The sequence below is a fragment of the Chiloscyllium plagiosum genome, unplaced genomic scaffold (genome assembly GCF_037043375.1).
Source record: "Chiloscyllium plagiosum isolate Xiang-an unplaced genomic scaffold, Cpla_swu_hap1 HiC_scaffold_38, whole genome shotgun sequence".
Taxonomy (NCBI): Eukaryota; Metazoa; Chordata; class Chondrichthyes; order Orectolobiformes; family Hemiscylliidae; genus Chiloscyllium; species Chiloscyllium plagiosum.
The window spans coordinates 23,322,430-23,461,083 of NW_028270176.1; the positions used below are offsets into that span (position 1 = coordinate 23,322,430).

Consider the following 138,654-nt stretch of genomic DNA (forward strand, 5'->3'; position numbering starts at 1 on the left):
GAGTGTCTGTCTATCTGTGTGTGCGCGTGTGTGTGTGTTTAGTGTAGTGGGGTCACCTGTAGTTTAACATGAACCCAAGGTCCCGGTTGAGGCCATCCCCATGGGTACCGAACTTGGCTATCAGCCTTTGCTCGGCCACTTTGCGTTGCTGCCTGTCCCAAAGTCTGCCTTGGAGGATGGCCACCCGAAGGTCTGAGGTCAAATGTCCTGGATCACTGAAGTGTTCTCTGACTGAGAGGGAGCACTCTTGTCTGTTAATTGTTGTGTAGTGCCCATTCCTCCGTTGCTATAGCCTCTGCTCAGTTTCACCAATGTACCATGCCTCAGGACATCCTTGCCTGCAGCGTATGAGATAGACAACATTGGCTGAGTCACATGAGTACCTGGTGAGAGTTCTTTCATTTGTAAATCCCAGAACTTTTTTAAAGTTACATTCTCAAGTGAACTCTAACAATTGGTGACATGTCGGCCCAGATAATGCATTGAAGGTGTGAGGTGTCCTGTGTGAGACTGTCTGTGCCCCAATATTCAGACTGATTCTAATCTAAAAACTGGATTTACAGAATCGCACATGAATTCATGCAGTTTTTGAGCAGATGGTGGGAGGTGTGCCCACGCGTAATGATGGTATCCATGTCCACACTCTGACACGTCTTGCAGCCCCTACCGTGACAGGGTTGTATGGAGTTGTCCTGAAAGCCGCGCAGTTTGCTACAAACAATGATCTGTTTAAGGTTTGGCGGTTGTTTAAAGGTGAGAAGTGGAGGTATGGGGAAGGTCTTGGCAAGGTGCTCATCCTCACTGATAATGCGTTGCAGGTTGTGAAGAACATGGCGTAGTTTTTCAGTTCCTGGGAAATACTGGACAACAAAGGGTACCCCGTCAGTTGCAGCATGTGTCTGTCTCCTGAGGAGGTCATTAAGGTTCCTTGCTGTGGCACGTCAGAACTGGCGCTCGATGAGTTGAGCATCATATCCCATTCTTATGAGGGCATCCCTGAGTACTTCCAGGTGCCTGTCATGTTCCTCCTCATCTGAGCAGATCCGGTGTATGCGTAGGGCTTATCCATACGGGATGGCTGTTTCAATATGTTTTGGGTGGAAGCTGGAGAAGTGCAGCATCATGAGGTTATCTGTGGTTTTGTGGTACAGTGAGGTGCTGAGATGCCTATCCTTGATGGAGATGCATGTGTCCAAGAATGAGACAGATAGTAGAGAGTAGTCCATGGCGAGTTTGATGGTGGGATGAAACTAGTTGATTATCACTGTGTAGTTCTATCAGTGACTCCTCGCCAAGGGTCCAGAGGAAGAAAATGTTGTCAATGTACCTGGTATATAGTAATGGTTGGAGGTTCTGTGTAGAAAAGAGGTCTTGTTCGAATCTGTGCGTGAAAATCTTGGCATATTGGCGTGCAAATTTGGTCCCCATGGCGGTTTCATGTGTCTGGATGAAAAACTGGTTGTCAAAGGTGAAAATGTTGTGGTTGAGGATAAAGCGGATGAGTTGTAGGACAGTACTTGGAGATTGGCAGTTGTAGGTGTTGAGTACTGAGGCTGGTGTCACGATGCCATCATTGTGGGAGATACTGGTGTAGAGTGAGGAAACTTCCATTGTGACAAGGAATGTTCCCGGTTCGACTGTCCGTGGGTCCTCCCCCACACCTCCACTGCTCACCTTTAGACTACCACCAAACTTCAAACAAATCATTGTTCGTACCAAACCACCCAGCTTTCAGGACAACTCCATACAACCGTGTCATGGTTGACGCTGCAAGACATGTCAGAGTGTGGACATGGATACCATCATTACACGTAGGGACACCTCCCATACACACACACACACACTTAGAGACACACACAGTTCTACAGACACACACACACACTCCTGCAGTCCCATACACTCAAGCAGACTTTCTCTCAGACACAAGCTCTCTCTCATACACTCCCACACTCACATGCACACACGTACCCTCTCACCAACTTATATCTCTTTACACTCACACATAAATGCACAATCTCTCACAGACACTCATACCTCGCTGCACACACACACACACACACACACACACAGGTTTTTGGGGTGAATTTGTACTTGCAGAATTAATTTTTTTTGCTCAAAAACTGCATGAATCCATATAAGATTCTGTAAATCCGTTTTTTAGATTAAATCAGTCCGCAATTTGTGGCACAGACAGTCTCACACTGGGCACTCACAATTTAAGTGCATTATCTGGGCTGACACGTCACCAAAAGTTAAAGTTCACTTGAGAACGTAATTTTTAAAATGTTCTGCGATTTAAATATGTAAGAACTGAAACCAACATGTTCATTCTAAAAGATGAGAGACTTAACAAACAATCCACAGCTTTTTCAATATATAATTTCAGTTACATCACACGTAAACTTTTGTTATAAATTCTGTGTCCTACAATCTTATTCTCCACAACCACCTGAAGGAGCAGCGCTCCAAAAGCTAGTGCTTCCAAATAAACCTGTTGGACTATAACCTGGTGTTGTGTGAGTTTTAAGTTTGTCCACCCCAGTCCAACACCAGCATCTCCAAATCATAGCACTGAGTGTCTAGGAGTGAAGGATGATTGATAGCAGCTCTATTGCGAGGACCATTTCAGCGCCATCTTTCGCCTGAGAGGACTGGAAGATCAGGACTTCCAGCCTCTGCCAACACCAAAAAGAAGCACTCCAGCGCCACACAGAGTCCAGGAGGAGTGTAGAATGATTGACAGGCACTTCGTCCCTCAGACTGTAGGCTGCAGCGCTACCCAGAGACCGGGAAGAGTGGAGGATGTTTGACAACTATACCCTGGGAGTACAAAGTTAAAAATCACACAACACCAGGTTATAGTTCAACAGGTTTATTTGGAAGCACTAGCTTTCAGAGCGCTGCTCCTCCATCAGGTGGTTGTGGAGAATAAGAGTGTAAGACAATTTATAGCAAAAGTTTACAGGGTGATGTAACTGAAATTTTATATTGAAAAAGACCAGGACTGTTTGTGAAGTCTCTTATCTTTTAGAATGACCATATTGGTTTTGATTTGGAGATGCCGGTGTTGGACTGGGATGTACAAAGTTAAAAATCACACACCAGGTTATAGTCCAACAGGTTTAATTGGAAGCACACTAGTTTTCGCAGCCACTATCACCTGATGAAGGAGCGTCGCTCTGAAAGCTAGTACTTCCAAATAAACCTGTTGAACTATAACCTGGTGTTGTGTGATTTTTAACTTTGTACTCCCAGGGTATAGTTGTCAAACATCCTCCACTCCTCCCGGTCTCTGGGTAGCGCTGCAGCCTACAGTCTGAGGGACGAAGTGCTATGAGGCTGTCTGTGCCACAATGGTCAGACTGATTCTAATCTAAAAAAAAAGATTTATAGAATCTTACATGGATTCATGCAGTTTTTGAGCAAAGTAAAATGCAATTCTGCAAGTTCAAATTCACCTCACAAACATATGTGTATGTGTGCATGTAGGTGTGTGTGTGGCGGGGGTTTATGATTGTCTGTGAGAGGGTGTGTGTATATGTGAGTGTAAAGGGCTTTATGTCTGTGAGAGGGTGTGTTTGGGAGTGTATGTGTGACTGTATGAGAGAGGGTTTGAATGTATGTGTGCGTGTGTCTGTCTGTCTCTCTGTCTATCAGTCCGTTTGTCCATCTGCCTGTTTGTGTGTGTGTGTGTATAGTGCAATGGGGCCATCTGTAGTGTGACATGAACGAGGCTGCTAGCCAAGTTCATTACCCATGGGGATGGCCTCAACCAGCCTTGGGTTCATATCACACTACAGGAGACCTCATTGTACTATACACACATACAGACAGATAGACAAACAGACACACACTCAGACACTCTCTCATACAGTCACACTTACACACCCACACACACCCTCTCACAGACACTCAAACATTCCACCATATCCTCCCACTCCCCCACGGCCACATACACACATCTAAAAGATGAGAGACTTAAACAATCCAGGTCTTCTTCAATGTAGAATTTCAGTTACATCACACTGTAAACTTTTGCTATAAATTCTGTGTCTTACGATCTTATTCTCCACAACCACCTAATGAAGGAGCAGCTCTCCGAAAGCTAGTGCTTCCAAATAAACCTGTTGGACTATAACCTGGTGTTGTGTGATTTTTAACTTTGCCCAAACCAGTCCAACACCAGCATCTCCAAATCATGACCATCTCCAGCACCACCCAGAGAGTGGGAGGAGTGGAGGATGATTGGCAGCTGTACCCTGGAAGGACCATCTGCAGCGCCACCCAGAGACTGGGAGGAGTGGAGGATGATTGGCAGCTGTACCCTGGGAGGACCATCTGCATCGCCACCCTGAGACTTGGAGGAGTGTAGATGATTGGCAGCCATACAATGGGGGTCGAGAGTGTGGTGCTGGAAAAGCACAGCAGGTCAGGCAGCATCTGAGGAGCAGGGGAATCAACATTTTGGACATAAGCCCTTCAGAGCGAGGAGGAGAACTTCAAGGCAAGCATCCTTGGAAGAGGCTTCGCAGTAAGGTTGAAATCAACTAGGAGACAGTGAGGACTGCAGATGCTGGAGATCAGAGTCTAGACTGTGGTGCTGAAAAAGCACAGCAGGTCAGGCAGCATCCGAGGAGAATCGACGTTTCGGGCACAAGCCCTTCCTTCAAGGTAGGCATCCTTGGAACAGACTTTGCAGTAAGGTTGAAATCAACTAGTAGAAAGCCCTTATGCCCAAAACATTGACTCTCCTGCTTTTCCAGCACCAATCTAATCTTGACTCTAAATTAATTTGCCATCATTTGATCCATATCCCTCTAAACACTTTCTTTTCATACACCATCCAGATGCCTTTTAAAAGTTGCAATTGTACCAGCCTCCACCACTTCCTCTGGCAGCTCATTCCACCTTCTGCATGAAAAAGTTACCCCTTAGGTCCCTTTTATATCTTTCCCATCTCACCCTAAACCAATGCCTTCAATTCTGGACTCCCCCACTCCAGAGAAAATACCTTCTATTTACCCTATCCATGCCCCTCATGATTTTATAAACGTCTATAACGTCACCCCTCAGCTTCCGAGGCTCTAGGGAAAACAGACCCAGCCTATTCAACCTCTCCCTCTAGCTCAAATCCTCCAACCCTGGCAACATGTTTGTAGATATTTTCTGAACACTTTCAAGTTTCACAACATGGACAAAGGAAGCACATGGTGAGGTCATTGCAGGAGAGAGAGAGAACCTGCACAGTTACTTCTTTTGCTGTTTGAATTCGTGTATCGCTGGACATCAGAGTGCATCTGGGAAAATTTTCAAACACTGAAATTCACAACTGATCCTGGAGGAACTGTTGGGCGAACTTCACAGCACAGAATCAGATAAGTTAATTGTTGTTTTAAGTGTGGCGTACAGAGAATCTGCAGTAATGAGTAGAGTAGGTTCTTTCTTGATTATGTGTTTTTGGAGATATGTTTGTTGATTAAACTTAAAATATAAGCTATAATTATTAATTTAACCTGGGGCAGTGTTTGTAGAGGTATAAGCTGGTGTTATAATCTGGGTCTGTAGATTGTGAAGGAGCAAAAATGGTCTTTAATAGAGTGATATGTACTTCTTGTCAGATGTGGGAGCTTAAAGAGAGTATAAGGGTTACTGCGGATTATATCTGCCATAAATGCTGCTGGCTGCAAACCTTATCAGTTCGAATGGATCGGTTGGAGAGACAGTTAGAAGTGATGAGGAATTTGCAACAGCAACAGTATGTGATGGATGGCATTTATAAGAAGGGGGAAAGTCTCAGGTACAGTCACATAGATGGGTTAACTCCAGAAAGGGTAAGAGAGGTAGGCAGCTACTGCAGGAGTCTTTGGTGGATATACCCATTTCAAACAGGTATGTTGCTTTGGAAAATGTAGGGGGTGATGGATTCTCAGGGGAACGTAGCACGAACAGCCAAGTTTCTGGTATTGAGACTGGCTCTAATGCAATGAGTGGTACGTCGGGTTCCAAGAGGTCAATTGTGTTAGAGGATTCTCTAGTTCGAGGTATAGACAGATGTTTCTGTGGCCAGCGGCTAAAAAGCAGAATGGTGTGTTGCTTCCCTGGTGCCAGGATCAAGGATGTCTCAGAGAGAGTGCAGAATGTTCTCATGGGGGAGAGGGGCCAGCAAGATGTCATTGTCCACTTTGGAACCAATGACATAGGAAGGGAAAAAGTTGAGACTCTGAAGGGAGATTACAGAGAGTTAGGCAGAAATTTAAAAAGGAGGTCCTCGAGTGTAGTAATATCTGGATTACTCCCAGTGCTATGAACAAGTGAGGGCAGGAACAGGAGGATAGAGCAGATGAATGCATGGCTGAGGAGCTGGTATATGGGGGAAGGATTCACATTTTTGGATCATTGGAATCTCTTCTGGGGTAGAAGTAACCTGTACAAAAGGACGGATTGCACCTAAATTGGAAGGGGACTAATATACTGGCAGGGAAATTTGCTAGAGCTGCTCGGGAGGATTTAAACTAGTAAGGTGGGGGGGGGGGGGACCCAGGGAGATAGTGAAGAAAGAGATCAATCTGAGATGGGTACAGCTGAGAATAGAAATGAGTCAAACAGTCAGGGCGGGCAGGGACAATGTAGGACTAATAAATTAACTGCATTTATTTCAATGCAAGGGGCCTAACAGAGAAGGCAGATGAACTCAGGGCATGGTTAGGAACATGGGACTGGGATATCATAGCAATTACAGAAACATGGCTCAGGGATGGGCAGGACTGGCAGCTTAATGTTCCAGAATACAAATGCTACACAAGGATAGAAAGGGAGGTAAAAGAGGAGGGGGAGTGGCATTTTTGATAAGGGATAGCATTACAGCTGTGCTAAGGGAGGATATTCCCGGAAATACATCCAGGGAAGATATTTGGGTGGAACTGAGAAATAAGAAAGGGATAATCACCTTATTGGGATTATATTATAGACTCCCAAATAGTCAGAGGGAAATTGAGAAACAAACTTGTAAGGAGATCTCAGCTAATCTGTAAGAAAAATAGGGTGGTTATGGAAGGGGATTTTAACCTTCCAAACATAAACTGGGACTGCCATAGTGTTAAGGGTTTAGATTAGATTAGATTACTTTACAGTGTGGAAACAGGCCCTTTGGCCCAACAAGTCCACACCGACCCGCCGAAGTGCAAACCACCCACACCCCTACATTTACCCCTTACCTAACACTACGGAAAATTTAGCATGGCCAATTCACCTGACCTGCACATCTTTGGACTGTGGGAGGAAACCGGAGCACCCGGAGGAAACCCACGCAGACACGGGGAGAATGTGCAAACTCCACACAGTCAGTCGCCTGAGGCGGGAATTGAACCCGGGTCTCTGGCGCTGTGAGGCAGCAGTGCTAACCACTGTGCCACCGTGCCGCCCACAAGGCGGCACGTTTAGATGGAGAGGAATTTGTTAAGTGTGTGAAAGACAATTTTCTGATTCAGTATGTGGATGTACCTACTACAGAAGGTGCAAAACTTCACCTACTCTTGGGAAATAAGGCAGGGCAGGTGACTAAGGTGTCAGTGGGAGAGCACTTTGGGGCCAGCGACCATAATTCTATTCGTTTTAAAATAATGATGGAAAAGGATAGACCAGATCTAAAAGTTGAAGTTCTAAATTGGAGAAAGGCCAATTTTGACGGTCTTAGGCAAGAACGTTTGAAAGCTGACTGGGGGCAGATGCTTGCAGGTAAAGGGACGGTTGGAAAATGGGAAGCCTTCAGAAATGAGATAAAGAGAATCCAGAGAAAGTATGTCCCTGTTAGGATGAAAGGAAAGGCTGGTAATTATAGGGAATGCTGGATGACTAAAGAAATTGAGGGTTTGGTTAAGAAAAACAAGGAAGCATATGTAAGGTGTAGACAGGGTAGATTGAGTGAATCCTCAGAAGAGTACAAAGGAAGTAGGAGTCTACTTAAGAGGGAAATCAGGAGGACAAAAAGGGGACATGAAATAGCTCTAGCAAATAGAATTAAGGAGAATCCAAAGAATTTTTACAAATACATTAAGGACAAAAGGGTAACTAGGGAGAGAATAGGGCCCCTCAAAGATCAGCAAAGCGGCCTTTGTGTGGTGCCACAGAAAATGGTGGAGCTACTAAATGAATATTTTGCATCAGTATGAAAAGTGGAAAAGGATATGGAAGATATAGACTGTAGGGAAATAGATGGTGACATCTTGCAAAATGTCCAGATGACAGATGAGGAAGTGCTGGATGTCTTGAAACGGTTAAAGGTGGATAAATCCCCAGGACCTGATCAAGTGTACCCTAGAACTCTGCGGGAAGCTAGAGGAGTGATTGCTGGGCCTCTTGCTGAGATATTTGTATCATCGATAGTCACAGGTGAGGTGCCGGAAGACTGCAGGTTGGCTAACGTGGTGCCACTGTTTAAGAAGGATGGTAAAGACAAGCCAGGGAACTACAGACCATTGAGCCTGAGGTCAGTGGTGGGCAAGTTGTTGAAGGGAATCCTGAGGGACAAGATGTACATGTATTTGGAAAAGCAAGGACTGATTAGGGATAGTCAACATGGCTTTGTGCATGGGAAACCATGTCTCATAAACTTGATTGCATTTTTTGATGAAGTAACAAAGAGGATTGATAATGGCAGAGCAGTGGAAGTGACCTATATGGACTTCAGTAAGGCATTCAACAAGGTTCCGAGTGGGAGACTGGTTCGCAAGGTTAGATCTCATGGAGTACAGGGATACAGAACTGGCTCAAAGGTAGAAGACAGAGGGTGGTGGTGGAGGGTTGTTTTTCAGTCTGGAGGCCTGTGACCAGTGGAGTGCCACAAGGATCAGTGCTGTGTCCACTACTTTTCATCATTTATATAAATGATTTGGATGTGAGCATAAGAGGTATAGTTAGTAAGTTTGCAGATGACACCAAAATTGGAGGTGTATGGACAGGGAAGAAGGTTACCTCAGATTACAACAGCATCTTAACCAGATAGGCCAATGGGCTGAGAAGTGGCAGATCGAGTTTAATTTAGATAAATGCGAGGTGCAGCATCTTGGGAAAACAAATCTTAGCAGGACTTATACATTTAATGGTAAGGTCCTAGGGAGTGTTGCTGAACAAAGAGACCTTGGAGTGCAGGTTCATAGCTCCTTGAAAGTGGAGTCGTAGGTAGATAGGATAGTGAAGAAGGTGTTGGTTATGCTTTCCTTTATCGGTCAGAGTATTGAGTACAGGAGTTGGGAGGTCATGTTGCGGCTGTATAGGACATTGGTTAGGCCACTGTTGGAATATTGTGTGCAATTCTGTTCTCCTTCCTATCGGAAAGATGTTGTGAAACCTGAAAGGATTCAGAAAAGATTTACAAGGATGTTGCCAGGGTTGGAGGATTTGAGCTACAGGGAGAGGCTGAATAGGCTGGGGCTGTTTTCCCTGGAGTGTCAGAGGCTGAGGGGTGACCTTATAGAGGTTTACAAAATTATGAGGGGCATGGATCGAGTAACTAGGCAAAGTCTTTTCCCTGGGGTCGGGGAGTCCAGAACTAGAGGGCATAGGTTTAGGGTGAAAGGGGAAAGATATAAAAGAGACCTACGGGGCAATGTTTTCATGCAGAGGGTGGTACGTGTATGGAATGAGCTGCCAGAGGATGTGGTGGAGGCTGGTACAATTGCAACATTTAAGAGGCATTTGGATGGGCATATGAATAGGAATGGTTTGGAGGGATATGGGCCGAGTGCTGGCCGTTGCGACTAGATTGGGTTGGAATATCTGGTTGGCATGGATGAGTTGGACCGAAAGGTCTGTTTCCATGCTGTACATCTCTATGATTCTAACATCCTTTCAATAGGAAGTCGAACAGAACTGCACATAACAGTGGCCTCACCAATGTCCTGTACAGCCGCAACTTGACCTCCCAAATCCCATACTCAATACTCTGACCACTAAAGGAAAGCATGCCAAACTCCTTCTTCACTATCCTATCTACCTGCGACTCTACTTTCAAGCAGCTATGAATCTGCACTCCAAGATTCAGCAACATTCCCTTGGACCTTACCATTTAGTGTTAAGTCCTGCTAAGATTTGCTTTCTCAAAATGCAGCACTTCGTATTTATCAAAATTAAACACCATCTGCCACTTCTCAACCCATTGGCCCATCTGAGCAAGATTCCATTGTACTCTGAGGTGATCTTCCTCACTGTCTACTGCACCTCCAATTTTGGTGTCATCTGCAAACTTACTAACTATACCTCCTATGTTCACAACCAAATCATTTGTATAAAGGACAATAAGCAGTGGAGTCCACACCTCTCCTGGTGGCACACCCTTAGTCACAGACCTCCAGTCTGAAAAACAACCCTCCACCACCACCCTCTGTCTTCTACCTTTGAGCCAGTTCTGTTTCAAAATGGCTAGTTCTCCCTGTATTCCATGAGATCTAACTTTTGCTCTGTACAGTGTTAAGTAAATAATGAAACAAACAAACAATCATCCATTCCACTCTGCCCTAACTGCCCTCCCCTCCAGGTCCACACCTTTCTCTAGATCCTCTCCCATCTTCCATCTTGTTCTCTCCACAGTGCTTCCCAACTACTCAATGTATTTGTTCCCCTAAATTCCTGACAGCTCAGTCTCCCTCCCTAAACATTATATTCATCAACATTGTGACTACTTAGTTCTCCTTAGGATACTGCCAACCTCCATAATGGAACAACTATTCAAAGTCCCAAATCCCGATCCATCCTCAACGAAGAATACTTGATCCCTTCACTGTGAAAGCTATCACCCCCAAACCCAATTTCCTCTTTTTAGTCATCCTCTGGATGTGGATGCCATTGGCCCATTTATTCCCCGTCCCTAACTGCCCCTTGAGTAGGTGGGGGTGAGCTGCCTTCTTGAACCGCTGCAGTCCATGTGCCAGAGATTGACCCACAATGCCCTCTGGGAGAGAATTCCAGGATTTCGACCCAGTGACACTGAAGGAACAGTGATATATTTCCAAGTCAGGATGGTGAGTGGCTTGGAGATGGTGGTGTTGCCACGTATTTGCTGCCCGAGTGTCTTAGGTGGTAATGCTCATGAGCTTGGAAGGTGCTGACTTGGTAAATATCTGCAATACATACAGCATAGAACATTACAGCACAGTACAGCCCTTCTGCCCTTGATGTTATGCTGACCTGTGGATCCAATCTGAAGCTCATCTAATCTACACTATTCCATTCTCATCCATATGCCTACCCAATGACCATTTGAATGCTCTTAAAGTTGGTGTGTCCACTACTGTTGCAGGCAGTGTGTTCCACGCCCCTACGACTCTGAGTAAAGAAACTACCTCTGACATCTGTCCCTAATCCAAGTCTGCAACTGTTTGATTTGAGGAAGATTAACCTGCATCTTGGCAGGATACTGTCAGCAGACGTGGGTCATGTAGGCTAAATTGCCCGTAGTGTTAGGTGAAGGGGTAAATGTAGGGGAATAGGTCTGGGTGGGTTGCGCTTCGGCGGGTAGGTGTGGACTTGTTTCTACACTGCAAGTAATCTAATCTAATCTATATCACCGCTCAATTTAAAGTGCGGTCCCCTCGTTAAAAGGGACGACAGGGGCAGCTTTTTCACGTAGAGAGTGGTACATGTAAGGAATAAGCTGCCAGAGGAAGTGGTGGAGGCTGGTACAATTACAGCATTTAAAAGCCATCCAGATGGGTATATGAATAGGAAGGGTTTAGAGAGATATGGGCCAAGTGCTGGCAAATGGGACTCGATTAATTTGGGATATCTGGTTGGCACGGATGAGTTGCTCCGAAGGGTCTATTTCCATGCTGTACATCTCTATGACAGAGTGCATCGTCAATGGGAGAGGCAAGGATAGTCAGCATGGCTTTATCAGGGTGTGATCTGGGTGGAATGGTCGCTCATGGTTAGTGCTGCTGTCTCAGAGCGCCAGGAGCCTGGGTTCAATTCCAGCCTTGAGCAGCTGTCTGTGTGGAGTTTGCACGTTCTACCTGTATCTGTGTAGGTTTCCTCTGGTTGCTCAGCTTTAACAGTTCAAAGATGTTGAAGAGCATGGTGCTGGAAAAGCACAGCTGGTCAGACAACATCTGTGGAGCAGGAGAATCGATGTTTCAGGGATAAGACCTTCATTAGAAAATGTCGAAATATCGATTCTCCTGCTCCCTGGATGCTACCTGACTGGCTCTGCTTTTCCAGCACCACTCTCTTCGAATCCGATCTCCAGTGTCTGCAGTCCTCGCTATCTCCCAGTCCAAAGATGCGCAGGTTTGGTAGATTGCCCCTGCGAAATTGTCCCATAGTGTCCAGGGATGTGCAGGTTAGGGTGGATTGGCTGTGCTAAATTGTCCCATAGTGCCCGGGGATGTGCAGGTTAGGGTGAATTGGCCGTGCTAAATTGTCCCATAGTTCCTAGGTATGTGCAGGTTACGGTGGATTGGCCATGCTAAATTGTCCCATAGTGTTCAGGGATGTGCAGGCTAGAGTGGATTGGCCATGCTAAATTGTCCCATAGTGCCAAAGATGTGCAGGCTAGGTGGGTTAGTCATGGGAAATGTAGGTTTACGGGCCGATGGTGGGTCTGGGTAGAATGCTCTTCAGAGGGTCAGTGTGGGCTGAGTGGCCTTTCCCCATACTGTAGGGATTCTGTGATTGAATCAATGAACTAGGATTGGCCTTTTACAAAAAAAAATGATGGATGTGTGAATAAATGTAGTGCATCTGACTTTGGTCTTGCATGGGAGACTGGTCAATATGGTAAGAACCCTTTGGATCCGGAAAATTTTGGCAACTAAATTGGATACTAAATTGGCTTGGTGTCAGGAAACAGACAGTGGTTGTCAAAGATTGTGGTGATGAGACATTCTGCCAATCTGCTCAGAGAACCATGCATTAGGATCCAGCCTCTCCTTTTCCCTTGGGGGTCTTGAGGACTCTACGTGCTGATCACTTCCTGACGGACTGGGTTGAATGAGTAAAGTATACTGTAAAAAGTCTGAACAAAAGCAATTGCTATGGATGTGCCTCCGGTAGGCCAGTGGCCCAGGTGGTTCCCTTTCCACTCGGGTGGAAGCGAGACAGGAAGGGCATGAAATGTATGATAGCCCTGTATCAGGATGAGACTGCATGGAATGATAGGAATTGTACCTCCCTATCTCTGATGTTCCCTCCCTTGGAGGAGAAAGATGCAAAAGTTCCCCCCACATTTTCCGCCGCAGTTGGAAATCACACGTCATGTGTGCACAGGCGAGGTACGAGTCGGTCGAGACATTTGGGGGAGCTGAAATTATGTACAGAGATTAAGAATGTTACCGAAACGAAGAAGGGAGGGAACTACTCAGCATTAAAGGTTCCCCGAGCGGATCTGTGGTGGTACTGTGGAGGAAAAATATTGAGACCCACCCTCCCTCCGGATTGGAGAGGGATATGTGCAATTGTACAATTGGCAATTCCATTTACCCTGGCATTTGAGAAGGAAAAGATAGTAGGGAAAAAGGGAAGGGGTAAGAGATTACTGTTAGATAATTCTTTTGATGACAGGATTTATCTTGATTCGGTAGGAGTCCCTAGGGGAGTACCTGAATTCAAAGCTCGTAACCAGATTGCAGCAGGCTTTGAGTCAGCTCTCTTTTGGTGGGCAACAATTAATAAAAATGTAGACTGGATAAATTACATTTTTTATAATCAACAGCGATTTATAAAATTATACAAGAGAGGCGGTTAAAGGAATATCAGAACAGCTTGATGCGACAAGTAGGATGGCATGGGAAAACAGAATAGCCCTTGATATGATTTTAGCAGAGAAAGGGGGTGGTGGTTTTTATCCTTACTTCCCTGATAGTAGTAGTCGGAGTATTGGTGGCCATTGGCTGTTGTGTCATACCCTGTATACGAGGGCTCACCCAAAGGCTGATTGAAACAGCCTTGATGAAACGAATGCCCCTGAGGGGACATTTGACAGAGGAACTTTATCAACTAAATAATAAGGAGATGAGTGAGACTAAGATGGATGAAATTTCTGAAATGATGCTTGCGAATTTTGGGAACAATGTTTAAAAAAAAAAGAAGAGACAAAAATGCAGAAGATAACAGATAGTAATGAAAAGGAAAAGGGGAAATTGTGGGATATAAATGAATTAATGTTATTTCTGCAAGTATAAATTCTGATACAGAATGGGAATGAGAAAATACATATTCAGCAAAAAGAAAGCATGAGACGTGAATACAGAACAATGGTGGATATATGGGCAAACAGGAAAGCATCTGTTTCCCCCTTACACGGGGACACAGGAACAAACCCTAATCAAAGAGGTCAAAGTGGCCTCTGGATGGAAATAGATGCTGATAGAAGAAAAGATATGCCTAATCAATAATCTATAATAGACTGACGTCAAACACCCTTATGGGAGTCAGAGATAAGAGTTTGTCACGGACAAAACAGGATAAACAGAAGTTGTGGGATAAGTCTTAAGGAAATGAGTGACGTAAGCGAAGCAGGGAACAAACAATGGAATAAGGAAAAATATGGGGATTCAAACTGTATAAATTTCGAGAGTTTGTTGGATTTGGTGTGCATTTTGTCATTACCTTACCTGGTAATGAGACAGGGCACCCACCTATAGGTGTATAAATAAATGGCGGATTCAGATATTTGTCTCGGACTGAAATTATTAAAGTGAGTGAGCTTTTGTTTCTCACAATCCCTTGTGGTTGGAGGGTCCCAAGGCGGAAGATGAAGCGCTCTTCCTCCAGCCGTCGTGTTGCTATGGTCTGGCGATGGAGGAGTCCAAGGACCTACATGTTCTTGGTGGAGTGGGAGGGGGAATTGAAGTGTTCAGCCACCGGGGGGTTGGGTTGGTTGGTCCGGGTGTCCCAGAGGTGTTCTCTGAAACATTCCGCAAGTAGGCAGCCTGTCTCCCCAATATAGAGGAGGCCACATCGGGTGCAGCGGATGCAGGAAATGATGTGTGTGGAGGTGCAGGTGAATTTGTGGCAGATATGGAAGGATCCCTTGGGGCCTTGGAGGGAAGTAAGGGGGGAGGTGTGGGCGCAAGTTTTGCATTTCTTGCAGATGCAGAGGAAGGTTGGGTTGGTGACCTGACGAGGGAGTCACGGAGGGAGTGGTCTTTTCGGAACCACTGATAGGGGAGGGGAGGGAAATATATCCCTGGTGGTGGGGCCCGTTTGGAGGTGGCGGAAATGACGACGGATGATACGATGTATATGGAGGTTGGTGGGGTGGTAGGTGAGGACCAGTGGGAGTTCTGTCCTGGTGGCGATTGGAGGGGCGGGGCTCAAGAGTGGAGGAGCGGGAAGTCGAGGAGATGCAGTGGAGAGCATCGTCGATCACGTCTGGGGGGAAATTGCGGTCTTTGAAGAAGGAGGCTATCTGGGTTGTACGGTATTGGAACTGGTCCTCCTGGGAACAGATGTGGCGGAGACAAAGGAATTGGGAATATGGGATGGCATTTTTACAGGGGGCAGGGTGGGAGGAGGTGTAGTCTAGGTAGCTGTGGGAGTCGGTCGGTTTATAGTAAATGACTGTGTTGATTCAGTCGCCCGAGATAGAAATGGAGAGGTCTAGGAAGGGGAAGGAGGAGTCTGAGATGGTCCTGGTAAATTTGAGGTCGGGGCGGAAGGTGTTGGTAAGGTGGATGAACTGTTCGATCTCCTTGTGGGAGCACGAGGCGGCGCCGATACAGTCATCGATGTAGCGAAGGAAAAGATGGGGGGTGGTGCCAGTGTAGCTGCGGAAGATGGACTGTTCCACATACCCTACAAAGAGGCAGGCATAGCTGGGGCCCATGCGGGTGCCCATGGCTACTCCTTTGGTTTGGAGGAAGTGGGAGGATTGGAAAGAGAAGTTGTTCAGGGTGAGGACCAGTTCAGTCAGTCGAAGGAGGGTGTCAGTGGAAGGGCACACAGAAGAATCCATACACTAAACAAACAGTTCTTCCTAGCCATATCAGAATAAAAGACAGTAAGTACCAAAAACTTTCATGTACTTACCCCCACACTCTGGGTTCCTCAACTGTTCCAGAATCTTCCATCAGCCTCCGAAATCACTCTGGCGCCATTAACCACGCGACCGCGGCATCAACCGCCGCCGCGAACCATGACGTCACTTCCGCCCCCACCGAACTTGCAGCCTCCACCATCGCCAGGAAGACCATCGCCGACATATTCCTGACCTCCGCGGGGTGCACGGCTATCGGGAACAACACCGTTTCTTCCATCGCCACAGCCACTTGCGCCCCCAGTGACATCACTCACCTGCACAACGAACACGCCGCCGCTTGCGTCGCCACTCCCACGCCGATCGCCGTCACCACGCCTAACCTCGCCCCCAAGCCGAGCTCCTTTCGCACGCCTAACCCCGCCCTCACGCCAATCTCCGTCCGCACGCCTAACCCCGCCCCCAAGCCGAGCTCCTTTCGCACGCCTAACCCCGCCCCCACGCCGATCGCCGTCCGCACGCCTAACCCCGCCCCCACGCCGTCCGCACGCCTAACCCCGCCCCCACGCCGATCGCCGTCGGCACGCCTAACCCCGCCCCCACGCCGATCGCCGTCCGCACGCCTAACCCCGCCCCCACGCCGATCGCCGTCCGCACGCCTAACCCCGCCCCCACGCCGATCGCCGTCCGCACGCCTAACCCCGCCCCCACGCCAATCCCCGCCCCCACTGCTAACTCCGCCCCCACTCCCAGCTCCAGCCCCACACCAGGTCCCAGGTCCTAGCTCCCAGCCCTGCTGTGATTTCACCATCCCTCCAGACCTCCCCCTCTCTGAGGGTGAAAGATCAGTCTTCGGCAGAGGCCTCACCTTCATTCCCCTACGCTCTCAGATTAACAAGTTCAACACGCGGCATGACATTGAACAATTCTTCCGCCGCCTTCGCCTCCGTGCATACTTCTTTAACCAAGACTCTCGCCCAGCCTTTGATGGCCCCTTCTCCCGCCTCCAACACACGCCGCCCACCTGGACACCCCGTGCTGGCCTCTTACCCGCCCTCTTCATAGCCAACTGCTTCCGCGACATTAACCACCTCAACTTCTCCACCCCTCTCACCCACTCCAACCTCTCACCCTCGGAACGTGCAGCCCTCCACTCCCTCCGCTCCAACCCCAACCTCACCATCAAACCGGCAGACAAGGGAGGCGCGGTAGTAGTTTGGCGGTTGAGGCTAAACGCCAGCTCGCGGACACCTCCTCCTACTGCCCCCTTGACCATGACCCCACCTTGCACCACCAAACCATCATCTCCCAGACCATCCATAACCTCATCACCTCAGGGGATCTCCCATCCACTGCCTCCAACCTCATAGTCCCACAACCCCGCACCGCCCATTTCTACCTCCTGCCCAAAATCCACAAACCTGACTGCCCCGGCCGACCCATTGTCTCAGCCTGCTCCTGCTCCACTGAACTCATCTCTGCATAACTTGACACGGTCCTGTCCCCCTTAGTCCAAGAACTCCCCATCTATGTTCGGGACACCACCCATGCCCTCCACCTCCTCCATGATTTTCACTTCCCCGGTCCCCAACGCCTTATCTTCACCATGGACATCCAGTCCCTGTACACCTCCATCCCCCATCACGAAGAACTCAAAACCTTCCGCTTCTTTCTTTCCCGTCGTACCAACCAGTACCTTCCACTGACACCCTCCTTCGACTGACTGAACTGGTCCTCACCCTGAACAACTTCTCTTTCCAATCTTCCTACTTCCTCCAAACCAAAGGAGTAGCCATGGGCACCCACATGGGCCCCAGCTATGCCTGCCTCTTCGTAGGATACGTGGAACAGTCCATCTTCCGCAGCTCCACTGGCACCACACCACATCTTTTCCTCCGCTACAGTTCATCCACTTTACCAACACCATCCACCCCGACCTCAAATGTACCTGTACTGTCTCAGACTCTTCCCTCCCCTTCCTAGACCTCTCAATTTCTATCTCGGGCGACTGAATCAACACGGACATTTACTATAAACCGACCGACTCCCACAGCTACCTAGACTACACCTCCTCCCATCCTGCCCCCTGTAAAAACACCATCTCATATTCCCAATTCCTTTGTCTCCGCCGCATCTGCTCCCAGGAGGACCAGTTCCAATACCGTACAACCCAAATGGCCTCCTTCTTCAAAGACCGCAATTCCCCCCACCGCCAGACGTGATCGGCAATGCTCTCCACCGCATCTCCTCGACTTCCCGCTCCTCCGCCCTTGAGCCCCGCCTCTCCAATCGCCACCAGGACAGAACCCCACTGGTCCTCACCTACCACCCCACCCACCTCCATATACATCGTATCATCCGTTGTCATTTCCGCCACCTCCAAACGGACCCCACCACCAGGGATATATTTCCCTCCCTCCCCTATCAGCGTTCCGAAAAGACCACTCCCTCCGTGATTCCCTCATCAGGTCTAAAACCCCCCACCAACCCAACCTCCACTCCCAGCACCTTCTGCAACCGCAAGAAATGCAAAACTTGCGCCCACACCTCCCCCCTTACTTCCCTCCAAGGCCCCAAGGGATCCTTCCATATCCACCACAAATTCACCTGCACCTCCCCACACATCATTTACTGCATCCGCTGCACCCGATGTGGCCTCCGCTATATTGGAGAGACAGGCTGCCTACTTGCGGAACTTTCAGAGAACATCTCTGGGACACCCAGACCAACCAACCCAACTATCCCGTGGCTGAACACTTCAAATCCCCCTTTCACTCCACCAAGGAAATGCAGGTCCTTGGACTCCTCCATCGCCAGACCATAGCAACATGACGGCTGGAGGAAGAGCGCTTCATCTTCCGCCTAGGGATCCTCCAACCACAAGGGATGAACTCAGACTTCTGCAGTTTCCTCATTTCCCCTCCCCCCACCTTGTCTCAGTCCCAACCCTCGAACTCAGCACAACCTTCGTAACCTGCAATCTTCTTCCTGACCTCTCCGCCCCCACCCCCACTCCGGCCTATCACCCTCACCTTAACCTCCTTCCACCTACCGCATTTCCAATGCCCCTCCCCCAAGTCCCTCCTCCCTACCTTTTATCTTACCTTTTATCTTGGCACACTTTCCTCATTCCTGAAGAAGGGCTCACGCCTGAAACGTCGATTCTCCTGCTCCTTGGACATTGTCTGACCTGCTGCGCTTTTCCAGCAACACATTTTCAACTTGACTATTTACCCTATCCATGCCCCTCATAATTTTGTAAGCCTCTATAAGGTCACCCTTCAGTCTCTGACGCTCCAGGGAAAACAGCCCCAGCCTATTCAACCTCTCCCAACCCTCAAATCATCCAACCTTGGCAACATCCTTGTAAATCTTTCCTGAATCCTTTCAAGTTTCACAACATCCTTCCGATAGGAAGGAGACCAGAATTGCACGCAATATTCCAAAAGTGGCCTAACCAACATCCTGTACAGCCGCAACATGACCTCCGAACTCCTGTACTCAATACTCTGACCAATAAAGGAAAGCATACCAAGCGCCTTCTTCACTATCCTATCTACCCACGACAGAGTGGTCCACGTACTTGGACCATTCCACAGCAACGAGGTCAGCCCATCCTTTGCAACCCTGGGGTCAGGTAGACCCTCAGTACGTAGTGACACTTGGTGTTTGCAGACCCAGGATCTCCGCACAACTCGATGCAGCTGCAGACAAAGTTGGCCATCAGGGTGAAGGTGGCATTGGGGACGTTCATTCCACACACCCCCCCGACCCCCCGCCTTATCCAGGGCTTTGTACATAGAGTCCCTGCAGTCCCTGTCTATCTTAGACCTCCAGACGAAGTGGAAGATGGTAACGGTGCAGGTTTGGGGAATGAGCCAGACCTACTCCATGTACAACAACAGAGAGAGTGCCTCACATCTGATGGTCAGGTTTTTAACAGCAATGGGGAGGGAGCAGAGCTCCCAAAAGCCCAGATTCTGCCACACCGTGGCAATAAGCTCCTCCCTAGGTTTTGTGTATGACCCGGCCCCTCCGAACCACATTCCAAGCATCTTCAGGTAATCCATCCTGATGGTGAAGGAGAGAAAGGATCAGTCTGACCAGCTTCCAAAGAACATGGCCTCATTCTTGCCTCGATTTCCCTTGCCTCCCGAGGCCAGTTCGAACTGGTCGCAGATTCCCATGAGTCTGTGCACTGACAGTGGGTCTGGGCAGAAAACAGCGAGTTATCCATGTAGAGGGAGGCCTTAACTTACAGGCCCCTGCTGCCTGGAGTAGTCACCCCTCTCAGGCTCACATCCCTCCTGATGGACTCAGCAAGAGCCACACACAAACAAGGGAGTTTTTTTAATTTTAAAAAGCACACGCATTTATCTAAATTTTGTTTAATGTTGTTACTGGACCCACATCCACCACTTGCTCTGAAAGTTCATTCCACACACTAAACACTCTCGATGTGAAAACAATACCCCCCTTGTACTTTTTAAATCTTTCTCCTCTCACCTTAAAAATATGCCCTCTCGTCTTGAACTTGCCCAAACTATGGGAAACATAAAACTGTCCTTTACCTTATCCATACCCCTCATGACTTTATAAACATCTGTCAGGTCGCCCTTCAACCTGCTAAACTCCATTGAAAAACATCCCAGCCTATCCAGCCTCTCCCAATAACTCAAACTCTCCAATCCCGGCAACATCCTGGTCAATCTTTTCCGTAACTTCTCCAGCTTACTCATATCCTTCCTATAACAGGGCGACCAGAACTGGACACAGTACTCCAGAACAGGCCTCACTAACATCCTGTGTAGCCTCAAACATCACATCCTAACTCCTAAACTCAAAGGTCTGAGCCTGCAAAACACCTTCTCGATTACTCTATCTACCTGGGATGCAAACTTCAAAGAATTATATCAGTGTACCCCTACGTCTCTCTCTGTTCTGCAACATTCCCCAAGGCCCTACTCTTAATTTTATATGCCCAAAACGTCGATTCTCCTATTCCCTGGATGCTGCCTGACCTGCTGGGCTTTTCCAGCAACACATTTTCAGTTTTATAAGTCCTGCCCTGTTTATTTGACCATTTATCCAATTTAAACTCCATCTACCACTCCTCAGTCCAATGACCTGATTGATCAAGATAGTCGTGTTCACTGTCCTATACTATAGTTTTTAAGTCCTCCACAGTGTGTGAGAGTTGAGTGAGTGACAGTAAGTGTGACAGACTGTGAGAGTGTCTGAGATTCAGTATCAGTGTATGATTGCGAGTAATTTTGTAAGAGCAAGAGTGTGTGTGAGAGTGTGTGACTGTATGTGTATGTAAGAGTGAGAGTGTGTGAGAGAAGAGGGAGAGAGTGTGTGAGAGGCAATAATAGTGAGTGCAATTGCAAGACTGAGCAATGTGTGATTGTGAAACTGTGTGTGTGAATGTGAATGTATTTGTGAGAGAGCATGGAGGTGCCAGTGGTTGGACTGTGCTGGAGAATGTCAGAAGTTACATGACAACAGGTTATAGTCCAACAGGTTTATTTGAAATCACAAGCTTTCGGTGCACTGTTCCTTCATCAGGTGAAGAGTGTGAGAGAGAAGAGGGACTGTGTGAGAGTGCATGTGAGAGTGTGTGCGAGGGAGTGTGCGAGGGAGTGTGTGAAGGAGTGTATGAGTGTGTGAGGGAGTGTGTAAGGGAGTGTGAGGGAATGTGTGCGAGAGTGTGTGAGGGAATGTCCAAGGATGGAATGAGTGTGTGAATGTCTATGAGTGTAAGTATCAGTGAATGTGATTGTGCATGCAAGTGTATGTGCGCATGAGAATGTATGTATGAGAGGGAAGAGAGAGAGAGTAGGTGAGTGTGTGTGCATGTGAGAGTGTGTGAGTGTGCCTGTGAGTGTCTATGTATGCATTTGTGTGTCTGTGTGTGAGATTGTGTGTGTCTGTGAGTGTGTGCCTGTGTGTGTGTCATGTGAGAGTGCCTGTGAGTGTCAATGTATGCATTTATGTGTGTGTGTGTGTTTCTGCGTCAGTGTGTGTTTCTGTGTCAGTGTGTGTGTTTCTGTGTCAGTGTGTGTGTCTGTGTGAGTGTCTGTGAGTGTGTGTGTTTATGTGTGTGTCTATGTGTTTCTGTGTCTGTGTGTGTGTGAGTGTGTGTCTGTGTGTTTCTGGGTCTGTGTCAGTGTTGTGTGTGTGTGTTGAGGAGAGAGTTAGGAGTTCCACCATAGGATTATTGACACTCAAACAGTACACTCAGGTGGATACACACAGGCACAGTCTCTCTCACTCACACACAGATATGGTTACTTCCAGTCAGAAAGACAATCTCACTCTCTTGCACACGCGCGCACACACACATACACTTACGTAATCACGTATTCACGTAGACACACACGCACACAGAAACACATACACGCATCTACACTCACACACATATTCATATAGACACACACACACACAAAGACACACATACATGCATTTACACTCACATAATCACATATTCTCACACACTCACATATGCACACACACACTCTCTCTCACACACCACACATAAGCTCAGAACCTGACTGGACTATGCACCGTCATACACTCACCATGGGGTGGCATAACGGCTCAATGGTTAGCACTGCTGCCTCACAGTGTCAGGGACCCGGGTTTAATTCCAAACTTGGGCAACTGTCTGTGTGGCGTTTGCACATTCTCCCCATGTCTGCGTGGGTTTCCTCCAGATGTTCTGGTTTCCTCCCACAGTCCAAAGATGTGCAGGTTAGGGTGGATTGGCCATGCTAAATTGTCCATAGTGTCCAGGGATGTACAGGTTAGTGTGGATCGGCCATGCTAAGTTGTCCCATAGTGTCCAGGGTTGTGCAGGTTAGGGTGAATTGGCCATGTTAAATTGTCCCATAGTGTTCAGGGATATGTCAGTTAGGTGTATTAGTCAGGGTAAATATAGGGGAATGCATCTGGATGGGTTACGTTTTGGAGGATCAGTGTGGACATGTTGGGCCAAATGGCCTGTTTCCGCACTGTAGGGATTCTATGGATTTTACTCGGTGTTAAATCCCCACGTTCTCCACAATTCTGTGTCAGGATAGGGGGTGGTTAAGGTGATCAATGTTTTAAGTCCTTAAACACAACTGAGAGAATCAGCAGAAGTATAAGAGATCAGGGTTTGAAAGCCAAACTTGAAATGGCTGCAGTGAGCACTGGACAGGAAGAAATGAGAACAAAAGCAGGCAGAAACAGAGAAGGAGAGAGATAGAGAGTTATATTTGGGAGTCAAACTGAGAGCAGGAAAATCCTGAGCGAGAGCCTCAGCAAATATCCCCAGTATCCACCCGGTTGTGTGTGTATCGGGGGGGTTCAGGGTCAGACAGTCTTAGAGGCTGGTGTGGGATCCATGGTGATTTTTTATCAAACTGCATTGATCGAAGTAACAAAGCTCAAAAAAAGATTTTAAGGAACAAGGAATGGTCAAGTTTTGCTGCCCTAGAATTAACATCTCAATGGTCAGGGTTCCAGTCCCAGCACTAACATCTCAATGGGATAAAGAGCTCTCAGGGGAGGGGATTGAGCGACATTGAATTGTTTGGGATTCCAGGGATGGAGACTGTGAACACCCTCATTTGAAATAAATCTGGACAAGAATGTGTCAGATTCAATCTGAAAACCTATTCTCTCTCTCTCTCTCTCTGTATTGAGAGAGTGAACAGTTCTCGCTGTCTGTTTCAGAGAAAGTGAAAGAGCGAGTGTGTGTGTGTGTGGTGTCAGTGTGTCTGAGCGTGTGTGTCTGTGTGTGTGTCTCTGTGAGTGTATGTGTGTGTGGTGTGTGTGGTTTGTGTGAGCGTGTATCTCTGTGAGTGTACGTGTGTGTGGTTTGTGTGAGTGTGTCTGTGTGTGTGTCTCTGAGTGTGTGTCTCTGTGAGTGCATGTGTGTGGTTTGTGTGAGTGTGTGTCTCTGTAAGTGTATGTGTGTGTGTGGTGTGTGTCTCTGTGTGTATGTGTCTGTGGTGTGCGTGGTTTGTGTGAGTGTATGTGTCCCTGTAAATGTGTGTGTCTGAGTGAATGTGTGGTATGTGTGTGTGTGTGTCGATGTGAGTGTGTCTGTGTGTGTATATGTGTGAGTATCTGTGTCTGTGTGTGTGTCTGTGCGAGTGTGTGTGTGTTTGTGTCTATGGTATGTGTGTGTGTGTGCGTGTGTGTATGTGTGAGTATCTGTGTGTGTATCTGTGCGAGTGTGTGTGTGTCTGTGTGTGTCTATGGTATGTGTGTGTGTCTGTGTGAGTGTGTGTGTGAGTATTTGTGTCTGTGTGTTTGTGACTGTGCGAGTGTGTGTGTGTCTGTGCGAGTGTGTGTGTCTATGGTATGTGTGTGTGTGCGTGTGTGTATGTGTGAGTATCTGTGTCTGTGTGTGTGTCTGTGTGTATCTATGGTATGTGTGTGTGTGTGAGTATTTGTGTCTGTGTGTGACTGTGTGAGTGTGTGTGTTTGTGTGTGTCTATGGTATGTGTCTATGGTATCTGTGTGTATGTGTGTGTTTGCGAACAGGGGTGCAGATTAACTTTTGCTCTTTCTGTGTAATTTTGCTTCCAAAAGTTCTCGCTACTCCCTTTGAACTCATCTTTCCTCTTGACCTGAAGGAGAATTGCAATATGAAGATCTAAAATGTTTGGGGCCAAAGGACAATCTCCAAGAGGAGGGCGGAAATTGGCCTGAGGCCTGTTCGACAGGCTTCATCCCATGGGGGCCTTCATGACCTGTGCCTGTTGAATTTTGTCAAAAGTAAACACTATAGTCCTTTTAAACAGAGCACGAGCACGAGAGTAAATATCTGAGAGAGAGAGAAATCAGAGACTGGGAGGGGGTGTGTTGGGGAGAGAGAGAGAGAGAGAGAGAGAGAAAGAGAAATCAGAGATAGAGGGAGAGGGCAGAGATGGAGAGAAAGAAAGAGAGGGCAATGAAAACGGAAAGTGGGGAGTGGGTGAGGTGTAGTGAATTTATCAGAACAGCAGGACTGTTTCTCTCTGTCATCCCAGAGCTAATATGGAACCCTTAACCAGCGTCAGGGAGACACAAACTGGCTGCTGTCACATTGCTGCTTGTGGGATCTTGCTGTGCATTCCACATTGCAACAAGTGGCCTGGCTTCAAAAATGCAGTTTACAGAGGTTGGGGTTTTAGATTTTCTGTCTGTCTGTCTGTCTTTGTCTAGCTCCTTCTCTCCACGCTTTCCTCAGTCTGTGTGTACAGGAGAGAGAGAGAGACAGAGACAGAGACAAGAGTGAGATACTCAGAGAGAGAGAGAGAATGAGAGAGAGACAGCGAGAGGGAGAAACAGAGCTAGAGACAGAGATGAGACTAAGATACTCAAAAGAGAGAGAAAATGAGACACTGAGAGAGAGAGAGAAAGACAGCAACAGAGACAGAGAGGGAGAGAGAAAGACAGGGAGACAGAGAGAGAGTGAGAGAGACAGAGACAATGACAGAGACAGAGGGCCAAAGAGAGAGAGAGAGAGAAAACGATAGAGGTAGAGAGAGACACACACACACAGAGGGAGAGACAGAAAGAGACAGAGACAGAGCGAGAAAGACAGCGACAGAGACAAACAGAGCGAGAAAGACAGAGACAGAGAGACAGAAAGAGACTTGGAAAAGTGAGAAAGCAGAAAAATTAGGAAAGAGAGAGAGGCATTTGAGATAATTAGTTTCTGGAGTTACAGCAAATAATGAACACAGGCAGGATTGCAGAGCAGAAAGGAATCAGATTATTGGGTCTGCCTGCTGCATTATTGGGAATGGGATCTTGCTGTGCAGTCATACAACATAGACTAGATTACTTACAGTGTGGAAACAGGCCCTTCGGCCCAACAAGTCCACACCAACCCAGACCCATTCCCCTACATTTACCCCTATACCTAACACTACAGGCAACTTAGCATGGCCAATTCACGTAATCTGCACATTTTTAGACTGTGGGAGGAAACCCATGCAGATACAGGGAGAATGTGCAAACTCCACACAGTCAGTTGCCTGAGGCGGGAATTGAACCCAGGTCTCTGGCGCTGTGAGGCACAGTGCTACTGTGCCGCAGTAATTGCCACAATGCTGTCGCCTCAGGCAGTGAGAGTTTTCATCAGCTCACATTGGTTTTTCAGTTTTCGAAAGGATCCAGCAGGAAAGCTCATACATTGCTGAGAGATTGTGGGTGTCCCACTGGGAACTTGCTGTCCCATCTCTATCTCTGTAAAGATTTCCTTGCTCTGTCTTTTAACTAATCTGGTGCATTTTCTCTGAGGGAATTAGTCATGCAGAAGATCCAAAAAGCGAGAGAGAGAGAGAGAGCCAGCAGGTTTGGGGCAAGGTGACCTTTGAACAAGACCATTCTCCAAGAGGGGTCAACGGTCCGAAGGCCTGTTCGAAAGGCTGCACCCTGTGGGGCCCAGGTGAATTGTGTCTATTTATGACCCCAAGGTTTAACTTCGTCCAGAGGACCGTGGTTTTCAGGGAGCTTTGGTTTAACTGGGGCCTATCGGATTGTGGCCTGGTCCTATGAAAAGAGATTTGAAGCCTGGGGTTAAAGTAACTGGGGCCTTGGGATATTTGACAATCCCCAGTGAGTGTCTGACAGACAGGACTCCCCAAGGAGGAAATTAAAATCATAAATGTGAAATACTCCTGAAAGAGTCATAGAGACATACAGCACGGAAACAGACCCTTCGGTCCAACCCGTCCATGCCAACCAGATATCCCAACCCAATCTAGTCCCACCTGCCAGCACCCGGCTACATCCCTCAAAACCCTTCCTATTCATATACCCATCCAGATGCCTTTTAAATGTTGCAAGTGTACCAGCCTCCACCGCTTACTCTGGCAGCTCATTCCATACATGTACCACCCTCTGTGTGAAAAGGTTGTCCTTTTTATATCTTGCCCCTCTCACCCTAAACCTATGCCCTCTAGTTGTGGACTTCCCCACCCCAGGGAAGAGACTTTGTCAATTTATCCTATCCATGACCCTCATAATTTTATAAACCTCTATAAGGTCACCCATCAGCCTCCAATGCTCCAGGGAAAATGTCTCCAGCCTATTCAACCTCTCCCTATTGCTCAAATCCTCCGATCCTGACAACATCCTTGTAAATCTTTTCAGGTTTTATAACATCCTTCCGATAGGAAGGAGAACAGATTTGCACGCAATATTCCAAAAGTGGCCTAACCAATGTCCTGTACAGCCGCAACATGACCTCCCAACTCCTGTACTCAATACTCTGACCAATAAAGGAAAGCATACCAAACGCTTTCTTCATTATCCTATCTACCTACGACTCCACTTTCAAGGAGCTATGAACCTGCACTCCAAGGTCTCTTTGTTCAGCAACACTCCCTAGGACCTCACCATTAAGTATATAAGTCCTGCTAAGATTTGCTTTCCCAAAATGCAGCACCTCGCATTTATCTAAATTAAACTCGATCTGCCACTTCTCAGCCCATTGGCCCATCTGGTTAAGATGCTGTTGTAATCTGAGGTAACCTTCTTCCCTGTCCATACACCTCCAATTTTGGTGTCATCTGCAAACTTACTAACTATACCTCTTATGCTCACATCCAAATCATTTATATAAATGATGAAAAGTAGTGGACACAGCACTGATCCTTGTGGCACTCCACAGGCCTCCAGTCTGAAAATCAACCCTCCACCACCACCCTCTGTCTTCTACCTTTGAGCCAGTTCTGTATCCAAATGGCTAGTTCTCCCTGTACTCCATGAGATCTAACCTTGCGAACCAGTCTCCCACTCGGAACCATGTTGAGTGCCTTACTGAAGTCCATATCGGTCACTTCCACCGCTCTGCCATTATCAATCCTCTTTGCAATCAAGTTTATGAGACATGGTTTCCCACGCACAAAGCCATGTTGACTATCCCTAATCAGTCCTTGCCTTTCCAAATACATGTACATCTTGTCCCTCAGGATTCCCTCCAACAACTTGCCCACCACCGATGTCAGGCTCACTGGTCGATAGTTCCTTGGCTGTCCTTACTATCCTGCTTAAACAGTGACAGCACATTAGCCAACCTCCAATCTTCCGCACCTCACCTATGACTATCGATGGAAAAGCACAGCAGGTCTGGCAGCATCCGAGGAGCAGAAGAATCGACGTTTTGGGCATACGCCCTTCATCAGGAATGAGTCCTGATGAAGAGCTTATGCCTGACCTGCTTCCTTTCACCCTGACAGGAATATATTGTCTCCGGATTTTCATCATCTCATTTCTGAAGGCTTCCCATTTACCATTCCTTTACCTGCGAACATCTGCCCCCAGTCATCTTTTGAAAGTTAGAACATAGAACATAGAAGGATACAGCGCAGTACAGGCCCTTTGGCCCTCGATGTTGCGCCGATCCAAGCCCACCTAACCTATACTAACCCACTATCCTCCATATACCTATCCAATGCCCGCTTAAATGCCCATAAAGAGGGAGAGTCCACCACTGCTACTGGCAGGGCATTCCATGAACTTACGACTCGCTGAGTGAAGAACCTACCCCTAACTTCAGTCCTATATCTACCCCCCCTTAATTTAAAGCTATGCCCCCTTGTAATACCCGACTCCATACGCGGGAAAAGGTTCACACTGTCAACCCTATCTAACCCCCTAATCATCTTGTACACCTCAATCAAGTCACCCCTAAACCTTCTTTTCTCTAATGAAAACAGCCCCAAGTGTCTCAATCTTTCCTCATACGATCTTCCTTCCATACCAGGCAACATCCTGGTAAACCTCCTCTGCACCCGTTCCAGTGCCTCCACATCCTTCCTATAGTATGGCGACCAAAACTGCACACAATATTCCAGATGCAGCCGCACCAGAGTCTTATACAACTGCATCATGACCTCAGGACTCCGGAACTCAATTCCTCTACCAATAAAAGCCAGTACGCCATATGCCTTCCTCACTGCACTATTTACCTGGGTGGCAACTTTCAGAGATCTGTGTACATGGACACCAAGATCCCTCTGCTCATCCACACTACCAAGTATCCGACCATTAGCCCAGTACCCCATCTTTTTGTTATTCTTCCCAAAGTGAATCACCTCACACTTAGCTACATTGAATTCCATTTGCCACCTTTCTGCCCAGCTCTGCAGCTTCTCTATATCCTGCTGTAACCTGCCACATCCTTCCTCATTGTCAACAACTCCTCCGACTTTTCCCTAATAACATCAAAATTGGCCTTTGTCCAATTTAGAACTTCAACTTTTAGTTCTGGTTTATCCTTTTCCATCACTATTTTAAAACTAATAGAATTATGGTCACTGGCCCCAAAGTGTTCCCCCACTGACACTCAGTCACCTGCCCTGCCTTATTTCCCAAGAGTAGGTCCTTCTCTAGTAGGTACATCCACATACTGAATCAGAAGATTTTCTTGTACACACTTAACAAATTCCTCTCCATCTAAACTCTTAACACTATGGCAGTCCCAGTCTATGTTTGGAAAGTTAAAATCCCCTACGATAACCACCCTATTATTCTTACAGATAACTGAGATCTCCTTACAAATCTGTTTCTCAATTTCCCTCGGACTATTATGGGATCTATAATACAATCCCAATAAGGCAATCATCATTTTCTTATTTCTCAGTTCAACCTAATTAACTTCCCTGGATGTATTTCCGGAATGTCCTCCCACAGCACAGCTGTAATGCTATCCCTTATCAAAAATGCCACTCCCCCTTCTCTCTTGCCTCCCTTTCTATCCTTCCTGTAGCATTTGTATCCTGGAATATTAAGCTGCCAGTCCTGCCCATCCCTGAGCCATGTTTCTGTAATTGCTATAACATCCCAGTCCCATGTTCCTAACCATGCCCTGAGTTCATCTGCCTTCCCTGTTAGGCCTCTTGAATTGAAATAAATGCAGTTTAATTTATCTATCCTACCTTGTTCTCTGCTTTGTCCCCGTCTGCCCTGACTGTTTGACTCACTTCTGTTCTCAACTGTACCAGTCTCAGATTGAACTCTTTCCTCACTATCTCCCTGGGTCCCCCACCCCCCCCACCTTACTAGTTTAAATCCTCCCGAGCAGCTCTAGCAAATTTCCCTGCCAGTATATTAGTCCCCTTCCAATTCAGGTGCAATCCGTCCTTCTTGTACAGGTCACTTCTACCCCAGAAGAGGTTCCAATGATCTAAAAATGTGAATCCTTCTCCAATACACTAGCTCCTTAGCCATGCATTCATCTGCTCTATTCTCAATATTCCTACCTTCACTAGCTCATGGCACCGGGAGTAATCATGCCAGGGGACATACCTATGGAGTAGAACCTGATCTTGGAGTTTGTGAAACACCAGAGATCGATTCGTCGACGGAGGAGACTCGGGCCAAGCTTGAACCGATCTCGGTCACGCTGCAGAAGCATGAGCAGGTGATCCAGCATCTCGGGCAGCGAGTTGGGGAGGTGGAGCAATGGGCCGTGGCCTCCGAAACTGCAGCAGAATCCTCACCGGGTCTGGTCCAGGCCTTGGATCAGCAGGTACAGGCCTTGGGGGAGTAGGGCGACGGAAGAACATCCATCTGGTGGGGCTTCCGGAGCGGGAGGAGGAAGGGCAGCTCGTCAACTTCTTGCGCAGTTTCTAAAGCTGGAATTCGAGGTAGGCCGTGTGAGGGTTGAGCGGGTCCACTGGGGTCAGAGTGTGCACGCCCAGATTGGACCAGCGCCCCTGCCCGGTCCTAGTGCAGCACTACAGAGATAAACAAATGGTGCTGGAAACCTCGAGAGCACTGGGGAAGGATTTGAAAGGATCATGAATTATGCTTTTCCAGGACTTTTCTCCAGTCATGATTTGTAAGAGGAATGCCTTTGAGGTAAAAAGGCAGCTGAGGGGCTTGAATATCCAGTATTCCATAAGATATCCAACAACATTACGTTTCAGCCACGGAGGGTCTGTGTTCAATTATGATTCACCAGAAAAGGCAAAGGACTTCCTTGATGCTTTAAAATAGACTAACTGGCTGGAATAATACAGACAATAATGTTTATTTTGTTTTTCTCTCTAATTTGCCTGGTTTACCTGGTTGTTGGGAGGGATGTTTTTATTTCATATATGTTGGCTTCGTAATTGTTTTTTTTTCATTTTCTCTTTCCCTTCTCCCTCCCCTCCCGTCATCCTTCGTACCCTTTTTTCTGTCTTATCATTTCCCTTTGTTCTTTTTTTCTGGTATGGGATGGGGGGGGACGGTTGGGAGAAACGGGGATAGGTTAAATATTTCTGTTCTCCCAGGAGTGCCTAGGGTTACAGCACGGAGGGGATGGGTTGAGTGCCCACTTTTAACTTTCTTGTTATAAGATGTGTGTATTTTTTTTCTTACTTTGTGTTGTCTGGGGTGGAGGCGTGGCTTCAGCTGGAAGGAGCCAAGGAGGGGTTCCTGGGTCCTATGAGCGCCTCCTTAGGCAAGGGGGAAATTCTCCTTTCATTTGTGCTCCATGTCGGTATGTTGTAGAAGTAGCTGTTAGAAATTTTGATTTGGTAGTTTTGGAAGATGTATTTTTAAATTTAAGATTCTTTCATTCTATGCGAGGAAGAACATTCTAATGAGCTGGGTGCCGGAGAATCCCCCGGGACGTTCAGGCCGGCGTAGATTTGTCATGGAGCACGTCCCCCCTGGCATTGTGTGGTGCACCAGAGTATGATGCACCAGAAAACGGAGTAGTTTTATCGAACATGGCGGCATTTTCTGAATTATATAGATGCATACTCGTCGGTTATATCGATCAGGGCCTTTGTGTAGTCTTGAGGTCTATGTCCAACAATCCAGGGAGCCCTGGGAGTAAGAATCCTTAACAAATATGTGTTGGCTTCTCATGCTTCCGGTGGGGGGGGAGCTTTGGTGGGATTGCGCTGAGTGTTATAATTTAATGGAATATAATTTAGGTTACAGTACGGCGGCATGGTGGCTCAGTGGTTAGCACTGCTGCCTCACAGCACCAGGCACCCGGGTTCGATTCCTGCCTCGGGCCACTGTCAGTGTGGGGTTTGTACATTCTCCCCGTGTCTGCGTGGGTTTCCTCCCACGGTCCAAAGATGTGCAGGTCAGGTGAATTGACCATGCCAAATTGCCCCTTGCATTAGGTTTATTACTCAGGGGTAAATATAGGGTAGGGGAATGGGTCTGGGTGGGTTACTCTTCGAAGGGTCGATGTGGACTTGTTGGGCTGAAGGTCCTGTTTCCACACTGTCGGGAATCTAATCTTACCTTGGTATGTGGCTGAGGAGGACATGGGTTAGGCCACTTTTGGAATATTGCATGCAATTCTGGTCTCCTTCCTATCGGAAAGCTGTTGTGAAACTTGAAAGGGTTCAGAAAAGATTTACAAGGATGTTGCCAGAGTTGGAGGATTTGAGCTATAGGGAGAGGCTGAACAGGCTGGGGCTGTTTTCCCTGGAGTGTCGGAGACTGAGGCGTGACCTTACAGAGGTTTACAAAATTATGAGGGGCATGGATCGGGTAACTAGGCAAAGTCTTTTCCCTGAGGTCGGGGAGTCCAGAACTAGAGGGCATAGGTTTAGGGTGAGAGAGGAAAGATATAAAAGAAACCTAAGGGGCAACTTTTTCACACAGAGGGTGGTACGTGTATGGAATGAGCTGCCAGAGGAAGTGGTAGAGGCTGGTACAATTGCAACATTTAAGAGGCATTTGGATGGGTATATGAATAGGAAGGGTTTGGAGGGATTTGGGCCGGGTGCTGGCAGGTGGGACTGGATTGGGTTGGGATATCTGGTCGGCATGGACGGGTTGGACCGAAGGGTCTGTTTCCATGCTGTATATCTCTATGACTCTATGACTTGGTTTAATTTTATTTTTTGTCTTTTCCTTCATTATTTATTGAATTGTCGTATTTGTGGGATTTTTTTCCTCTCTCTCCTCAGTGGTTTTTGGAGTAGTGTAGTAGTTTGTTTTCTGTTATTGTCATTATATTATAAAGCTGTCACACTATTTTGTAGTGATTTGGTAATTTGGAAAAAAATGTAAGATCTTTTTTCTCAATAAAAGTATTTACAAAAAAAATCATTTATCTGTTTCTGTGCTGTGACCTCTCCCAAATAGGTTCCTCTAAGATCAGTTGTGAATTTCACTGTTTGTTAATTTTCCCAGATGTACTCTGATGTCCAGTGATACATGAATTCATAGAATCCCTACAGTGTGGAAAAACCGGCCATTTGACCTATCAATTCCACACTGACCCTCTGAAGAGTAACCGACCCTGACCCATTCCCGAACCCTATTACTCTACATTTCCCCTGACTATTACACCTAACCTACACATCACTGACTACTATGGGGAAATTTGACATGGCCAATCCACCCTAATCTGCACATCCCTGGGCACTATGGGGCAATTTAACATGGCCAATCCACCCTAACCTGCACATCCCTGGGCACTAAGGGACAATTTAGCATGGCCTATCCACCCTAATCTGCACATCCCTGGACACTATGGGACAGTTTAGCACGGCCAATCCACCCTAACCTGCACATCCCTGGACATTATGGGACAATTTAGCATGGCCAATCCACCCTAATCTGCACATCCCTGGACACTATGGGACAATTTAGCATGGCCAATCCACCCTAACCTGCACATCCCTGGACACTATGGGACAACTTAGCATGGCCACTCCACCCTAACCTGCACATCCCTGGACACTATGGGACAACTTAGCATGGCCACTCCACCCTAACCTGCACATCCTTGGCCACGAAGGGACAATTTAGCATGGCCAATCCACCCTAATCTGCACATCCCTGGACACTATGGGACAGTTTAGCACGGCCAATCCACCCTAACCTGCACATCCCTGGACACTATGGGACAACTTAGCATGGCCACTCCACCCTAACCTGCACATCGCTGGCCACGAAGGGACAATTTAGCACAGCCAATCCACCCTAACCTGCACATCCCTGGGCATGAAAGGACAATTGAGCATGGCCTATCCACCCTAACCTGCACATCTCTGGGCACGAAGGGACAATTTAGCATGGCCTATCCACCCTAACCTGCACATCCCTGGGCACTATGGGGCAATTTAACACGGCCAATCCACCCTAACCAGCACATCTTTAGACTGAGGGAGGAAACCGGAGCATCCAGAGGAAACCCATGCGGACACGGGGATAATGCAAACTCCACATGGACAGTCACTGGATGGTGAAATTGAATCCGGGTCCCTGGAGCTGTAAGGCAGCAATGCTAACCACTGAGCCCCCCATGTTCTTTCAGTTTTTTTTGTTTCTTCCACTAACCAATGTGAGTGGAACAGATATATATATATTTTGAAACAGTGGACAGTGAAATGAAATTAACTACACAGACAAATTAAAAGAAGATAAAATAATTGACAAGCAGAAAGAATCATACAGCAATTCTTTCATTATGAAATCTGTGATTAAGATGTTCCAGTCATTTTAAAGGCAAGATGTTCGATTACTGAGCTACCCACGTCAAAGCCAATAGGTCAGATTTAAGAGTCATAGAATCATACAGCACGAAAACAGACCCTTCAGTCTGACCAGTCTGTGCTGACTATAATCCAAAACTGAACTCATCCCTGCTGCCTATATAATTTGGCCTATATAATTCAAACAGCAAAGGCAGGAACTGTGCAGGTGGATGTCAGAATAATGTGGGGGGGGCGGGGTGCTTGCAGAGCGATATCATTTGAGAGAAAGGTCAATAAAATGCAGGTTGGCCATTTCCAATCAACTGATAACTGAACGGACCCCCAATTGACTTCAGCAGAAAGACCTGAGATGGTGTGGTCTTTCCCTGCTGGGCCTTGGCAGCAGCTGCCTCAAGAATTTTGTTTATTCAAAAATATACTTTATTCCTGAAAATATCTTTGTATTTACACATCGTGACAAACGCAGCTTGCTTCTGCGCAGGAGCATATCAAGGAAATAAACAATCATTGGAATTTGAGTCTATTCAAACCAAAGACATCTCTTACCTGTACGTGTGCACAGATAACTGAATGGACTCCCATCGTACTTCACAGGAAGTGCTCAGATGGCGGTCTTGCCCCACTGCCCCTTGGCAGTAGCTATCCTGACCTTTAGTGCATCCCTCAGCGTGTCGTCTTGAACTTCGGAATGAGCCAGTCTGTAACACTTGGTCACGGGCGACTCCTTGCTTTGGAAGACTGACAAGATTCAAGCAGACCAGAGAAAGCCTTTGACTGAGTTAATGGTCCTCCAGGCGCAGTTGATGTTGGTCTCGGTGTGCGTCTCGGGGGATTAAACTGTACAGCGCAGAGCCCCGCGTCTCAGGACGGACTTTGCACAAACCACTGCATCTTCCTCCAGAATATTCAGAAAATGGAACTTCTGGCAAGGAAATAGGTATTAAAACGCAAACAACAGTTCAGCATGTCCTGCGGAAACCTCTTTGGAAGAGAGTACGTTGGTTAGTCCAGTTCCAACTCCCAACAGCGTGGCTTCAGTTCTGCACCAGCTGAGATTACCATGACAACATCTCCTTCTTCCATCTGCCTTTCTCCTAAGGTTAAATCGCCACCAATCATCTCTCTCCAATGGTCCAGGAGGACTACGGTGACTTTACCTCATTCTCATGGAAGGGAGAGATAACTCAGGAGAGTCAAGAAACTTCTTCCTCGAATATTGATTAGGAGCATCAAACCACGAGAGGTCTAGAATGTCAGTTCAAAGGGAGAGGTAATTCCGTGTCCTTCTACTTGAAGAGTAATCCAATAATGGTGTGGAGAGGTAATGGAGTACATCAGTTGCTGCTAACGCTGATCAGACAGTTTGTCTTCGGGAGAGATGAATGAAGAATGAAATATTAGTTGGGTGGGATGGGGCGAGTGGTGGGGTATACATGGAGGTTATAATCCAGTCCAACTATACACAGCTGGTTAAACTGAACTCGTCAGACGTGAGGCCCAGAGGAGAGCAGAATGGGCTGGAGGCCCAGAACTGTGCTTGCTATAAGCCCGCAGGGGAGTGGGTTACAGGCCGAGAGGGGAGGAGGCTGTAGGCCCAAAGGGGAGCGGGCTAGGGGCCAAGAGTAGAGCGGGTTGACGGCCTGCAGGGGAGTGGGTTAGAGCCCCAGAGGGAAGCAGGTTTTAGGCCCAGAGGGGAGCGGGCTGTAGGCCCATAGGGGAGTGGGCTAGGGGGTCAAGAGGGGAGCGGGCTGTAGGCCCGGATGAGAGTGGGCTGTAGGCCCAGACGGGAGCGGGCTGGTGCCCCAAAGGGGAGTGGGCTGGTGGCCCAGAGGGGAGTGGGTTGGAGGCTGGAAGGGGAGTAGGCTGGGGGCTTGGAGGGGAGTGGCCTGGGGGCTGCGAGGGGAGTGGGCTGGGGGCTGGGAGGGGAGTGGGCTGGAGGCTGGGAGGCGAGCGGGCTGAAGGCTGGGAGGGGAGTGGGTTGGGGGTTGGGGATTGGGAGTGGAGTAGGCTGGGGGCCTAGAGGGGAATGGGCTGGGGGCTGGGATGGGAGTGGACTAGAGGCTGGGATGGGAGTGGGCTGAAGGCTGGGAGGGGAATGGGCTGGTGGCTGGGAGGGGAGTGGGCTGGAGGCTGGGAGGGGAGTGGGCCTGGGGTTGGGGGTTGGGAGGAGTGGGCTGGATTCTCAGAGGGGAGGGGTCTGTCAGCCTGGAGTGGTGCTGGGGCAGCTGTTGGACTGGGGACCGGAGTGAGCAGTCAGTGGTGTGTGAGCCCAGTTGGATCACATGTTGAAACCTCTTGCCCTGATCTACTGCAATGTTTCTCTATAATCTGTCTATTGGACTGTAATGTTTATTCCTTTAACTTTATTTCTTATTTTCTAACTTAAACTATGAATCAATGCAAGTTAATTTACCTTCCTTTTTTTAATTTCAATATTTTGTATTTTGATCAGATGTTCCCTTAACATTCTAAATTCTAAAGGAAACAGGCTTAACGTCTGTAAGCTCTCCTCATAGCGTAACCCCTGAAAGCCTAGTCCTCATTTTTGTAAACCCATCATGTACTCCCTCCTAAGCTGTGGTGTTCACAGTGCTCCAAGTGAAGTCTAACGCGGGCTGTGTGTAACCGCACCATAATTTCAGGGTCGTTGTACTGCAGTCCTCTTGATGTAAAGACCAGCAATCCATTAGCATTTCTGTCCCTCTCTGTGGTATGTTAAAGTGCAATGCACCTGAACCCTCAGTTCTCTTGGGACGGCCACTGGGTTAAACACCATACCATCTAGAAAGTACCTTGATCTATCCCTTTTTGGTCCAAACTGGATGGCTGCACAGTTGCTTGCACTGAGCTCCATCTGCTGCAGTTTTTCCCATTTGCTCAGTGTAACAATATCCCGATGTAATTTTATGCTATCATCTACAATGTCGCCTAACTTTGTGCCATATGCATGCATGAGTGAGAGATTTTGACAGTATCCAGCAGAGGGAGGTTCTGGAAGGTGAGGGCATGTGCCTCTGTGTCTATGAGGGTGTGTGTGTGTGCGTGTGTGTGTGTGTGTGTGTGTGAGTGTGCGTGTGTCTGTGAGTGTGTGTGTGTGTGTATGATTGCATGCATGTGGATGTCTGTGAGTGTGTCTGTGTGAGTATGTGTGTGTTTGAGTGCATGTGAGTGTGTGTCTGTGAATGTGTGTGTCTGTGAGTGTGAGTATGTGTCTGTGTACGTGTGTGTGTTTGCGTGTATGTGTATGTCTGTGTGTGTATGTGCATGTGAGTGCATGCATGAGAGCGTGCATGTTTCTGTGAGTGTGTGCATATGAGTGTGTGTGCATATGTGCATGTGTGTGTGCATATGTGTGTGTGTGTATGTGAGTCTGAGTGTGTGAATGCATGCATGAGTATGTGGGTCTGAGTGTGTAAGTGTGTGCATATGAGGAGAGAGTGAGGTCTGCAGATGCTGGAGATCAGAGCTGAAAATGTGTTGCTGGAAAAGCGCAGCAGGTCAGGCAGCATCCAGGGAACAGGAGAATCGACGTTTCGGCATAAGCCCTTCTTAAGCATATGAGGGTGTGTGTATGCGTGTAGGTGTGTGCATGCGAGCGTGTGCATGTGTGTGTCTGTGTGTGTCCATGTGTGTGTGTCTGTCTGTGAGTTTGTGAGTCCGTCCATGTGTCTGTGTGCGTGTCTCTGTGTGTGTCTGAGTCTGTGAGTGTGTGCATGAGTGTGTGTGTGTGTGTGTGCGTGCGTGTCTGTGTGTCTGTGAGTGCGTGCATGTGTCTGTGTGCGTGCCCTTGTGTGTCTGTGTGTGTGTTTGTGAGTGTGTGCATATGTCTGTGTGCGTGCCTCTGTGTGTCTGTGTGTGTGTGTATGTGTGTGCGTGTGTGTGGTGTGTGTGTGCATATGAGTGCAGCCACTTCGAGGGCAGTGTGTATTGACGCAGACAGGCCAGGTATACATGAAGGTAGTGCCCATTGCCACCAGCCAAGCGATGTCTGGCACACGATGCAGACACTGTGGGTTCAACTCCAACACTATCTGAGGTTCCCGTGAAAGACTTTCATCAACCTGATTTGAGGCATGAAAACCCTCAGATTAAACCCACCAGCGGTCATCGCTATCTAATGGCCCCATGGTGAGAGAGAGAGAGAGACTATGTCTAAGTGATTAGGACTGCACTCAAGAGGGGCAAGAATGAATTCTGACCATCGGGTTGGCCTCTCCTGCTCAATCCTACCCACACGCCCCCACCCCACCGAGACCCTGGAAACAATGAATGCTGGGAACAGGACTGAATCCGCCGAAGGAGGGATTAATCCCGTTCTCCGTCAGCACAGTCACGGTTCTCCGAATAGATGCAGATTCCCTGCGCTGGCCGCATTTCCAGTCTGGTGACCTCACTCCGCGACCAACCCAAGGTAGGTGACCGCCCTTTGATATCCTTCCCTTCTGTTCGGGAAAAGATCCTGAGCTGATCGAGGAACTGCCAAACAAAACTCTTAAAAGAGAAAGCAGCTCTCGGTGGAACAACAGATTGATCCTCCCCCTCCCCCCAGCTGCATGGAGGTACCACCTAAAGTATGCACTGTGCGGAGATTCCTGAGTTAAAATATTCCAGCAAATGGAAAACAGAGAGAAAAAAAAATGAGGCCAGCAGCCAAGAAATGTTTGTGTGTTGCGACTGGTTATTTATATATCCTGCCTCTGGCTGGTTTAATATTTTTAACCAGTATTCACAGGCTGTTCAGTCAGAGACTGGCCAGTGATGCAGGGGTGTGGTGGTCATATTTAGTCCCCACATGCCTTCTCAAACCGCCAACATAAACAAATAAAATCTTGTGAAAGGAAGTGACAAAATCACAGCAGCCATGAAGTTTCCTGCCTTTTTTGGGAGTTGCTCGGGCTGTCTGCAGTCTGTTGCATCCGAGATAAGAAACCAGCTCTCTTGGATCGGGACCAACACTCCTCGTTCAGTACCGAATATCTCCAGTTGCTGTTGCCATCAGTGAGTCAAAGCAACGAGGGAGCGCCTGGAGGGTAGACCTGAGACTAACAACTCTATCAAGATGAAAGTGTGCGGGGTGCCCTTGTTTGTCTGCACTATCATTTTGTCTTCAGGTGAGACTTAACTTTCCAAGGGAGTTTCATCTCCTTAAGACGTGCGTTTTGATTTTCAGTTCCCTTTCCCCACAGGCTCCTTCATTCAAAGAGTTCGCACAAACACTTTTTGATCCGTGTGAGTAATTGCTATCAAACTTCAACCTTTTCCCGTCTGCATGTTACAAGCCCAGGTCCCTCGTAATTGTCAAGAAGTATTTGTGTGCATGCCCGTGATGCCGACGCTATGGACCAAGCGCCAGAAAATGAAATTGGAATAGTTAGGTCACATATCGACAGCATGCTGGAAGAAAATGGTTTGGCACGCTTGCCTTTATTGCTCAGTCCTTTGAGCACAGGAGTTGGGACGTTATGTTGAGATTGTACAGGACATTGTGAGGCCAGTTCTGGAGTACTGTGTCCACGTTTGGTCATCCTGTTATAGGAACGATATTATGAAACTGGAGAGTGTTCAGAAGAGATTTACTTGGATGTTGCCAAGAATAGAAAGTTTGAGTTATAAAGAAAGGCTGGATAGGCTGGGAACTTTTTCGCTGGAATGTAGGAGGTTGAGAGGCGACCTGGTAGAAGTTTATAAAATAATGAAGGGTATAGTTAGGTTTGACGATAGTTGTCTTTTCTCTAAGATGAGAGATTTCAAGACTAGGGGGCACATTTTGAAGGTGAGAGGAAAGAGATTTTGAAAAGGCCTGAGGGTGAATTGTTTTACATAGAGGGTGGTTCATGTGTGAAAACAATTTCCTGAGGAAGTAATGGGTGCAAGTACAATTACAACATCTAAATGACATTTGGACAAGTACATGATCAGAAATTGGAGGGATATGGTAAAAACAAGGACTGCAGATGACGGAAACCAGAGTCTCGATTAGAGTGGTGCTGGCAAAGCACAGCAGGTCAGGCAGCATCCGAGGATCAGGAAAATCGACGTTTCGGGCAAAGGCCCTTCATCTATTCCTAATGAAGGGCTTTTGCCCGAAACATCAATTTTCCTGCTCCTCGGATGCTGCCTGACCTGCTGTGTTTTTCCAGCACCACTCTAATCTAGACTCTGGAGGGATATGGGCCAAGAGTAGGCAGGTTGGACTAGATCAGTTTGGGAACATGGTCAACATAGACTGGTTGGACCAGAGGGTGTGTTTCCGTGCTGTAAGACTCTGTGAGCTGGTTGTTTTTGTTTAGATGGGCTGAAGGGCAATTGTGCTGTGCTGTAGGCCATGTGACTTAATAGTGAGCGTTTCACATATTCCGTCACATGTCCAGGGTCAGACTGGACTTGAAACATCAACTCTGCACCTCTCTCAACAGATACTGCCAGCTCTGCTGAGTTTCTTTAGTGTTCCCTGTTTATTTCAGATCCAAGCTTTGCAAGAGTCTTTGAAGTTGTTATGAATGCACTTTTGAGACACTGTATCGAGAAAAGTTGAATTCTATTTGCAATGTTCTGCATTTTCAATTTAAAATGTTTCCCCCTCAGCCTGACATGTAATATATGTTATCAAAATTAAGAATTGTACTGAGATGTCTAAGAATAGATGGTAGAGTCATTGAGTCATACGGCACGGAAACAGATCTTCGGTCCAACTAATCCATGATAATCATATTCCCAAACTAAACTAGTCCCACCTGCCTGTTCCTGGCTCATATCCCTCCAAACCTTTCCTCTTTGTGTATTTATCCAATTGTCTTTTAAACATACTCACATCACACTTTCTCTGGAACTTCATTCCACACATGAACCATCCTGTCTGTAAAAAAAAACTGCCCCTCAGGTCTTCTTAAAACCTTTCTCCTCTCATCTTAAACTATACCCCCTAATCTTGAAATCCCCCATCTTAGGGATAAGGTATTATCCTGCCATTCACCTTATCTACAGCCCTCATGAACCTCTGTAAGGTCACCTTTCAGCAGGGAGAAATGTGCCACCTTATTCAGCCTTCCTTTATGACTCTGTCCTTCCATATGTTATCAATATTAAGTTAAAAATCACACAACACCAGGTTATAGTCCAACAGGTTTAATTGGAAGCACACTAGCTTTCGGAGCGACGCTCCTTCATCAGGTGATAGTGGAGGGCACAATTGTCAGACAGAGTTTATAGCAAACGTTTACAGAAATTATACATTAAATAATACCTTAATTGTTTGTTAAGGCTGTCATCTGTTCGAATACCATGATAGTTTCACTTCTTTCATGTGTAAATCACAAAACCTTTTTTTAAAAAGTTGCACTCTCAGGTTACAATTAGTGTTAGCTAGACAATATGTTGAAGATAGGCTTTATTCCTGATGAAGGGCTTTTGCCCGAAACGTCGATTTTACTGCTCCTCGGATGCTGCCTGAACTGCTGTGCTCTTCCAGCACCACTAATCCAGAATATGTTAAAGGTGTTAGCCCCCGTGTTCTGTCTTTGCCATAATGTTTAGACTGATTGTAAACTAAAATGTGAGTTAACAGAGTCTTACATGAATTCACGTAGTTTTTGAGCAAAGTACAATGTAACTCTGCAAGTCCAAATTCACCCCACAAACGTATATGTATACGTGTGCATGTGGGTGTGTGTGTGTGGGGGTGTGTGTCTGTCTGTCTGGGTTGGGGGGTTGTGAGTGTGAGAGATAGTGTATATGTGTGTATGTGAGTGTAGAGTGTCTTAAGTCTGTGAGGGGGTGTGTGTGGGAGTGTGTGTGTGTGTGTCTGGGATGGGGGGGGTTGTGAGTGTCTGTGAGAGAGTGTATATGTGTGTGCGTGAGTGTAGAGTGGTCTAAGTCTCTGAGAGGATTCATGTGTGAGTTAGAGACTTAGACCGCTCTACACTCACGCACACACATATACACTCTCTCTCACAGACACTCTCAACTCCCCACCCCAGACACCCACACACACTCCCACAGACATACACACTCCCACACTCACACATGCACCCCCTCACAGTCTTAAGACACTCTACACTCTCTCTCACACTCTCAACCCCACCCAATCCAGACAGACAGACACACACACAAAGACACACACGCACGCGCGCACACACACACATGCACACGCACATGCACACATATACAGATATGTTTGTAGGGTGAATTTGGACTTGCAGAGTTACATTGTACTTTGCTCAAAAACTGCATGAGTTCATGTAAAACTCTGTCATCTCACTTTTTAGTTTACAATCAGTCTAAGCATTATGGCAAAGACAGTGAACACAGGGGGCTAACACCTTTAACATATTGTCTTGCTAACACCAATTGTTACAGTTAACCTAAGAGTGCAACTTTTTAAAAAAGGGTTTGGTGATTTACACATGAAAGAAGTGAAACTATCATGGTATTCGGACAGAGGAAAGCCTCAACAAACAATTAAGGTATTTTTCAATGTATAATTTCAGTTACATCACACTGTAAGCTTTTGCTATACATTCTGTGCCTTACAATTGTGTACTCTACAACCACCTGATGAAGGAGCAGCGCTCCTAAAGCTAGTGCTTCCAATTAAATCTGTTGGACTATAACCTGGTGTTGTGTGATTTTTAACCTTGTGAACCCCAGTCCAACACCAGCATCTCCAAATCATCAATATTAAGAGTATTGTGGTTGTATTCAAATGTCTGAGTGTAGAATATAGAGTCATACAGCAAGGAAACAGGCCCTTTGGTCCAACCAGTCCATGTTGACAATAATCCCAAACTCAACTAGTCCCATCTGCCTGCACTTAGCCCATTTCCCTCCGAACATTTTTTATTTATTTATACACTTTTCTAAATGTCTTTTAAAAGTGACTGTACCTGCATCCGTCACTTCCTCTGGAAGTTCATTCCACACACGAATCACTCTCCGTCTAAAATAATTTCTTTCTGAAATCTTTCCCCTCTCACGTGAAAAATATGCCCCCTGAGTTTGAATTCCCCCACCTGAGGGAAATAACACCTGCCATTTATCTCATCTACACCCGTCATGGTCTTATAAACCTCTGTAAGGTCACCTCTCAACCTCCTATGCTCCAGTGGGAAAAGTCCTAGTCCATCAGCCTCTGCTTATAACTCAAACCCTCCATTTTCCTGGCAACATCCTGGTGAATCTTTTCTGAACCCTCTCCAGCTTAATAATATCCTTTCTGCAACAGGGCGTCCAACATGTTATCAGAAAATACGGTGAATTTTGTTGAGCTTTTGATAACATTGAAGTAGAAATCTTTTTTGCAATGTCCTTTTACAAATGTTCCGAATGATGTTTATATTTGGATCATTTAGATCTTCATGCCTCTCTCAACAGTTTGGTATCTTTCTCTCCTTCTAGTTGACTCAGAGATCATTACTGTCTCCGATGGGTGGCAAGAGGTTGACGCAGCTGTCGGATCCCAGATTTTGCTCAGTTTAGCAACATCTTCAGAGCTGAGGAGTGGTAGCTGGAGGTTTAACTGCTCTGACGTGGCTCTCTGGATCAGTAACGTCACGGATATCAGCAATGGCTATTGTGGCCGGGCGGAGTTATCTACAAATGGATCCCTCACGTTGAAATCACTAACGATCAACGACAGTGGAGATTATGTTGTTACCATGAACCCACCCTTCTCAAACGTCTCAGTAATGTCAAGGATCGCGCTAAACGTGATTGGTAAGTCAGGATGATGTGTGCGATTACCCTGGGATGGTTGGATGTTTTGGTGTTAGCCTCCTGGCATTGGGGACGTCTCTTTGTGGGAAGGTGGTGATGCAGTGGAAATCTGACTGGGCTAGTAATCCAGGAGAGGGCTGGGAGGAGCCACGTTGAAATCCCACCAAGGCAACTTGAATTTCCTTCATAACATCTGAAACATAGACCTAGTCTCACTAACAGCGATGGTGAAACCATTGTCCATTGTGGGAAAACCCCTGAGGGGGGCTCAGTGGTTAGCCCTGTGCCTCACAGTGCCAAGGACTCAAGTTCAAAGGTGTGCAGGTTGGCTGTGCTAAATTGCCCTGATATGTATGATAGATGGGTTATCATAGAATCCCTACAGTGTGGAAGCAGGCCATTTGGCCCATCAAGTCGACTCTGAAACTGAAGAACATCCCACCCAGAGCTCCGACTATCCTGTAACCCTGCGTTTCACATCACTAACCCACCTAGGCTGGACATTTTTTAGCGTGGCCAATCCACCCTAACCTGCACATCCCTGGACATGATGGGACAATTTAGCATGGCCAATACACCCTAACCTGCACATCCCTGGACACTATGGGACAATTTAGCACGACCAATCCACCCTAACCTACACATCCCTAGGCACTATGGGATAATTTAGCATGGCCAATACACCCTAAACTACACATCCCTGAACACAATGGCACAATTTAGCATGGCCAATCCACCCTAACCTACACATCCCTGGACACAATGGGACAATTTAGCATGGCCAATCCACCCTAACCTGCATATCCCTGAACACAATGGCACAATTTAGCATGGCCAATCCACCCTAACCTGCACATCCCTGGACACTATGGGACAATTTAGCATGGCCAATCCACCCTAACCTGCATATCCCTGAACACAATGGCACAATTTAGCATGGCCAATCCACCCTAACCTACACATCCCTGGGCACTATGGGGCAATTTAGCATGGCCAATCCACCCTAACCTGCACATCCCTGGATACTATGGGACAATTTAGCATGGCCAATCCACCCTAACCTACACATCCCTGGGCACTATGGGGCAATTTAGCATGGCCAATCCACCCTAACCTGCATATCCCTGAACACAATGGCACAATTTAGCATGGCCAATCCACCCTAACCTGCACATCCCTGGACACTATGGGACAATTTAGCATGGCCAATCCACCCTAACCTGCACATCCCTGGATACTATGGGACAATTTAGCATGGCCAATCCACCCTAACCTACACATCCCTGGGCACTATGGGGCAATTTAGCATGGCCAATCCACCCTAACCTGCACATCCCTGAACACTATGGGACAATTGAGCATGGCCTATCCACCCTATCCTGCACATCCCTGGGCACTATGGGACAATTTAGCATGACCAATCCACCCTAATATACACATGCACGGACTATTGGGGGAAATCGGAGCACCCGCAGGAAACAGACACGAGGAGAATGTGCAAACTCCACAAACAGTTGCCCAAGGGTGGAATCAAACCTGGGTCCCTGGAGCTGTAAGCCATCGTGCTACCCATGGATTAGCCATGGTAAATGTAGGGATAAGGTGGCATGCTCTTCAGAGGGTCGGTCCAGATACAATGGGTGGAATCTGTACTGTAGGCATTTTACGGTTCACTGATAGGGAAATAAATCTGCCACTCTTTTCTGAACTAGCCCACATGTGATTCCAAAACTGCAGCAATGTCATTGCTTCCCAAGTGCCCTCTGAAATGGCCTGGCATGCCACACCATTCAAGGGGCAGTTAAGGACGGGCAACAAGTTCTGGCCTGACCAGTAATGCCCATGTGAGAGAATACAAACAGACCAGCCTGTACAACTTCGTGAGCGTGGAGGTAACTGTTTCATAACTGAAAGGAAGGACTTTAGTTTTGGTCACAGAAAGGCTAAGAGAATTAAAATTAAAAACTGAACTTACAGGAGCGGGAGGTGTGGGATGGACCAGAGTCTCTGGTTAATCCAGAGACCCAGGTTACGTTCTGGAGAGCCAAGTTCGAATCCCGTCACACCAGAATTGGGATGAGATATAATTCTGGCGTTAATGGTCTAATGGTGTGGTACAGCGGCTCAGTGGTTAGCACACTGCTGCCCCACAGCACCAGGGACCCGGGTTCGATCCCAGCCTTGAGCGACTGGTCTGGGTGGAGTTTTCACATTCTTCCCGTATCTGTGTGGGTGTGCTCTGGTCTCCACCCACAGTCCAAAGAGGTGTAGTTAGGGTGGATTGGCCATGCTAAACTACCCGTAGTGTTCAGGGATATGTAAGTTAGCTGCATTTGTCAGGGGTGAATGCAGAGTAATAAGGGAATGGGTCTGGGTGGGATACTCTTCGGAGTGTCAGTGTGGACTTGTTGGGCTGAAGGGCCTGTTTCCACACTATAGGGATTCTATGATAACCGTGATTTGTTTGTCAGGAAAAACCTATCTGGTTTACTAATACCCTTTAGGGAAGGAGACTATTGTCCTTACTTGATCTGGGCTTATACGTGACTCCAGACCCACAGCAATGTGGTTATCTCTTAACTGCCCTCTGGGCAATTAGGGATGGGCAATAAACCCTGGCCCAATCAGCGACACCCCCAACTTATGAATGAATTTTTAAAAACATTATGTTGGTACCCTGACTTAAAAGAAGAATTAGAATGAAATTATTGGATTTTTGAGTAGTCTCGCTCAGAAACATAGACCTATGTTGTAGTTGGGTAGTGTCAAAGGTGAAGGGTACAGGCCGAAGGCCACAGATCAGTTGTGATCATATTGAGCGGCAGGATAGGCTTGAGGGGCTGAGTGGCCTCCATCTGGTGGGCAGCAAGAACAGGGGGTTGGAGGGGGTGGGATTTCTGGGCAGGCAGGACTGTAGCCAGCTGCAACGGCAATAGCTTAATGCTCATTAAAACACTCCTTGTCCAGGTTGGTGGCACCCTCTTTCTAATAGACAACATCGCATAGAGCCATAGCCATGTATAGCTTCGGTTCAACTTGTCCATGCTGACCAGATATCTAAATCAATCTCGTGCCATTTGCCAGCACTTGGCCCCTATCCTGCCAAACCCTTCCTATTTAAATACCCATCCAGATGCCTTTTAAATGTTGTCATTGTACCAGCCTCCACCACTTCCTCTGGCAGCTCATTCCATGCACGTACCACCCTCAGTGTGAAAAGGTTGCCCCTTACATCCCTTTTATATCTTTCCCCTCTCATCCTAAACCTATGCCCTCTAGTTCTGGACTCCCCCACTCCAGGGAAAAGAACTTGTTATTTATCCTATCCATGCACCTCATGATTTTATAAACCTCTATAAGGTCACCCCTCAGCCTCTGATGCTCCAGGGAAAACAGCCCCAGCCTATTCAGCCTCTCCCTACAGCTCCAACCTTGGCAACATCCTTGTAAATCTTTTGCGTTGGGCTGTCTGTGCCCGCGTGCATGTGTGTGAGTATGTATGTGTGTGTGAGAGAAAGAGTTTGGGTATATGTGTGTGTTTGGGTGTGGGTGAGTTTGGGTGAGTGTGTGAGTTTGGGTGTGTGTGAGTTTGGCTGTTTGCGTGTTTGGCTGTGTGCACGTATTTGGGTATGGGTGTGAGTTTGGGTGTGGGTGTGTGTTTGGTTGTGTGTGTATCTGGGTGTGGGTGTGAGTTTGGGTGTGTGTGTGTTTGGCTGTGCGTGAATTTGGGTATGGGGTATGAGTTTGGGTGTGTTTGGGTGTATGTGTGTGTTTGGGTGTGGGTGTGAGTTTGGGTCTGTGTGTGTGAGAGTGTGTGTGTGTGAGAGATGGTTTGGGGGGGTGTTTGAGTGTGTGTGTGTGTATGTGTGTGTGAGCGCGTGTATGTGTGATTGTGTTTGGGTGTGTGTGTGTGTGTGTGAGAGAGATGGTTTGGGTGTGTGTGTGTTTGGATGTATGTGTGTGAGAGAGGTTGTGTGTGTGGGTGAGGATGAGTTTTGGGTATGTGTGAGCTTTGGGTGTGTATGTTGAAAGCCGTGGGAAGCTGTCCTCCCTGGAACAGAGAAGGGAAGGGAGTTAAATTCAACAGCACGAGGAATTCGACAGAGCTAATCAGTGAGGCACTTTTTCCACTGGCAGCATCAACGATAATGAGACAGTGTGGATTAAAACTTTCCAAAAGAACTGGGGGCGGGGAGGGGGATAGAGGGAGAGAGGAGGACAAGCTTTTCTGGACAGAGAGTCCTTTTATATTCTAGAGCGCAGTGCCTCAGACGTCAGCTCAGTCATGCATTTGGCAAAGAATAGGATGCATACAGAAAAGTAAAAACGTTGGGCAACTATAGGAAAAAGCAGAGCTGTGTGAGTCATTGTGGAGGTGAATGTAACTGTTACCTTTATGGTACGAATATTCTGGTCTGTGAAATGTGACAACTACACAGTAAGAGGGGGGTTTCAGGTTAGAGACCTCTCCCCCTTGATGTCATATAACATTTTAAAATCCTCTGATGGTTCTCTGGAGGAAAAACATAACGGCTGAAGGAGAGAATGTGACATGAACATGGAAAGGACAGGATGAGTATCAGAATAAAGAGCTTGCAACTTTAACAGAGACAGAAATTGCTGGAGAAACAGACCTGCTGAGTTCCTCCAGCAATTTCTGTTTTCCTTTCGTCTTTCCAGCAGCCCTTTCGGGGGTTTTTGTTTCAATCTCAAGCTTGCAAATTGGGTTGGCCCACTGCCATTCTCTGTGTGCAGCCGGCCTCTTGGCTCTGAGTGTGAGGGAGAACCAAGACTGGGGGAACGGCGCTGTGTCAGAGTCGCGGGAAGTTTTGACATCCCCCGGGTCAAGCGGGGCACACCCAAAATACTGCGAGCGGGGTAAACGGTAACTCACTGACACAATATACAAGCCTCATGGCTGGAAGCAGCATCAGAGCCCAACGATGCATGCGGTTTGGTTAGGAATCTGTAATGTGGGTGATTCACCTGTAAACTATTTGTATAGAGGAATACACAACAGACATTTCTCTCTCACAGCTGTGTTCACGCATTCCTTCATAAACTCTCCCTGCCCCCAAGAGCTAACTAGCTCTTTCAGAGTGACTGGAAACCAGTTGGAAGGAAACTTTCAAAAAATTCCTCTGAATGAATGAGTAAGGAGCAATTTTGGAACGGATCACTGTCCCAGCCTCTGGCATGGCATTATCTCCTGTCAGGGAGATAACGGTCACACTTAGCTTGAAGGCTTTCAAAGAGTCCTGTTGGGTTCTCCATGACCCCCCACTAATGTCCCCTGTTTACTTCGAAAATAGGTGTCTCCCAACATCCTCGTCAGAATCCTCCGTACTCAGGAGGGACCCATTCCTGACAGTTCCCACAAACGATAAATTTTACGCATGAGGAGCTTGTTAAAAATGCGTTAAAATGGTCAAAAATATCGCGGATGTTGATTTTTGTCACTGCTTATGTTTTTGGCACGGATAGGTGAATTCACAATCTGTGTTTTCACAGATACAGAAGATTTATGTTATATCTTCTTTTGCTTAACTTGAGAGGGTGTTCCTGGTGCATTTAGTTGGAATGATTTTACTTGCATCTCAAATCAAGTCATGATATTGCCTTCCCAAACATTGTCAAATCAGTGAAAGTCTATCCTCTACTGAAGCATAGAATTCCTACAGTGTGTAAGCAGGCTATTCAGCCCATCGCATCCACACTGACCCAATAGGCTGGGGCTGTTTTCCCTGGAGTGTCAGAGGCTGAGGGGTGGCCTTACAGAGGTTTATAAAATCATGAAGGGCATGGACAGGGTGAACAGACAAGGACTTCTCCTGTGGTGGAGGAGTCCAGAATGAGAGGGCGTAGGTTTAGGGTGAGAGGGGAAAGATTTAAAAAGGACCTAGGGGGCAACTTTTTCATGCAGCGGCTGGTGCACATATGGAATGAGCTACCAGAGGAAGTGATGGAGGCTAGTACAGTTACACCATTTAAAAGGCATTTAGAAGGGTATATGAATAGGAAGGATTTAGAGGGATATGGGCCAAGTGCTGGCAAATGGAATTAGATTAATTGAGGATATCTGATAGGCATGGATGAGTTGGACCAAACGGTCTGTTTCCGTGCTGTATATCTCTACAACTCTATGAAACAATTCAAATACACCAGTTTTATAGCCTTGAGTGGAGTGGGAATATAGGAGTTAACTTGTTCTATAAAATACACAGTGAACTGGTAGGAATTGAGGGATATGGGCCAAGTACTGGCAAAAGGGACTAGATTAGTTTAGGATGGACAAGTTGGACTGAAGGGTCTATTTCCATGCTGTACATCTCTATGCCTCTGTGACACTAATTTGATGAAAATATGAATATTTGGTTAGATTTATCCGCCATTATGGAACAAGGTAAGGATAGAACAGGGATAAAAATTTTTGATTGGTAAACGCGAACTTCACTGAGGTGAGAGATAATTCAGCAAAACAAGCGAACTGCAAACAGCTACTGGGAAATAAAATCGGTGTCAGATGGTGAGAAATGTTCTGGCTCAAGTTAGAAGGCACGAGAAGGAGATTTGGTGCTCCAAGACCATTCTACATGGGAATACAAAAAGTAAGAATATACATTTCAAGCAAAATTAGGAATTCAGCGAATTGGCAGGGTAAAAGTAAAACAGAAGAAATGAGAACAAATAAGTGAAGGGAGAAGGGAGCTGGAAAGAGACGATGTAGTGAAGGCCTCAAATGTAATCATAGAGTCACATGGCCCTTCAATCCAAGCCAAACATAATTCCAAACTAAACCAGTCCCACCTGCCTGCTTCTGGCTTATATCCCTTTAAGTCGAGAGTGTGGTGATGAAAAAGCACAGCCGGTCAGGCAGCATCTGAGGAGCAGGAGAATTGATGTTTCGGGCAGGAGCCCTTCATCAGGAATGAGGCTGGGAGCCTCAGGGGTGGAGAGATAAATGAGGGGGGAGGGGTGGGGCTGGGAGAAGGTAGCTGACAGCGCAATAGGTGGATGGAGGTGGGGGTAAAGGTGATAGGTCAGAGAGGAGAGTGGAGCGGATGGGTGGGAAGGAAGATTGACAGGTGGGACAGGTCATGAGGATGGTGCTGAGCTGGAAGGTTGAAACTGGGGTAAGGTGGGGGAGGGGAAAAGAGGGAACTGGTGAAGTCCACATTGATGCCCTGGGGTTGAAGGGTCCTGAGATGGAAGATGAGGTGTTCTTCCTCCAGGCGCCGGGAGGCGAGGGAGCGGCGGTGGAGGAGGCCCAGGACCTGCATGTCCTTGGCAGATTGGGAGGGGGAGTTGAAATGTTCGGCCACGGGGCAGTGGGGTTGATTGGTGCGGGTGTCCCGGAAATGTTCCCTAAAGTGCTCTGCTAGGAGGCATCCAGTCTCCCCAATTTAGAGGAGACCGCATCGGGAGCAATGGATACAATAAGATCTCCAGCATCTGCAGTCCTCACTTTCTCCTCTATTCCTCCAACCCTCCTGCTTTTGCTGTTTAAGTATAATTACAGCATTTAAAAGGCATCTGGGCGGGTATATGTATTGGAAATGAGCCAAGTGCTGGCAAATGGGACTAGGTTAATTTAGGATATCTGGTCAGTATGGACTGAAGGGCTTGTTTCTGGGCTGTACATCTCTGTGACTCTGTGCACTTATCCAAATGTCTTTTCAATGTTGTAACTGGACCCGCATCCACCACTTCCTCAGGAAGTTCATTCCACATACGAACCACTCTCTCCATAGTAAAATTGCCCCTCGTGTCATTTTTAAATCTTTCCCCACTCACCTTAAAGATATGCCTCTGAGTCTTGAAATCCTCCCACCCTAGGGAAAAGACAAAAAAAATTAGTGTGTCGAATCTGACTGTTAATGGACACTTTGCATCGTTCTTCACAAACTTGGGAGAAAATGCAGACATTTAAGTTAAGGCGGAGACATATGAAATATTGGATGCTCTAAATTTATTGAGAGCAAACAAAATTAAGGCTTTAATTGAAAATACATAAATAGATAAATAACTAAGTCAAGGGGGAACTATGAGTGGCAAGGAGGCAAATTATAGACATTCAGACTATCATTTTCTAAAACTTGCTGTCTACAGGCAAGATGCAAGAGGGCTATTGACATTTTATAATTTTTGAGAAAAGGGGCAATTTTTTAAAAATTATTTTTATGGGATGAGGCCAGCATTTATTGCCTGTCCCCAGTTGCCCTTGGGAAGGTGGTGATGAGCTGCCTTCTGCAGTCCCTGTGCTGTAGGTCGACCCATGGTGCCCTAAGGAGGGAGTTCCAGGATTTTGACCCAACAATACTGAAGGAAAGTTTCCAAGTCAGGCTGGCGGGTGGTTCAGAGGGGAGAACTCGCACGGGATGCTGTTCCCATGTATCTGCCCCCCTCGTCCTCCTGGATGGAAGTGGTCGTGGGTTTGGAAGGTGCTGTCTGAGGATCTTTGGTGAATTTCTGCAGTGTGTCTTGTAGATGGTACACACTGCTGCTACTGAGCACCGGTGGGGGAGGGAGTGGAGGTGGTGCTAATCAAGTGGGGACTGCTTTGTCCCTGGATGGTGTTAAGCTCTTGAGTGTTGTTGGAGCTGCACTCATGGATTAAATGAGTGAGCGTAGGTCTGCGGAACAGGAGTAGGCTATTCAACCCGTTATCCTCGTTCGATAAAATCAGAACTAGTCCCACTGTGGCCTCAGCTCCACTTTCTGTGCCTCTGCCAAAAGCCTTAGCAGAATTGTCAATCAAATATCTAACTCGGCCTTGACATATATTCGACAACACAGCCTCCATTGCTATGTTGGGACATCATGTTGAGGTTGTACAGGACATTGTTGAGGCCTCTGTTGGAGTGCTGTGTCCAGTTCTGGTCACTCTGTTACAGGAAGGATATCACTAAACTGGAGAAGGTTCAGAAGAGATTTACCAGGATGTTGCTGGCAATTGAGGGCTTGGGTTAAAAGGAGAGGCTGGAAAGACTTGGACTTTTTTCACTGGAGATTAAGGGGTGACCTCAGAGGGGATTATAAAATCAAGAGGGATATAGATAAGGTGAATGGCAGGCGTCATTTCCCGAGGGTGGGGTATTTCAGGAATGGGGGGAGGTATAATTTTCAGGGGAGAGGATAAAGATTTAATAAAGATATGAGGGACAATTCTTGTACACAGACAGTGGTTTGTGTGTGGAATGAAATTCCAGAGGAAGACGTGGATGTTGGTCCAGCTATGATCTTCAAAAGACATTTCATAGAATCCCTACAGAGTGGAAACAGGCCCTTCGGCCCAACAAGGTAAAAACAATCCACATCGACCCTCCGAATAGTGACCCACCCAGACCCATTCCCTCTACACTACTAATGCACCGAACCTGCACATCCCTGGGCACTATGGGACAATTTAGCATGGCCAATCCACCCTAACCTACACATCCCTGGACATATGGGACAATTTAGCATGGCCAATCCACCCTAACCTGCACATCCCTGGGCACTATGGGACAATTTAACATGGCCAATCCACAGTAACCTACACATCCCTGAACACTATGGGACAATTTAGCATGGCCAATCCACCCTAAACCTGCACATCCCTGAACACTATGGGAAATTCAATATGGCCAATCCACTCTAACCTGTTTAAGCCACCCTCACATTTGGATAAGTACATGAATAAGAAATGTTTGGAAGGGTATGGGCTAGTTGTAGGTGGATGGGACTGGTTTAATCAGGGATTATGTTTGGCATGGGTTGGTTGGAGCAAATGGTCTGTTTCTGTGTTGTATGACTAACGCTCCTGAGAGAAAGGAAGTGTGTAACACCAACTCTGTTCAACTTACTGTCACAAAATAAACCCTTTGATCCAGAATAATGACAGACAAGTTAGCTTAACCTGGGTGGGAGATTTATTGGGAAATCTCTTCAGAAGGAATGCTGACAGTGGATGATTGTGACTTTATCTGTAGTTAGTATTGAAGCACAATCTGCTGTTTGAATAAGGTTACCAGGACGTTGGAGAATGGAGTGGGTTAGTGTTGAAGAAAATCCCGAGAGGCAGATCTTGAGCATTCGCCAGTTTATTACACGATGCACCATGGGGAGACCACTGCCCCACACATGTGGCTCGGTAAGACTTTGAAGTACCACAGAAGGTTACAGGATTATATAGAGAACAAGCCCCGGGCTGACCATTAATCACAAATTGGCAGGATAGTCCGAGGAGGTACCAAATCAGGGGTCAGCTCTCGGGGTCAGCCCTAATTGATGCTACACATTCCACAAGCGGACAAGGGTTGGAGGCTATCACTTAAGAGGCTGTTTACAGAGATCTGTAACAAATGTAGGACAGAAGTCCTTAATTCGAGGAACAACACACATTAGCAATCATCGCAGTGAGAGAGAAGCTAATAGACAAGAGGAGGCGTCTTTGAGCAGTTAAGCGACACACACCAGCAATACATCACATCATTGTGAGAGAGGAACTAAGCAATGTGCGGGAGACTGCGGACCAGCCTCTCACAGCTCACATGCCGAGTACTATCGTTCTACGGGGTGAGGGGCACTTAATCAAAATGGTTCCTTCACTGGGAGGGAAGCCATGACCAACAAAATGGCTTCCACAGTTAGCCCCGTTGGCTGGATAACTGGTCAGTAATGCCCACAGCCTGGGTTCAATTCCCACACTGGCAAAGGTCCTGCCTTCTCAATCTTTGCCCCTTCCTTGAAGAATGGTGATCCTTGGTGCAGGTTGTCTCTTTATCTCTCTCATGAGGGAGCAGCCCTTTGAGGCGATGGTTGACTTTCCCATGCCCTCGTGGAGGTCTCCGGTGAACGAAGAGTTGAAAAGCTAGGGAAACTAGTTCCTGTGTGAGCACAAATCAACAAGGATCTTATGGTGTAGTTGTCATGTTCATATGTTTGAGCCAGGAGGTTCAGGTTCAAGTCTGAAAAGATGTGCAATTACATCTCTGAGCATGTTGTTTAGAATGTATCTGTAAGCACAAACTACAAGACCGCTGTGTGATAGAGTACACTTGTCTGGATGGGTGTAGCTCTATCAACATTCAAAAGGCTTTGCAGAATAAAGCAGCCCACTTGATTGCACATTTCATTCACTGACTCCAACGTTCACTCCCTGGACCACTTTCCTTTGGTATCTCTCAGGCTAACTAACTCGCCTTACAAGATTGGAAGGTGCAGGCTACAATGATGAGTTGATGCAGTGCATCTCATGGATGGTGCTCCACTGGATCACAGAATCCCTACAGTGTGGAAACAAGCCATTTGGCCCATCGAGTCCTCGCAGACCCTCTGAAGAGCATCCTACCCAGACTCACCTCCCTGTCCCGATCACCTTGCATTTCCCATGGCTAACTTCTTTACTCAGAGAGTAGTAGGGGCGTGGAAGGCGCTGCCTGCAACAGTAGTAGACTCGCCAACTTTAAGGGCATTTAAATGGCCATTGGATAAGCGTACAGATGAAAATGGAATAGTGTAGGATAGGTGGGCTTCGGATTGGTTCCGCAGGTTGGTGCGACATCAAGGGCCGAAGGGCCTGTACTGTTCTAAATCTACCAACCTATACATGCCTGGGCATTATGGGGCAATTTAGCGCAGACAATGTATTTGACCTGTGGGAGGAAACCCACGTAGACACAGGGAGAATCTGCAAACTCCACACAGACAGTTACCCCAAGGCTGGAATCAAACCCTAGTCCCTGGTACTGTGAGGCAGCAGTGCTAACCACTGAGCCACCGTGCCATCACGATGTGGCTGATCCAGGTTAGTTTCTGATCAACGGTAAGCATGTTGATCTTGGCTTGAGAATGGATCAAGGGGTAATGGTTAAATTCCCTCCTGTTGGAGATGGTCACTGCCTTGTGGAATGAATGGTACTGTTCCCTTATGAAGTGAATGTAGTCTTGCTGCACACGGGCACCGTTTGCTTCAGTATATGAGGAGTTGCGAATGGTGCTGAACACTGTGCAATTATCAGTGAACGTCCCCACGTCTAACCTTACAGTGGACGGAAGGCTATTGATGAAACAGCAGAAAGTGGTGGGGCCTATGCTGAAGAACTCCTGACCTCCAACGATCCTGACCATCTCCCTTTGAACTTACTCCAGCCAATTTCGAGTTTTACCTGTGGCTCCCATTGATTCCAGTTTTGCTCAGGCTCCCTGATGCCACACTCTTATCAAACACGGCGTGACATCGCTCTTGATTTTATTTTTGGTGATGCTTGTACCAAGGTGTGTAATGACAGCAGGAACTGAATGGCCCTGGCGGAACCCAAGCTGAGTGCCACTGAGCTGGCAAATCCTTTGCAAGTGCCATTGGGTGGTACCGTTGGCAACACCTGCCACTATTTTGTTAACCATTGAGAGTAGACTGAGAGGATGGTGACTGGTGAGGTTAAATTTTCCCTCCTTTTTCTACACAGCATCAGAGTGGGCACGTTGTAGAGACAGATGCCACAATTGTAGCTTTAATACAATGTAGCTGAAAATGTGTTGCTGGAAAAGCGCAGCAGGTCAGGCAGCATCCAAGGAACAGGAGAATCGACGTTTCAGGCATAAGCCCTTCTTCAGGAATGAGGAAAGTGTGTCCAGCGGGCTAAGATAAAAGGTAGGGAGGAGGGACTTGGGGGAGGGGCGTTGGAAATGCGATAGGTGGAGGGAGGTCAAGGTGAGGGTGATAGGCCGGAGTGGGGGTGGGGGCGAGAGGTCAGGAAGAAGATTGCAGGTTAGGAAGGCGGTGCTGAGTTCGAGGAATTTGACTGAGACAAGGTGGGGGGAGGGGAAATGAGGAAACTGGAGAAATCTGAGTTCATCCCTTGTGGTTGGAGGGTTCTCCAGTTTCCTCATTTCCCCTCCCCTCACCTTGTCTCAGTCAAATCCCTCGAACTCAGCACCGCCTTCCTAACCTGCAATCTTCTTCCTGACCTCTCGCCCCCACCCCCACTCCGGCCTATCACCCTCACCTTGACCTCCCTCCACCTATCGCATTTCCAACGCCCCTCCTTCAAGTCCCTCCTCCCTACCTTTTATCTTAGCCCGCTGGACACACTTTCCTCATTCCTGAAGAAGGGCTTATGCCTGAAACGTCGATTCTCCTGTTCCTTGGATGCTGCCTGATCTGCTGCGCTTTTCCAGCAACACATTTTCAGCTCTGATCTCCAGCATCTGCAGTCCTCACTTTCTCCTTAATACAATGTAGTACACCCTGCCCTCAGTTATGTCTTGATATCGCGGTGAATCGATTTGGTTCTTCTGAGATGCCGGGAAGCTCAGGGAGAAGCCACAATGGATCATTCACTTGGCCCTTGTGGGCAGAAGGATAGATGCAAATGCTTCAGCCATATCTTTCGCACTGATGTGCTGGGCCCCTCCATCGTTGGGATCTTTATAGAGCCTGCACCACCTGCCTATTGCCAAACACCATTCCCGACTGGATGTTCAGGAACATACAGAGCTTAGGGTTCCTGTTAGTTAGATGTGGGATCCTTTGATCCATCGCTTCCTGTTTGGAGTGCAATGAATCTTGTGTTGTCGCTCCACCAAAGTCTAATCTCTGTGAGGGATAGGAATCGTTGACTGAAAGGATAGAAGGGGCAGAACCTTGGAGAGCTCTTGAATACGGACCTGAGAATCTTGATTTGATTTATTATTGTCATAGGTACCTAGATACAGTGAAAAGTTTTGTTTTGTGTGCAGATCGTACTACCCAGAATTCATTAGGATAATAGAACAGAATGAGAAGTACAATATTGCTGACACAGAAAAGGTCCGCATAGAGGAAGGTCAACATTAAAGTTAAAACTTGAGAGGTCCGTTCAGAAGTCTAATAACAGTGAGGAAGAAACTCTGTTCATACAAACTTTTATATCTGCTGCCCGTCAGAAGAGGGTGAAAGAGAGTGTAGCCTTCTAACCTACAACGTCACTGAACAGGAGCTGCAAAGGTGCAAAAGCTTGACTTCCCGCTCCTCGGATGCTGCCTGACCTGCTGTGCTTTTCCAGCACCACTCTAATCTTGACTCTAATCTCCAATATCTGCAGTCCTCACTTTTGCCTAGTTCATTTTAGTGCTTAAAATGGGCCAAAGGACCGACTGCGCAACAGGCCTCAGTGACTCCACCATTCACTCTAACAGAATTACGAGCGACACAATCAGAGGAAGCATTGAAATTCCTACAAGAAGCAGCTGGGGACTTGTTCAGAAAAGATTAGGAAACCAGCCCGCGGAAATGTGAATAGAGCGAATCGGGAACATTTAACAACTTTGTTAACAATTGAGAGGATGGGAGAGGTCATGACACAGTGGCAATATCATTCAGGCCTCCCCATCCCATAGGACAGGCTAATGCTCTGGGGACCTACGTTCAAATACCATTGTGGTAGCTGGTCGAATGTAAGTTCAATTGATAAAACTCGAGTGTGAAGCTCGTCTTTTTAACTGTGGCTACAAAACTATTGTTGATTTTAAGCGATGGGACCCAAGGAAACTTGCCCAATTAGACCCAGAATCAGCTGATTTGCAGGAAACAGAGTACAATACTCAGGGTGTTTTTGTGACTGTAATGATGTATCCAGTGGCTCCCACAGGGGTCAGTGTTAGGGCTTTTGTTGTTTGTGGCATGTATAAATGATTCAGACATGAATGTAGGAGGGTCAGTCAGTAAGGCTGTGGACGGTAGCTCAGTGGTTAGCACTGCTGCCTCACAGCGCCAGGGACCCGGGTTTGATTCCTGCCTTGGGTTGACTGTCTGTGTGGGGTTTGTACGTTCTCCCTGTGTCTGTGTGAGTTTCCTCCGGGGGGTGCTCTGGTCCTCCCACAATCCAAGGATGTGCAAGTTAGGGTGGATTGGCCATGCTAAATTGCCCCACACTGTCCAGGATGTGCAGGTTAGGGTGGATTGGCCCATGCTAAATTGCCCATAATGTTCAAGAAGGTGCAGGTTAGGGTGGATTGGCCATGTTGGATTGCCCATAGTGTTCAGGAGTGTGCAGGTTCGGGTGGATTGGCAATGCTTGATTGCCCATAGTGTTCAAGGATGTGTAGGTTAGCTGCCTTTGTCAGGGATGAATGTAGGGGAATGAGTCTGGGTGGATTATTCATTGGAGGGTGGTGTGGACTTGTTGGGCCAAATGGTCTGTTTCCAGGCTATAGGGATTCTATGAAAATTGGTGGGGTTGTAACTAATAAAGGAGGATATAGATGGGCTTGTCAGAATGTGGCTGTACGAGACATTGGTTAGGCCATTTCTGGAATACTGTGCTCAATTCTGGTCTCCCTGCTACAGGAAAGAAAGATATTGTGAAACTTGAAAGGGTGCAGAAAAGATTTACAAGGAATGTTGCCAGTGTTAGAGGGTTTGAGCTATAGGGAGAGGCTGAATAGACTGGAGCTGTTTTCCCTGGAGCATCGGAGGCTGAGGGGTGACCCTATAGAGGTGTGAGGGCAAAAATATTCACCCACAGAGTGGGAGATGGGGCGGAATCTGGAACTCATTGCCTGTAAGGGTGGGAGTAGCAGAAACCCTCATCATGTTGAAGAAGTATTTACTTGTGATGCCAAGGCAGTGGGCCACACGGTGGGAAATGGGATTTGAATACTCAGGTGGTTGTTTTTGACAGGAAACAATGGGCTGAAGGGGCCTTTCTCTGTGATGTTGATCTCTACTGCACCCTGTGAAAAAATATCTTGTGCCCTCTCTGTTTTAAATTGATGACCCCTCGATTCTAAACAGCAGGCCCTGGTTCTAGATGCTTCTGTAAGCAGAGACATCCTCTTCACACCTATCCCGGCAAGACCCCTCAGCATCTTACACATTATTTAATTGTATGCAGTTTCTTTACGCTTGATCAACGTTCTAAAAATATAGATGGTGGGTCCTTTGCAACCGTTCCAACTTGTTGGAATATGTTCTACATGTTTTGAAATATGCTCTTGAATGCATGTCACTGCATCTTGATTGACCTATCTGTCAACTTAATTTGCCCAATTACTTGTTGCTGGCGTTCATTAATTGGCTTTCTGTAAGCTTTCTTATAAAAAATAATCTCAGATCCCCTCCCCTCTCCCTGAAGCTAAATGTAAAATTCAATTATATCCTGGTCACTGCTACCCGGGGATACCGTGGTAATGAGATCATTAATTAATTCCATCTCATTGCACAATACAGGGAGCTTGTTCTGCAAATGGCTCCTGAAGACGCTGTCCTCAGAAATAATCTCGAAAACATGCTATGGGCTCCACAACCCTTTGTCCATCTGACTTTTGCAGTCCATTTACAGGTTAAAATCTTCCATTAATACTCCATCTGCTCTCTGATAAACTTCCATTATTTCTGCTTTTATGCCACACCCCGATTGTATACAGCCTGAACACCACTCACAGAAGGGTCTCCACCATTTACCAAGAAGGGACTGACTCACAGCGCCAAGGACCTGAGTTCAATTCCACCCTTGAGTGTGGAGTTCACACACTCTCCCCGTGTCTGCGTGGGTTTCCTCCGGGTGCTCTGGTTTCCTCCCACAGTCCAAAGATGTGCAGGTTAGAGTGAATTGGCGAGGATAAATTGTCTCATAGTGTTCAGGGATGTGTAGGTTAGGTGCATTAGTCAGGGGAAATGTAGAGTAATAGGGTAGCGGAATGGGTCTGGGTGGATATTGTTTGGAGGGTCGGTGTGGACATGGGCCAAAAGTAAAAACAAGGAATGCAGATGCTGGAAACCAGTCTAGATTAGAGTGGTGCTGGAAAAGCACAGCAGGTCAGGCAGCATCCAAGGAGCAGGAAAATCGATGTTTCGGGAAAAAGCCCTTCATCAGGAGGACCTGTTTCCACACTGTAGGGATTCTATGATTCTATGATTTCGATTTTGTGATTCAAAATGTTAAAAATCGCACAACAGCAGGTTGTAGTCCAACAGGTTTATTTGGAATTACAAGCTTTCAGTGTTGCTCTCCTTCATCAGGTAGCTAGTTGGGGTAGGATCATAGGACACAGAATTTATAGGGAAAGATCAAAGTGTCATCCAACTGATGCAATGTATTGAACTAACCTAGATTACTGTTCGGTCTTTAATCACATAGAAATGGGGATGCAGGTTTCAGTTAATTAATATGTAAATCCCAGAACATCTTTCAAGTCACAGTCCTGAGATAACAAAGTATTATTTAAAAAGAAGATATCTCAGCTCAGACAATGCATTACAGGTGTAAGGTTAGAGTCTGTCTGTATCCCAACCTTGATTTAGTCATTTTTTTTGTAAAAAAGAATCCTTAAGTTATCTCCGGATGCGACTTGAAAGAAGTTCTGGGATTTACATATTAATGAATTGAAATCTGCAACCCATTCTAAGTGATTAAAGACTTAACAGCAATCGAGGTTTGTTCAATACATCGCATCAGTTGATCTTTTACTATAAATTCTGTGCCCTAGGATCCTGCCCCACTATCTTCCTGGCGAAGGAGCAGCGCTCTGAAAGCTTGTGAATTTCAAATAAACCTGTTGGACTATAACCTGGTGTTGTGTGATTTTTAACTTTGTCCATCCCAGTCCAAAACCGGCACCTCCACATTTTAGAAGGTTGTAATTGTACCAGCCTCCATCACTTCCTCTGGCAGCTCGTTCTATATACACATCACCCTTTACGTGTAATGGTTACTCCTCAGGTCCTTTATAAATCTTTCCCCTCTCACCTTAAACTTTTGCTGTGTTAGGGTGTGATGCTGTTCAGGGGGTTGCTGCAGACTCAATAGACCGAATGACCTCTTTCTACACCATAGGAATTCTATAATGATAAAATGAATCACCGTCAGTGCTTGCAAAGAGATATGCTATTCTTTGTCTGGTTATTATCAATGCAACACAACTCCAGGCATCATTGCAACCTTGGTCCAAATCTGGACTACAGGACAGAATGCTAGAAGTGACATGAGAGTGACGACATCAAGACAAACCAAAGGATGGATGATTGTACGCCAAGGAAAAAGAAATACTGTTAATGGGGACTGAAATAACTCCGCAGAGGTCAGTATTCTGTCACTAAGTCACTCTTTATTTATATGTGGAGAGTCCTTGACACTGACCCGACTCCCTCAGAGCCAGCTTTCAGCATTAACAGAACCCCTGACACTCCTGTTTACATCTGTCAACCAGGGGCTCTCTGATTGGGCCAGATTAGCAGTCAGGGTTCTCTGATTGGAGCAGATTAACAGCCAGGGCTTCCTGATTGGACCAGCCTAACAGCCAGGGCTCCCTGATTGGAGCAGATTAACAGCCAGGCCTCCCTGATTGCACCAGCTTAACAGCCAGTGCTCCCTGATTGGACCAGATTCACAGCCAGGGCTCCCTGATTTGACCAGGTTAACAGCCAGGGCTCCTTGATTGGACAAGGTTAACAACTCGGGCTCCCTAATTGGACAAGGTTAACAGCCCCAATCAGGGAACGCGTGTTCTATGAGGTACATGTTCCAATCACTACAGGGACCATAAGTGGGTGAAAATGGGTTAGCTGTGCTGAAAGCAAGGCCTGGGGTGTTGGGATGGGTAAAAGGCATGGAAGAAGGTGCTCAGGTTCTAAAATTATTGAATCCGATATAGAGTCATGATGGCTGCAGGGTCCCCAAGTGGAAAATGAGATGCTGTTCTTCAAAGTTGCATTGAGCCTTACTGGGGCAATACAGAAATGTTGGCCGGGTAACACAGTGATGTGTTGAAGTGGAAGGCAACTGGTAATTCAGGGCCGTTTTTGTAGGCAGAAAGGAGTTCTGTAGTGCAGTCATCCAGTCTGCATTTCGTCTCTCCACTGTAGAGGAAACCACATGTGAGCAGTGAATGTCATCCACTAGATCAGTTAGTTTGGGATTTGGAGTCACATGTAGGCCAGACCAGGTAAGGACATCAGGTTTCCTTCCTAAAGGGCATTGGTGAGCCAGATGGGTTTCACTAAAATTGACAATGTGTTATATAATCACCATTAGGCCAACCCTTTGTTCCAGATAGTGAATGGTGATGATTGCTAAGCATTCCTTTGGGATCTATTTTGTTTGCCCTTTGCTTTTTGATACATTCCATTGAGTGTTCGAACATCATTTGTTTGTTATCTATCTTTGCCTCATGTTAATTTATGGATGTTAGGCTATAAGACATGTGTATCGTTGCACAGTCCAAAACCCCCTTTTTGGTCTAAAATCTTTGCATGTCTGTCAAATGTTTCAAATGCAATTGGCGACATATTTTTTGTTCCCAAAACAAAATGTGGCTGAACTCTTTCTAATAGATAGGTTAAAAAAGTGTTTGGCACACTTGCCTTCATTGCTCAGTCCTTTGAGTATAGGAGTTGGGATGTCATGTTGATGTCGTACAGGACATTGGTGAGGCTTCTTCTGGATAAAGGGGGCGCAGTGGTAGTCTGGCGCACTGATCTCTATACCGCTGAAGCCATACGTCAACTCGAGGACACCTCTTCCTACTGCCCCCTCAACCATGACCCCACCCCCCATCACCAAACCATCATCTCCCAGACCACACAGAACCTCATCACCTCAGGAGATCTCCCACCCACAGCTTCCAACCTCATAGTCCAGGAACCCCGCGCTGCCCGGTTCTACCTCCTTCCCAAGACCCACAAGCCTGACCACCCTGGCCGACCCATTGTCTCAGCATGCTCCTGCCCCACTGAACTCGTCTCTACCTACCTCGACACTGTCCTATCCCTCCTAGTCCAGGAACCCCCCACATATGTTCGAGATACCACCCACGCCCTCCACCTCCTCCAAGACTTCCGTTTCCCCGGCCCCCAACGCCTCATCTTCACTATGGATATCCAATCCCTCTACACCTCCATCTGCCATGACCAGGGCCTCCAAGCCTTCCGTTTTTTCCTCTCCAGACGTCCCCAACAGTACCCTTCCACCGACACTCTCATTCGTTTGGCCGAACCGGTCCTCACCCTTAACAATTTCTCCTTTGAATCCTCCCACTTCCTCCAGACCAAAGGGGTAGCCATGGGCACACGTATGGTCCTCAGCTATGCCTGTCTCTTTGTTGGCTACGTAGAGCAGTTGATCTTCCGTAATTACACCGGAACCACTCCCCACCTCTTCCTCCGCTACATTGATGACTGCATTGGCGCCACCTCGTGCTCCCGTGAGGAGGTTGGGCAATTCATCAACTTCACCAACACATTCCACCCTGACCTTAAATTTACCTGGACCATCTCTGAAACCTCCCTCCCCTTCCTGGACCTCTCCATCTCCATTAATGACAACCGACTTGACACTGACATTTTTTTACAAACCCACCGACTCCCACAGCTACCTGGATTACACCTCTTCCCACCCTACCTCTTGCAAAAATGCCATCCCGTATTCCCAATTCCTTTGCCTCCGCCGGATCTGCTCCCAGGAGGACCAGTTCCACCACAGAACACACCAGATGGCCTCCTTCTTTAGAGACCGCAATTTCCCTTCCCACGTGGTTAAAGATGCCCTCCAACGCATCTCATCTACATCCCGCACCTCCGCCCTCAGACCCCACCCCTCCAACCGTAACAAGGACAGAGCGCCCCTGGTGCTCACCTTCCACCCTACCAACCTTCGCATAAACCAAATCATCCACCGACATTTCCGCCACCTCCAAACAGACCCCACCATCAGGGATATATTTCCCTCCCCACCCCTTTCCGCCTTCCGCAAAGACCGTTCCCTCTGTGACTACCTGGTCAGGTCCATGCCCCCCTACAACCCACCCTCCCATCCTGGCACTTTCCCCTGCCACCGCAAGAACTGTAAAACCTGCACCCACACCTTCTCCCTCACATCTATCCAAGACCCTAAAGGAGCCTTCCACATCCATCAAAGTTTTACCTGCACATCCACCAATATCGTTTATTGTATCCGTTGCTCCCGATGTGGTCTCCTCTACATTGGCGAGACTGGACGTGTCCTAGCAGAGCGCTTTAGGGAACATCTCCGGGACACCCGCACCAATCAACCACACCGCCCCGTGGCCCAACATTTCAACTCCCCCTCCCACTCTGCCGAGGACATGGAGGTCCTGGGCCTCCTTCACCGCCGCTCCCTCACCACCAGACGCCTGGAGGAAGAACGCCTCATCTTCCGCCTCGGAACACTTCAACCCCAGGGCATCAATGTGGACTTCAACACTTTCCTCATTTCCCCTTCCCCCACCTCACCCTAGTTCTAAACTTCCAGCTCAGCACTGTCCCCATGACTTGTCCGGACTTGTCCTACCTGCCTATCTCCTTTTCCACCTATCCACTCCACCCTCTCCTCCCTGACCTATCACCTTCATCCCCTCCCCCACGCACCCATTGTACTCTATGCTACTTTCTCCCCACCCCCACCCTCACCCTCCTCTAGCTTATCTCTCCACGCTCCAGGCTCACTGCCTTTATTCCTGATGAAGGGCTTTTGCCCGAAACGTCGATTTCGAAGCTCCTTGGAGGCTGCCTGAACGGCTGTGCTCTTCCAGCACCACTGATCCAGAATCTAGTTTCCAACGTCTGCAGTCATTGTTTTTACCTTCTGGAATATTGTTCTGGTCATCCAGTTATAGGAAGGATATTATCAAGCTGGAGAGGGTTCAGAAGAGATTTACCAGGACGATTTAGATTAGATTCCCTACAGTGTGGAAACAGACCCTTTGGCCCAACCAGTCCACACCGACCCTCTGAAGAGTAACCCACCCAGACCCATTTCCCTCTGACTAATGCACCTAACACTATGGGCAATTTAGCATGGCCAATTCACCTGACCTGCACATCTCTTTGGACTGTGGGAGGAAACCAGAGCACCCAGAGGAAACCCACGCAGACATGAGGAGAATGTGCAAACTCCACACAGAGAGTTGCTCGAGGCTTGAATCAAACCTGGGACCCTGGCGCTGTGAGGCAGCAGTGCTAACCACTGAGCCACCGTGCTCAGGTTTGAGTTATAAGGAAAGGCAGGGACTTTTTAATCACTGGAGTGTAAAAGGCTGCGAGGTGACCTTATTGAGGTTTATAAAATCATGAGGAATATAGACGGAGTTAATTGCGGGTGTCTTTTCCCTAGGATGTGGATTTCAAGATGAGGAGGCATATTTTTTAAGGTGAGAGGTAGAAAGATTTTTTAAAAAGACACAAGAGGCTTTGTTTTACGCAGAGGGTGGTTCGCATGTGAAATGAACTTCCTGAGGAAGTGGTGGATATGGGTACAATTGCAATGTTTAAAAGACATTTGGATAAGTACATGGATAGGAAAGGTTTGGAGGGATATGGGCCAGGAGCAGGCAGGTGGGACTAGTTTAGTTTAGGATTATGGTCGGCATGGAGTGGTTGGATCAAACGGTCTGTTTCTGTGCAGATGCAATCAAATCCCTTCATGTTTGGCCATATCAACACTCTCTGGTTAATTGTAAAACGTGTTGTGATAGGTGGAAGAGTGGGACCAGAAATAAATCTGAGCAAGCCTCCAACATTAGTTTCAACGATATCCATGAGCTTGTAATTTTCTGACTGGAATGCCATATAGGGCTTTATTAGAAGCTCTGATAAAATCCATGGATCAAACAGACTTAGCTCACTGACCCTCATGTTATTTTTGTTCTCCTAGATTTATAGGGAATGTAAATTGTATCTTTTCATGGGTTAGTAAAGCATACTTTTTTTCTGCAATTGTTTTGAAGCCCAAAATGAGGAATGTTAGAATTTTACTGGATAGAATCCCTACAGTGTGGAAGCAGGCCATCAGCCCATCAAAGAAGAGCGTCCCACCCAGACCCACCTTATCCTCGTAACCCTGCATTTCCCACCCAGCCTGCGCATCCCTGGGAACTATGGACAATTTAGCACGGTCAGTCCACCCTAACCTGCACATTGTTGGACAGTGGGAGGAAACCAGAGCACCCAGAGGACACCCACGCAGAAAAGGGGAGAATATACAATATCACCTGAGGCCGGACTAATACCTGGATGTCTGCTGCTATGAGACAGCAATGTTAAGCACTGAGCCACTGTGTCCGAAGTAGGCTGTATTATAAGAACTAGGAGCAGGAGTTGGCCATCCGGCCCTTCAAATCTGCTCCACCACTCAATAAGATCATGGCTAATCTTTTTGTGGACTCAGCTCCACTTACCCGTGTTATTATCATATCCCTTTAATTTCTTAATTTTTTTCAAAAGTGTATCTACCTTAGCTTTAACAGTGATTACTGAAATAGTTGCAACTATTTCCCTGGGCAAGGAATTCCATCGATTAACAACCCTCTGGGTGAAGAACTTCCTTTTCTGTACCTGTGTTATACCTGTAGATAGGTGACCCGCTGAAAAGTAAGGGCAGTCCAACGATTCAAACAAGACCTTGCTTGACCAAAGCCACACTGACAGTCCTTAACTAATTCACGCCCTTCCAAAATGACCATGAACTCTGTCTCCTTTAAATGTCCATATGAATGAGAACAAGTCATAGGGTAAAAATCATTTGATGGAAATTAGATCTCCATGCTTAATCTGAACACTCCCTAATTACCAACCTTTTGTGATTCATTTATGAGTATGTTCAGATTCATCTGCATTGCATCATTCTGCATCCATTCTTCCTCACAATTTGGACAACCTCTCATTTTTCCACATCATATTCTGTTGATTAAATGTCTTGCCCGCTCTCCTGATGTAATGACATACCTTTGCAGACTCTCCGGACAACCCACTGCCTTACTATCGTCAGCAAATTTGTCCCTTCATCCAAGTCCCTGATGTAGATTGCAAAGTTTTAGTCTCTGTGCCTCTCTCAGTCTGAAAGTGACCTAAAGAGATACCAGGAGATTGAAGGGACAGTAAATTTGGACGAGACGTGAGGTGAAACGTTTTTAGCCATAGAGTGGTGGGAATCTGGGGCTCACTGCCTGTAAGGGTGAGAGAGGCAGAAACTCTCATAACATACCAGAATTATGGAATGAGCTGCCAGAGGAAGTGGTGGAGGCTGGTACAATTGCAACATTTAAAAGGCATTCGGATGGGTATATGAATTGGAGGGATGTAGGCTGGGTGCTGGCAGGTGGGACTAGATTGGGTTGGGATATCTGGTCAGCATGGACAGGTCGGACCGAAGGGTCTGTTTCCATGCTGTACACCTCTATGACTCCAGTATTTAGATGTGCGCTTGTGAATGCAAGGCTATGGGCCAAGTGCTGGAACAATGGGGTTCGAATTGTTGGGTGGTTAGTTTTGACCAGCATGGATATGATAGGCCAAATGATCTTTTTCCGTGCTGTAGAGCTCTTTGACTTTATTGTCATTTGCCGTGCAGGAGTTGGGAGGTCATGTTGTGGCTACACAGGAAATTGGTTTGGCCACTTCTCAAATACTGTATTCATTTCTGGTCTCCTGGCTCTTTGAAAGACGTTGTGAAACCCGAAAGGGTTCAGAAAAGATTTACGAGGATGTTGGCAGGGTTGGAGGGTTTGAGCTATCGGGGAAGGCTGATTAAGCTAGGCTATTTTCCCTGGAACCTCAGAGGTGAGGGGTGACCTTATAGAGGTTTGAAAATTAATCATGAGGGGCATGGATAGTTTGAATCGTCAAGTTCTTTTCCCCAAGGTAGGAGAGTCCAGAACTAGAGGGCGTAGGTTTAAGGTGAGAGGGGAAAGATTTAAAAGGGACCTAAAGGACAACTTTTTCATGCAGAGGGTGGTGCATGTATGGAATGAGCTGCCAGAGGAGGTGATAGTGGAGGTGATACAGCATTTAAAAGGCATATGGATTTGTATATGAATAGGAAGGTTTGGAGGGATATGGGCCAAGTTCTGGCCAATGGGACTAGATTTATTTAGGATATCTCATCAGCATGGATGAGTTGGACTGAAGGGTCTGCTTCCATGCTGTATATCTCTATGGTGCTATGAAGCAATTCAAATACACTAGTTTTATAGTCTTGAGCAAAGATTTGGAATGGGAATCAGTACAATGTAGGAGCGACCGTGTTCAATGAAGTACACAGTGAACTGGTAGAATGCCTGAATTGCTGTGCTCTTCCAGCACCACTGATCCAGAATCTGGTTTCCAGCATCTGCAGTCATTGTTTTTACCTCGTTGATTTTAACTGGTAGAAATTGACAGGAACAAATGCTTTGTACCTTTCAACAAAGACAAAACAGGAGGCAGTCATTTGCACAAACTGCAATGACCAATTGTTTCTCAAACAGTATCAACAATCTTTCTTCCTAATGCCAAGCACGCAGTGAAACAAATACTGCCAAAGGAAATACACAAAGCCCCCTCACTTGAAAACTACAGACTATTTTCATGTATACGTTTTCAATACCAGGACTCTCATCAGATTAGGTCATGCCTAGTTTAGCGAACATTACCCTTATAAATGTTCGTGGATAAAATTTATCTAAAATTATACTTGTAAGATTTGTAAAAGTGCATTACAAAACATTTTGACTTGAAAACTGTGTAAAATTCAATTTATAATAAAGTCCAACTTGTCTCTATATATCAGTATCTTCCACTTTTAGGTGTCTCAATGTGATTATAATGTTCTTAATATAATATATTCCATAGTCAGTTAGACAACCTGACAGCAAATCAAAACGAAAATCATGGAAAATATAACAGAAATACACTTTTCCGCATGCAGTATTGTCTGTGCTCAATGCAGTTTCCAAACTCTTGATGTTCACAAGTAGCTGGTCTGGTATCATGCCTGCAGTCTAGGGAGAGGCCACTTTAGTCTGCAATGACCCTCCGAAAAGTATCCAATCCAGACTCTCCTGTCCCCCTCCCCCTACCACCCCTATCACCCTCCCCCCACCACCATAACCCCTGCATGGCTAATCCATCCAGACTGCATATCCCTACATAACAATTTAGCATGACCAATACACCTTACTTGCACATCCTTGGACTGTGGGGGGAAACTGGAGAAAACCCCACGCAGGGAACACGCAAACTCCACAAAGGCAGTCACCCAAGGCTATAATTGAACCAGGATTCCTGATGCTGTGAGGCAGCAGCATTAAACACTGAGCCACCGTGCCCCCCCCCCCCCCCCCCAACCCCCACCTTATTTTAAAGTTTCCAGAGCCTCAGAAAACTCTGGCTGAAAGACCCTTCCCTATTGAGCCCTGTGGAGGCTGCCCTCAGCTTAGAATCACAGAGATTTACAGCGTGGAAACAAACCCTTCAGTCCATGCTGACTAGATAATCTAAACTAATCTAGTCCAGCACTTGTTCCTAAACCCTCCAAATCCTTCCAATAATATATCCATCCTTTTAAATGTTTTAATTATACCAGCCTCCATCACTTCCTCTCGCAGCTCATTCCATACACGCAGCAGCCTCTTTGTGAAAAAATCTCCCTTAGCTCGTAGTTCTACACTTTGGAACACTTAGTTTAAGACAGCTCTTTTCACTGGGTATACCAGCGTGTTTCAGGAATGTGGTAATCCCGACAATGGGGAATCACTAATTAATCTCAGCACGGTGGCGCAGTGGTTAGCACTGCTGCCTCACGGCTCCAGGGGCTTGGGTTCGATTCCAGCCTCAGGCAACTGTCTGTGTGGAATTTGCATGGGTCTCCTCCGGGTGCTCTAGTTTCCTCCCACCATCCGAAGATGTGCAGGTTAGGTGAATTAGCCATGCTAAATTGCCTTGTAATGTTCAGGGATGGGTTGGCTACATGCATTAATCAGGGGAAATATAGCGTAAGAGGGATAGGAGAATGAGTTTAGGTGGGCTACTCTTTGGAGGATTGGTGTGGGCCAAATGGCCTGTTTCCACACTGTAGTGTTCATCAGGGATGTGTTGGTCAGGTGTATTCATGAGGGATAAATGGAGAGTATTAGGATAGGGGAACAGGTTTGGGTGCGATATTCCTCGGAGGGTCAGTGTGGATTTGCTGGGCCGAAGGGCCTGTTTCCACACTCTAGGGATTCTATGATTCCTCATGGAGCTTGTTGAGTGAGAGTTCCCTTGGTAACAAGTACGGGCCTGCCCTGGAACTCATTACCGGAGCCCTTTGTCAAGCAGACCTGGATATCTCTGAACAGGTTGATAGGCAAAATAGATAAAGGGCAGACCCAGAAAGGCGCTCTTGTGGCACAATGGTAGTGTGCCTCCCACGGGATCCAGAGCCTGGGTTCAAATCCCCCTTGCTCCAATGGTGTATAATACCATCTTTGAACAGGTTGATTATGGGGGTAAACAAATAAAGTAGACCCAGTCCTACCCCTCCCTCACTTTGTTGGCGTCCATTGTTTGTGATAGATTTTGTGTGTAAATGTCAAATTGGCTGTAGAGCAAATTTGCTGGTAATGGTTAAAAGTGCAAAAAATGAAGTAATAGAATCCGTACAATGTGGAGGCAGGCTATTCAGCCCATCAAGTCCATGGTGACCCTCCAAAGAGCAAATCACCACTCCTACCCTAACCCTGTACTTTCCATAACCAATCCACTTAACCTTGCACATCTTTGGGAGCGTGAGAGGAAACGAACGCAGACACACAAAGTCACCCATGGCTACAATCGAATCTGGCCCCCAGTGCCATGAGGTGGCTGTACTAGCCATTGAGTCGTGGTAGGCTTAGTGTTGGAAATGTTATTCAGTTATGTGTAAGAGCTCTCCTGAATAAGAAAAAGAAAGCAGACCCATGGGAATGTTGCCAGGTCTCAAGGGCCTGAGTTACAGGGAGACGTTGGACAAACCAGAATTTCTTTCTTTAGAACATAGGTGACTGGGGAGGGTGGGGGTGGTGTCGGCCATTATAGAAATGTATAAGGTCATGGGAGGCATGGATAAGGTGAATGCACTGTGTTTTTTCCCAGGATTGGGGAATCGAGGACTAGAGGGTATCAGTTTAAGGTTAGAGGGGAAAGAATAAAAGGGAACCTGAGGGGCAACGTTTTTACACAGAGGAATGTCGTGGGGGTGTGCCTTTTTTAGTATCAGTTGAACTAGGCCTTGAAGCTTGTTTGAAGGTCCTAGTAATGGGATACTCTGCCAAGTGACCGCCAGGGAACCACCCGACAGTCCCTCCAATCTCCATCCTCCCGCAGTACATCTCTGGGTATTATATTGAGGACTGCAACCAGCTGGACTTGTGGTGTATCTCAGTATAAAATTCTCCACTGAAGGGATAGGTTCCACAGCACAGGAGACAGGAATCATACAGTACAGCAAAGGCCCTTTGGCCCATCCAATTTGCGCTGGCAACAAAACTGCTCTAAATCTACACCAGTCCCGCTTTTCAGCACCAGGCCCAAAGCCTTCAACATTAGGATACTTCAAGTGCTCATCCAGGTACTTTTTAAAGGCTATGAGTTTCCCTCTTCTCTATGACCCTCCCTGCAGTGGATTTTGGATCTCATGGGCGGAACTCATTTTCCTCAAATACCCTCTGAACCTTCTTTCAATGTAAAATTGTTCCCCTACTCCCCCCTTGTTTTTGTAACATTGTCAAAGGAGAATCGCTGCTTTCTACCAACCTAGTCCATGCCTCTCACAAGCTTATACACCTCTCTCAGGCTGCCCTCAACCTTCTCTGCGTGAAAGAAACCCTGAGTTTATCCAGTCTCTCTTCAGAACCGAAATATTCCATCCCAGGCAACATCCTGGTGAACCTCCACCGCATCCCCTCCAGTACGATCACTTACTTCCGAGAGTGTGACAATCCCAGAACTACACACAGCACTCCAGTTAAATAGCTAAACAGTCTTGTCCAGCTCCAACATAGGGTGGCATGGTGGCTCAGTGGGTTAGCACTGCTGCCTCACAGCGCCAGGAACCTGGGTTCGATTCCAGCCTCCGGGCGATTGTATGTGTGGAGTTTTGCACATTCTCCCTGTGTCTGGGTACTCTGGTTTCCTCCTGCAGTCCAAAGATGCACAGGCCAGTGAATTGGCCATGCTAAATTGTCCCATAGTGTTAGGTGCATTAGTCAGGAGTAAATATAGGGTAGGGGAATGGGTCTGGGTGGGTTACTCTTCGGAGGGTCGGTGTGGATTTGTTGGGCCAAAGGGCCTGTTTCAATACTGTAGCTAATCTAAACTCCCTGCTGCCATGTACACCTTCTTAATTACCCTATTAACCTGTCCTTCAGGTAACTGTAGACAAGATCCTAATTTGGAGCATTTAGTAGCAACAGTGTCCAGCCCCCAACTTTAGCAACCAATACAGAAATTGCTGAAAAAATGTCAGCAGGTCTGACAGCATCTGCTGGAGAGGCAACAGTGGTATTATTATGCTGGACTGTTCATCCAAAGCCTCAGATAATGTTCTGGGGGCACTTGGGTCCAAATCCTGTACACAGCAGGTGGTGGAATTTGAATTTGATGAAAATCTGCAATTAAAAGTCCCAATGGTGACCACGCATCCATCGTCAGGAAAAACCCATCGCTAATGTCCTTTAGGGAAGGAAATTGCGGTCCTTACCTGGTCTGGGCCTACATGCGACTCCAGACCCACAGCAATGTGGCTGACTCTTAACTGCCCTGGGCAAATAGGGATGGGTAATAAATGCTGGTCTAACCAGTGACATACTGACGTTCTTACGTTCTTATCAGTGAGAGGGCAGGTAAAGGGAGCTGAGCCCACCCTATTGCTGGGGGCAGCAGGTTCAAAAGGCCAGATGGCCTACTCCTGCTCCTAGTTCTTATGATCTTATACTCATCCTGTGCATAAATTTTAAAAAATTATAGGGAAAATTAATGTTTTGGGTTCAGTGTCATCGAGTTACAGAGAAATACAGCACACAACCAGACCCTTCGGTCCAACTTATCCATGCCGACCAGATATGCTATATTAATCACATCCAATTTGCCAGCATTTGGTCCATATGCCTCTAAACCCTTCCTAGTCATACACCCACCCAGATGGCCCTTATGTGTTGTAATTGTACCAGCCTACACCACTTCATCTGGCAGCTCATTCCATACATGCACCACCCTCTGCGTGAAAAATCTATGCCCTCCAATTTTGGATTCGCCTAGTCTTAGGAAAAGGCCATAAGACTATAAGACATAGAAGTGGAAGTAAGGCCATTCAACCCATCGAGTCCACTCCACAATTTAATCATGGCTTAGACCTTAACTATTCACGCTATCCAAGTCCCTCATGATTTTATAAATCTCTATAAACCAGCATCTGATGCTCCAGGGAAAACAGCCCTAGCCTATTCAGCCTCTCCCTACAGCTCAAACCCTCCAACCCTGATAATGTCCTGGTAAATCCTTTCTGAACAGGGACCCATCTTTAGAACGTGGCACCATCAGGACAGTTCAAACCATAATGACACATAACGTTTGTCTATCAAGGATCCACATGAAGTTGGCATACAGGATGAGGCAGAGTTGGACATTTTATGTTGATGCCACCACAGCAGAAACACCTAAATGATTTCACCCTTGCATCTCACACTCCCTGGCCAATCAGGTTAATAGGGTAATTAAGAAGGTGTACATGGACAGTCAACAATGTAGTGTCAGTGGAGATTTTGGGAAGACATTCTGGAGCAAGACCAACTTCTGAAACAATACTAGCACCAAGCTAGTATTGAAAGCTGAGGTTTCACAATGATTCAGTGCAGACACAATATTGCCTTAATTTGGTGGTGATTGGTGAGCCACAGAGAACTCCACACATTGTCAATGGTATGTACTTCACCACTTCAGTTTCATTTGTCAGTCAACTGGATGTAGAAACTCACTGATTACTCATTCCCCAGCGATTTCAGGCAACACAGGGCAGAACAATCAATTGTCTGCAGACAAAAGCCAAACACTGAGACAATTTGTTATTTCCCTTCATTACATCGGTAAAGAAACATGTGTTTGCATAATATATCACTTGTAGTAACAAACATGGAACAACAATGCCTCATTTTCCCACACAGGCTAATTATATTTCTACATGCGGCTCTCTTGTTTCCTGTGTTCAGATTTGTTTTGTAGGTGCAATTATTAAACAGCAGTGGTTGTTTGGTAAGCCTTTACTGTGCATTGTTATAGGTGCAGATGTTGGCAAAATAAATCGCTTCTTTAAGACCTAATGCAAAGGATTATAAAAAAGACCTTGCATTACACAGGGTGAAAATGTGTTGCTGGAAAAGCGCAGCAGGTCAGGCAGCATCCAAGGAGCAGGAGAACGACGTTTCGGGCATAAGCCCTTCTTCAGGAATGGGCTGAAGAAGGGCTTATGCCCGAAACGTCGATTCTCCTGTTCCTTGGATGCTGCCTGACATGCTGCGCTTTTCCAGCAACACATTTTCAGCTCTGATCTCCAGCATCTGCAGACCTCACTTTCTCCTCATTACACAGGGTGATTCAAGATTTGATGTGCGTAATTTGCTTATGGATTGTTGATCCTTGTTTCAAGGGGATGGTTTTTATAGAAAGCCTTATTGTAATGGCAGCTCAGTGGTAAGCACTGCTGCCTCACAGTGACATGGGTTCGATTCCAGCCTCAGGTGACTGTCTGTGTGGAGTTTGCACGTTCTCCCCATGTCTATGTGGGTTTTCTCTGGTTGTCTCCCACAGTCCAAAGATGTGCATTCTGGATGGATTGGCCAAGCTACTGTGTCCAGGAATGTGCAATCTGGGGTGGTTGGTTAGCCACAGGAAAAGCAGGAATACAGGGATGGGGTAGGGGGTGGTCTGGGTGGGATGCTCTTCGGAAGGTCGGTGTGGACTGGATGGGCCAAATGGCTTGCTTCCACACTATGAGTTGCACAAGGTGCTGGTGAGACCACACGCTGGTGGGGCGGCATAGTGGCTCAGTGGTTAGCAGGGCTGTCTCACAGCGCCAGGGACCTGGGTTCGATTCCCACCTCGGGGCAACTGTCTGTGTGTAGTTTGCACATTCTTCCTGTGTCTGCGTGGGTTTCCTCCAGGTGCTCCAGTTTCCTCCCACAATCCAAAGTTGTGCAGGTTAGGGTGGATTGGCCTTGATAAATTGTGCCATAGCGTTCAGGGATGTGTAGTTTAGGGTGGACTGGCCATGCTAAATTGCCCATCGTGTCCAGGGATGTGTAGGTAAGGGTGGATTAGCCATGCTAAATTGCCCATCGTGTCCAGGGATGTGTAGGTAAGGGTGGATTGGCCATGCTAAATTGCCCATAGTGTCCAGGGATGTGTAGGTAAGGGTGGATTGGCCATGCTAAATTGCCCATCGTGTCCAGGAATGTGTAGGTAAGGGTGGATTGGCCATGCTAAATTGCCCATAGTTTCCAGGGATGTGCAGGTTAGGGTGGATTGGCCATGCTAAATTGTCCCATAGTGTTCAGAATATGTAGGTTAGGTGTATTAGTCAGGGGTAAATGTAGAGTAGTAGAGTAAGGGAAAGAGTCTGGATGGGTTACTCTTCGGAGGGTCGGTGTGGATCTGTTGGGCTGAAGGGCCTGTTTCCACACGGTAGATATCCTATGATTCTATGAAAGGGTACCAAAGTGGATACAAGGAGAGTCAGAGCAGCCATGATTGTTTTGAATGGTACACCAGGTAGAGGGGCCAAATGGCCTCCTCCCATTCCTATATCTTACAGCCTTATGCTGCATGTTGGGTCTAACTGATCAGATTTAAGCTGATGGTCTTAAAGACATATGGATTCTATTTTTACAGAACCTGTTTCCAAGCCCGATATCAGTCTGAGCAGTTCAGAGGTGGTGGAGAATAATGGAACTGTCACCTTGCACTGCAACCTGACTGGTCATTCCCCGTCCATTCAGTGGATCAAGGATGGTCAATACCTGCAGTATAATGACAGGATGAATATGTCATCAGACAATCACACATTAATACTAACAGCAGTGAATCGGTCTGATACAGGAGATTATCAGTGTGAAGGTTACAACACTGTCAGTCGCAACATAAGTGATGTCCTGTCTCTTATCGTCTATTGTAAGTATGGATATCTATCTGTCTGTCTGCCATTCTGTTTATCTATCCATCTATCTCTTTCCCTCTCTGTCTGCCCCTCTGTTTTATTAAGTGCTCCAAAAGCTTGTGATTTTAAATAAACCTGGTGTTGTGTGGGCTATAATGTGGTGATAGTGAGGACTGCAGATGCTGGAAATCAGAGTCAAAGAGTTTGGTGCTGTAAAAGCACAGTGGTTTAGGCAGTGTCCGAGGAACAGGAGATTCGACATTTCGGGCATAAGCCCTTCATCAGGAATGAGGCTTGTGGGCCAAGAGGGCTGAGAAATAAATGGGAGGAGGGGTGGGGCTGGGGAGAAGGTAGCTGGGAATGCAATAGGTCGATGAAGATGGGGGAGAAAGTGATAGGTCGGAGGGGAGGGTGGAGCGGGAAAGATTAAGAGGGCGGTGCTGAGTTGGAGGCTTCGGATTGGGATAAGTTGGGGGACCTTCATCTGCCTATTGCACTCTCAGCTCCCTTCCCCGCAGCCCCACCCCCCCTCCCAATTATCTCTCAGCCCCCTTGGCCCACAAGCCTCATTCCTGATGAAGGGCTTATGTCCGAAACATCGATTCTCCTGCTCCTCGGATGCTGCCTTTACATCCGATTGTGGCTGATCTCATCCCAGCCTCCATTCCACTCCGCTGCCCATTTAACCTATTATTAATTTGAAATCTGTTTATCTCCTCCTTTCATTTACTCACTGTCCCAGCATCCACTGCACTCTGAGGGAGTGAATTCCACAGATTCACCCCCTCTGGAGAAAATAGCATTTCTTCCTCCATTTCTTTTCTGTTATCAATCTGCTACCCAATATTCCAGAACAATGGCCTCTCAGTCTAGATCACTCCACATGAGGAACACCTCATCTTCTGCCTTGGGACTCTCCAACCACACTGGAACAATGTGGATTTCACCAGTTTACCCAATACCCCTCCCCTCCACCTTATCCCAGTCCCACCTTGGCCGGTCCTACCTGTCTATCCCCCTTCCCACCTGTCTGCTTCACCTCCTCTCCGACCTACCTCCTTCTCCCCCACCTTCATCTTCCTATCGCATTCCCAGTTTCCTTCCCCCCAGCCGCATTTATCTCTTAGCCACCTTGGCCCACAAGCCTCATTCCTGACAAAGGGCTTGTGCCCGAAATGTCGACTGTCCTGCTCTTCGGATGCTGCCTGACCTGCTGTGCTTTTTCAGTGTCATACTCTTCAAATCTGATCCCCAGCATCTGCAATCCTCATTTTGTCCTCATAGAGATGTACAGCATAGAAACTTACCCTTTGATCCAACTCGTTCATGTCGATCAGATATCCTAATCTAACCTAATCCCATTTGCCAGCACTTGGCCCATATCCCTCTAATCCCTCCCCATCCAGATGCCTTTTAAATGTTATTATTGCACCAGTCTCCACCACTTTCTCTGGCAGCTCATTCCATACACACGCAGTGTCACAGTGGTTAGCACTGCTGCCTCACAGAGCCAGAGACCCGGGTTCAATTCCCGCCTCAGGCGACTCTCTGTGTGGAGTTTGCACATTCTCCCCGTGTCTGCGTGGTTTCCTCCGAGTGCTCCGGTTTCCTCCCACAGTCCAAAAAATGTGCAGGTTAGGTGAATTGGCCAAGCCAAATTGCCCGTAGTGTTAGGTGAAGGGGAATGGGTCTGGGTGGGTTGCTCTTCGGAGGGTCGGTGTGGACTTGTTGGGCCAAAGGGTCTGTTTCCACATTGTAAGTAATCCAATCTACTGTACCACACCACCCTCTACTAGGTCCCTTTTAAATTTTTCACCTCTCACCCTAAACCTACACCCTCCAGTTCTGGACTCCTCCACCCCAGGGAAAAGACTTTGTCTATTTACCTGTCCATGCCCCTCATGATTTTATAAACCTCTATAAGGCATCTATAAACCTCAGCCTCTGACGGTCCAGGGAAAACAGCCTCAGCCTATTCAGTCTCTCCCTGTAGCACAAACCTTCCAACCCTGGCAACATCATCTCTACATCTCCTTTGTCAATCCCCCTTAGCATCTCATATACCTCAATTCAGCCCGCCCTCATTCTGAGAGTGTAGGCCTATCCTACTCAGTCTTCCTAAGACAAATCCTTTATCTCTAGAATCAATCCTCTGAACTGTCAGCCTCTGAACGCTATCCCTCATGTAAAGGGGACCAAAACTGTGTACAATACTCCAGATGTTGTCTCACTGTTGCCTTGTACAGTTGTAGCAACACTTCTCCACTTTTATGCGATAAGCAACACTTTTCCAATTTAATACATTATTGAATGGCATTGCTGCCTTGCAGCGCCCAGGACCTGGGTTCGATGCCCACCTTGGGCGACTGTCTGTGTGGAGTTTGTACATTGTCCCCGTGTCTGCGTGGGTTTCCTCCTACAATCCAAAGACGTGCAGGTTAGGCGGATTGGTCATGCTAAATTGCCCTGTAGCATCGAGGGATGTGCAGGCTGGGTGAATTAGTTACGGGACATGTAGGATTACAGGAACAGGATGGGTTTTGACAGCGCCAGGGACCCTGGTTTGATTCCAGAATTGGGCGAATGTCTGTGTAGGGTTTGCACATTCTCCCCGTGTCTGCGTGGGTTTCCTCTGGGTGCTCTGAATTCCTCCCAGAGTCCAAAGATGTGCAGGTTAGGGTGAATTGGCCATGCTAAATTGTCCCATAGTGTCCAGGGATGTGCAAGTTAGGGTGGATTGGCCATGCTAAATTGTTCCATAGTGTCCAGGGATGTGTAGGTTAGGGTGGATTGGCCATGCTAAATTGTCCCACAGTGTCCAGGGATGTGCAGGTTAGGGTGAATTGGCCATGCTAAATTGTCCCACAGTGCCCCAGGGATGTGCAGGTTAGGGTGGATTGGCAGTGCTAAATTGTCCCATAGTGTCCAGGAATGTGTAGGCTAGGGCGGATTGACCATGCTAAATTGTCCCATCGTGTCCAGAGATGTGCAAGTTAGGGTAGATTGGCCATGCTAAATTGCCCCTTGGTATCCATGGATGTGCAGTTAAGGGTGGATTGGCTATGCTAAATTGTCCCATTGTGTCCAGGGATATATAGGCTAGGGTGGATTGGCTGTGCTAAATTGTCCCATAGTGTCTAGGGATGTGCAGGTTAGGGTGAATTGGCCATGTTCAATTGTCCCATAGTGTCCAGGGATGTGTAGGCCAGGGTGGATTGGCTGTGATAAATTATCCCATAGTGTCCAGGGATGTGTAGGCCAGGGCGGATTGGCCATGCTAAATTGTCCCTTAGTGTCCAGGGATGTGCAAGTTAGGGTAGATTGGCTGTGCTATATTGTCCCATAGTGTCCAGGGATGTGCAGGTTAGGGTAGATTGGCTGTGCTAAATTGTTCCACAGTGCCCAGGGATGTGCAGGTTAAGGTGGATTGACCATGCTAAATTGTCCCATAGTGGCCAGGGATGTGCAGGTTAGGGTGGATTGTCCATGCTAAAATGCCTGTAATGTTCACAGATATGTAAGTTAGGTGCATTAGTCAGGGGTAAATGTAGGATGATAGGGTAGGGGAATGGGTCTGGGTGGGATACTCTTTGGACGGTCGGTGTGGACTTGTTGGGCCAATTGGCCTGTTTCCGCACTGTAGGGATTCGATGAAATATATTGATGTCATGCTTTCAAACGGCTGCTGGAGAAACTGCAACGTTGTCTGTCTTAGGGAATGATGATTTCAAACTATTTGCCCCTCCCGGCCTCTTCCCAAGCATGGCTCACCACCATATGCTCGTCAAGGTAACTGGAAAAGAGATGCACCTTTGCCTCGGATCCCCATGGTGACTGTTTCCTGGCCTTGAACTGACAAAGTTCACAGTTCAGCAGAAGGGGACTGGGCCTTATCTCAGTGTTGCAGTTGCTGTTGTGCGCAGACAAAGAATGCAAGGCGTTGTCCCTCCAGGAAATCCATGCTACTTGAAATTCCTAGTCTGTTATGCGTAGACAGCGACAAAAGTGAAACCCATTCGGGATCCAGGGAACCTGCCAGGTCTAACATTGCAAATGCAAACCTGGATGCAAGTGCACCAGATTCTCAACTGATCGTGCACATGGTTCCATTAATCCTGCTCTTCCTGCCTTGTGTCTGCGTGGGTTCCCTCTGGTTGCTCCAGTTTCCTCCCACAATCCAAACCTATGCAGGTTTGGGTAAATAGGCCATGCTGACTTACCCATTATGTTAGGTGCATTAGTCAGGGTGGGGAATGGGTCTGGTTGGGTTACTCTTCAGAGGGTCGGTGTGAACTCATTGGGCTAAATGGCCTGTTTCCACACTGCTGGTAATCTAATTACAAGACTCTGTATGTTTCTTTCGCTTGCGAGTAACCCACGCTAATATCTACATCCTTTACCTGTTGCAGTTGGTCCTGAAGACCTTCGAATTTCCATTGATCCTGACAAGGAAGATATCACTGTGGGGTCAAATGTCACGTTCAACTGTTCTGCACAGTCAGTTCCAACTCCCGAATTTGAGTGGTTTTTCCAAGGGCATCCTCTGAATCGAACAGGACAGATGATGACCATTGCTCGCTACGGCCCGAGTCACAACGGCGTTTACATGTGCCAAGTCTACAACAATATGACTGGAAAATACGCCAATGCAACCACAGAGGTCCATGTTGTAGGTAAGAAGTAAAAGAGCGCCCTCTTGGGCAACAGGAAAGAATTGAACTCTATCCAAAGGTGCAGGAGATGGTGGTGCAGCAGTGCTGACACTGGACTAGCAAGTCCTTGAGCAATGTTGGGGGCTGTGGGTTCAAATCTTACCATCGTAACTACCGCAAGTCAGGGATGTGAAGCCACTTTCACAATCCTGATGACCAAAGTAACCAGTGAAGGCAAGGTCAGCACGAGGAAATTGAAATTAATATCACGCCGGGTAACAAGGTAGGATTTGGACCCTGGAGATCGACATTACAGTGACATCTCACTCCCCAAATGGCTATCAAAGTGCTTGGCTGCATCCTGGATGTGACAGGATAATTACATCTCTGGAGAAGGCCTGTCTTGCCCACAGCAGCTCTCCGAGTGGGCATCATGCCATGCTGCCGCCCTTTCTGTGTCACCCCCGCGCGTTTATGCCTGTGTGAATATATGCTGCCATTGATGCGGCTGAGGTCAAGGAAGCTTTTCGCTCATCTGTTCCCTCGCGCGCCCTCCCCTACTGCAGATAGTGATGCCTTTTCGGGCTCGCTCAGGGCTGACGCCACTGAGTTGCTCTTGGCGATTGAGCTGCCCCACCTACAATGCATTCTGTTCCCTTGCCACACTCTATGCTTCAGTGGAGGAGTACTGTATCACCAGCCAAGGGGTGGCAGAGAGTAGCTCGCGGGTTCCTTGCCAATGTTTCACTTGATGCCATGTGATTCCATGGGGTCTTGAGTCAACGTCAAGGGCTCCCAGAGCAACTCCTGAGTGGGCCACCGCCTCTGGGTTTGGTGCCAAGCGTATTGAGTATTGGAGCCGCACTAATCTCAGTGAGTTGTGAGCATTCAATCATATTTCTCACTTGTCGATAATGGGCAGGTTTCGGGAGTCTTGGGGAGTTCGTTTCTCACTGCGGGATTCCCAGCCTCTGACCTGGTCCTGTAGCTGTGTAATTGGAACCCATTGCAAAGGAAGTGGGTAGCTGTTTTTTACAGGACATTCACAGCAATGTCTACTGAGTTCCAATCACATTTGCCTTAAGCTGCAGAACGAACAGAAATTTTATGTCGGTAATGAAAGGGCAATTTTATTCATTGTGCTAAGTGGAATGTGAATTGATTTCTCTTTGGAATACCTTGACCAAGAACAAAGACTCATTGTTTCTCAAATTCCATCAGTTGCAGATGCAAAGAAGGTTCATCATGCATTAAACCTTTGAAAAGCAATGAAAATTCGACAAAATCAAACTGGAAATGCAATATTTGACTGGGCAGGGGATTAAAATTGGTGAAGGGCTTTTGCCCGAAATGTCGATTTTCCTGCTCCTCGGCTGCTGCCTGACCTGCTGTGTTTTTCCGTCACCACTTTAATCTTGACTCTGATCTCCAGCATCTGCAGTCCTCACTTTCGCCTCATTCTGAGTATGTTTACCATCCTGTCCCAGTTAATGCAGGGTTAAGGGGTGAAGGATCCTCTTCAGCGGGTCTGTGCAGACTTGATGGGCTGATTGGCCTCAATCTGCATTGTAGGGATTCTTTACTTCATTGATTTTTCACCACTGATCAAGAATCTATCTCTCTTGAGCCTAAATACATACAAGGATGTTGCCCCCACAGCTCTCTGTAGGAGGGGGATGTTCCAAAGTCTCAAAACCCTCTGAGAGAGGAAATTCCTGTATATCTCAGATTTCAGTTGGCACCCCTCTTGAGTATAAGAGCAGACAGTGCTACTTACAGAAGGTGGCCTTCAATCCCGTGCTACATTGCCGTGTGGCGTGCAGCGATGTACAGGCTTGGTGGGTTAAGCCATGGCAGATGCAGGGATAGGGGTGTTGAGGACTCGATGGGCTGTATAGCCTCAGTCTGTACTGCAGGGATTCTAAGTAGTAGCATTTTGCCAGCCCACCTGAAATACTTCTCCTTTGACTTCAGCGGAACTGTATATCAGGCAGGGACAGAAAATCCTTGGATTTCAACAATTGGAAATTGTTGAAATCCAAGGATTGGAGCGGCAGACTGGTTTTAACTCTCAATGCCGAAATTAACATTATCTGAAATCAACATGACCTCTTCTTTCTGGATTTAAATTTACTCGCTGAGCTGAAAGGTTCATTTTCAGATGTTTTGCCACCAGACTAGGTTACACCAATAGTGAGCCTCTGGCGCCATCTGGAGGCTTACTAATGATGTTACATAGTGTGGTGATGAAACTAACCTTCCAGCTCAGCGAGCAAACCTCCATCCAGAACCTCAACCTGAGCTCCAAATCTTCTCAAAACTCGCCATGACCTCTTCTTATTTACTGGTTCCGTACACCTCCTGCAATAACTTAATTCAGGTGTCAGTAGGGAACATCCGGCCAATATAATGTTCTGAAAGTTTGACGTTAAAGAAAATATGATGGCACAGTGGCTAGTGACTGCTGCCTCACAGCACCAGCGAGCCGGGTTCGATTCCCACCTCAAGGCGACTGTCTGTGTGGAATTTGCACATTCTCCCCATGTCTACGTGGATTTACTCTGGTTTCCTCCCACAATCCAAAAAGATTTAGATTACTTATAGTGTGGAAACAAGTCCACACTGACCCTCCAAAGAGCAACCCACCCAGACCCCTACATTTACCCCTTCAACTAACACTACAGGCAATTTAACATGGCCAATTCACCTAACCTGCACATTTTTGGACTGCGGGAGGAAACCAGAGCACCTGGAGGAAACTCACACAGACACGGGCAGAATGTGCAAACTCCACACAGCCAGTTGCTTGAGGTGGGAATTGAACCCAGGTCTCTAGCGCTGTGAGGTAGCAGTGCTAACCACTGTGCCACCCAGCTATAGGCCAGTTGAATTGGCCAAGCTAAATTTCCAAGTCGGGGTAAATATAGAGTAAGGAAATGGGAGTGGGTGGGTTACTCTTCGGACTTGTTGTGTGGACTTGTTGGGTCGAAGGGCCTGTTTCCATACTGTAGGTAATCTAATCTAAAACAAATTGCATTAAAATAATCTTTTTTGACACATAGTGTTTACAAGCAAGGGTTGGTTAGTTAGTTTGCAATGCAGAGTGATGTCATTGGCATGAGTTCACTTCACACACCAAGACCTCTCCTTTTCAACCCCATCCCTCGCCTGCGTTATCTCTTTCTAATGAGAGAGAAGGACAATAGCAATTTCACCTTTCATTTTCACGCAAATGCTCCAGCGCCAATGCACTGATTTCAATAAAATGGAAAGCTATGCAACAATAGAAAGACAATCGTTTCTCTCTATTCCAGAGCCGGTCTCGAAGCCAAACATTACTGCAGATGTTTCAGACCCTGTTGAACACAACGACACGGTGTCCTTGACTTGTCACGTGACTGGTGATCTGCGATATCTGAACTGGATGAAGGCGAACCAATTTATTCAGAACAACGAGAGGGTGAAGTTATCAGAGGATAATGTCACACTGTCAATATTATTGGTGAACAGATCTGATTCAGGCAATTACACGTGCCAGGCATGGGGCTACAGAAATAACGAAACCAGCAATCCATTTGAACTGAACGTTTACTGTGAGTACAAATCAGTGACGGTATGTTAGAATTTTAAAGTTTGCTGTTTGTACCTCATGGTAATTTATTGAAATATTTTATCCAAATTCAGGAAGTGTAATTTGTCACATTATTGGGTATGCCAATTACTTTCTATCTAGATGACTGGAGTCTAAGGGTTCAGAAGTTGTGCTGCAGGTGTACAAAATCCTAATTTACCTACAAATTCCTGGTTGGACCTCCCTCGGAGTGCTGTCCGCAGAAATGGACACCACACCTGAGGAAGAATATATTGACCTCAGAGGGAGTGCAGGTTTACAAGAATTATACCCGGACTGAGGAGAGATTATACAAATTGGACCTGGTTTCTTGAGAATATGGAAGGTTAAGGGGTGATCTTATAGAAGTCTTCAATGCAATAACAAGAAAAGACAGATAAACTTACAGACGAACTCGTTCCACTGGTTAGAGATTCCTGAACTAGGGGGCATAGTCGAATAATTCTGGCCAGTTGAGTTCAGGAGAGACGTTAGGAAGCACGCAAAGGGTGGGGGACATTTGGAATGCTGTTCCACAAACAGCAGTGGATGCTGGATCAGTTGTTAATTTTAATTTTGAGTTCGGTGCAGCGAAAATATTAAGGGATATGGAGCGAAGGAAGGTAGGTGGAGGTAGGCCACGGATCAGCCACAATCTCATTGAATGGTGGAACAGGCTAAAGGGGCTGAATGGCCTCCTTCTGTTCCTATGTAGATGCTGTTTTACAGCATGCATTTGCTGGGGATTAGTTAGCACAGTTGGCTGGACAGCTGGTTTGCAATGCAATGTGATATTAACCAACTCCCACAATCTATGAGTGCAGGATATAGGGTCTCCTTCTCAACCTCGCCCCATGTCCTGACCAGCAGTCATTCCTCCTGACCCCCTGCGGTTTGGTAACTTTACCTTGGCCGTTACCTTGGTCACTTTGGCTTGTAAAGATCTTGCACCATAGCTTCAAACTCCAACATGTACACAATAAAACTCGAATTAAAAGCTTATCTCGGTAATGGTAGACTTGTATCTTTATTCATAAAAGTTGATCTGCTTCACTCATCTGCTTTGTAGCAGGAAGCTGCTATCCTTACTCAATCTGGCCTACTTCTGACTCCAGTCTCTCAGTAATTAGATTAGATTACCTACAGTGTGGAAACAGGCCATTTGGTCTAACATGTCCACACCAACCCTCTGAAGAATAACCTACCAAGACCCATTCCCCTACCCTACATTTACCCTTGACTAACGCATCTAACACTATGGACAACTTAGCATGGCCAATCCACCCTAACCTGCACATCCCTGAATACTATGGGACAATTTAGCATGGCCAATCCACCCTAACCTGCACATCCCTGGACACTATGGGATAATTCAGTATGGCCAATCCATCCTAACTACATATCCCTAGACACTATGGGGCAATTTAGCATGGCCAATTCACCCTAACCTACACATCTCTGGGCACTATGGGACAATTTAGCATGGCCAATCCACCCTAACCTGCACATCCCTGGACACTATGGGACAATTTGCATGGCCAATCCACCCTAACCTACACATCCCTGGACACTATGGGACAATTTAGCATGGCCAATTCACCCTAACCTACACATCTCTGGGCACTATGGGACAATTTGCATGGCCAATCCACCCTAACCTGCACATCCCTGGACACTATGGGACAATTTAGCATGGCCAATCCACCCTAACCTCCACATCTTTGGACTGTGGGAAAAAACCGGAGCACCTGGAGGAAATCCATGCAGACATGGGGAGAATATGCAAACTCCACACAGACAGTAGATCAAGGAGGGAATCGAACTTGGGTCCCTGGTGCTGTGAGGTAGCAGTAGATGCAGCCCTTGAAAATGTGCGAGGAAACCACTATGAGATGTGGAAAAAGTTAAAAATCACAACACCAGGTTATAGTCCAATAGCTTTATTTGGAAGCACTAGCTTTCAGAGCGCTGCTCCTATGTCAAGTAGCTAGAAGTTTGTTGCCCATTCCATTTCTGAAAATCTACCCTGTTTCCAGGTGCAAAGGATGAGTCTGGGCCAAACATTCTTCCAAGTATTTCATAAGCATCCCAGCAGTGTGGAAAGAGGCTGTTGGGCCCATCGAATCTGCAAGTTCATTTATAAAATGGAGTTCTTCATTCATTTTGTGTGTTCCTTCTTTTCCTTGAATTCAGAAGAGTTTTACCAGGATGTTGCCGGGTATGGAAGTTCTGAGTTAGAAAGAAAAGTGGGACTTTAATCACTGGAGCATAGGAGATTGAGAAGCGACCTCATGAAGGGTATAGATAGATTTCCTACAGTATGGAACAGGCCCAACAAGTCCACACCGATCCTCTGAAGAGCAACTCACCTAGACCGATTCCCCTCCATTTACCCCTGATTAATGTACCTAACACTATGGGTGATTTAGTACGGTCAATTCACTTAACCTGCACATCTTTGGGCTGTGGGAGGAAACCCATGCAGACATGGGGAGAATGTACAAACTCCACACACGTTGTGGCCCGAGGCCAGAATCGAACTCTGGAGCTGTGAGGCAGCAGCGCTAGCCACTGAGCCACTGTGCCACCCCAGAGTTGATGGGTGTTGTCTTTTCTCTAGGATGGGGGGGGGGGGGGGGGGGGTGGTTTCAGGAGCAGGGGGCACATTCTTCAAGTGAGAGAAAAAAGATTTCAGAAAGATGCGAGGGGCAAACATTTTGCACAGAGGGTGGTCCTCATGTGGAGTGAAAGAAGCGGTGGATGTGGGTACACTTACAAAGTTTAAAAGAAATTTGGGTAAGTCCATGAATAGGAGAGGTTTGGAGGGAGATGGGCCGGGGGCAGGCAGGTGGGACTAGTGTAGTTTGGGATTGTGTTCGGTATGGACTGGTTGGACCAAAAGATCTTTTTCCGTGCTGTGGGAAGTTAGGACATGATGAGTTCTGTGCCCAAAGTCAAGTCCAACATGCAGCACCTGAGGTAGAGCAAGGGCACAGGTTCCGAGCACCTCCCCCAGCTGAAAGGGGCATCAAATCCTGTGCCAATCTGGTCCACACTAGCGCTCCACCAAATAAGACACCGTAGATACTTGAGTTGCCATGGTGACACACATGTTCCATATGCTGTGGATATCAGAGGCTCCAATCTCTCTCCACACACGGCTGACCAGAAATCTCTCCCACTCTCCTACCACATGCGATGTGCAGATTTTCACGTTGACACACACATATGGCCATTTTTACGAATGTCCTTCCCTTAGCCATCAAATCCTAACAGTGTGATCCAGAGCTCAGAGACAGAGAGCACTCCTGTGTGTTCCTGTTACTTATAGCAATGCTCTCTCTCATTCCAGACGGACCGGATACACCTCAGCTGACTATTGAAGACGAGAAGGAAGTGTATGCACCTGAATCCGATATCGTTCTCCGGTGTACTGCTGACTCTGTTCCTCCTGCAACGTTCGAATGGCTATTGAACGGCATCTCTCTTCAGCAGACAAGTGAAACACTAACCCTTTCCAAAATTAACATAAGTGACTTTGGGAATTACACCTGTAAGGCTTATAACAACCGCACCATGTTATATGCAGAAACAACAAAGAAAATAACAGCAATTGGTGAGGATTTAATTCTGTGTTCCCCATGTAGAAATGAAAAATATGCTGTTAGGGTGTACACTGGGATTTGGTGTTAATAATTGCTTGTGTGCATATTCTATGATTGCAATAGAAGGTGTGCTGCGTATGAGAACATAGAACATTACAGCACAGTACAGGCCCTTCAGCCCTCGATGTTGCACCGATCTGTGGAACCAATCTGAAGCCCATCTATCCTACACTTTTCCATTTTCAGCCATATGTTTATCCAATGATCATTTCAATGCCCTTAAAGCTGGTGGGTCTACTCCCGTTGTAGGCAGGGTGTTCCATACCCCTACTACTCTCTGAGTAACGGAACTACCTCTGACTATCCACTCATTGATCGCCTTCCAACGCTGTGTAACACAAGAAGATGAAGTGGCCGGAATTCCTAATCCATGCCACCAATTATATTACCACCAAACCCATGCTGATACAGCACAATCACGGCTTACTTATCAAAAGCTTTCTGAATATCCAAATAAACCACATCCACTGCGCCTCCCTCATCTATTCTCCATGTTATGTCTTCAAACAAGCTCCAGGGGATTTGTCAAACATGATTTCCCTTTCAGATTTCCATAATAACTTTGTTGTATTTTCAGAGTGCCCTTTTATAACTTTCTTTTATAACAGACTCTAGCATTTTCCCTACCATCGATGTTAGGTTGATGAGTCTAGAATTCCCAGCTTTCTCTCACCCCCTTTATCTTCGAAGCAGTGGGGTTGCATTTGCCAGCTGGAACTGTTCCTGAATTTACCGAATTTTGCAAGTTAGCAGTCAATGTATCCACTATCTCCATGGTCACCTCCTTGAATACCCTGGGATGTAGATCATCAGAGTCAAGTGTGCGGTGCTGGAAAAGCACAGCAGGTTAGGCAGCATCCGAGGAGCAGGAGAATCAACATTTCGGGCAAACGCCCTTCATCAGGAATGAAGATGGGAGCCTCAGGGATGGAGAGATAAATGGGAGGGGGGTGGGGCAGGTGTAAAGGTAGCTGAGAGTGCGAAAAGTGGATGGAGGTGGGGGTAAAGGTGATAGGTCAGAGGGGAGGATGGAGCAGATAGGTGGGAAGGAAGATGGACAGGTGGGACAGGTCATGAGGACAGTGCTGAGGTCCCGAAGGGGAAGATGAGGCGTTCTTCTTTTAGGCATCCGGTGGTGAGGGAGTGGCAATGGAGGAGGCCCAGGACCTGCATGCCCTCAGCAGAGTGGGAAGGGGAGTTGAAATGTTCAGCCACAGGGCAGTGAGGTTGGTTGGTCCAGGTGTCCCGAAGATGTTCTCTGAAGCGCTCTGCGAGAAGGCGTCCAGTCTCCCCAATGTAGAGGAGACTGCATTGTGAGCAACGGATACAATAAATGATATTGGTGGATGTGCAGGTAAAACTTTGATGGATGTGGAAGGCTCCTTTGGGGCCTTGGACGGAGGTGAGGGAGGAGGTGTGGGCACAGGTTTTGCAATTCCTGCGGTGGCAGGGGAAGATGCCAGGATGGGAGGGTGGGTTGTTGGGGGGGGGGGGCGCGGACCTGACCAGGTAGTACGAAAGGAGCGGTCTTTACAGAAAGTGGAAAGGGGTGGGGAGGGAAATATATCTCTGGTGGTTTGTAGGTGGCGGAATTGGCGGAGGATGATGCGATGTATACGGAGGTCCCCAGGGATTCCTCAGCTTTTACTCCCGTTCATTCCCCCAGCGCTTTTAAAAAAGTTCCTCCTTCCTAAAAGACCATTGCATCGCTAACATTTCTGGGAAGGTTTTATGTCTTTTTCTCTGAAGTTCAACCTAACATAGTTGATTAATTACTCCATCATTCCCTTGCCCTCCTTGATCAAATCTCCTGTAAAGGGCCTTCATTTGTTTTCCACCAGACTTTTCCTTTTTACATGCATACAGAAGCTCTTACTGCCTGGTTTTACATTACGTGCAGGTTTAGCCTCATGCTCTGTTTGTTGAGTGAGACTGGAAGGTTTTATCTTAATAAACTACTTGATGCGCCATTATTGAAATCTAAGTTACCCCCATCCTTCAAACTTCAAGACCTACAATGTTCAGGCAGACTAAACAGCATCTTTTGTTGAATATATGTTCTGCCATAGTTAAACTCATACTCATAGAATTGTATAGTGCAGAATAAAACCCTTTAGCCTAACTTGTCCATGCTGACCCAATATCAGATTAGATTCCCTACAGCGTGGAAACAGGCACTTTGGCCCAACCAGTCCATACTGACCCTCCGAAGAGTAACCCACCCAGTCCCATTTCTCTCTGACTAATGTACCTAACACTATTGGCAATTTAGCCTGGCCAATTCACTTGACCTGCACATATTTGGACTGTGGGAGGAAACCAGAGCACCTGGAGGAAACCCACGCAGACACGGGGAGAATGTGCAAACTCCACACAGACAGTCGCCTGAGGCTGGAATCGAACCTGGGACCCTGGTGCTGTGAGGCAGCAGTATTAACCACTGCACCATTGTGCCACCCTAAATTTGTCTAGTTTCATTTTTAAGCACTTGGCCCGTATCTCTCTAAACCATCCTGTTCATGTACCCATCCAGATACCTTTGTAATTGTATCAACCTTCATGACCTCCTATGGCAGCTCTTTCCATACATGCACCACCCTCGATATGACCCTCAGGTCCCTTTTAAATCATTCCCCTCTCACCTTAAAACTCTGCCACCTAGCTTTGGACTCGCATTAAGCTGTGGAAACGACTTTGTCCATTCACCCTATCCGTGCCCCTCATGACCTTAGAAAGCTCTGACAGGTCACCCCTCAGACCCCGATGCTCCATGGAAAACAGCCCCGGCCTATTTAGCTTCTCCCAATAGCTCAAACCCGCAACATCCTTTCAAATTTTCCAACATCCTTCCTAGAGCAGGGAGACCAGCATTGAATGCTGTATCAGGTTTATCCCTGGGAATGACCTCTGTTGGTTTACCATCACTGTTCACTTGAACAGTTATTTTGCATTGTTTGTTCACGCTGTCGAATGCTGTCTCTGAGCTCCACTTGATGTCAGGGTTTGACCTTTGACTTTGTTCATGCCGATTTACTGCATTTCTCTTCACCCCACCCCGACCCTGAGACCTGGGGACAAACATCCCGAGGGCATTGGTGGGAAGGCTTGTGGAAATCTATAGAAGGAACCACAGTCTGCTTTTCCAAATAAGAATCTGTACCAGATGTTGGTGGTTACAGTTTACATTCCTAACTGTTTCTCTTGGCTTTGTTTCAAGAGTATTTACATTTTCAGACTCCCAAAGTATTTGTTTTGCAACAGAGGCTTTGGATGGATGGCACACATAAAGCTCCTGCAATACAAAGGCCAGATTTGTTTTTAATAGACTCCCTACAGTGTATTCGGCCCTTTGAGTTCGCAAACAACCTTGCATTCCATCCAGACCCACCCTAGCCCTGTGACCCTGCATTCTCCATGGCTAATCCACCCAGCCTGCACTTCCCTAGACAATTTCCCACGGCAAGTCCATTTAAGCGACACATCTCCGTAACACTACGGGCGATTGAGCATGGCCAATCCACTGAAGCTGCACATCTTAGGACTGAGGGAGGAAACCCATGGGGGCAGAATCTGCAGACTCCACCCAGGCATCTGCCTGAGAGTGGAATCGACCCTGTGTCTCTGGAGCTGTGAGACAGCAGTGCTAACCACTGAGTCACCGATATCTACAAACATAACATTCACAATAAGAATGACTGGCGTTCCTTACTTGGCTGAATTCGAGCCTTTGGTAATGTGATTGGATCTGATGAGTTTTTTTTACTACTCTTTCTTGGGATGTGGGTATGACTGGCAAGGCTACCATCAAGTGTCCATCCATAATTGCCCCTTGGTGGCTTGCTCAGTCAACGTGGATGGTCTAGAGTCACATTCTGACAGACTGGGTGCAAGATTAGGACAGCAGAATTATAATTCATGTGGACTCAAGTGCAAAGGTGCAGGAGGACAATGAAAGGTGTACAGTGTCGCCACACATGACACCATCTTAGGTACAAAGTGCCCAGTTACAAAAGAGAGTCCCTCAATAGACTGTGGTTGCTCCATGCAAGGGGGATTTCCATACATGGTCTCGCTCTCCCCCAACGCTAGGCCAAACTCAACTCACAAGCCACTGGTCGCCATCTGTGACAGGCTAACCACCCCGGGCCCAGTCCGCACTCAACCCTGCTCCAGAGAAGGGTTACCTGGAGGGCTTCAGTTACAAAGAGAGGTTGAGGGCAGCATGGTGGCTCAGAGGTTCAAAGTTTGTGAGAAGATTTGTCGCTCGGGTGCTCGTTGTTGTGGTTCTATTCGCCGAGCTGGGAATTTGTGTTGCAGACATTTCGTCCTCTGTCTAGGTGACATCCTTAGTACTTGGGAGCCTCCTGTGAAGCGCTTCTGTGATCTTTCCTCTGGCATTTATAGTGGTTTGAATCTGCCACTTCCGGTTGTCGGTTCCAGCTGTCCACTGCAGTGGCCGGTATATTGGGTCCAGGTCGATGTGCTTATTTATTGAATCTGTGGAAGAGTGCCATACCTCTAGGAATTCCCTGGTTGTTCTCTGTTTGGTTTATCCTATAATAGTAGTGTTGTCCCAGTCGAATTCAGATGACAAGCAACATGAATTCGACTGGGACAACACTACTATTATAGCTGAAAAATGTGTTGCTGGAACAGCGCAGCAGGTCAGGCAGCATCCAGGGAACAAGAGAGTCGACGTTTCGGGCATAAACCCTTACTACTATTATAGGACAAGCCAAACAGAGAACAGCCAGGGAATTCCTAGAGGCATGGCACTCATCCACAGATTCAATCAATAAGCACATCGATCTGGACCCAATATACCGACCATTGCAACGGAGAGCTGGAACTGACAACCGGAAGTGGCAGAGACAAACCACTATAAATGCCGGAGGAAAGATCACAGAAGCGCTTCACAGGAGGCTCCCAAGCACTGAGGATGTCACCTAGACAGGGGACGAAATGTCTGCAACACAAATTCCCAGCTCGGCGAACAGAACCACAACAGTGGCTCAGAGGGTTAGCACTGCTGCCTCACAGCACTAGGGGCCCAGGTTCAATTCCCGCCTCAGGCGACTGTCTGTATGGGGTTGCATGTTCTCTCCATGTCTGCGTGAGTTTCCTCCGTGTGCTCCGGTTTCCTCCCACAGTCCAAAGATATGCAGGTTAGGGTGAATTGACCATGCTAAATTGCTCCATAGTGTTCAGGAATGTGCAGGTTAGGGTCGATTGACCATGCTAAATTGTCCCATAGTGCCCAGGGATGTGCACGTTAGGGTGGATTAGCCATATTAACTTGTTCCATAGTGTTGAGGGATGTGTAGGTTAGGTGCATTAGTGAGGGGTAAATGCAGAGGAATGGGTCGGGGTGGGTTACTCTTCAGAGGGCCAGTGTGGACTTGTTGGGACAAATGGTCTGTTTCCACTCTGTAGAGATTCTATGACATTCAGCCGTTGGGTCTGCGCCAACTCTCTGAGTGGGTGATACACTCAGTGCCATTACTCTCCCTTTAACACTGCGCCTTCTTCCTTTTCAGAGAATTCCCATTCCCTGTTCAATGTGTCAGTTGAAGATGCCACCAATATCATCAGTCAACCCTTTGATGTACTTCCAGCTTTGTGACACATCATCCTCTCAGGTGGAGTGCACTCAATGCCCTTCACTGCTGACATAGAGTGGCAACAGTGTGTACCATCTACAAAATGCACTGCACTAACTCAACTAGGCTCCTCCAATAGCACCTTCCACAGGCATGACCTCTAACAATTAGAAGAACATGGGGCAGCAGATATATGGGACCATCACCCCTTGCAAATTCTCTGGAGCTCCATACTACTGTGGTTTACAGCTACAGAACTGTTCCTTCAGTGTTGCTTAATGAAAGGTCTGCAACTTCCCTTCCCTGGCAGGACTGTGAGTGTCCTTAAACCACAAACACAGCAGCAGTTCACCCTCATCTCCTCAGGCCAATTCATAAAATCCCCACAGCGGGGAAGCAGGCCATTTGGCCCTTCCACAGAGCATCCCATCCAGTCAAACCCCATCCTATTCCTGTAACTCTGCCTTTCCTTGCAGCTAATTTGCCCAGCCTGCACATCCCTAGATGCTACGGGACAATTTAGCATGGCCAATTTGCCTAACCTGCACATCTGTGGACCAGGGGAGGAATCCCACGCAGATGTAGAGAGAACGTGCAAACTCCACACAGGCAGTTGCCCGAGGGTGGAACCGAACCCGCGCCCCTGGCGCTGTGAGGTAGCAGTGCTAACCACTGAGCCACCAGTGCTGACGTTAAGCTTGTGCGACCTTAAGCAGGATTGCTTTCCCTGACTAACCATCATGTTTTTTTTATCTCTTCGTCTCAGAAGACATTTCAAAACCAGAGATTACAGCCAATGCTTCGCCACTGGTGGAGCACAATGGCACAGCAGTCCTGACGTGTGGTGTATCTGGCAGTTGGCACTCCCTGAAGTGGAGCAGGGACCAGAATGCACTGCTGCCCAGTGAAAATGTGGAACTTTCGGACAGGAACAAGACATTAACCATCAAAGCCGTGAACAGATCCGACGCAGGGAATTACACTTGCACAGTGGAGAGTCTGATCAGTAGCAAGGAGAGTGATCCATTCCCACTGGTCATTTACTGTGAGTACCTGACATTATTTGTGACGGAATGACTGCTGGTGTCGGTGTAATTCCAAGTGATGCTGGAAAAACACAGTAGGTCAGGCAGCATCTGAGGAGCAGGAAAATTGACGTTTCGGGCAAAAGTCCTTCATCAGGCTTTTGGCCGAAACATCGATTTCCCTGCTCCTCAGATGTCTCTTCTGGAGTACTGTGAATAGTTCTGGTTGGCCATCATTAAGCTGGAGAGGGTTCAGAAGACATTTCCCAGTATGTTGCAGTGAATGGAGGGTTTGAGTTATAGGGTTAGGCTGGGACTCTTTCACTGAAGCTTAGGAGGTTGAGGGGTGACTGTATAGAGGTTTGTAAAATCATGAGGGATATAGATGAGGTGAATGGTAGATGTCTTTTTCCTAGGGTGAGAGGGTTTCAAGACTGGGAGATTTTTTTTTAAGGTGAGAGGAGAAAGATTTTAAAAAGACATGAGGGGCAATTATTTTACACAGAGAGTGTGTGTCAAATAGACTTCCAGAGGAAGTGGATGATGCGGGTACAGATGCAATTTTTAAAAGATATTTGGCTAAGTTCATGAATAAGAAATATTTGGAGAGACACGAGTCAAGCACAGGCAGGTGCGACCAGTTTAGTTTGGAATTATGGTCAACATGGACTGGTTGGACCAAAGGGTCTGTTTCCATGCTGTATAGAACATAGAACATAGAACATAGAACATAGAACATAGAACATAGATAGAACATAGAACAATACAGCACAGAACAGGCCCTTCGGCCCACGATGTTGTGCCGAACTTCTAACCTAGATTAAGTACCCATCCATGTACCTATCCAAATGCCGCTTAAAGGTCGCCAATGATTCCGACTCTACCACTCCCACGGGCAGCGCATTCCATGCCCCCATCACTCTCTGGGTAAAGAACCCACCCCTGACATCTCCCCTATACCTTCCACCCTTCACCTTAAATTTATGTCCCCTTGTAACACTCTGTTGTACCCGGGGAAAAAGTTTCTGACTGTCTACTCTATCTATTCCTCTGATCATCTTATAAACCTCTATCAAGTCACCCCTCATCCTTCGCCGTTCCAACGAGAAAAGGCCGAGAACTCTCAACCTATCCTCGTACGACTTCCTCTCCATTCCAGGCAACATCCTGGTAAATCTTCTCTGCACCCTCTCCAAAGCTTCCACATCTTTCCTAAAGTGAGGCGACCAGAACTGCACACAGTACTCCAACTGTGGCCTAACCAAAGTCCTGTACAGCTGCAACATCACTTCACGACTCTTGAATTCAATCCCTCTGCTAATGAACGATAATACTCCATAGGCCTTCTTACAAACTCTATCCACCTGAGTGGCAACCTTCAAAGATCTATGTACATAGACCCCAAGATCCCTCTGTTCCTCCACCTGACTAAGAACCCTACCATTAACCCTGTATTCCGCATTCTTATTTGTTCTTCCAAAATGGACAACCTCACACTTGGCAGGGTTGAACTCCATCTGCCACTCCTCAGCCCAGCTCTGCATCATATCTAAGTCCCTCTGCAGCCGACAACAGCCCTCCTCACTGTCCACAACTCCACCTATCTTCGTATCATCTGCAAATTTACTGACCCACCCTTCGACTCCCTCATCTAAGTCATTAATAAAAATTACAAACAGCAGAGGACCCAGAACTGATCCCTGCGGAACTCCACTTGTAACTGGGCTCCAGGCTGAATATTTACCATCTACCACCACTCTCTGCCTTCGACCGGTTAGCCAGTTTTCTATCCAATTGGCCAAATTTCCCTCTATCCCATGCCTCCTGACTTTCCGCATAAGCCTACCATGGGGAACCTTATCAAATGCCTTACTAAAATCCATGTACACTACATCCACTGCTCTTCCCTCATCCAAATGCTTGGTCACCTCCTCGAAGAATTCAATAAGACTTGTAAGGCAAGACCTACCCTTCACAAATCCGTGCTGGCTGTCCCTAATCAAGCAGTGTCTTTCCAGTTCAAGACCTCTCCTATCTCCTATCTCTTCCGACTCAATACACAGTCTCCCACTACTGTCCTTGATCGGACCTACCCTCGTTCTCGTCATTCTCAGGTTTCTCACATACGCATAAAATGCCTTTGGGTTATCCTTGATCCTATCCGCCAACGATTTTTCATGCCCTCTCTTAGCTCTCCTAATCCCTTTCTTCAGGTCCCTTCTGGCTATCCTGTATCCCTCCACTGCTCTGTCTGAATCCTGTTTCCTCAACCTTATGTAAGCCTCCTTCTTCCTCTTTACCAGACATTCAACCTCTCTCGTCAACCAAGGCTCCCTCACACGACCATTTCTTTCCTGCCTGATAGGTACATACATATCATGGACACGTCGTATCTGCTCTTTGAAAAAGTTCCACATTTCCACCACATCCTTCCCTGACAGCCTATGCTCCCAACGTATGCTCCTCAAATCCTGCCTTACAGCATCGTAATTTCCCTTCCCCCAATTATAAAATCTACCTTGTTGTGCGCACCTATCTCTCTCCATAACCAAGGTGAAAGTCACAGAATTGTGGTCACCATCACCAAAATGTTCACCCACTAACAAGCCCACCACTTGTCCCGGTTCATTACCGAGTACCAAATCCAATATGGCCTCCCCTCTGGTTGGACAATCTACATACTGCGTTAGAAAAGCTTCCTGGACACACTGCACAAACACCGCCCCATCCAATCTACTTGATCTAAAGAGCTTCCAATCAATATTTGGGAAGTTGAAGTCGCCCATGACTACGACCCTGTGGCTTCTGCACCTTTCCAAAATCTGTTTCCCAATCTGTTTCTCCACATCTCTGCTGCTATTGGGGGGCCTATAGTAAACACCCAACAAGGTGACTGCACCTTTCCTATTTCTGACTTCAGCCCATACTACCTCCAGAGGCAGATCCCCCTCAAACTTCCTTTCTGCAGCCGTTATACCATTTCTAATTAGCAATGCCACCCCCCCTCCTTTTTTCCCACCCTCCCTAATCTTACTGAAACACCTGTAACCAGGAACCTCCAACAGCCATTCCTGTCCCACATCTATCCACTCTAATGACTCTAATGAATCTGTTGTATGAAGCTGTTATCAATAATAGTAAGCATGAAGCTATCACTAGAATTGTAGTGATATTGAACTGCAGAAGCAGGCCATTCAGCCCATCAAGCCCACATCAATCCTCCAAAAAGTATCCCCCTATCCCAGTAACTCTGCATTTCCCAAACTTACATATCCCTGGACACTATGGGCAATTTAGCAGTGCCGAATCCCCCAAACCTGCACATCTTTGGATCATGGGAGGAAACTGGAGTACCCAGAAAAAAAACTCATGCAGAGAACACCCAAACTCACACAGTCAGTCACCTGAGGGTGGGATTGAACCCAGATCCCTAACACTGTGAGACAGCAGTGGTAACCACTGAACCACTTTATGATCGCTGCCATAAATTGACACTGATGTCCTTATCTGGTTTGTCCGACCAACAATTCCCAATTCCCAACAATGCAATCGATCCTCTGAATGGTCCAGAAAGCCTCTCAGTTGAAGGTGAGTTAGGAATAGCAACACGTGCTGGGCTTGTTCATGAAAGAATAAGGAAAGGCTGTTAAATGTTATTCCGCAGTCATCAGACACCCAGCTAAAGAATGTTGTCTCACACCCACATTCGTAATGGTTGCAGATGGACCAGATGAAGCCCAGATTGTAATAACATCCAAAGAGCAAAAAGTCTCTTATGGAGCCAACGTTACTCTGGAGTGCAAAGTCGAATCGTTTCCGCCCTCGAAATACAAATGGTTCTTGAATGGAGAAGAGCTCCCGCAAAATGAAAAGGTATTGGTCGTCAGCAACATTACCCAGGGCAACTCTGGAAATTACACTTGTCAGGGCTACAATGTCCAAACCAAAATGGAGAAAAAGAATACCATACATCTTTCTCCATTGGGTAAGTGTGAACTTCCTGTTGGTGTACCCTCGCGTGTTTTAATACAACCTGTGCATTGCCAAACCTTTTCATCTTGTGTGCAATTTCATGGAGAGCAACAATTCGTACTGCATGGGCAGGTCGCTAGGGGTAACCACTGGCGACTGACCAGAGTCAACACTCCATCCAATCAGCAGCCTTTTCTCATTTGGTGTAAATAGTTGCTCCCCTCAGAGTTTCTCGCATCTGCCCCGATCGTAACTTTTCAGCAGTTACTTTCCAGTGGCTTGCAACCATTGGGTCAAAGCGTTTCGAGTCCCATTATATATTCCCTATTCTGCACTGACATTGACCCTCTTCCTGAGAGCTTAAATATGTGTTGCTGGAAAAGCACAGCAGGTCAGGCAGCATCAAAGGAGCAGGAGATTCGACGTTTCGGGCATAAGCCCTTCTTCAGGAATTTCGATTCGTCGATTCTCCTGCTCCTTTGATGCTGCCTGACCTGCTGCGCTTTTCCAGCAGCACATTTTTAAGCTCTCATCTCCAGCATCTGCAGTCCTCACTTCCTCAATCCCGGAGTTCCATTCCATCGCCTGGCACCATTTCACAAGAGGCAGCAGCAAGGGGGACGCATGACCCCAGAAACGTCTAATTCTCCAGAGCAAAACCGGAGAAGGCAGCCACAGCTGTGACGTTTTGTGTAAACTCCTGATGTCTTGGCCTGCTTCCTGAGGGCCCAGGCAAGTCAGGAGCTCTCACACAATGTTTATTTCCTTCCACCTCGCTGCCATAACCCATTCGAGATTTGACTCGGATGAAGCTGGTTTCAGTAATTCACAAGAAATTGGATGCTTAGATAGGGCTGACAGGTCAGAGTCTATTCCCCAGAGCCGGAATGTCTATTACTGGGCTCTGGGGTGGGGGTGCGTGTTTAAAGTGAGAGAGGGAGAGTGCAAAGGAGACTTGAGTTTTTAATGACACAGAGAGTGGTAGGGTGCTGTTAGCGCTTGTGATGGAGGCAGATACGATAGGGGCGTTTCAGAGAAACACACATGAATATGCAAGGGATGTGGACCAAAGGTGGGGCGGATGGGATTGGTTTAATTTGGTGTCATGTTCGATACAGCATGAAGGCCTGTTCGTGTACCGACCAGTTCCATGGCATAGTGGGAGCATTACCACTTAGTTTATTGATGGGTACCAACTTTTTTATGAATGTACAGGGAATGGGTGTCCTGCAAATAGATGTGAGTTTGTGTTTACACAAGAGAGCATGACTGTGGAGAGGTCATAATTTTTCCAAAAATTCCCCAAAGGAACGGCACGTTGGCCAAGTGCTGGCAAATGGGTCCAGGTTAGGTTAGGATATCTGGTCAGCATGGACGGGTCGGGGTCTGTCTCCGCGCTCGATGACTGTACCTTCGCTGCTTCTCAGTGTGAATGCAGAGTTTGTTGGATGTTCCCTGAGTTCCTTCTCTTCCTTCACTGTCAGACTTGTGACAATGGTTTGTTTCCTCTCCGTTAGAATCAAATGATCTCGAAGACTATAAGAACAAGTCTTGGATTGCTGCGGCCGTGGTTGGCATCCTGGCCCTGATTGCGATCTGTGCCTGCATCATCTTCAAACAACGAGGTATGTGATTTTCAGTTTCCTCGAGATTCACCCAACAAACCAAAATTGCTGTCTGCTCGAGCAGGGTGCTGGAATATCCAAATCTATCTCTGAAGGCTGGGGGTGCGAACAGAACACCATCTCTCCAGGATTTTTCACAAATGCATTTTGCAGCCACTATTCCACTGCAGAAAAGGCAGTCCAGCGGTGGTGGTGTGGGGAGGATACAAGAAACGAGAGTGGGAGTAGGGGGCACATGATCCGTTTGGAGCAGCACGGTGGCTCAATGGTTAGAACTGCTGCCTCCCAGCATTCTCCGGGCGACTGTCTGTGTGGAGTTTGCACATTCTCCCGTGTCTGTGTGGGTTTCCCCCGGGTGCTCCGGTTTCCTCCCACAGTCCAAAGATGTGCAGGTTAGTGTGGATTGTCCACGCTAAATTGCCCATAGTGTTCAGGGGTGTGCAGGTGAGGTTGGATTGGTCATGCTAAATTGTCCCATAGTGCCCAGGGATACGTAGGTTAGGGTGGATTGGCCATGCTAAATTGTCCCATAGTGCCCAGGATGTGCAGGTTAGGGTGGATTGGCCATGCTAAATTGTCCCATAGTGCCCAGGATGTGCAGGTTAGGGTGAATTGGCCATGCTAAATTGTCCCATAGTGTTCAGGAATGTGCAGATTAGGGTGGATTGGCCATACTGAATTGTCCCATAGTGTTCAGGGATGTGTAGGTTAGGTGCATTAGTCAGGGGTAAATGCAGAGTAATAGGGTAGGGGAATGGGTCTGGGTGGGTTACTCGTCAGAGGATCGGTGTGGACTTGTTGAGCCAAATGGCCTATTCACACACTGTTGGGATTCGATGAGTTGGTTCAGTCGGCCGGATTTCTGGGTTTCATGATGCGAGGAGACACCAGAAATGTAGATGTCAATTCCTGCATTGGCTGAGGTTGGTGTGGAGTTTCTGAAAGGAGCCGGAGATGTGGTGAGCCCTCAGGGTGTCCCCACCCCATCATCAGTTGTTGCTTCCTAATGGGAGAGCAGGACGGTGATGACTTCACTTACCGTTCAACACCGGAATGGTCAATGTAGCCTTCACCTTGACGTTCCTGCCTATTCCCTACATCCTTTGATTCCCTGAGAGATGATAAAACCCCTCTCTCCACCCGATCTGTCTTCAACGACGTGGGCTGGAGAGTTCCAGAAGATGTTTCTCCTCATCTCCCTCAAATTGATGAGCAAGTTCTCTTTGTAAACCAGAGTAAACCCACACACAGACACAGGGAGAACATGCAAACCGACACACAGACACAGGGAGAACATGCAAACCGACTCACAGACACAGGGAGAACATGCAAACCGACACACAGACACAGGGAGAACATGCAAACCCACACACAGACACAGGGAGAACATGCAAACCGACACACAGATACAGGGAGAACATGCAAACCCACACACAGACACAGGGGGAACATGCAAACCGACACACAGATACAGGGAGAACATGCAAACCCACACACAGACACAGGGAGAACATGCAAACCCACACACAGACACGGGGAGAACATGCAAACCCACACACAGACACAGGGAGAACATGCAAACCCACACACAGACACAGGGAGGACATGCAAACCCACATACAGACACAGGGAGAACATGCAAACTGACTCACAGACACAGGAAGAGCATGCAAACCCACACACAGATACAGGGAGAACATGCAAACCCACACACAGACACGGGGAGAACATGCAAACCCACACACAGACACAGGGAGAACATGCAAACCCACACACAGACACAGGGAGAACATGCAAACTGACTCACAGACACAGGGAGAACATGCAAACTGACTCACAGACACAGGGAGAACATGCAAACTGACACACAGACACAGGGAGAACATGCAAACCGACACACAGACACAGGGAGAACATGCAAACCCACATCCAGACACAGGGAGAACATGCAAACTGACTCACAGACACAGGAAGAACATGCAAACCGACACACAGACACAGGGAGAACATGCAAACCCACACACAGACACAGGGAGAACATACAAACCGACACACAGACACAGGGAGAACATGCAAACCGACTCACAGACACAGGGAGAACATACAAACCGACACACAGACACAGGGAGAACATGCAAACCGACACACAGACACAGGGAGAACATGCAAACCCACATCCAGACACAGGGAGAACATGCAAACGCACACACAGACACAGGGAGAACATGCAAACCGACTCACAGATACAGGGAGAACATGCAAACCCACACACAGACACAGGGAGAACATGCAAACCGACACACAGACACAGGGAGAACATGCAAACCCACACACAGATACAGGGAGAACATACAAGCCCACACACAGACACAGGGGGAACATGCAAACCGACACACAGACACAGGGAGAACATGCAAACCGACACACAGATACAGGGAGAACATACAAACCCACACACAGATACAGGGAGAACATGCAAACCGACACACAGACACAGGAAGAACATGCAAACCGACACACAGACACAGGGAGAACATGCAAACCGACACACAGATACAGGGAGAACATACAAGCCCACACACAGACACAGGGGGAACATGCAAATCCACACACAGACACAGGGGGAACATGCAAATCCACACACAGACACAGGGAGAACATGCAAATCCACACACAGACACAGGGGGAACATGCAAATCCACACACAGACACAGGGGGAACATGCAAATCCACACACAGACACAGGGGGAACATGCAAATCCACACACAGACACAGGAAGGAATCTGCTATCGTGACCTGGTCTGGGCCTACATGTGATATACCCACAGCAATGTGCTTGCCTCTTAACTGCCCTCTGGGCAATTAGGGGTGAGTAATAAGTGCTGCCCTGGCCAATGGCTCCCTGATCCTGTGAATGAATAAAGCCAAAAATGCTATGAGGTGACCAATGTTCTGCCTGATTCCCCCGCCCAGTGAATGATGTTTTTCCTTTCTGTCGGACAGGCAGCTAAGGTGTGAGAGACTCTGACAGAGCTCGCAACCTTCACGAAGGAACAAACATGCTGAAAATTTCTCTCTCTGGGATGTCAATCACCTGCTGAGACCCCGGGGTTACCGAACATCGCCTCCGTCTTGGTGGATGGATCTCGCTGGAGGGACCGGGGCAACGTGGAGAAGACCCTTTCGCTTTGCTTGCTCGGCAACTGGACGTTTCTCCTCAAAGGGACAGGTTGCTGCTATGACAGGCTTGCAGTTGAGTTTTGTCAGAGCGTTAACCTAATTTATACCAGTTACCAACCTTTAACGTCTGCCTTTCTGCTTCACCACAAAAGAAAATATTAACCCGAGAAATAACAAAGGGATACACTGCCTAACTGCGAAGATTTACGGGTATTCTCCAAGTTGGCACTAATGAAATGGTTTCTCACTGATGGGTGTCCATGGGTGTGTTCACTTCAGTATGACTCTTCCCCTGTGTTTTTCTCTGTTGATGTAATAAATTGGTTGGTTTGTAACTATCAGAGTCCACTGTGATTGTCCTGACAGAAAGTAGTCTTCTGTTTTCAGAACAACGTACACACAGATGGGCACCTACAGACATAGACCACTTGGCACCTTGTGCCATTCAGTGGGCAGTCCTGGATTGTAACCTCAAATCCACTTCCTCCCCTTCTCCTGAGAAGTTTCAAATCTCCCCCACCACCCCATGCCAAGGTCCCTAAGGAGGTGATTCTTCAACACTTGAATGTTCTGTTGGCAGTGCTGTGGGGAGCTGGTGCCCTTTGGCATTGTCACCGGGTGAGGGGTCCAGAAATCGGTGCAATTTTCCAGAAAAGCAGGTTCAAATCCTGCCAATACAGATTGTGGGACATGAGCTCAGTTAAAAGGTGGGTGGCACGGTGGCTCAGTGGTTAGCACTGCTGCCATCCAGGACTAGGGCTCAGGGTTCAATTCCTGCCTTGGCTGGCTGACTGTGTGGAGTTTGCACATTCTCCCCGTGTTTGCGTGGGTTTCCTCCGGGTGCTCCGGTTTCCTCCCACAGTCCAAAGATGTGGCGGTCAGGTGACTTGGCCATGCTAAGTTGCCCATAGTGTTAGGTGCATTAGTCAGGGGTAAATATAGGGTAGAGGAATGGGTCTGGGTGGGTTACTCTTTGGATGGGCGGTGTGGACCTGTTGGCCGAAGGGCCTGTTTCCACACTGTAGGGAATTTATTCTAAAAAATGTGGAGATCAATGACTAGCATTGAACCCATTGCTTGATAGTGTTGCAGAACAGAGAGACCTGGGCATTCAGGTACACTACCTTTTGAAGTTTGCATCACAGGTAACTCTAACTTCTTCGATAATCCATCCTACAATCTTTCTCCCTTTCTGAAATACAATTTAGCTCAGAACTCTTGAGTATCTGTGTAAACTTCTATCATTGTGCATCAACTGTCTTGCCTTTTAATCTTCCCACAGAGACCAATCGGGACAGATCTATCCACGTGCTTCCGCAACTACCTTTGTTCATCTCCAGAATGCTTGTGTGGGATTCCAGTTTCTCCTCCCCAAACTGAATTTGGAATTCTGGCATGTTATGATCACTCTTCCCGAGACGATGCTTCACTCTGACAGTGTTAATCCCATCTCATTACACATTGACAGGGGGAGAGGAAGGAGAGCAGAAATGTTCTGGGATTCCAGTCAGGGGATGGGACAGTATATTTCTGGCAGTAAAGTGACTCCAGGACGGTGCATTGCCAACACGGTGCCAGGATCAAGGATGTCATGGGGCGATTGTTGGGTGTCCTACAGGGGTGATGGGCAGTGTGGTGAACAACCAGAGGTCGTTGGCATCAACAATATTGATAGGAAGAGGGATCATGTTCTGGAATCAGAACTTTTTTCGGAGTTAGAAGGAAATTTGAAAAGTAGGATCTCAAGAGCAGTCATTGCAGGATTGCTCCCAGTGCCACCTGCTGGTGAGCACAGGAATAGAGACATTGATCGTTTGAGAGACGTGGTTGGGGACTTGGTGTAAGAAGGAGAGAATCAGGTTTCTGGGGTATTGGGTCCAGTTCAGTCACAATCCTGTGGGTTCTGTAGACCACGGGTGTATTGGCTTGTGAGCGTTTGCAGCAGCTCTTACGAGTTACACCTGTCCTTGCCTCCACCTCCTCTCACTGGACCCAGCCTGGGAATACACACAGACACAACGCTGCAGGTTCAAACCCTGGGCAGCCCTAGGAACACACTCACAACACAAACTGACACAAGACGTTTGCAAAACTTAACACACATTCTTTGTACAAACTGATACCACACTTTTACATAGATCAGCACAGGCTTATTTCTCAAATTCAAGACAAGAGTTTTGCACAGATTGATTCAACTTTTGTGCCAAAATTAATAAAGTTTTTTGCACGTTTGCACAAACTAACACTTTTTTATACACATCGATACAACGTTTTTTGCTCAAATGAGCTAAAATTTATGCCACTGATTAATCTAAAATTTTTGCACAGATTAATGAAACTCCAATGTACCACTGATGTCTGCAAGCTTTGGGTTTTACCCGATTGTGGGTACATCTTCTAGTTTCTTCCTTTTATTTTGCCATTTTTGGGTCACCTAGTGAAACGGGGCGTTGAATATTCATTGTGCAAAGACTCCCATGAAGCGCATTTTAAAAACTTGATGAAACTTGCGACGAATTTAGTTGAAGTGTGCAGGGAGGAGAGCTGTAACCCCTACTGCAGCCACAAGGCGGAGCTGGAGATAGCAGATCAGTGAGAAGCTGATGACCCCTGAGCAACATGCGCCCTCTGCTGCTCATCAGAAACCCTGCAATTCCCCATCCCTGCAACAATGGCATTGTCTCCTCACCACACTTCCAGGCACTGTATTCCAGGACACAACTACTCAATGGGGCGACCCACACACCATGATGAAATCATCAAAAAGTACTCAATAGTCCAATTTGTGCCAGATTCAGCTGGTGAGTAAATGACCAAGGAAATACTTGCATCCGCTTAGCGCCTTGCACATCCTCAGGGCATTCCGTCTTGCTTGGCAAATGGCAAGGGCTTTTTTGAAGCGGTGTCCCTGCTGTAACAATAAGAGAGGCAAGAGGTTAATACGTGTGCACAGTCGCAAATAGGAAATCTGAGTTTTGTTTTCACTTTAAATTAATGTGGGTTGAGGTTGAGACTAATGTGGGTTGAGGTTGAGGGAGCATCCAAGCCTCTCAACCTGACGTTTCATGTTCAAGACCCACTCCAAGCCTTAACGTCCAATGAATGCACATTCGGAATGACTTGAGGCCTTTCTATGTCCCTCAGCCTTGCCTGCAGGAGGCAGTATTTATGTGAGAGCCTCCTGTAAGTCAGGCTTGCTTTGTGACAGTGCCCCCCAAGCATTAGTCTCTGGTGACCATCTCCAGGAAGGATGTGGTTTGTCTGCCTCATACTCCCCAAGGCAAGAAAGGGCAGATGTTGATTGAAAGATGGGCCATGGCATCTGTTCTTCTTCAGAATTGTCCCGGGGGATCCAGAGAGTTGACCTGAGGGCATTGCTGGTAAAATATCTTCACCCAAAGAAGACTATGGCACTCCCACACTACTGCCGCTGCTGTGTTGACTTAGATTGCAAACAAAATGGACAATACTGGTCTCATACCATTGGGGCTGAATGGATAAGAAGGAGTGGTTGATTGGTGTTGTTCTGAAGCTCCCCCAGCCTGCATCTACTTGGAGTGGTTGATTATAGGCTCATAGAGAATAACAGCATGGGACAGGCCCTTCAGCCCATTGAGTCTGCACTGACCAAAGGAGAAACCATCTCCGATCCTCCCTAATTCCATTTGACCCGAGGATATTTCATCCAGGTACTCTTTAAAGGTTGTGAGATTTCTCACCTCAACTACCCTCTGAGGCAGCACATCCAGACCCACCCATCACTCACTGAGTGAAAAATAATTTCCTTCCATCCCCTCAAAACCTTCTGCCCTACATTAGATTACCTACAGTGTGGAAACAGGCTCTTCGGCCTAACGAGCCCAGACTGACCCTTCAAAGAGTAACCCACCCAGACCCATTCCCCTACCCTATATTTACCCCTGACTAATGCACCTAACATTATGGACAATTTAGCACGGCCAATTCACCTAACCTGTATATCCTCGGACTGTGGGCGGAAACCCGAGCACCCAGAGGAAACCCACGCAGACACGGTGAGAATGTGCAAACTCCACTTAGACAGTCGCCCGAGGCAGGAATTGAACCTGGGTCCCTGGCACCATGGGGCAACAGTGCTAACTACAGAGTCACTGAGCCAACCACATCTTAAAATGATGCCCGCTTGTTATTGTCTCTTCAGCACAGCAAGGCAACTGCTTCCTACCACCCTATCCTTGTCCCTCATAATCATGTACACCCCTTAGGCAGCACAGTGGCTCACAGTGCTGCCTCACAGAGCCTGGGTTCGATTCTACCGTCAGGCAACTGTCTGTGTGGGGTTTGCACATTCTCCCCGTATCTGCGTTGCTTTCCCCCTGGTGCTCCTGTTTCCTCCCACAATCCAAAGCCCTGCATGTTAGTTGGATTGGCCATGCTAAATTGCTCCCATAGTGCCCAGGGATGTGCAGGCCAGGAGGATTAACCATGATTAATGCGAGGTTACGGGGATAGGGTAGGAGCCTGGAATACTCTAAGAGTAGGATACTTTTCGGAGGCTCAGTGCAGACTCTTTGAGCTGTATGGGATCTTTCTGCAACGTAGGGATTCTGCAAACTGTATTATGACCCCCTTCAACCTTCTGTGCTCTCAAGAAAACAACCTGAGCTTATCCAGCCTCTCTTCATAGCTAAACTGTGACATCCTGGTGAATGCACTCTCTCCAATGCAATCACATCCTTCCTATAATGAGGTGAGTGGAACTGTACAGCACCCCAGTTTATCAGAACAGACCCTTTGGAAAAAGACTCACTGGACTCGTGGTGTTAACTCTGCTCTGTCTTCGTAGATGCTGCAAGACCTGCTGAGTTCCTCTCGCAATTTCTGTTTTTGTTTGTTTCAGATTTCCAATATCTGCAGTTCCTTGTTTCATTTCATCCATATATCCAAATATGTGTAAGGCCCCTTTTGGAATACTGCATTCAATTCTAGTCTCCCTGCTTTTGGAAAGATGTTGTTAAACTTGCATGTTTATTGTGAGGGTTAGAGGGTTTGAGTGAGAGGGAGAGGCTGAATAGGTTGGGATTGTTTTCCCTGAATCGTCAGAGGCTGAGGGCTGACCTTATAGAGTCATAGAGTCAAAGAGGTTATCGAGGTTTATAAAATCATGATGGGAATCGACAGAGTGAAGTCCAGAAGTAAAGAGCATAGGTTTAAGGTGAGAGGGGAAAGATTTAAAAGGGACCTAAGGGGCAACTTTATATAGAATAGCATCCCTCAGTGTAGAAACAGGCTCTTCAGCCCAACAAGTCCACAACAACCATCTGAACAGTATCCCATCTAAACCCATTCCTCTGCACTATTACTCTACATTTGCCCCTAACTAACACATCCCTGGACACTATGGGTAATTTAGCACAGCCAATCCACCCTAACCTGCACATCCCTGGACACTATGGGCAATTTAGCAATGGCCAATCCACCCTAACCTGCATGTCCCTGAACACTATGGAACAATTTAGCATGGCCAATCCATCCTAACCTGCACGTCCCTGAACACTATGGGACAATTTAGCATGGCCAATCCATCCTAACCTGCACGTCCCTGAACACTATGGGACAATTTAGCATGGCCAATCCATCCTAACCTGCACGTCCCTGAACACTATGGGACAATTTAGCATGGCCAATCCACCCTAACCCACACAGACATGGGGAAAATGTGCAGACTCCACCCAGACAGTCGCCTGAGCCTGGAATCGAACCCACGTCCCTGGCATTGGGAGGCAGCAGTGCTAACCAGTGCTATTGGTGCATGAATGGAATGAGCTGCCAGAGGAAGTGGTGGAGGCTGGTGCAATAACAGCAGTTAACTGGCATCTGGATGGGAATATGAATAGGAAGGGTTTAGAGTGAGACAGGCCAAATGCTAGCAAATGAGTCTAGATTAATTTAGGATATAGATGAGTTGGACCGAAGGGTCAGTTCCAGTACTGTCCAACTCTATGATCTGATATGCTGTTTTGATCTGTGCCACGATACCATTGGATCGAGTAACAACACGGTCTTCATTGCGATCAATTTCCAAGTCCGTTTTAAGGTGTGGGGCAAGTTGACCTTTGTTACAGTTCACTAAGGATCTGAATCCATTATTCGGGAATTACAAAGATAAACGTACCTTTCCAACTGCTCATAGACCGATATGTTACTGATCTGAAGGTCCTGGAGGGAAAATAAAAGATATCACAGCCAATTCATATCAGTCTCAACAGGAATAGTGTCTGAAATGATTGAAATGCAGAGACACATACTGTGTAGTTTGAATTGGACTGATCCTGATTTCCACATTCTTTCTGTGAAGATAATTATTACGTTAAATGTTAAGAATGTCACATTTGTATTGAAGCAGCCTTTCATTCTCAGAGATTCCCTACAATGTGGAAACAGGCATGGAGTCCACACTGACCATCCAAGGAGTGTCACACCCACACCCCTACCCTATCCCTGTAACCCAATATTTCCCATGGTTAATCCAACTGACCTACACATCCCTGAACACTGTGAGCAGTTTAGCACGGCCAATCCACACTAACCTGCACAGCCCTGGACATTATGGGACAACGTAGCACGGCCAATCCACCCGAGCCTACACATCCTTGGACACTGCGGACAATTTAGCATGGCCAATTCACAGAAAACTGCACATCTTTGGACTGTGGGAGAAAAGTGGAGCACCCGGAGGAAACCCACGCAGACACGGGGAGAATGTGCAAACTCCACACAGGCAATCACCCGAGAGTGGAATCGTACCCAAGTCCCTTGCACTGTAAGGCAGTAGTGCTAACCCACTGTGCTGTCCCTTCCTGACTGCAATTTTTAAATCAATCTATTGTTTTACAAGTTTAAGGAATCAAGTGCATTCATGTGGTTGGGGAGAGATATAAAATGTTCAAACAGCAGAGTTTTAATAGTTTCAGGTCTATTTCTTGGGACCTTTGATTCTATAATTTAAATGTTCTGAGCATTAACAATGCTGAAATGCAAGGCCTGCTATCACTGTGCCCAGATTTTCTGACGAAAGGCTGTAGCCCGAAATGTCGATTCTCCTGCTCCTCGGATGCTGCTTGAGGCATTCTACAAGGTTCCCCATGGGAGACTGATTAGCAAGGTTAGCTCTCATGGAATACAGGGAGAACTAGCCATTTGGATACAGAACTGGCTCAAAGGTAGAAGACAGAGGATGCTGGTGGAGGGTTGTTTTTCAGACTGGAGGCCTGTGACCAGTGGAGCGCCACAAGGATCGATGCTGGGCCCTCTACTTTTTGTCATTTACATAAATGATTTGGATGCGAGCATAAGAGGTACAATTAGTAAGTTTGCAGATGACACCAAAATTGGAGGTGTAGTGGACAGCGAAGAGGGTTACCTCAGATTACAACAGGATCTGGACCAGATGGGCCAATGGGCTGAGAAGTGGCAGATGGAGTTTAATTCAGATAAATGTGAGGTGCTGCATTTTGGGAAAGCAAATCTTAGCAGGACTTATACACTTAATGGTGAGGTCCTAGGGAGTGTTGCTGAACAAAGAGATCTTGGAGTGCAGGTTCATAGCTCCTTGAAAGTGGAGTCGCAGGTAGATAGGATAGTGAAAAAGGTGTTTCCTTTATTGGTCAGAGTATTAAGTACAGGAGTTGGGACTTCATGTTGCGGCTGTACAGGACATTGGTTAGGCCACTGTTGGAATATTGTGTGCAATTCTAGTCTCCTTCCTATTGGAAAGATGTTGTGAAACTTGAAAGGGTTCAGAAAAGATTTACAAGGATGTTGCCAGGGTTGGAGGATCTGATCTACAGGGAGAGGCTGAACAGGCTGGGGCTGTTTTCCCTGGAGCGTCGGAGGCTGAGGGGTGACCTTATAGAGGTTTACAAAATTGTGAGGGGCATGAATCGGGTAAATAGGCAAAGTCTTTTCCCTCGGATCGGGGAGTCCAGAACTAGAGGGCATAAGTTTAGGGTGAGCGGGGAAAGATATAAAAGAGACCTAAGGGGCAACATTTTCACCCAGAGGGTGGTACGTGTATGGAATGAGCTGCCAGAGGAAGTGGTGGAGGCTGGTACAATTGCAACATTTAAAAGGCATTTGGATGGGTATATGAATAGGAAGGGTTTGGAGGGATATGGGCCGGGTGCTTGCAGGTGGGACTAGATTGGGTTGGGATGTCTGGTCGGCATGGATGGGTTGGACCGAAGGGTCTGTTTCCATGCTGTACACCTCTATGAGGCTATGACTCTATGACCTGCTGTGCTTTTCCAGCACCACACTCTCGACTGATTGTTTCAACTTTAAAGGAATCACATGCTGGTAACGATCCCACAGACCGCTCAGCTTCTCTCGTTCAATCTCTCTCTCTTAAATGGAACCAGGACAAATATACCTCTCCATGCCATAGCATGGTGACATTTGTGACAGGGATTCACAGGTCAGAAAGGACAAGCTGTATCTGGTAATAATTACCCATCATCCTTCTTTTTTCCAATTATTTGAAATTTTTCGACTCGTCACTGAAGCTCCTGCGACTGGAAACAATTTCACAAGAGTTCTCTTGTTTCAAAACTTACTGTAATTGCAACATCTCTTGTTTAACTGATCAATAACAGTAACGTTAAGGTGAACACTTACCTCGTCATTTACTGATGGCAGGAAGTTTTCGTACGTTGGCGCGCTGATGGTGCCACTCACTGTTGGTAGAATGTATCTTTCTGAAATCAATCCAGCAACAAGGGATGAGTAAACGAAGGAGGAAGAGAATTTGATGAACTAAATGCAGACAATGCTAGCAAAACTCAGCAGATCTGGCAACATCTCTGTGAGAGAGGAACAGAGTTAATGTCTTGAGTCTCATAGGGCTCCTCTTCAGATCTGAGGGATGTTAGAAATTGGAAACTTCCCACCCTCTGAGAAAAAGAACAGGAAATGACATCACCAAAGGAAATGACATCACCACAGGAAATGACACCACCAACCCAAAGAAACCCAAACATATAAATAAATTGCAGGAATCATTGGCAATGCTTCACCTGGAGGCTCACTGAAGATGTGACCTAGTATGGTGACAAAACATCTGAAACTGAACCTTCCAGCTCAGCAAGCAAACCCACATCCAGAAATTAGAAACTTTTTCAACGTCTGTTCGCTCTGAAGAAAAGTCATACTGGGCTCAAAACATTAACTCTGTTTCTCGTCATGTTGCCATACATGCTGGGTTTTTCCAAACAGCTCTGTTTCTCAGATTTCTAACCTCCACAGTATTTCACTTTGTTTGGAGGAACTGCTGAGCTGACCTTCTTTGGCAAACTCTCTGCTCTCGGGAACGTTTGAACCAAGTGTTGGTTGTCATGGATAATGAGAACAGGTGAAAGGGAGGACTGCAGATGCTGGAGATTAAAGTCGAGAGTGTGGTGCTGGAAAAACACAGCAGGTCAGGCAGCATCTGAGGAGCAGGAGAATCGACGTTTTGGACAAAGGCCTTCATCAGGAATTCCTGATTTTCCTGCTCCTCAGATGGATAAGGAGAATCTCTACCTCGTCTCGGTATTAATCCCCTGATGTGTTCAAGGTCAAGGCTACCAGGATCAGATGCAGGATTAATCAACACTTAAACTCCTTTTTCCATAGCAACTTTTAATAGGAGCTGTGACTCCAAGAGCAGGTACTTAAGGTGGGTGTACTCTATTTATATTGGAATAGACTTAATACATCTTTTATTAAAGTTAGTCAATAGAATACGTGTAATTGCAGACCAGTTACTGTCCCTTTTTTTCATTTGTTGCACTGCCTCACTAGAATTACTGACCCACAAGAAAACATTCAATGGAAAAAAGCTTACAAAGTTGAACACGGTTGTATTGAACCGGTGGATGAATTAAACTATCCCCCAGATGGGTCCCTTCACAGAACTGTTCTGGAGCAGCAAGTGGCTATTCCGCCCATCATGTGAGTCCTGGTTCTCCTGCTGGAAATGTCGATCGCCTGCCTTCTCCCCCATATCCCCTTGCACACCAATGTCCCCTCTTGATTGCCTCCAGGGAACCTGCCTCCAGCACATTTGCAGGCAGTGCATTCCACACTCGAACTGCTCCCTGGGTGAAAAAGTCTTTTTCTGACATTCCCCCCCCCCCCCCCCCTTTGCTTTGCACATCACTTTAACCCTACAGGCTCTGACTCGTCTTCCTTTTAGGAGCAGGAACAGCTTCTCCCTCTCTGCTGTATCTAGCCCCCTCATCCTTTCCTTTCCTCTCTGCCCGAAATCCCATTCCGACGGCCAGTGTTGACACAATTCATGATGGCCTCCGTTTGGGAATAAAACGGGTTTTATCACCCCGTTCACTTACGCGTTTCTGAATGAGACATTTTCCGGACTTTGAAGAGTAAAACAGCAATTCCCATGAGTTCTGTGATGGAGATCACCGCGAGAACCACAACTGCAGCTTTCCATTCATGACTGCTGTAGCTATCTGACTGGGTGGTAGTCACTGCAAAACAGAAAGAACTACGTAAGTCAGTGCCCTCATTGCTCTTGCTCACTTGCAAGTGACCTTGACGATGAGACTACGCAGTTATTGCACAGGATTATCCACTGGGAGCAGGATCTTGTTCAGTCCCATGTTCCCAAACGGATACAACACTGGTATTTACTTGGAAATGTGAAATGTTGCCTCAATGTACCAAAAGCAGAACAACTCCAACCCCAGCAGCCTCCTCCTGATCACCAGCAGAGTGGTTTATATGTGACAGTGGCTATCAAGTGGCATTTATAGAGTCATACAGCATGAAAACAGACCCTTCGGTCCAACTCGTCCAGGCAGACCCAGACATGCCCAATCTGACCTAATCCCATGAGCCAGCACTTGGCTCATATCCCTCTAAACTCTTCCTATTCATGTACCTGCTCAGATTCCTTTTAAATACTGTAATTGTACCAGCCGCCATCACTTCCTCTGGCAGCTCATTACATTCACATGCTCTGTGTGAAAAAGTTGTCTCTTAGGTCCTTTTTTAAACCTTGCCCCTCCCACCTTAAACCTATGCCCTTTCGTTTTGGATTCCCCACACCCCAGGAAAAAGACCTTGGTTATTCACCTTATCTGTGCCCCTTATGATTTTATAAACCTCTGTAAGATCATCCCTCTGATGGAGAAAGTGAGGTCTGCAGATGCTGGAGATCAGAGCTAAAAATGTGTTGCTGGAAAAACGCAGCAGGTCAGGCAGCATCCAGGGAACAGGAGAATCGACGTTTCGGGCATAAGCCCTTCCTGAAGAAGGGCTTATGCCCGAAACGTCATCCCTCTGATGCTCTGGGGAAAAAAGTCCTTGCCTATCCAACCTCTCCATTTAACCCAAACCCTCCACACCAGGTAACACCCTTGTTCCCTTTCCAGTTTAATAACATCCTTCCTGTAGCAGGGTGACCAGAATTTTACACAATACCCCAAATGTGACCTCACCAACGTCTTGTTATCCCTCCTCATAACATAAGAGCCTTTAACAAAGCAAATGTCCCAGACACCATTACAGACAAATGTTAGTGTGCTGTTCACTGTGAATTGATGTGAATCCAATGTACTCACTGTTCAACTTCAAGGAGTAGGGCTCACTTGCTTTTTCACTCACAGGGCTACGTGCAATACATCGATAGTTGCCAGTATTGCTTGTGTCAACATGAATTATCATCAACATAGCATTTCCTGAGCAAAATGTTGTCTTCCCTTTGCTGTTGACAAGACTCCCATTGAAGAGCCAAACTATTTCGGTCCAATCTCCCAGTACATGGCACCTTAGGGACACTGTGTCATTCTCTTTCACTGTGTTCGAAATATTGGATATAATAGACACAGAAGAGATTGGCTCTGTGAATTGGAAACAGAAGAATTAATCACTCGTCCTGCACAGAACATTCAAATAATTTTGTTATGAAATATGATATATCGATGATGAATGATGACCTCATCGAGTCCTACAGCATGTCTAATCAATCCACGCTGATCATATTCCCAAACTGAGTTAATCCCATCTGCCTGCGCTTGGCTCATATCCCTCAAAGCATGTCTTGTTCATGTCCTGATCTCAACGTCTTCTGAATGTTGTAACTGTACCCAGACTCACCACTACCTCTGGAAATTCATTCCAGACCCTCTCTGTGTCGAATAATTGCCCACATTGCCTTTTAAAAATCTTTCTCCTCTCTCCTTAAACTGTGCCTCCAAGTCTTGAATCCCCCAGCTATAGGGAAAAGACACCTGCCATCCATCTTATCCATGCCCCTCATGATTTTATAAATCTCAAGAAACCTCCAGTGAAAAAAACTCCCAGCCAATCCAGTCTCTTCTTATAACTCAAACCCTCCATTCCCAGCAAGATCCTGGTATATCTCTTCTGAACACTGTCCAACGTAGTCATATCCTTCCTATAACAAGGTGACCAGAACTGCACACTGAACGCTGGAAGACACCTTCCCAACATCCTGTACAACCCCAGCATAATGTTCTAACTCCTATACGCTAAGGTCTGAGCAAAGATGGTAAGTATGCTAAATGTCTTCCTCACCACCCAACCCAAATGTGATGCAAACTTCATAGAAATATATCCCAGAATCCCTCTAGGTCTGTTTGTTCCACATGACTACACAAGGCTCTACTTTTAATTGTACAAGTCCTGCCCTTGTTTCTTTCACATATATCCAAATTAAACTCCATCTGCTCGAATTCCACAACAATACTTAAAAAAACAATTTAGACCGAGATAAATCCACATGCTTTTACTTTTTTTGTAGCATTTCGAAGGCTAAGAAGTGACCAGATTGAAGTCTTCAAGACATTAACAGGAGGAGACAGCATTGATAAGGATAAATTATTTCCAATGGTTGAGGATTAGAACTACAGGGCATAGTTGGACAGCATTAAAATAAAAGGAAAAGCATGCAATATGGTGAAGATTAGTGGGAAGCCAGAGGATTGGAACGTCTTTACAGGATATCATTCCTGATGAAGAGCTTATGCTCCAAATGTCGACTCTCCTGCTCCTCAATTGCTACCTGACCTGCTTTGCTTTTCCAGCACCAGCCTTTTTGACTCTGATCTCCAGCATCTGCAAACCTCCCTTTCTCCAAGTCTTCAAAAGCCGGCCGAGGATAATGGAAAAAAGTAATGGGGGTGGAGAAGATGAAATATAGGGTAAAGTAGCTAATAATATTTTTAAAAATTGCAAGAGTTATTAGCAATCTGAAAGGTAGAGCTAAGAGTGGACATTGGGCTGCTGGAAAATGAGGCTGGAGAAGTTGAAGTGGGGATCAAGGAAGTAGCAGAGGAACTGAATAGGTATTTTGCATTGGGTTTCACAGAGGAAGACATCAGTAATACACCAGAATTTCAAGAGGGTCAGGGGGTCAGGAGTGAGTTGGATATCACAAGGGATAAGGTGCTGGGGAAGTGGAAAGCTGGATAAATCACTGGACCAAATGGACTACACCTCAGAGTTCTGAAGGAAATAGCTGAGGAAACTGTAGAGGCATCAGTGTTGACCTTTTAGGAATCACTTGAGTCAGGGATGGTCCCAGAGGCCTGGTTAATGAGTAATGTAACAACACTGTGTAAAAAGGGAGGCAGGCAGAAGACAGGAAATTGTCGAGCGGTTAGCCTGACCTCAGTTGTTGGTAAGATTTTCGAGTCCGTTATTCAGAATCAGATTGCGGAGTGTGTGGAAGTCACTGGTAAAATAAGGTGGGTTCATCAAGGAGAGGTCATGCCTAAAAAACCTGTATCTTTGTGGAGCAGAGAAACCTTGGATTGATATTTTCAAGTGGGTAAACATCTCTAACATAAAGGCTGACTGAGGAAAGGAAAGTAAAGAGAGAGGGAGAACGTGATGAAAAGCCTTCCACCAGTTTCTGGGTAGACGGGGAGAAACTGAACTCAAACATGTTCCAGTAGAGGGAGAGAGAGAGAGAGAGACACACAATGGTCATTTAAACCGTTGCCCGTGTGTTGCCCTCCCTCTCAACCCTCTCCCCGGAGCCAGGTAATGATATCTGCTTTCAGTGTTTACCCAATCTTCTTTTAGAATCGACTTCAAACTTGGACCAACAAATCAGTCTGCCAATCGCTCCATCCTCTCCCCACCACCACCTCCCCCAAGTCAACCTTTATGGTGAAACTCTCTCATCTCACCAGGTCATCAGTGATGGGAAGGTTCATAATTTCATAACGACTTGGATAAGGAAAACATTCCTGTTACTCACCAAACACAGAAAGGATGATTGTTGTATTCACTACAGCATCACCGAATGAGTTCATGGTAACGCAGTACTCTCCGTTGTCTGAAGCAGTGGCTGATTTGAGCAGGAGGGAGCTGTTACTCTGTAAGAACTCCACCCGCTCGAGGTAAATATTATTAATGTCTGCTGTTGTGTTAATCCACACAAGTACATCTGACCCATTGTGTTTCCAAGATCCACTCCTCACCTTCTTCGACGGTCTCACTGACAGGAGCACAGGGTCTCCGACTGCTGCATTAATCAGCCTCTCACTCACTGAGATGGTCAAAGCCTCAGAGTCAACTACAAGGGGAAGAAAAATCCCAGGTTAATGTTCAGCCAGTTTAACTCCAAATGGAGACAGGGAAAGACTGTGAAATTCATTGTATTTAACATATCCTCACCAGCACCCCCACCCACCCCACAGCCTTCCTACATAACCCTCAATACCAACATGAGAAATTCATTCTCACCAAGAGATAGAAGTGACCAGACAGTAATGGCAGTGAGTCGGGCTCTCTCCATCCTGTGAGAGCAGTGTTGGTCCCTGTACTAAACAGTGTCCAGCCTGCAGTCCCTGGTCAATGAAACAGGTTAATTTTTAACTAAAGCAAACACGGCTCTGAACTGGGTCAGAGTTACTTCACTGCAAGGACTGGGTGAAAGTTAGAATATTAATGTAGGGACTCTTCCAGTTCAACATCTGGAGCTGACAACACGAGTAGTGAAGTAATGATTAAAACATTTTGACAGAGCGGTGAGGAGAGAAGGTGGCGTGAAGTGAGGGTTGCTGGGAAGGTAAGGGCTTAATTTATATTTAGGCAGTGGCTAAACCCAAGATACTACACGTGTATTATCTCCCTCCCGCCCTCCCCCCCAACTCCTCTAGCCGGAAGAAAAAGACTGCAAGATAAGGCATTTTTTTCTTTATCTTTCTTTTTCATATATTTAAGGGCATTGTTTGGTTTTAGTTAGTTCATATAAAGCTAAGCTTACAATGGCAGGGGACCTCAGACCCGTGGCATATGCCTCTTGATTGATGCGGGAGCTTAGGAACGTGTCTGACGTTCCTGACTCTTACATTTGCAAGAAGTGTGTCGAGCTGCAGCTCTTGTTTGACCTCATGACGGCTCTGGAGCTGCAGATGGACTCACTGTGGAGTATCCGAGATGCTGAGGAGGTCGTGGATAGCACGGTTAGTGAACTGGTCACCCCTCAGGTTAGAGTTGCTGAGGGAGACAGTGAATGGGTGACAAAATGAGAGGAACAAAGAGTAGGAAGGCAGTGCAGGTGTCCCCTGTGGTCATCTCCCTCCAAAACAGGTATACCGTTTTGGATACTGTTGGGGGAGATGGCTCACCAGGGGTGGGCAGCAGTTGCCAGGATCATGGCACCATGGCGGGCACTGCTGTTCAGAAGGGCGGGAAAAAGACTCGTCAGGCCATAGTCATAGGGGATTCTATTGTGAGGGGAGTAGATAGGTGGTTCTGTGGCCGAAAACGGCACTCCCGGATGGTATGTTGCCTCCCAGGTGCTTGGGTCAGGGATGACACCGATCGGCTGCAGAGCATTTTAAAAGGGGAGGGTGAACAGCCAGTTGTTGTGGTGCATATGGGCACCAATGATATAAGTAGAAAATGAGATGAGGTCCTGAAAGAAGAATTCAGGGAGCTAGGAGAGAAGTTAAAGAGGAGGACCTCAAAGGTAGTGATCTCATGATTACTACCAGTGCCACACGTTAGCCAGTGTAGAAATGAAAAAATAGGTAGGATGAACACGTGGCTTGAGGAATGGTGTAGGAGGGAGGGGTTCAGATTTGTTGGACATTGGGACCGGTTCTGGGGAAGGTGGGACTATTACAAAATGGACGGTTTACGTCTGAACCAGACTGGAACCAATGTCCTTGGGGGAGTTTTTGCTACTGCTGTTGGGGAGGTTTTAAACTAATGTGGCAGGGGGCTGGGAACCAGAAGAGAAAACAAGAAGGCAGTGAGGTGGAGACTGGAGACTGTAAGAATTATGAAGATAGCATTAATAAAGGGAAGAGTAGGCAGAGAGCAGGTGAGTGCAAAAAAAACTGGTGGCCTGAAATACATCTACTATGATGCAAGGAGTATAGTGTGTAAGGCAGATGCACTTAGGGCTTGGATTGGTGCCTGGGAATATGATGTTATTGCAATCACAGAGACTTGGTTGAAGGTAGGGCATGATGATTGGCAATTAAATATTCCAGGACGTAGATGCTTCAGACAGGACAGGGAGGGAAGTAAAAGGGGGGCCAAAAGAGAAAATGCTGGAAAATCTCAGCAGGTCTGGCAGCACCTGTAAGGAGAAAAAAGAGTTGACGTTTTGAGTCTAACTGACCCTTTGTCAAAGCTAAAAAAAAGGGAGAAATACAGCCTACACCCTATTTCTCCCTTTTTTCAGCTTTGACAAAGGATCAGTTAGGCTCGAAACATCAGCTCTTTTCTCTCCTTACAGATGCTGCCAGACCTGCTGAGATTTTCCAGCATTTTCTCTTTTGGTTTCAGATTCCAGCATCTGCAGTAATTTGCTTTTATTAAGTAAAAGGAGGGTGGGGGATGGAGTTGCATTGCTGGTCAAGGACAATATCACGGCTGTGCTAAAGGAGCACACTATGGAGGTCTTGGGTAGTCATACAGTCATAGAGATGTACAGCATGGAAACAGACCCTTCGGTCCAACCCGTCCATGCCGCCCAGATATCCCAACCCAATCTAGTCCCACCTGCCAGCAACCAGCCCATATCCCTCCAAACCCTTCCTATTCATATACCCATCTAGATGCCTCTTAAATGTTGCAATTGTACCAGCCTCCACCACATCCTCTGGCAGCTCATTCCATACACGTGCCACCCTCTGTGTGAAAAAGTTGCCCATTAGGTCTCTCTTATATCTTTCCCCTTTCACCCTAAACCTATGCCCTCTAGTTCTGGACTCCCCGACCCCAGGGAAAAGACTTTGTCTAATTATTCTATTCATGACCCTTATAATTTTGTAAACCTCTATCAGGTCACCCCTCAGCCTCCGACTCTCCAGGGAAAACAACCGCAGCCTGTTCAGCCTCTCCCTATAGCTCAGATCCTCCAACCCTGGCAACATCCTTGTAAATCTTTTCTGAACCCTTTTAAGGTTTCCAACATCTTTCCGATAGGAAGGAAACCAGAATTGCATGCAATATTCCAACAGTGGCCTAACCAATGTCATGTACAGCTGCAATATGACCTCCCAACTCCTGTACTCAATACTCTTACCAATAAAGGAAAGCATACCAAACGCCATCTTCACTATGCTATCTATCTGCGACTCCACTTTCAAGGAACTATGAACCTGCACTCCAAGGTCTCTTTGTTCAGCAACACTCCCTAGGACCTTACCATTAAGTGTATAAGTCCTACAGATATTTCGGCTATCCTAACAAGGGCTTTTATTTAATTGAGATTACAAACCTGGCTGGTCCGGGGCCCCTTAGGAGAGGAATCCCGCACGAATACGGGTTTTATTACATCTGATGTTAACACATTCCGAGCATGTAAGAGACTTAAATATGCACTCTGGTTAGTTGTAGGTTAGATTAGTAGATAGTTGAGTTTTTTTTTTCCTTTTTCGGTATTTTTTCTTTTGTTAAATTTTGGCTATTGTATATTTGATTTAATTGTATATCAATGTTTGTATTTGAGAGTTTTGTTTATTTTTGTAAACTTGTAAAAATGTTAAATCTCTAATAAAAATATCTAAAAAAAAGTGTATAAGTCCTGCTAAGATTTGCTTTCCCAAAATGCAACACCTCGCATTTATCTGAATTAAACACCATCTGCCATTTCCCAGCCCATTGGCCCATCTGGTCCAGATCCTGTTATAATCTGAGGTAACCCTCTTCGCTGTCCACTACACCTCCAATTTTGGTGTCATCTGCAAACTTACTAACTGTATCTCTTATGCTCGCATCCAAATCATTTATGTAAATGATATAAAGTAGAGGGCCCAGCACCGATCCTTGAGGCACTCCACTGGTCACAGGCCTCCAGTCTGAAAAACAACCCTCCACCACCACCCTCTGTCTTCTACCATTGAGCCAGTTCTGTATCCAAATGGCTAGTGAGGCATTATGGGTGGGGCTGAGAAATAAGAAGGGTGCAGTTACATTGTTGGGACTACATTACAGACCTCCCAAGAGTGAGCATGGGTAGAAGAACAAATAAGTAAACAGATTATGGAAAGATATAGAGGCAATAGGGTAGTGGTGATGGGAGATTTTAATTTTCCTAACATTGACTGGGATACACTTAACATCAGAGGTCTGGATGGGGTAGAATTTGTAAGAATCATCCAGGAGAGTTTTCTGGAGCAGTATGTCAATAGTCCGACAAGGGAAGGGGCCACATTGGACCTGGTACTGGGGAACGAGCCAGGCCAGGTGGGAGAAGTTGCGGTGGGGGATTTCTTTGGGAACAGCGATCATAATTCTGTAAGTTTTAGAATACTCGTAGATAAAAAAGAGAGTGGTCCTAAGGGAAGAGTACTAAACTGGGCCAAGGGCAATTATATCAAAATTATGGAGGAGCTCAGAAATGTGGATTGGACACAGCTATTTGAAGGGAAGTCCACATTTGAGATGTGGGAGGCTTTCAAAGTTAGGTTAAAGATAGTGCAGGATAGGCATGTCCCGTTAAAGGCAATGGATAGGAGGGGCAAGATTCGTGAACCATGGATGACAGGAGAAATTGTACGACTAGGCAAGAGGAAAAGGGAAGCATACATAAGGTCTAGGCAGCTAAGAACAGAACAGGCCCTGGAAGAATATCAGAAGAGTAGGACAAGTCTTAAATGAAGAATCAAGCAGGCTTAAAGGGGTCATGAAATAGCTTTAGCGAGCAGGATTAAGGAGAATCCCAAAGCATTTTATTCTTATATAAGAAGCAAGCAGGTAACTAGAGAAAGGATTGGTCCACTAAAGGATAACGAAGGAAGGTTGTGTGTTGAACCTGAGCGAATGGGTGAGATTCTGAATGATTACTTTGCATCAGTGTTCACTGAGGAGAGGAACATGATGAATGTCAAGATTAGAGATAGAAGTTTGATTAGTCTGGATCATGTTGACATAAGTAGGGAAGATGTATTGGGTAGACTAGAGGTTATTAAGGTGGACAAATCCCCAGGACCGGATGGGATCTATCCCAGGTTGCTGAGGGAGGTGAGAGAGGAAATAGCTGGGGCCCTGACAGATATCGTTGTGTCATCCTTAAATACAGGTGAAGTGCCAGAGGACTGGAGGGTTGCTCATGTTGTCCCCCTGTACAAGAAGGGGAGTAGGGATATTCTGGGCAACTACAGACCAATGAGCCTGACGTCAGTGGTGGGAAAGTTGCTGGAGAAGGTACTGAGGGATAAGGTCTATTTATATTTAGAAAGGTTTGGGCTTATCAGTGATAGGCAACATGGTTTTGTGCGGGGGAGATCATGCCTTACAAACTTAATAGAGTTCTTTGAGGAAGTGACCAAGCTGATAGATGAAGGAAGGGCTGTTGATGTCATATACATGGACATTAGTGAGACGTTTGATAAGGTTCCCCATGGTAGACTAATGGAGAAAGTGAAGTCATATGGTGTGCAGGGTGTTCTAGCTAGGTGGATAAAGAACTGGTTGAGCAACAGGAGATAGAGAGTAGTAGCTAAAGGGAGTTTCTCGAAATGGAGAAAGATGACCAGTGGTGTTCAACAGGGATCAGTGTTGGGGCCACTGTTATTTGTAATATACCTAAATGATCTGGAAGAGGGCACTGTTAGTATGATCAGCAAGTTTGCAGATGACACGAAGATTGGTGGAGTAGCAGAAAGCATAAGGGACTGTCAGAGAATATAGGAGGATATAGATAGACTGGAGAGTTGGGCTGAAAGGTGGCAGATGATTTTCAATCCAGACAAATGTGAGGTGATGCATTTAGGCAAGATTAATTCGAGAGTGAATTATACAATGAATGGAAGTGTCTTGGGAAAAGTTGATGGGCAGAGAGATCTGGCAGTGCAGGTCCATTGCACTCTGAAGGTTGCTGCACAGGTGGATAGAGTGGTCAAGAAGGCATACAGTATGCTTGCCTTCATTGGACGGGGTATTGAGTATAAGAGCTGGCAAGTCATGTTAAAATTGTACAAGACATTGGTTCGGCCGCATTTAGAATACTGTGTACAGTTCTGGTCGCCACATTACCAAAAGGATGTGGACGCTTTGGAGAGGGTGCAGAGAAGGTTTATGAGGATGTTGCCTGGTATGGAAGGTGCTAGCTATGAAGAAAGGTTGAGTAGGTTAGGTTTATTTTCATTAGAAAAAAGGAGATTGAGGGGGGACCTGATAGAGGTTTACAAAATCATGAAGGGTATAAACAGGGTGGATAGACACAAGCTTTTTCCCAGGGTGAAGGATTCAATAACGAGAGGTCACGCTTTCAAGGTGAGAGGTGGAAAGTTTAAGGGGAATACACGCGGCAAATACTTCACACAGAGGGTGGTGGGCGTTTGGAACCCGCTGCCAGCAGAGGTGGTAGAGGCAGGCACGGTAGATTCATTTAAGATGCGTCTGGATAAATGCATGAGTAGGTGGGGAGCAGAGGGATACAGATGCTTCGGAATTAGACATTACATTTTGATCAGTTCAGGCTTGGAGGGCCGAAGGGCCTGTTCCTGGGCTGTAAATTTTCTTTGTTCTTTGTTCTTTCACCAAAAGCAGGCAGAATGTTGATAATGGGAGCACTGCTCAAGAATTTAATTTAACATCTCCTGAGCAGGTCAGAGGCCAGTAATCTTGAAACGAGTAACTCACCTCCAGACTCCCCAAAGCCTGGCCACCATCTATAAGGCACAAGTCAGGAGTGTGATGGAATACTCCCCACTTGCCCCTGGATGGGTGCAACTCCAACAGGCCTCAAGAAGCCTGGCATCGTCCACACACATCCACCTCCCTTCACAACTCAGGATTTACAAAATGCACTGCAGAAACTAGAGGTGAATATAGGTGCTCTGATCATTAAATGTGCGAATAGCACAAAGACTGGATAGTGATGAGGATTGCCTGAGGGTACAGCAGGATATCGATAGACTGGAGACATGGGTGGAGAAATGGCATTCAGGATGAAGAGCCTTTCCCCGAAACATTGATTTTCCTGATCCTCGGATGCTGCCTGACCTGCTGTGCTTTTTCAGCACCATTCTAATCTAGACTCTGGTTTCTAGCATCTGCAGTCCTTGTTTTTACCATGCTAAATTGTCCCATAGTGTTCATGGATGTGCTGGTTAGGGTGGATTGGCTGTTGTAAATTGCTCTATAGTGTCCAGGGATGTGCAGGTTAGGGTGGATTGGCCATGCTAAATTATCCCATAGTGTTCAGGGATGTGCAGGTTAGGGTGGATTGGCCATGCTAAATTATCCCATAGTGTTCAGGGATGTGTAGGTTAGGGTGGATTGGCCATGCTAAATTGTCCCATAGGGCCCAGGGTGTGCAGGTTAGGGTGGATTGGCCATGCTAAATTGTCCCATAGGGCCCAGGGATGTGCAGGTTAGGGTGGATTGGCCATGGTAAATTGTCCCATAGTGTTCAGGGATGTGCAGGTTAGGGTGGATTGGCCATGCTAAATTGTCCCATTGTATCCAGGGATAGGTGGGTTAGCCATGAGAAGGCAGGGTTATAGGGTATGGTGTGGATCTGAGTGGGATACTGTTCAGAGGGTCAGTGTGGACCCGATGGGCAGAATGGCCTGCTTCCACACTGTTGGGATTTTGACTCAAGTCTCCTGCACACAATCCACATTTGCTGGATTCTTTAAAAAGAAACCACAGACGTTGCTAGAGAAACTCAGCAAGTCTGGCAGCGACTGTTGAGAGAAAACAGAATTTTGAGACCAGTGGCTCCTCAGCATCTCTGGATTCCTTTCCTGACCTCTCATGCAGCTCTTTGGCACACACTCCTAAAGGCATAGTCAATCGATCCCAATTCTTATGACATGACCATCAGTCTCCCAGGTTAAGTTTTGACCAAAATGATCCCTGTCAAAATGAGTTTGTGTTAGGGCACACCCTGAGTTAAAAAAATCCCACACAACATCCCAAAGCAATTTCTAGTCGATCAGAAATGACCCATGAACCATGTGCCTTGAACCAGATTCAAGCAATTCTGGGGAATGCCCCTGCCACACCGAGTGAGACCATTTCCTGGTCGGGGAGCCAGATCAGATATTGTTGGATACAAATCGATGTGTGTTTTTCCCTCTTGCATGGATCAGGTATTGACCAACTCCAGCGACAGTATCAGACAGAGGGAAACAAATGTGAAATGGATGGTTCCTTGTTGGCTCTGTCTCCAAGCAGTCTGAGTGCCAGAGTGATACAGCACAGAAAAAGACCCTTTGGTCCAACCAGTCTATGCTGACCATCATCTCAAATTAAACAAATCCCGCTTGCCTGCTCCTGGTCCATATCCCTCCAAACCCTCCCTTTTCATGGACTTATCTAAGTGTTGTCTCTACATTGTAATGGTGCCCACATTCACCACTTCCTCAGGAAGTTCATTCCAAATGCAAAGCACCCTCTGTGTAAAAGAAAAACCTGCCCATCATTTCATTTTTAAATCTCTCTCCTCTCACCTTAAAAATATGCTCCCAGGTCTTGAAATTCCCCACCCAATGGAACTTCCATTAACCCTATCTATATCCCTCATGATTCTATCAACTTCAATCAGGTCACCTCTCAACCTCCTAAGCTACAGTGAAAAAAGACACAGCCTACCCAACCTTTCTTCATAACTCAAACCTTCCATACCCGGGAATATCCTGGTAAATCTCTTCTCCAACTTAAAAATATCCTTCCCATGACAGGATGACCAGAACTGGAGATGGTATTGCAGACGAGGCATCACCAACATCCTGTACAACCTCAACATGATGGCCCGTCTCCAACACTCAAAGGACTGCGCAATGATGGCAAGCATGCTAAACGTCTTTTTAGCCACCCTGTCGACATGTGACGCAAACTTTCAGGAATGATGGACCTGAACCTCAGTGCGACAACACGACCCAAGGCCACACCATTGTGATGCACTGACGAAAGCAACAAAGCAGGAGGTGAGATTCCCCATAGGTTCATGCCCACTAGTGTGATAGTGACAGACTCAAATAGACAAAACCTGTCGACAGGGTGGCTAAAAAGACGTTTAGCACGCTTGCCATCATTGCGCAGTCCTTTGAGTGTTGGAGACGGGCCATCGTGTTGAGGTTGTACAGGATGTTGGTGATGCCTCGTCTGCAATACCATCTCCAGTTCTGGTCAACCTGTCATGGGAAGGTTATTGTTAAGTTGGAGAGGGTGCAGAGGAGATTTACCAGGATATTCCCAGGTATGGGAGGTTTGAGTTATGAAGAAAGGTTGGATAGGCTGTGTCTTTTTTCACTGTAGCTTAGGGGGTTGAGAGGTGACCTGATTGAAGTTGATAGAATTATGAGGGATATAGATAGGGTTAATGGAAGTTCCCTTGGGTGGGGAATTGTAAATATGCAGCTTTGGATCAGAATCTGTCGCAGTGAGAATCCTGTGTGGCTAGACCCCATGCCCAAATCAAGTGTTTATCAAAACCCACACTGACCTGCTGTGTGTTCAAATTGTGTGTTGTCTACAAATAAAAGAAAATAATGCCCCTACAATTAATTAAAGCTCTTTATGGAAGTTTGTGGGTATCTGTTGGTTTCAGTGTCTTTAAACGGGATTGAGGATAAATGAGACAACGTGAGATTGGCAGCATTGTAACCAGTAATACAGTGTTTTATAAAAAAAGAATTATAATATCTTCAGTGAAAGGGGAAAACAGAGGGGGATGGACTTCAAAGTAGGACAGGGAGGAGTCAGTGAAGTAGTGTAGTTTATGATCTCAACACGTAAAGGGTAAGAAAAGATTTGGAACTATTTTTGAGTTAATTCATGGTGGGTATGTTCTCCCCTGGTTACTTCCCACTCCTATCTGTTTGCTCTGTATAACAATCAGATAAAAACAATGACTGCAGATGCTGGAAACCAGATTCTGGATTAGTGGTGCTGGAAGAGCACAGCAGTTCAGGCAGCATCCTCAGATAAAATTCCAATCTGTAACTGACTTTCATTTATCAGGGACTGTAACATTAACCACCCCAAACTTTTGATTAGATTCCAGTCTGTAACACACTCCTGGGTATCTGTTATTTTGTAGATAAACCATCCTGACCTCCTCGATTAGATTCCAATGATTAACTCAATCCCATGTATATGTGAGTCTGTGTATAAAACACCACAAAACCTTCAATTATATTGCACTTGGTGACTCACTCCTGGTTATTCATTATTCAACATAAACAGCACCACGAACCTCTTCCAGCCTATAACTTATTGCCTGATATCTGTTAATCCATAATTAAACCATCCTGAACCAAGCAATCTGATTCCAGTGTGTCACTCACTAAACTCTCATGTTAAGTTCATGTTCTTAACACAATCTCCTGGCAAGAAAGGTCAATGTATCACTTGTCCTCCTATCTACTGGCACTACCATCTCTGTGACCTTTCTGACATTTACGTACAAGATCAGCCAAACCCCCTGGACAAAAATGTTTCCGAATTTCTCACCATTTTAAATGCAAAAATTCCACTTTTTGTATTCTTCCTGCAAATCACATTCCACTACACTGTAGTCTACCTGTCAATGTTTTAAATATAACTCACACAACATAAAACAGCAAAGTAGATTATATGATGGGATGTAGCCAACTGTATTACACTCAGTACCTTCGTGTTGCACTGTCATAATATCCAGTCATAAACCTTCTGGGTCTGAAAGTGTGGACTGGGCAGGGAACAAGGATTTTAAGCTGTCACTGAGTTAGTTTGGAAATCTGTGCTGCACATGGACATTGCTCCACAATATATTCCATCTGCCAATGACTTGCCCACTCAGTGAAGCTATCCATGTCGGGTCACAGCCTCTTTTCTCACCCCGCGCCCCCACAGCTTTCTCTCCCACCTAGCATGAGTCTTGTCAGTGACCCTGGAGACATCACATAGAAACATAGAAGATAGGAGCATGAGGAGGCCATTCGGCCCCTCAAGCACATTCATAGAGTCATAGAGTCATAGAAGTGCACAGCATGGAAACAGACCCTTCGGTCCAACTTGTCCATGCGGACCAGATATCCCAACCCAATGTAGTCCCACCTGCCAGCACCCAGCCCATATCCCTCCAAACCCTTCCTATTCATATACCCATCTAAATGCCTCTTAAATGTTGCAATTGTACCAGCCTCCACCACATCCTCTGGCAGCTCATTCCATACACGTACCACCCTCTGCATGAAACAGTTGCCCCTTAGATCCCTTTTATATCTTTTCCCTCTCACCCGAAACCTATGCCCTCTAGTTCTGGACTCCCCGACTCCAGGGAAAAGACTTTGTCTATTTATCCTATCCATGCCCCTCATAATTTTGTAAACCTCTATCAGGTCACCCCTCAGCCTCCGACGCTTCAGGGAAAACAGCCCCAGCCTGTTAAGCCTCTCCCTGTAGCTCAGATCCTCCAACCCTGGCAACATCCTTGTAAATCTTTTCTGAACCCTTTCAAGTTTCACAACATCTTTCCGATAGGAAGGAGACCAGAATTGCACACAATATTCCTAACCAATGTCCTGTACAGCTGCAACATGACCTCCCAACTCATGTACTCAATACTCTGACCAATAAAGGAAAGCATACCAAACGCCTTCTTCACTATTCTATCTACCTGTGACTCCACTTTCAAGGAGCTATGAACCTGCACTACAAGGTCTCTTTGTTCAGCAACACTCCCTAGGACCTTACCATTAAGTATATAAGTCCTGCTAAGATTTGCTTTCCCAAAATGCAGCACCTCGCATTTATCTGAATTAAACTCCATCTGCCACTTGTCACATTCTGTCATTCAATATGATCAAGAAGATGGTGGAGTTCAATTCCCGAATCTAACCCTCCCCCTCATATCCCCCCTCGAGAACGAAACCAAGATCATATATGAGAGAGACAGATTATGTATGGGAGAGGAAGAGATTCTGACATTACGTATGAGACAGATGCTGAGAGAGAGGGAGATAGTGAGATTGTACATCGGAGGGAAAGAGAAACTGTGAGATTTTACATGAGAGAGAGAGAGAAAAACAGTGAGATCATGCATGAGACACAGCTAGAAAGTGAGTTTGTACGTGAGAGAGATTCATCTTCCCCTGACACTGGGGGGCTCCTGTATCACACACCGGAATGAAATCAGACGCTGTGTTTAGGAGCAGGACATGGCTGGTGTAATTAGAACATCTGTTCATGAGGATGCTCAGAACCAGGAATCCAGCAGAGAATGACAACAGAACAGAGAGGATCAAACAAAGAACTTTGTGTTGAATTAGTGGAACAATACAGTTCCTGTTGAGAATGTACAGCCAGTGATATACTGACTCTGTTGTAGCACATTCGAGAGTTCAGGATTGTGTCTTTGTGTGTGTCTGTGTGTGGGGGTGTGTGATGGAGACAATTTAAGCTGAGTTTGACTCCGCGTGTCTGCTTTCAGCTATTTGACTGCGACATCATAGAGAGCTTTCCCCAAACTGTACCTGTCCTAGGAGTCAATAATGCAGACCGTGTCGAGAGCGCTTTACTCTGTATTTCCCCCCATTAAACAGGACATATCATTGGAATGTGCAGATGATACACAAATTGCCAATGGAGTATACAGGGAAGAGCAGTAAACTTTCGGAGGATACAAGCAGGTGCTGTTTACTGTCGTTGGGAAGATGTCTGAGGATGAAAGTGCTCCACAGGATTGCTGATGTCATCTCAGTAAAACACTCACAGAGAGACCTCCTTCCTGTTGTTGGCCAATTAATGTGAAGCACAGAATTCCAGCGAAATAGGCATGTGAGGGCTGAGGGCTTTCTCTGTTTGTCATAAAGAGCAAAATGGTCACCCAATGTCCTTGGGGGAAGAGGTCTGGCCTGGATTTCACCCAAATCACAGCCTGACACTGCAACCCCACAAAGTAACTGAGGGATGGACATTTATAAAACACATTCCATGTCTTCAGTGTAATCTCAAACTGGGTTCGAGGGAATGGAGCAGTTTTGTAGTGTCCTCAGTGTGTGATTGGGGGAATAGGGAAACTAATTTCTGAGGCAGATAGCCATAGAGTTACAGACACAGATACAGAGCCAGAGACACACAGAGACAGGATGGGAGTGTCCTGGAGATGTTTCAGAGCTCACTCTGAGACAGATGGGAGTGAATTATTCGCTGATACCCACAGTGCGCTGGACACAGTCTCTGTGAATGACTGAGATGATGGGATCCCATGTTCCATTTACTGATAATACAAAGTGATGTGGGACAGTAAAATGCAAGGCGGACGCAGAAAGACTGGGATTGGACAGGTTCAGTGAGTGAGTGAGTAAGACATCGTCTTTGCAGTATCACAGAGAGAAATGGGAGGCTTTGTTCCTTCATTTTAATCTTGAAATGGTTTCAGAGTATTGTTAGAGTTTCTGACGTTGATTCTAATCTTGGACCCAGAAGCAGCAAGAAGCCTTTCTTTCTCTCTTTTTAAGCAGTTTCCATTATTGTCTCAAAAATGTTCATTCTCTCTGGTCCTGTTAAATCCGAGGGAGACAACCCTGGGTTTGGGTCATTTCCCTCCCTCCCCAATCACCCCTTGCTCTCCAGCTATCATTCTGGTGAAGCTGTACTGCAGTCAGATACACACACACTCCCCAACTCCCCACTCTTTCTTGCCTTTCCCTATTTGTAACAAGAGAGACAGTGTGCGTGAACACGAGAGAGAGTATGTGCACAAGAGGAACAATGTGCGCAAGAGTGAGAGAGAGAAAGATAGAGAGTGTGTGTGTGGCGAAAGAGAGAGTGTGCATGTGAATGCAGGAGAGAGAGAGTGTGCGCGTGAACATGAGAGAGTGTGCAGGAATGCACAGGACAGAGTGTGCATGATTGTGTGTGTGTGAGAGAGAGAGTGGGCGTGTTAACCCAAGAGAGAGTGTGTGTGCAAATGTGAGAAAAAGAGTATGCATGCGAATGTGCGAGAGAGGAAGTGTGTGTGAATGGGAGAGAGGAAGTGTGCGTGAATGCGAGAGAGAGAGAATGTGCGCAAAAATGAGGAGAGTGTTTGCGAACCTAAGAGAGTGTACATGACTGTGAGAGAGAGTGTGCAAAAATGCAAGAGAGAGAGAGCGAGGGTGTGTGCAAATGCGAGAGAGACTGTGCGTGAACGTGAGAGAGAGAGAGAGTGCGCACAAATGCAAGAGACTGTGTGTGCGAACGCAAGAGAGAGATTTAGTATGTGCGCAAGAGGAACAATGTATGCATGTGTGAGACAGAAAGATAGTGTGTTTCAGTGTGCGAGAGTGAGGGAGAGTGTTTGAGCACGAGAGTGTGTGTAAGTGTGAGTGTGTGCATACGCAAGAGAGAGAATGTGCGTGAATGCCAGTGAGTGAGTGTGTGTGAAAGCAAGAGTGATTGTACACTAACGTGAGAGAGTGTGCAGAACACCTAAGAGAGAGTGTGCATGAAAGTGAGAGAAAATGTGCACGTGAACACGTGCACGAGAGAGAGTACGCGCGTGAATGTGAGAGAGAGTGCGCGCTAATGCAAGAGAGAGACTTTATGCAAACACGAGGAGAGTTTGCGCAAATGTGAGAGAGAATGTACGCAAATGTGAGAAAGAGTGCGCAAACATCAGAGACAGAGTGTGCGCAATGCAAGAGTGACAGTGTGAATGAATGTGCGAGAGACAGGGAATTTGAAGGAGAGTGTGTAAAAGTAAGAGCGTGTACGCAAACACGTGAGAGAGAGAGAGTGTGCACAAATGCAAGAGAATGTGTGCAAATACGAGGAGAGAGTTTGTGCAAAAACAAGAGAGTGTGTGCAAATGCGAGAGAGTGTGCGTGAACACGTGAGAGTGCGAGTGAACACGAGAGAGTGCATGAACGCGAGAGTGCATGCACATGCAAGAGTGCGCACAAACGTAAGACAGTGTGTGTGCGAATGCAAGAGAAAGAGTGCATGAACACGAGAGAGAGTGAATGTGTGTGCAAGAGGAACAATGTGTGCATGAGTGAGGGATAGAAAGAGAGAGTGTGAGAGTATGCACGAATGTGAGACAGAGCGTGCGTGAATGCGAAAGAGAGTGAGTGTGTAAATGTGAGAGAGAGTGCGCGTGAAGATGGGAGAGAGAATGTGCGCACATGCTAGAAAGTGTGTGCACAAATGCACATGAGAGTGAGAGAGTGCGCAAACGTGAGAGAGAGAGACAGTAGGAAGGAGAGAGTGTGTAAAAGCAAGAGTGTGTAGGCAAACATGTGAGAGAGAATGTGCACAAATACAAGAGAGAATGTCGCGAACGTGAGAGTGTGTGTGCAAATGCGAGAGAGTGTGTGCGAACTCATAAGTAAACACAAGAGTGTGCGTGAACGTGAGAAAGTGTACGCATGCACGCAAGAGAGAATGTGCACGAATGCAAGAGAGAGAGTGTGCATGAACATGAGAGAGTGCCTGAGTGAATGCGCAAGGTAGAGTGTGTGTGAATGTGAGATCAAGTGGGCTTGTGAATGCGAGAGTGAGCATGTGAATGTGAGAGTGTGAGTGAGCGCAAGAGAGAGTGAGTGTGCACAAAAGCAAGAAAGAGAGTGTGCGCTAATACGAGAGAGACAGAGACTGTATGCAAACGTGACACTGATAAAGGATGATCAGCCATGATCATATTGAATGGTGGTGCAGGCTCGAAGGGCAGAATGGCCTACTCCTGCACCTATTATCTATTGTGAGAGAGAGTGTACGCAAACATGAGAAAGTGTGTACACAAATGTGAGAGTGTGCGCAAACACGAGAGAGTGTGCGCAAAAATCAGAGAGAGTGTGCACAAACACAAGAGTGATAGTGTGAATGAACATGAGAGAGAGAGTATGTGTGAAGGAGAGAGAGTGTGCAAAAGTGAGGGTGTGTACGTGAATGCGTGAAAGAGAGTGTGCACAAATGCAAAAGTATGTGTGCAAATACGAGGAGAGAGTTTGCGTAAAAACAAGAGAGTGTGTGCAAATGCGAAAATGTGTGCGCGAATGCGCGAGAGTGTGCCAGTGAATGCGACAGTATGTGAATGAACACGAGAGAGAGAGAGCGCGCGCGTGCACACAAGAGTCTTTGCTGCCCGAGAATTAACATCTCAGTGGGCAACAAGATCCAACAAGGTTCCTGTGCTGGGAATTAACATCTCAATTACACAGAGCCCTCCCCAGGGAGCAGGCAAACAGATTTTGACAGAGATTGCAGGGGTGCAGTTCAGAAACCTCTTACTGAGAATAAATGTGGACAAGGAATTGTCAGATTCATTCCGAAACCCTCTTGTCTCTCTCTCTCTCTATTGAGAATGAGCAGCTCTCCCAGTCTGGTTGAGAGAGAGAGAGTGTGTGTGTGTTTATTAATGTTTCAGTCTCTGGTTAATTGCTTTCTTATGATTTGTTTGTATTTCGCTGTTGCTGTGATGTTATGCAATGTATTAGGGATGGTGCGAGTGTTGGGTATAAACCTAGGATCTTGTTGTGTAATGTTGCATCAAAGTGCTCTCATTCGCTGCCCCACCCACTTTCAACTCATCTTTTCTCTCCTTTATCCCGAAGAACTTTTGTTGGGAAAGCTGTAAAGTGAAGATCCAAAATGACTGGGGCCAGGAAAGCCTTGGACAAGAACAACCTCCAAAGGGGGAGCATGGGCCTGAGGCCTGAGGCCTGTTTACCAGGCTGCACCCCATGGGGCCCAGGTGAGTTGTGGTCTTTTTATTACCCCAAGGTTTCATCACCTCTGGGTAAGAGCCTGGTTTGTTGGGCCTCTAGTTAACTGAGTCCTATCAGATTGCAGCCCTGTCGTTTTTAAAACAGGTTTGAATTAACCGGCGCCTCGGGATCGTGACACATACAGGTTCAACCCCAGGGTCTGGGAGGCAGGACTCCTGGAGGAGGGAATTAAAATCCAAAATATCTGACTGTCTGTAAAAACTTGTCACACTGTCAGAGGAGTATGGGTCATAGAGAGGGCAGGGTGATAAAATTCAACAGGGAGAGAAAGAGACCGAGAAAAAGAATTGAAAAATGGAGAGAGCAGGAGAAACAGAAGGAGAGAGCGACAGAGAGAGAGGGAGAGGGAGAGGCGTTGTGAGATTGTGAAAAAGCTGTAATGTTCAATTCTGGGTTGACAGAGGGAAAGAAAAACAATCAGATTATCGAGCTGCTGCAGAATTGTCACATGTGGGATCTTGTTGTGCATCAGTTGCCTTGACGCCATCGTTGCAGGTGGTGAGTGTTTTAATCAGCGAACTTATCAATTCAAAAGTTTTTTGACATGAAAACTCAACTCATCGCCCGCCATGTGTTTGGATGTTGCTGAGAGATTGTCTGCGTCACTGACAGGGGAAAACCCTGGGATCTTGCTGTGCCATCGCCCTGTAAAAGATTTTCCTGCATAGCCTTTCAACTAATGCTGCCTCTTTCCTCCCAGAGGGATCTTTCCAGCCACTTGAAGATTCGAAGAAAGAGAGAGTTTGGGACCAGCAAACCTTTGAACAAGAGCTTTTTCCAGCGGGGAATGTGGTCCTGAGGCCTGTTTGACAGGCTGCACCCTGTGGGGGCTCAGGTGAGTTTCGTCTGCTTATTACCCTGAGATTGAATCCCCTCCCTGGGGGATGGGTGGACTGGCATTTTACTGGGCCTCTGGTAAACTGTGTCCTGTCAGATTGCGGCCCTATCAGTTTTAAAACAGGTTTGAAGCCTGGACTTAAAGTAACTGGGACCTTGGGTTTTAACACAAACATGTCAATCGCCAGTGAGTTGTATTTCGCTGTTGCTGACAGACAGAGGACGCCCCAAGGAGGGAATTAAAAGCTTAAATGAGAAACTCTCTCCATAGACCCGTTCTAAAGTCAGAGTAATGTGAGATGTGTATAGGTTATGGGGATAAAATATGATAATTGTAGAAATAAGGCACAGGTTGGTCATTTCATTTCAATTCACTGAGCATCTGCGAGGGGATTTCTCTCTGTCTTTCTCTGTCCCCTCTCTTGAACCATTTCCAGTTTTCTTTGGTTGGGTTTTTCAAACAAATAAAGATTAGACAGAGAGAGAGAGAGATGGAAAGATTCAGAGAGGGAGATGGTGACAGAGAGAGAGGGGGAAATGGTGACACAGGGAAAGGGGAGGGCGGAGATGGCAATGGATAGCGAGAGAAATGGCGACAGAGAGAGAGCGAGAGAGAGAGAGATGGTGACCCAGAGAGGGGGGGAGATGCCGACACAGAGAAAGAGAGAAGGAGATGGCGACATGGAGAGAGGCGGGGGGTAGATGGTGACACAGAGAGACAAAGTAAGAGAGATGGCGACACAGATAGAGAGAGAGGTGGTAACAGAGAGAGAGAGGGAGATGGTGACAGAGAGAGAGAGGGAGAGAGGTGGCGACACAGATAGAGAGAGAGGTGGTAACAGAGAGAGAGAGGGAGATGGCGACACAGAGAGACAAAGTAAGAGAGATGGTGACACAGAGAGATGCGGGGAGAGATGGCATTACAGAGAGAGAGAGAGAGGGAGATGGTGACAGAGAGAGAGAGAGGGAGAGAGATGGCGACACATAGAGAGAGGGAGAGAGGTGGCGACACAGATAGAGAGAGGTGGTAACAGAGAGAGAGAGGGAGATGGCGACACAGAGAGAGGGAGATGGTGACACAGAGTGAGACAGGACAAGAGAGACAGGCCGGGAGAGCAAGTCAGAGAGACGCCCAATCACAAGCTGAATTGTGAAATTGCTGGCACTATTGGGATCTTGCTGTGTGAAAAGTACATGGGGGAGGGTGGCGGGCTTGTGGCGGGGTTGTTGCTGGGGATGGGGTGGAGTGTTCTGGCATGGGGCAAAGAAGGGGAAATACACCATGGGGTGCCACACCCAGCTGCCTGTGGGATCTTGCTGTGCACCCCTCTGCCTGTGGGTCACCCCTTACACATCAGAGCAGCCTGTGGACAGGGCCCGGGCTCTGTTTGCTGATGGTCTAACAGTGGGAGGGGGTGCATCATTCCCCCCTTTCCCCAGCACAGACCTCACTCCCCCACCACGCAACCTCTCCTTCCCCTTCCCCTAGAATGTGGTATTGACCTGGCTAATGGCTACAGGACAGGGAGATGGAACCCATTTTAAATGGGAGGGAGGGAGGAGAGGGCATTTCTGTCAGAACGGAGGGGGAATGGAGAGCGGGGGAGGGGGAGAGAGAAGGGACGGGTGGGGGTTGGGGTGGAGAAAAGACAGAGGGGATGTGGGAAAGACATAGATCAATTCTCGAGAGCAGGAGAAAGCTGAACAGAGATGGTGACGTTGATAGGGGCAGAGAGAGGGGGAGAAAGTGTAAAATAGTGTAAATATATTTGGCATCCGGACGCCTGTGGTGATGCGGTGTTACGCGCGTAGAAGGAGGTCACATGATGCTCTGTTTCGCGGGCCGAAGATCACGTGGTGCTCCGTTTCGCGGGCAAAAGAAGGTCATGTGGTGTCGGACATCCGGGAACGCGAGGAGGCAGAAAATGGAGTCAGATCAACAGCCAATCAGAAGACAATCCTACCTCAGTGATTGCATGACGTTTTTTATTGTATAAAAGACTGGGTCAGGGACAGCAATAGGTCTTACTTTTTTGAACTGACACACTTTGTAGTTTGTCAGGGACAGAAAGGTCTAGACCCAGAGCTCTGTATACTTTGTCCACTTACTGCTCAAATAAACTAAGAGTGTGAGATTGAATATTTTCTCCTATTGCTTCATTTAAAGAACACGCAGGACTGGGCTCACACATAGAAGAAAGTAAGTTGGTAGATTGAGCCAAAGTCCTACAATTTGGTGACCCCAACGTGATGAAGACGGAGAAGTGACGGAAAAGAGA

General features: G+C 46.8%; 2 protein-coding genes and 1 long non-coding RNA gene across 9 annotated transcripts in view; 2 read left to right on the forward strand and 1 right to left on the reverse strand.

The window, feature by feature from the left end:
* The first annotated feature begins 39,205 nt into the window (after nucleotides 1-39,205).
* On the forward strand, nucleotides 39,206-104,692 carry LOC122544181 (cell adhesion molecule CEACAM5-like). Of its 3 annotated transcripts, none has more exons than XM_043683223.2 (10): nucleotides 39,206-39,527; nucleotides 43,810-44,127; nucleotides 76,763-77,041; nucleotides 81,437-81,700; nucleotides 84,994-85,272; nucleotides 88,642-88,905; nucleotides 95,324-95,599; nucleotides 99,301-99,564; nucleotides 101,069-101,176; nucleotides 104,181-104,692. In XM_043683223.2, exons 1-10 carry the CDS (start codon nucleotides 39,476-39,478, stop codon nucleotides 104,186-104,188), a joined length of 2,112 nt encoding a protein of 703 aa, XP_043539158.2. In that variant the 5' UTR covers nucleotides 39,206-39,475; the 3' UTR covers nucleotides 104,189-104,692. The 3 variants fall into 3 exon arrangements, with proteins under 3 accessions (XP_043539158.2, XP_043539159.2, XP_043539157.2); XM_043683222.2 differs by having other exon boundaries at nucleotides 39,207-39,527; nucleotides 95,321-95,599; XM_043683224.2 differs by lacking the exon at nucleotides 76,763-77,041 and having other exon boundaries at nucleotides 95,321-95,599.
* Nucleotides 104,693-106,169: 1,477 nt separating this feature from the next.
* Nucleotides 106,170-119,465, reverse strand: LOC122544182 (cell adhesion molecule CEACAM2-like). 5 transcript variants are annotated; one of them, XM_043683228.2, is made up of 8 exons: nucleotides 119,115-119,442; nucleotides 118,627-118,944; nucleotides 115,961-116,239; nucleotides 114,725-114,865; nucleotides 113,013-113,092; nucleotides 110,645-110,686; nucleotides 110,512-110,555; nucleotides 106,172-107,268 (listed from the first exon to the last, which is right to left on the reverse strand). In XM_043683228.2, exons 1-8 carry the CDS (start codon nucleotides 119,164-119,166, stop codon nucleotides 107,211-107,213), a joined length of 1,014 nt encoding a protein of 337 aa, XP_043539163.2. In that variant the 5' UTR covers nucleotides 119,167-119,442; the 3' UTR covers nucleotides 106,172-107,210. The 5 variants fall into 5 exon arrangements, with proteins under 5 accessions (XP_087837166.1, XP_043539164.2, XP_043539163.2 ...); XM_087981040.1 differs by lacking the exon at nucleotides 115,961-116,239 and having other exon boundaries at nucleotides 106,170-107,268; nucleotides 119,115-119,465; XM_043683229.2 differs by lacking the exon at nucleotides 110,645-110,686 and having other exon boundaries at nucleotides 106,171-107,268; nucleotides 119,115-119,451.
* Nucleotides 119,466-127,581: 8,116 nt separating this feature from the next.
* The window catches only part of LOC122547846 (uncharacterized), an 11,423-nt gene continuing 350 nt past the window's right edge, over nucleotides 127,582-138,654 (forward strand). The window contains exons 1-4 of the long non-coding RNA XR_015753606.1: nucleotides 127,582-127,771; nucleotides 135,365-135,504; nucleotides 136,239-136,373; nucleotides 138,543-138,654. The exon at nucleotides 138,543-138,654 is cut by the window's right edge and continues 350 nt beyond it. This is a non-coding gene — a long non-coding RNA (uncharacterized LOC122547846). The remainder of the gene's footprint in view (nucleotides 127,772-135,364; nucleotides 135,505-136,238; nucleotides 136,374-138,542) is intronic.

Excerpts from the sequence above, each read along its gene's own strand:
- LOC122544181 (XM_043683222.2), top strand. The coding sequence starts at position 39,476 with ATGAAAGTGTGCGGGGTGCCCTTGTTTGTCTGCACTATCATTTTGTCT. Across the intron at positions 44,128-76,762 it reads GATCGCGCTAAACGTGATTG|AACCTGTTTCCAAGCCCGAT; the intron begins GTAAGTCAGGAT and ends CTATTTTTACAG. Across the intron at positions 99,565-101,068 it reads CATACATCTTTCTCCATTGG|AATCAAATGATCTCGAAGAC; the intron begins GTAAGTGTGAAC and ends CCTCTCCGTTAG.
- LOC122544182 (XM_043683228.2), bottom strand. The coding sequence starts at position 119,166 with ATGGAGAGAGCCCGACTCACTGCCATTACTGTCTGGTCACTTCTATCT. Across the intron at positions 110,687-113,012 it reads TGCCATCAGTAAATGACGAG|AAAGAATGTGGAAATCAGGA; the intron begins GTAAGTGTTCAC and ends TTATCTTCACAG. Across the intron at positions 107,269-110,511 it reads GTCTATGAGCAGTTGGAAAG|CAGGGACACCGCTTCAAAAA; the intron begins GTACGTTTATCT and ends TTATTGTTACAG.